General features: G+C 48.6%; 4 protein-coding genes and 1 long non-coding RNA gene across 6 annotated transcripts; 2 read left to right on the top strand and 3 right to left on the bottom strand.

The window, feature by feature from the left end:
- Nucleotides 1-36,663: 36,663 nt before the first annotated feature.
- cacna2d4b (calcium channel, voltage-dependent, alpha 2/delta subunit 4b) lies at nucleotides 36,664-81,487 on the top strand. Of its 2 annotated transcripts, XM_062460959.1 has the most exons (38): nucleotides 36,664-37,150; nucleotides 40,353-40,434; nucleotides 44,274-44,390; nucleotides 44,659-44,718; nucleotides 44,895-45,057; nucleotides 46,000-46,131; nucleotides 46,276-46,336; nucleotides 46,963-47,113; nucleotides 47,264-47,338; nucleotides 48,011-48,100; nucleotides 48,351-48,464; nucleotides 51,146-51,224; nucleotides 51,405-51,538; nucleotides 52,111-52,188; nucleotides 53,421-53,501; nucleotides 53,590-53,664; nucleotides 54,106-54,192; nucleotides 54,275-54,408; nucleotides 54,851-54,918; nucleotides 55,563-55,608; nucleotides 57,478-57,575; nucleotides 58,273-58,366; nucleotides 58,600-58,692; nucleotides 59,741-59,871; nucleotides 61,769-61,840; nucleotides 72,877-72,938; nucleotides 73,555-73,569; nucleotides 73,875-73,919; nucleotides 74,284-74,346; nucleotides 77,719-77,789; nucleotides 77,903-77,978; nucleotides 78,398-78,450; nucleotides 78,572-78,627; nucleotides 79,034-79,054; nucleotides 79,394-79,511; nucleotides 80,138-80,253; nucleotides 80,529-80,611; nucleotides 80,728-81,487. In XM_062460959.1, the coding sequence occupies exons 1-38, from the start codon at nucleotides 37,002-37,004 to the stop codon at nucleotides 80,827-80,829; spliced, it is 3,345 nt and encodes a 1,114-aa protein (XP_062316943.1). In that variant the 5' UTR covers nucleotides 36,664-37,001; the 3' UTR covers nucleotides 80,830-81,487. The 2 variants fall into 2 exon arrangements, with proteins under 2 accessions (XP_062316943.1, XP_062316944.1); XM_062460960.1 differs by lacking the exon at nucleotides 79,034-79,054.
- LOC134020748 (leucine-rich repeat and transmembrane domain-containing protein 2-like) lies at nucleotides 65,115-66,974 on the bottom strand. Its single transcript, XM_062460961.1, has 3 exons — nucleotides 66,887-66,974; nucleotides 66,043-66,714; nucleotides 65,115-65,670 (listed from the first exon to the last, which is right to left on the bottom strand). Exons 1-3 carry the CDS (start codon nucleotides 66,930-66,932, stop codon nucleotides 65,156-65,158), a joined length of 1,233 nt encoding a protein of 410 aa, XP_062316945.1. The 5' UTR covers nucleotides 66,933-66,974; the 3' UTR covers nucleotides 65,115-65,155.
- A 1,868-nt stretch (nucleotides 81,488-83,355) lies between the features above and the next one.
- LOC134020539 (uncharacterized) lies at nucleotides 83,356-84,857 on the top strand. Its single transcript, XR_009930417.1, has 3 exons — nucleotides 83,356-83,459; nucleotides 84,377-84,475; nucleotides 84,752-84,857. It is a non-coding gene; the product is annotated as an uncharacterized LOC134020539 (long non-coding RNA).
- A 3,330-nt stretch (nucleotides 84,858-88,187) lies between these two features.
- LOC134020749 (AFG3-like protein 1) lies at nucleotides 88,188-96,795 on the bottom strand. The gene is made up of 16 exons (XM_062460962.1): nucleotides 96,548-96,795; nucleotides 96,098-96,182; nucleotides 95,779-95,885; nucleotides 95,420-95,569; nucleotides 95,251-95,325; nucleotides 94,797-94,921; nucleotides 94,313-94,583; nucleotides 92,813-92,950; nucleotides 91,770-91,923; nucleotides 91,557-91,664; nucleotides 91,334-91,459; nucleotides 91,128-91,238; nucleotides 90,750-90,865; nucleotides 89,885-90,085; nucleotides 89,466-89,660; nucleotides 88,188-89,253 (listed from the first exon to the last, which is right to left on the bottom strand). Exons 1-16 carry the CDS (start codon nucleotides 96,677-96,679, stop codon nucleotides 89,029-89,031), a joined length of 2,319 nt encoding a protein of 772 aa, XP_062316946.1. The 5' UTR covers nucleotides 96,680-96,795; the 3' UTR covers nucleotides 88,188-89,028.
- A 187-nt stretch (nucleotides 96,796-96,982) lies between these two features.
- On the bottom strand, nucleotides 96,983-98,502 carry LOC134021744 (5-hydroxyisourate hydrolase-like). Its single transcript, XM_062462848.1, has 4 exons — nucleotides 98,283-98,502; nucleotides 97,838-97,980; nucleotides 97,454-97,589; nucleotides 96,983-97,362 (listed from the first exon to the last, which is right to left on the bottom strand). The coding sequence occupies exons 2-4, from the start codon at nucleotides 97,969-97,971 to the stop codon at nucleotides 97,273-97,275; spliced, it is 360 nt and encodes a 119-aa protein (XP_062318832.1). The 5' UTR covers nucleotides 97,972-97,980; nucleotides 98,283-98,502; the 3' UTR covers nucleotides 96,983-97,272.
- Between the last annotated feature and the right edge of the window lie 7,065 nt (nucleotides 98,503-105,567).

The raw sequence follows: 105,567 nt of genomic DNA on the forward strand, positions 1-105,567 counted from the left end.
GTGTCATGAAAGAAGCACTTACTGATATAAACAGTATGTTTTAGTCAAGCGTAGAGAATGAGTCAAAATGAGATATTTTATCCTCTTTCTTAGATTGTATCTGTGTGTGTATGTGTGTGTATCTCTGTGTCTATGTGTGTGTATCTGTGTGTATCTGTGTGTGTATCTGTGTGTGTATCTGTGTGTGTATGTTTGTGCATATGTGTGTGTATCTCTGTGTCTATGTGTGTGTATCTGTGTGTATGTGTGTGTATCTCTGTGTCTATGTGTGTGTATCTGTGTGTATCTGTGTGTGTATCTGTGTGTGTATGTTTGTGCATATGTGTGTGTATCTCTGTGTCTATGTGTGTGTATCTGTGTGTCTATATGTGTGTATCTGTGTGTCTATGTGTGTGTATCTGTGTGTGTATGTGTGTGTATCTCTGTGTCTATGTGTGTGTATCTGTGTGTCTATGTGTGTGTATCTGTGTGTGTATGTATCTGTGTGTCTATGTGTGTGTATCTGTGTGTCTATGTGTGTGTATCTGTGTGTGTATGTGTGTGTATCTGTGTGTGTATGTTTGTGCATATGTGTGTGTATCTCTGTGTCTATGTGTGTGTATCTGTGTGTGTATGTGTGTGTATCTCTGTGTCTATGTGTGTGTATCTGTGTGTGTATCTGTGTGTATCTGTGTGTGTATCTGTGTGTGTATGTTTGTGCATATGTGTGTGTATCTCTGTGTCTATGTGTGTGTATCTGTGTGTCTATATGTGTGTATCTGTGTGTCTATGTGTGTGTATCTGTGTGTCTGTGTGTGTGTATCTGTGTGTCTATGTGTGTGTATCTGTGTGTGTATCTGTGTGTATCTGTGTGTGTATCTGTGTGTGTATGTTTGTGCATATGTGTGTGTATCTCTGTGTCTATGTGTGTGTATCTGTGTGTCTATATGTGTGTATCTGTGTGTCTATGTGTGTGTATCTGTGTGTGTCTCTGTGTGTGTATGTGTGTGTATCTCTGTGTCTATGTGTGTGTATCTGTGTGTCTATGTGTGTGTATCTGTGTGTCTATGTGTGTGTATCTGTGTGTGTATGTGTGTGTATCTGTGTGTATGTGTGTGTATCTGTGTGTGTATCTGTGTGTGTATGTGTGTGTATGTGTGTGTATCTGTGTGTGTATGTGTGTGTATGTGTGTATCTGTGTGTGTATGTGTGTGTGTATGTGTGTGTATGTGTGTGTATCTGTGTGTCTATGTGTGTGTATCTGTGTGTGTATGTGTGTGTGTATGTGTGTGTATGTGTGTGTATGTGTGTGTGTATCTGTGTGTATCTGTGTGTCTATGTGTGTGTATCTGTGTGTGTGTGTATGTGTGTGTGTGTATGTGTGTGTATGTGTGTGTATGTGTGTGTATGTGTGTGGTGCAGGTTAGGAATGACAGCACCCTAACCCTAACCCTAATGACAGCAGCCTAACCCTAATGACAGCAGCCTAACCCTAATGACAGCAGCCTAACCCTTCACCACTCCAGAAGTCTCTCTGATCTCAAGTGCATGTTTTGGTCTACGTTCCAAACACCAATGAACCCTGTTACCTACGGCGACCCGCCTGCCCGCGACACCCCCGTCCTGAGTGGTCTGACATTCGCCAGCCTTTCCTCTAATTAACCTGAAAACTTTCCCCCCGAACATTAATCTGAGTCAACTCAGCCCACAACAAAACAGTCCCAGAGATACAAACCTGTCAACAAGCGAGCCAGCTTCAGTCCTCAGGGCCGGGATGGAAGAGGAGAAAATGCTCCTGATGAAAACCCTGTTTAAAAACGCCAGCCCCTCACACACACGCAGACGACTTTTTTTTAAGACGCACTCTTTTAACACTTGGCCGGATGGTGGCAAAGACAAGTTCTGCCTTCTGATGTCGTGGACATGTTATGGATAAGGCCCGAGGGACGCACTCTAGAGGGATGAAGCCCCCCAGCCAGCCAGACAGGGAGTTAAGACCCCCACACCCAGGGAGCTGGGGGGTACAAGTGTGAGGCACAGGATACAGGCGTTGTCGTAACGGAGAGGCAACCTGAAACCCGATCATCATCCAATATTTCGTCAACCGGTATAGCGAGTCTCAACTGTTTGGGAAATGGAATCAGTAAGTGTCCAACTGGTAACTAGCTACGCTACAAGGTCAGGTTTTTTGGAAAGAGAAACGAAGGTTCTGAAGAGGCTGTGAGGAGGGGGGGCTGTGAGGAGGGGGGCTGTGAGGATGGGGGCTGTGAGGAGGGGGGGCTGTGAGGAGGAGGGCTGTGAGGAGAGAGGCTGTGAGGAGGGGGGGCTGTGAGGAGGGGGGGCTGTGAGGAGGGGGGCTGTGAGGAGAGAGGCTGTGAGGAGAGAGGCTGTGAGAAGGGGGGCTGTGAGGAGGGGGGCTGTGAGGAGGGGGGCTGTGAGGAGAGAGGCTGTGAGGAGGGAGGCTGTGAGGAGGGAGGCTGTGAGGAGGGGGGGCTGTGAGGAGGGGGGCTGTGAGGAGAGAGGCTGTGAGGAGGGAGGCTGTGAGGAGAGAGGCTGTGAGAAGGGGGGCTGTGAGGAGGGGGGCTGTGAGGAGGGGGGCTGTGAGGAGAGAGGCTGTGAGGAGGGGGGCTGTGAGTTAACCTGGCTTCAGCTTACCCTGAGTGTCTGGTCCAGGTCAAGTCTCACGTCTACAGGCGTGATTGATAGCGATGCGCTAAAATAACAATGGTAGAGGCCATCCGCACATAACACAGATATTAGTATGTAGTTGTGTGTGAGGGAGAGAGAGAGAGAGAGGGGGAGTGAGATGGAGAGAGGTGGGGTGAGAGAAAAGGGAAGAGAGAGAGGGGTAGAGGGAGAGGGGGGGAGAGGGAGAGAGAGAGGATCATGGACGTTTTAAGGATTCTTCATAGTCCACGGGACTGCAGTTTCATAATCCCGTGGTAAATATCTCTGCATCTAGAGCGTCTGTGTCCAAGGTCAGCCAGGGTTCCTCAACAGAGAGAAGAGACAGCTCTGCATTAAAACACTGCTGTACAGAAGACACCCCAACTCTCATAGACACTATAAACATCAAAATCACCTAAACGCAGGAGGATTTATGCCCTGCTCCGTGACCGCTCTAATGTCACATGTTCTCAAAAAAGAACCTTTCAGAAATAAGAGAGGGTTTGTTTGAAGGAGGGGGGAGTTTGATACCTGAGTGGCTCTGGACACTCAATGTTTACCTTGAGGTAAGGCTAGTAGCTGGAGACTTAGGCATGACAGAGATACCCCATGAGGACAACATCCTCTGTTGACTCAACTGCTAGATCCTAACCTTGCTGCCTGCTGGGGCTCACTTCGAGATCCCAGTTAATACTGACAAATGACTTTCTGACCAGGAAGTAGAACATGGGGAGGGGGGCAGGGGGATGTGTGTAATTGTACCGTAAAGGAGGGAAAAAATGAAGAGATGGGGGAAGCTGTTGTTCTTGTCAATGTCAGTGGACTTGCACTTGAACAGCGAGTGTTTCCAGCGGGGAACGTTTTTCCTAACATTCTCCGTATTTAAAAAATGTTTGGGTTATGTTATAAGACATTTCTGCAATCGACCGTATGGCTAACTCTACACTTGTTAACATGCCCCAGCTATGGAAGGTCTGGATGGTAGTAAGAGCTGTTTTGACAAGCAAAGTCTAAACATTTTATTCACATGTGAGCCTTAAGCTCTTGTGACATTCTCCCGTTTTTTCACAAATTCTAGGCTAAAAGGTTTTGTTTCATTATTATGATGTATATCCCAATATCTCCCCCTCTGAGGGCATCAGTCAGTGACATCACTTTGGTTGAAAGGAGAAGGTCAGTGCCAGAGATGCTTGGACTTTAGTCTCACTGATGTGAGGGTCTAACCAGTCATCCAAGTAGGAAAAAGCATGAATCGAATACAACAATGGCACTTATTAATTAGGATTAATCAAGTCCACGGACTGGAAGTGCGATTTCTCCTTGTCATTCTAGCTTGTGTCCTTACACATGCACCTATCTGCTGAAAACCAGACAGTTACTGCCATCACATGAAAGCTACTGGACATTGTTCATATTTCTGACTGCGACACAATGGAAGCTGCGTTGTAATCCTATCCCTGAGAGGGTTAGAAACGCGCTGGTGAGAAGTCATTGGCCTGCCTTGGTGAAAGGCCAGGTGGACTTGTGAATTTATGGGAGACCAGTTGAAGGTGACTAGTGAAGAGAAACATTCTGTGTAGGAGGCCCTTGGTTGTTCAGCTGCTACAGTAAAATACCTCCAACTTGATTTTACGGTCTTGTCAAACACAGGGAAATATCTCTCAGTGTAGCCCAATGCTACTGTTTGAGCAAAGCACAGTTAACTTAAGAGTTTTTTTTTTTTTGGGGGGGCGGGGGGGGGATTGAAAATGATGGTCTTTGTCTTTCAACTGTGTCAACTGCCCTGATTTTTCATCTTTCAGAAGGATACTTTTCACAGAGGTTTCGTGTCTGTTCAGAGTTGTCTCTACGGCCTCTAAATCCACCCCCCCCAGGGACAGACGTGCTCCCATACATCCTCACACAGCCTCATCTTGACACCCCCGGCCTCTGCTCCCCCCGAGCCTCTCTCTCTGCCCTCCTGCCCTCCTCTCCCCTCACCACCTCCTTATCCTCCAGCCTCGTCTGTTTGGACTGTGGCCTTGACCTTGTCCTGCTCCTCTTCCGGGGCCGGTGGGGTGGGGTTGGGTTTCTGTGTTTGGCTCCCATAATGGAGGCTGAGGAGGCAGGGACGGTGGAGGGGAACCAGATGGAGGCGAGCGCTGGTGGAGAGCGCAGGTCCCAGCAGCCATGCTGGGTTTCAGGCCCCTCACCTCCCCACATCCCTCCACACTGACAGCCTCTTTCACAGGCCTGCCAGACCAGGGTTCAGGCGGAGGCCTGGCTGTGCTGACAGGAACCTAATTGCACTTATCATCAAACGGCCCACAGCAGCAGGAGAGGGAAACAGAAAGATGGAGGAAGAGAGAGGGGGGGAGGGTAGAGTGGGGGGGAGAAAGAAATATGGAGAGAGACTTGGGGGGAAAGAGAGAGGGAGATTGAGATTGGGGGGTCGAGAAAGAGGGAAGGAGAGAAGATTAAGATGATTAAAATCTCGAGATGTGAGGATCTTGAAAACAGATCAGTTGTCCTTCCCACACTACAGCCCGGACCAGCGTTTTATCATCCAGGGTCACAGGGGTTAAGTCCGGAAGAACTGTCCTAACAAAGAGGCTCCTGTCCATCTGCATGGAAGAAGGTGTCGGGTCACTTCCTGACAAGGTGACAGGGGGACAGAAGTCACGCTCTCTCTCACTGATGTCACATGGTCAGTCACTGATGTCACATGGTCAGTCACTTTGCCACCCTGCATGGATGACCTGTCAGTGCCACCCCTGGAAGCAGTTAGGGCAGGCTTCACAGCCACAGCTCCTCCCGAGAGTCCTTCACCAGGAAGGGTTCCCACACCGGCCCGGCCACCAGATGGAGAGACGCAAGTCACCCAGAGAAGGTTACTGTTGATGTGGCTCTTCCCTGAATGTGTGATTGTAGCAGACAGCCAAACACGTCTGTCTGAGAACCTAAACCCAAAACGTTCTAACACAGCTAGTTGAGGCTCCGAAACTGGATTATTTCAAAGTTACAACATCCCATCAGTAGAGGTTTATTAAATCTATGTTCTTGTTCTGAAAGCAGGGGGTTTCATGACACGGTCTCCTGAGGTAGCGTGTAGTAAACAGTCCAGCATTGTTGTGTTAAGTACAACAGTGCAGCTCCTGCAGCCGAGCCTGCTGGTGAAGAGATTTATGAGGTTTTTAGTGGCAGCAGGCCTGCTCCAGCTGCCCTAGGAGTCACGGGAATCAGGCCCAGGAGAGAGTGCTCCTCCACCCTCCACCCTGCTCCTCCACCCTCCACCCTGCTCCTCAACCCTCCACCCTGCTCCACCCTCAACTATGCAGCAGGGAGGTGGTGGGGGGGGGGCAGGGAGGTGGGGGAGCAGGGAGGTGGGGGGGGCAGGGAGGTGGGGGGGGCAGGGAGGTGGGAGAGCAGGGAGGTGGGGGAGCAGGGAGGTGGGGGGGGCAGGGAGGTGGGGGGGGCAGGGAGGTGGGGGAGCAGGGAGGTGGGGGGGGCAGGGAGGTGGGGGAGCAGGGAGGTGGGGGGGGCAGGGAGGTGGGGGAGCAGGGAGGTGGGGGAGCAGGGAGGTGGGGGAGCAGGGAGGTGGGGGGGAGCAGGGAGGTGGGGGGGGCAGGGAGGTGGGGGAGCAGGGAGGTGGGGGGGGCAGGGAGGTGGGGGAGCAGGGAGGTGGGGGGGGCAGGGAGGTGGGGGGGAGCAGGGAGGTGGGGGGGCAGGGAGGTGGGGGAGCAGGGAGGTGGGGGAGCAGGGAGGTCGGGGGGAGCAGGGAGGTGGGGGAGCAGGGAGGTCGGGGAGCAGGGATGTGGGGGAGCAGGGAGGTCGGGGGGAGCAGGGAGGTGGGGGAGCAGGGAGGTGGGGGGGGCAGGGAGGTGGGGGAGCAGGGAGGTGGGGGAGCAGGGAGGTGGGGGAGCAGGGAGGTCGGGGAGCAGGGATGTGGGGGAGCAGGGAGGTGGGGGGGGCAGGGAGGTGGGGGGGGCAGGGAGGTGGGGGAGCAGGGAGGTGGGGGAGCAGGGAGGTGGGGGGGGCAGGGAGGTGGGGGGGGCAGGGATGTGGGGGAGCAGGGAGGTGGGGGGGAGGAGAGGGGAGGGGCGAGAGAGGAGGGGGAGAGGAGCAGGGAGGGGGAGAGGAGCAGAGGGGTTAGGGTTTTGGTTATTGGGGTTTGGGGCGGTCTGAAGTTCATCTACAGGACTGAAGTCGACCTCAAGCTGCCATGAATCCACCTCGCTTCACGTTCCTCCATAGGCGTAGGTGCAGGCCTGGAAACGGACTGGATGGTTTCCTGTTGCTTGTTTCTAGAAGTTCCATCTCATTAGTGGAGACAAACTGAACCCTGCTTGTAGTGAATACTAAAGACATCATTTCATTCACTTTTGTTTAGTTTTTTACGTGAAAATGTGTCTGAAGTTTAGCCGTTGCGCTACACTGGTCGAATGGACATAAAAATGATATAGAGGTTGTTGTTATTTACACTATATGATTGAAATAGTTGAAGTCTGGCAGTGAACAGTAGTAGATGGTGGAGACAGAGCTGTTTGGTGTTTGGTGGTGGAAGTGTTAGAATGGTATCAGAGCTGGCTGCCTTCAGGACTGCAGGATGGTGTTTACTGTCAGAAGCCAACTGCTCTCCTAGTTACACAGCGCCTCTCAATCATAGAGAACACACACACAAACACACACCCGCACACATATATAGAAACACACACACACCCGCCCACACACTCTCACACACACACAACCCCCCCCCACACCCACACACACAACACAACCCCCATCCCTATCTCCGCCCGTTTCTCATTGGCCGCTCGTGTCGTCACGGAGACAACAGCTGTGGTCAGGATGAAGAAGCTACTTTTGGGGTGCCAGCCAGTCTGTCGGCCTGCAACCAGAGAATCCCAGAGCCCCTCATGGCCTTCACAACACACACAGAGACAGAAGCCACTGTTACACAGCACAGACAGCGCCCTCTAGAGGCAGCTGTCGGCGAAGCAGTCGCCCCAGCAATGCTGGACCACAGGAACACTGCAGCAGGAAGCCTCCCGAGCTGGATTTCTGCCCCTGGTTTGAACAATGTCCTGTGATCTGCTGTGGTGAATTTTCTAACAGTCTGGGTGCTCAACGTTTGTTTGGTGGGCGGGTGTTGGTGAGTGTCTCAGGAAGACCTTGTCAGGTGGCTCCAGTGGGAGCTGAGCTGGAGCCAGACCCTGAGGCCCCCAGGCTGCAGGAAGGGCTGACTCACCCAGGCCACAGTGTCTGCGTGTCCAGAGAGGGATCGTGGAAGCCTCGGACGTGTCAGAATGTCCTGTCAGGACAGGACTTGTCTAATCAACACCTGCTGTGCACACACACACTGTCACACACACACACACACACTGTCACGCACACACACTGTCACACACACAGTGTCACACACACACTGTCATACACACACACACACACACACACATACACTGTCACGCACACACACTGTCACACACACAGTTTCACACACACACTGTCATACACACACACACACACACTGTCACATGCACACACACACTGTCACATGCACACACAGTCCCACACAGCTGACCCATGAGAAAGGCTACATAAGTGGCCCTGCTCCCGCCACACAGACCACACCTCTCCCTGTGAGCACCACCACATCACTCTCACGACCGGATGGGTTTCTGGGGGTTTTCTAAAGGTAAGTTTGGAAGTGGCTTGTTTCAGCAGGAGAGTCAGCGCCCGGTCCACTGGACATGTTGAAGGACCAGGCCAGGCTGTTTGTTGTGTCTCTCAGAAGTGGTTCAAGTCTGTAGTGACTTGGGAATCTGCCTTGGACAATGTTGATTGCATTTTATGTTTGAGTGAGTTGTTTTGTATGAAATATTACTTTGTCTTTCTTTAAATAATATTTCCTTAGATTTCCAAGAGAGTTTGAAGAGTTATTCGTAACTAGCATGAACCCCATATAGAATAGATTAGAACTACGTGCTGTAAGTCATAACTACGTAGCCCCCTAAAAAACACACACAAACACACACAGACACCAACCGACAGTCACACACTGACATACTGACACACAGACACACACACACTGACACACTGACAAACACACACACACATATACAAATGAGAACCCACTGTAGTTGTGCCAGGCCTGGTGATTGACAGGCGGGGCAGGTGTGACCAGTGTGAGGCTCTCGCCCCACCTGTTAGCCCCGAGTCCCCCTCCACCTTTGACCCCACGACTAACTTCCTATCCCCCTGGGCGCGCCTAACACCCCTGTGTCCCCCTCGACAGAGACCCAGGCAGCGGCTGACATTCGTAAATAACCTCTCGTCCAAATCCAGTATCTACCTGACCGGGGTCCCTCTCTCTCTCTACTCATCTCTCTCTTTCTCTCTCTACTCATCTCTCTCTCTCTCTCTCTCTACTCATCTCTCTCTCTCTCTACTCATCTCTCTCTCTACTCATCTCTCTCTCTTTCTCTCTCTCTCTCTCTGTCTCTCTCTCTCTACTCATCTCTCTCTCCCCCTCTCCCCCTCTCCCCTCTCCCCCTCTCTCTCCCCCTCTCTGTCGGCCCACCACTGGTGTTTACAACCTGCCAGTCCCCCGTGACCCCTGACCTCCAGAGCTCGCTCCTGACCAGACATCCAGGGCATGGTGAGTCAGACCCTGCTGCCAGCTCATGCAGGGGGTGACTGGGTCTGGGCTTACATCATGAGCTCACCGTCTCAGAGACATGCTGCTGGTACAGTGAGTCACAACCTCTTCTAACATGTGAGGAGGGGGATTCTACACACTGCACCAGGAAAAGGGATTAATGCTGTGTGGGACTGTCTAGTCTCAAGACACTTTTCACTTGACAACTGTTTTGGTTTAATGTAACTGTGACACATACGGGAATATATCTTCTGGTTTTTGGGTTCTTTCCTTTTGGTCAATGATGATCCATCTCTCATAGTAGAAGGTAACCAAAAATATACATGAATATAGCACAGTCCAGAGTTTAACCATGTCAATGGTTTCATTACTGTAAGAGGCAATGGAAACGCTAGTAATCTATTAGTTGGACTTTAGTTACAGAGTCGGGTGATGTGTGGGTGGTGTTTAACCTGAGCACCAAGAAGAGAGAGAGAGATGGGGGGGAGAGCGAAGAAGAAGGGAGAGAGAGAGAGAGAGAGAGAGAGAGAGAGAGAGAGAGAGAGAGAGAGAGAGAGAGAGAGAGAGAGAGAGAGAGAGAGAGAGAGAGAGAGAGATAGAGAGAGAGAGAGAGAGAGAGAGAGAGAGAGAGAGAGAGAGAGGGGGAGATAGAGGGAAGGGGGGAGAGAGAGTGAAAGCCAGAAATGTGAAGAACAAGGTCTCATTTAGAGTATGACCGATTGGTTCAAAAGAAATCCAACTTTGCTTCGGCTGGACTAATTATCACATCACGACTAAACTGGAAAGAATGTCCCTGTTGGAAGGTCCGGCCTATCCTCAGCGTGAAAATGGGGTGAGGTCATCCGTGCTTCACCATGCTATGACTCCACCAGCAAAGCATGTCTCAGTGTGAGTACAGGAGATGAAAGGTCACAGTAGGACTTCAGCCCTGGTCTGACAAGTCCTATAACAGAGGTCAAATTAGAATTAATAGTAAAAACACTATAATATTAGATAGTATAAGCTAGATCGGTAACACTTTATAATAAGTCAACGCTTTTTGGCATTTACAAAGTGTTAACTAATAGGTAGTTAACCCTTTAGAAAACATTTTGAAACATTAACAATACATTATTAAATAGTTAATAAGCTTATTTATAAATGCTATGTTAATCATTAATAAACACTGTTAAACATTATGGATTTTATTCATAATACAATTCATAAGGTGTTTGATAACTGTATTATCATACTTTATACACAGCTTGTTAATATAGTTGCAAACCAGTAGTTTAAAAGGTGTTAATGGTACATGAGCTGGTATAGAAAGCATTAGCAAATGGTGAACAAACCATTTACATTACCTTTATAAAGCATGAGTAAATAACTAACAACATATTTACTTATGTCTTTAATTAATGTATGCCAAGTCGAATACAGGATGTACACTATGCTTTGCAGATATCTTAACAACTATTTTATAAAGACGTACTAATGATGCAACTTCAGATTAGTAATGCAAGTTATAAAGCATTTACTAACTGTTAGTTAAGGCTTTTGCGTGACCTAATCTAAAGTGTGAACTATTTATGCCTTATTAAGCATTTATAGAAAGACTATAGGCCTATAGATGTTGTGTTTTTGTTTTTTAGAAGAAATAGCTGTTAATTTATTTACCTGGGTAATAAAATAGTATTTTATTTCCATTAAGAAGCAATACAGTAGAATTGGTATAAAAGTTGGTTACCCGAAGCTGTATTTTATTTTCCAAAAATGGCTGTAATAAACTGCAAATGTTTAGCTACTCCTCAACAGGTCTGCAAACGCCTTTGAAAGCAGAGATTTGTTAAAACGTTTGTTAACCGAGATCGTAGGTCGAGGTTTACAAACAAATCGTTTTAACAAATTGAGGCGACAAAGCGTTTGCTGACCTGTCGAAGAGTAAACATTTGGTTTCTTATATACTACAACAATACGTGGGAAGATCCCAAATCAAACACGGCGAATCTGGAGCAGACGCCATCTTGTCAGAGCAATCAGCTGCACTTGTACTGGTGACGTCACTACATCTCCAAGGCAACATATCAACAACTCTTTTGAGAACGTCTTCTGAACCAATAAGAACAGCATATTGGTTCAATTGCAACAACAGTACGAGCGTTCTGATTGGCTAATGGGTAGTCATGCCAGCCGCGTATTAAGTCTTTATATATATCTATGCGCGTATTGACCTCATCTGCGGTCTGATACGTATTCTTATTGCCCTCCGCTGATGTCATCTTCAAAATGAGCGAGATTGAGGAGCTTTACTATCCAGATGACAATGAAGACATCAACAGCGACGAGGAAATTCTTAACTTTCTAAAAGAGCAGAAAAGTGTGAACACAGAGAGATAAACGACAAGCGCTAGGCAGATTGCTAGGTTTGGTTGCTCAGATTTCAGATTGGTTGCTAGGTGCTAACACCTGAAACACACCGTGAGAAGACTTGAGCAGAGCTGAACAAAACGACATGTTTTAAATGAAAAGAGCTAAAAATGCCATATAATAAACAACTTACTAACCTCGACCGTTCAGTCATGCCGGGAAATATCAAACTGAGGTTTTAACATATCGACCGCTGTCACTCTCGGCTAGTAGAGCTAAGTAGTTAGTAAGACACATGTCTGTCATTACTTCAATAAAATAGTAATTTTGTGTATCACATTGTGTTGTGTCTGTTTCCTTTTGAGAAACGTATGTTCAGCCTTTGTGAATGTGAGGTTCGAGAATGGACAAGAATACCTTAATAAATAACTTATAAATGTTTAAAAAGGCAGAGATAGTTCACACTTTAGATTAGGTCACGCAAAAGCCTTAACTAACAGTTAGTAAATGCTTTATAACTTGCATTACTAATCACAAGTTGCATCATTAGTAAGTGTTTATAAAATAGTTGTTAGGATACCTTTGTGAATGTGAGGTTTGAGAATGGACAAGAATACCTTAATAAATAACACAAAAGCCTTAACTAACAGTTAGTAAATGCTTTATAACTTGCATTACTAATCACAAGTTGCATCATTAGTAAGTGTTTATAAAATAGTTGTTAAGACATCTGCTAAGTATTAGTGTACATCATGTATTCGACTTGGCGTACATTAATTAAAGACATAAGTTAATATGTTGTTAGGTATTTACTCATGCTTTGTAAAGGTAATGTAAATGGTTTGTTCACCATTTGCTAATGCTTTCTATGCCAGCTCATGTACCATTAACAGATTATAAACTACTGGTTTGCAACTATATTAACAAGCTGTCTATAAAGTATGGTAATGCAGTTATCAAACACCTTATGAATTGTATTATGAATCAAATCCATAATGTTTAACAGTGTTTATTAATGATTAACATAGCATTTAATAATAAGCTTATTAACTATTTAATAATGTATTGTTAATGTTTCAAAATGTTTTATAAAGGGTTAACTACCTATTAGTTAACACTTTGTAAATGCCAAAAAGCGTTGATTTATTATAAAGTGTTACCGCAAAAAGTTGTTTTCAGATTTGTAAAACCACCACCTGTTCCCGAGCCTTTCCTGTTAATACTAAACTAACCCTTCACAAGGACCATGAGCCAACATTTGAGAACAACTGAAAGGTCACGACCAGAGTATCTACACCATCACACCGGTCATGTACACCACAGCCCACTAGTACATCTTTTCTACTTGGCAACGACGGTCGCCATCACATCACCTTCCCACCTTCCTGGATGTATCATCTAAACCCCAGATGAAGTCAAGGGCCGGATCTGAGCCGCGCTGCAGCGCCTGCTCATCACCTCTCCACCCAGGCTGGGGTGGTGACTCCCCGGGCATGTGTCCACCAGGCTCCCCCTTCACCCCCGAACACTCACCAGCCCGGGATTAGCCCGCCACGCAGGGAAACATGTGTGAAATTGTGACGGGCACGAAAATAAAATGCTAAAGTTTGCGAGGGTGTGCGTGGAGGAGCGTGTTAGCTGTTGGCACACACGCCGGTGTGTAAGACGATCCACATGCGTGTGTGTGTGTTAAGAGGTAGTGTAGCCGATCCGCGTGTGTGTGTGCGTGTTAAGGGCTGGATAAGAGAAGCCAGTCATAGTCCAGAGAGCCAACTGTGGACCGTTGTGAGTCAGGCGTCAGCAGCACAATGCTGTGATCTTCCTGAAGGCAGGTGCGCCGAACGGGAAATGCGATCACTCATGCAGACCAAGTGTATGCTTTAATTGATTCGAATATGTTTGATTTCAGTGAGGGTTCAGCCCTGCGGTTCACGGTGATGGATCAGAGAAGGAGCGTGTGCTCTCTGAACACATCATCCCCCGTGCCTCTGTAAATCCTGCTCTCCTTCTTTATTGCTTTCACTTTAACGCTTCTCCGCTTTGAGGATCTGTTCGAATCTGCCTATCGTCTTTAGACAGCCGGACAGTCCCTGTTCACATTTGGTCTTTTTTTTTCTTTCGAGACTTAACTCTTTCGATGATCTAACTCTTAATCGCAAGAGATCAACATTTTTGCTAAACGTCTTGTTTTATTTCCAAAACTCCTCCTAAAATCTAGTAGTGGCTGTTGTGCAGAAAGCACAGAGTGTGCCAGGGATCACTCTTGGTGTCAGACAAGATGGCTGTGAACGTGTCTGATCTTACACAACATCCTGAGAAGTTGTCCAAAGACCCAACTGTAGCCTCTACCTGTTTCTCTGTTAAGATATTGTTGTTCACTGTGCCTGGTTGATGAAGTTACTCTGCATTGTGCCTGGTAAATACAGACCGTTCCTTGACTCGAACCACAGAAGAAGTGTTAGACCTCTGTTCTCTGAGCCTTGATTTTCTGCTCTACTTTCTACATGCCCTTTTCGTATGTCTCTTGACTAAAAGGTCAAATGTCATGTATACAATAATCTCTTTCAGCTTTGGGCTTCCATAAAACTTTCATTTTAGGGATGACAGTTATTGTATATGAGGATCATTAAATCTTACTTTTCATATGATCAAAATAGTACATCAAGCTGGAATCGATTTATAAATATTGGAGCTGGAATCATCAAAATGCAGGTGGAATCCAGCGATGAGTGAGGGAAGGGTTTAGGTGAACTCCAGCCTCTGGGAGCTTCCTTTTTATAAAAACATTTATTGTTTTCTAATTTGCTATTTTAATTATTACTTTTATCACTTGTATTATCGTTTTTATTGATTTTATGTAAAGCACCTTGAGCTACAATGCTTGTATGAAATGTGCTATATAAATAAAGTCTTACTTACTTACTTACTTACTTCCTTCATCACCTCCTCATCACCTCCTCATCACCTCCTCATTTCTGTCTGATCACAGTGTACTAAAGAGGGGTGAGGGGTGATCACAGATTCTCTGTGGCTCACCTCTCGAAAGCTTCTGAACACTTATAACGTGTCTTCATTGACACCACAGCCTTCTTTGAAGTGACAGTCAGTCACTTAACGGGTGTAAAAGAAAGCGGTCTCAGCCAGTCATGAAGCTGGAGATAGTTATTGAGCTAAGTTGTTTCTGTCTGGTGTCAAGGTGTTTTGCTAGTATTCAGATGCTAATTACAGAATAAGAGAGGCTTTCACAGTTAATTGCTGACAGAAATGTACTTTATTGAAACATTTAGTTTTCGTTTCATCTTTCATCACAGAAGATTGTGGTTCATTTTTGTAGATCTTGTCTCTGGTGTTCACAGTTGACCATGAGTTCTGCTTCAGGAAACGTCCCAGAATCTTTAGGTCAGCCATTTTGGATGTCTGTCTCCTACTAATGAAGCCGTACTTGTCAAGGTCAGCAAAAGTAACAAAAAGAGAGAAATACCCACAGCCCAGAGCTAGGCTAGTTTGTTTCGATTCCCTTTCAACATCCCCTCGTCATTCGGAGCAACCATACAATTATCAACCACGTTTTCGGTAAACATTGGAATACTTGAACATGTATGTGGATTTGCGTCAACAGGGCTGTTTTGATCTGAGGATGAGAAAGTTTTGGCTGCTGAGATTAAAGGATTGGTCAAGAATGTAAAGTCTGAACTGTTCTGGGTTGTGTTCACCAGGGATGAATGGGGGAGGGTGGGGCGTGGGGGGCGGGGGGGCGGGAGAGGAAGGGATCTTAGGTTACCAAGGAAGAACACCATAAAACAGAGTCACAACACCATGGTGAAACTGTTCAAGAATGCCCAGCACAGTTCATGTGTAAAGTTCTTGTTTACAGTCCTTTGATTGGCATAATGGAAAACTGAAGTTAATTTGGAGATAAGGTGAACCTGAGATATTTGGAGATAAGTGACATCAGTGGCACTTCACAAGCGATCTGTCTCTGTCAACAGCAGGGCTGTGTCCAGTACGACATCTGGTGCTTATCAAACATGGTGGTTACTCTGGGTTTGTCTTTCTTCTCTTCTCCTCCCTCTCTTTCTCTCTCTCTCTTTATCCCTCTCTCCCTCTCTCTCTCTCTCTCTCTCTCTCTCTCTCTCTCTCTCTCTCTCTCTCTCTCTCTCTCTCTCTCTCTCTCTCTCTCTCTCTCTCTCTCTCTCTCTCTCTCTCTCTCTCTCTCTCTCTCTCTCTCTCTCTCTCTCTCTCTCTCTCTCTCTCTCTCTCTCTGTGTCTCTCTCTTTATCTCTCTCTCTCTGTCTCGGTTTGTCTCTCTCTCTCTCTCTTGTCCTCACCGCTGTGCACTGTGCTGGTGCTGTGGCAGCTTACTGTCAAAAGCCCTCAGTTTTAGATTGTGTAAAATGTGCCATGGTCTACAGCTGGTGTGGAGGACTTGACTTTGAAATGTGAGCCGGCTCTGGAGCTGTTTGCATACCGCCTGCAAGTGGCGAGTGGGACCAAGGGACAGCCTTAATGAAGGAACAGGATCCCAGACTGACAGGAGGTCCCAGCTCATCCTGAGTCAGCCCTCATCCCAGCAACAAACAACAGTTTGAAGTTTGAAAACTTCAACATTATGAATAATTGGAAAGTTACAGTGCTTGGTTAGAAAGTGCATGTGTGGTACGGTACACATCCTGTACGCTAAACGTTGTTCGTGAGTGTGTCATGGACAATGTTTCACATGTTTAACCTTTGTATTTTCCTTTCTCCTCGCTGAACAACGTCTGTTTAATTCAATGTTTCCTTGTATCACTGTTTTTTTGGGCACCATTTCCTTTTCCAAACGGCAGCAGCCATCATTACGTGTGTGTGGGTTTGCGTAGCTGTGGCCGGTGTTGATGTTTCGACCTCTCACGCGGAGCAGTTGCTGCTCTATCTTGACAGAGTGAATGTTAACGACTCACAGCAGAGCCAGCTGCTGTGGTCAGGGTCGAGAGGGCTCACCTTACCGCCCCACAGAGAGGACCCTCGCCCTGCCTGGCAGGCCAGGAGACACCCCTGCAGCCTGGCCCCACAGAGAGGACCCTCGCCCTGCCTGGCAGGCCAGGAGACACCCCTGCAGCCTGGCCCCACAGAGAGGACCCTCGCCCTGCCTGGCAGGCCAGGAGACACCCCTGCAGCCTGGCCCCACAGAGAGGACCCTCGCCCTGCCTGGCAGGCCAGGAGACACCCCTGCAGCCTGGCCCCACAGAGAGGACCCTCGCCCTGCCTGGCAGGCCAGGAGACACCCCTGCAGCCTGGCCCCACAGAGAGGACCCTCGCCCTGCCTGGCAGGCCAGGAGACACCCCTGCAGCCTGGCCTCCACTCTCACAGGGACCTCAGAGAACACAGCATCTATTCCAGTGCCCTGGGTTGCAGATATAGGTGCTGTGTTTTGAAGGATGCATCTACCTGGAAGCAAGCTTCAACTGAGCCTTTAGAATCAGAATCAGAATCTGGTTTATTGCAAAGTAAGTTTACACGTACAAGGAATGTGCTTTGGTAAGTTGGTGCATAACAATGAACATAGTCAGTAGAAATATTGAAAAAGATAAAACAAGTCCTGGAATTATAAAAGTAGGGTAAGTAACAGGTATATTATATAATCGAAAAATCGCTAAATGGACAATACATCTTTTTGAATAATGAATACTTTCTACCTGCTCCTCGACACCATCATCCACCTCTCAAGGTGACGTGGTTTGAAGTCCCCTTCTGAAGACGGGGTTGTGTTTGGGTTCGCTCCTGGAGAAGGTCTTGATGACCTGTGTTCTCATTCACCCTCTGGTGATGACAGTTCCTCTCTTGCTGACTGGGGAGCCTGGCTGTGTGAGGGCTCTCTGACTGGGCAGCCTGGCTGTGTGAGGGCTCTCTGACTGGGCAGCCTGGCTGTGTGAGGGCTCTCTGACTGGGCAGCCTGGCTGTGTGAGGGCTCTCTGACTGGGCAGCCTGGCTGTGTGAGGGCTCTCTGACTGGGCAGCCTGGCTGTGTGAGGGCTCTCTGACTGGGCAGCCTGGCTGTGTGAGGGCTCTCTGACTGGGCAGCCTGGCTGTGTGAGGGCTCTCTGACTGGGCAGCCTGGCTGTGTGAGGGCTCTCTGACTGGGCAGCCTGGCTGTGTGAGGGCTCTCTGACTGGGCAGCCTGGCTGTGTGAGGGCTCTCTGACTGGGCAGCCTGGCTGTGTGAGGGCTCTCTGACTGGGCAGCCTGGCTGTGTGAGGGCTCTCTGACTGGGCAGCCTGGCTGTGTGAGGGCTCTCTGACTGGGCAGCCTGGCTGTGTGAGGGCTCTCTGACTGGGCAGCCTGGCTGTGTGAGGGCTCTCTGACTGGGCAGCCTGGCTGTGTGAGGGCTCTCTGACTGGGCAGCCTGGCTGTGTGAGGGCTCTCTGACTGGGCAGCCTGGCTGTGTGAGGGCTCTCTGACTGGGCAGCCTGGCTGTGTGAGGGCTCTCTGACTGGGCAGCCTGGCTGTGTGAGGGCTCTCTGACTGGAAGCATGCTGGCCTCTCAGCATCTCATTAGTCTCCAGCTGGGGGACATTTACCACGTCAGCGTCAACGAGTGGCACATGGACACAGTCCCTCCCTCTCTGTCCCCCTCCCTCAGATTAACACACTGAGGGGATTTTCTTGGTATATACTGTAGGTATATAAATAATATTGATCATCTGAATCACTTTTGTTGAAACAAAAGTGCCTTGTCGATTGGAAGAATGGAAGAATCAGCTAACTTACATTTAGTCTTCTCACTAGGGTGGTGTGTGGAGGGGGTCGTCTGTGGGAGGGGGTGTGTGTGTGGGTGGGTGGGTGGGTGGGTGGGTGGGTGGAGGGGGGTGGGGGTATTGGCAGGGTGTGTGTGGGGGTAGAAGGGGTGTGGGGGTGGAGGTTGTGTGGGTGTGGGGGTACTGGCTCGGTGTCTGAAGAGTGTGAGTTCCTCTCATTACTCTGTGCAGATGTTCACAGCAGCCCCCTCCCAGCACGGATCATATTACCTCAAATCTAATCGATATCAAAACTGCAGCGAGGGGACCCTAATCCAGCCAGAGGCTCAGGTTGCGGCCTGTTATGAGACCAGCTGAGTTCTGACAGGCATCGCGGTGGGTGAAACACACACTGTCTCCCGGATCAAAGGCAGTGGGCATCAGAGAGACCCTTCGCACCACCTAGGAAGATCCTGGTTCCGCCTGTTCTCAAGAAATCAGGCCCTCTAGTTACCACTGATTTGTGACTTAACCAGAGGAATCAGATTAATCATGCTCAGGCTTTTACCTCCTCACAGGCAGGGCATTCGGTTTTGCAGCTCGCTGAAGCAAATAGTACTAATAACACCAGCGACAAAACTGTGAGTTTAATGTGGGAAAGTGATCCCTGGATCCAGGGATCCCTGGATCCCTGGATCCCTGGATCCAGGGATCCATGGGCTGGTATTACAATAAAGCAGGGGAGGCTAATTGAAAAGCTTAAGGAGAGGATGTGATGGTAATGACTTTAAGTCCGATAATCCTCCCCATCTGGGGCCAGCAATTGTTTGATATTTATGCTTGATCATCAGCACTAATTGGTTTGTTATTCCTTATGAAGGAAGTACGACTGGGAGAACAGGGAGATTTGTTTTGTTTTCATTTGTCCGAGGCCCTGAGATCAGTGTCTGAGCGAGGCCTGGTTGTTCTTTGTGTGGGCTTTTGAGGGAAGTGTCGAGGTGTTACGCAGAAACCTGGGAAAGGAGGCTTTTAAGCTCTAAGAAAAGCACAGGTCCCGTTCTCCATGTCTGAGACTAAAACCAGATTAAAGTACTTGAGGACTTGAGATTCTCCCAGCGGTGCTGAGCAGAAGCAGCTGGAGAGTGGAGGAGGGGGTTTCAACAGGCCATATCTCTGCAGGCTCACAAGGGGTTAACATGACACGGACATTGATACGGCTACTGGTGTCAGAAGACGTCTTCTACGATTAATATTAAACATCCTTCTTATTTCAGATGAGCCTGTACATTCCAACAACGTCAGAATGCTTGTATGATCTGGCAGGTTTTCCACCCCCCACCCACCCACACACTTTTTATTAAGAAAAGTCTGCATCCTCAGCCCACCTACATTTGAAAGCAAACTGCCCCTGGCCAGAGCCTGAAGTGCCACGTCTGACTGTGGATGCCGGCGCTCTCTCGTGTCCCACCCCTGACCTATTTGTTTGATGGATGACTTTATGACACTATTTTGGTCGTGAGCGTCACAGAGGGCCAAGCCAGCGAGCAAAGCGGGGTGACCTTTCTCTGGTCAGGTCAGGCTGGGATAAGATGGCCTAGGGTGAGGGACACTCCCCAGATCATGTCGAGCACAACACTGAAGGGGCCTCCGGAAATTTCCTCTCAACCGCTGGTCTCTAGACTGCAGCAGGAGGACGACATGTTAAGGAGCCGCCAACTCAAGATTTCTAGTGAAACACTCAACTGATGGCTAAACACAAATGGACTAGAACTCCACAAAACTAAACTAGAAACAGTTATATTAAGGCAAATAAAAAGCAGACTTGACTTTGTGTGTAGGGAGCCTGTATCTCTGCCTAGCAACCAGCCAGACCAGACAAGATCTTGGATTAGCTACCACAACAGAGTGGTATCCAGGCGACTTTCACCTCTCCCTCAAGAGCAACCATGCAGCCACTAGAGGGAGCACATTGACATTCACCACAGCACCATCCAGCTCTCTAGAGGTTTTGCTCAACCTTTCCCTTCTCAAAAGTTGAATACCTCTATCCAATGGGTGTTGAAATAAAGCTTCAAGCGTGTCAGAAGTGTCCTGTAGCGGAGCGACACATCTTACAGACTGTGGTGTCCCTCCTGAGGATGGTGACGACCACTGGATGCAGGCCTATGGCATGCCTGTAAATGTGCCCACTAATGCCCTTTGAGACAACGGTCATGCCAAGAATGCCCGGCGTTACGCAGCTCGCCCATGGCACCTCCCTCCCCTCGCCCATGGCACCTCCCTCCCCTCGCCCATGGCACCTCCCTCCCCTCGCCCATGGCACCTCCCTCCCCTCGCCCATGGCACCTCCCTCCCCTCGCCCATGGCACCTCCCTCCCCTCGCCCATGGCACCTCCCTCCCCTCGCCCATGGCACCTCCCTCCCCTCGCCCATGGCACCTCCCTCCCCTCGTTCTGCAACATTATCACCTTCTGACAACAAAGAGGTCGTAGACATCAACAAGGGCTGCAGACTTTGTCTGGTATTTGAAACAGTCAGACAGAGCAGACAGGCTCTGTGTTTGGTCTGGAGAATTCAAAATATCTCTGCGGGAGAAAGATGGAAAAAAAAAATGGGTTTGACTCTCCTGTAATGACCACAAGTTTCACAAAAGGAGAGTGTGGATCAACTGCACTGGAGCTATTTACTTTGTGATCAGTGTCTGGGTGCATAGGGCAGTGTGGCTGGAGAGTGTGGATCAACTGCACTGGAGCTATTTACTTTGTGATCAGTGTCTGGGTGCATAGGGCAGTGTGGCTGTGGGTGTTCCCCCATGTCTCTCCAGGGTTGGGGCAGACTGCTCACAGGGGTCTGCTGGAGGACGACCCTGTCACATGGAGGCCCTGACACATGTCTCTGTAAGCTCTCAGACTAATACATTTGGCATGACAGCGTTCAGTTTTGCTGAAACTCCTCTCCCTCTGAGCTCCAACCATGCGCACTCCTGACTTCACGTTCCAGCAAACGGATCTTTGTGGCGAGGAATCCTGTATCTTCCCTTCGCTTCTCGTGCCAAGCGGATGAATGCAGCGATTAGTTTTGCACTCGGTGGAGAGAATCACTGTAGCCTTCAGATGGAGAGCATGTTGGACACGGCTGGTGCCTGTCAGGTCTTGGAGAGAGTTAGGGAGCTCCAAAGGTATTTGAAGGTTAAGAGAATGGAGTTTGATGGCCCATAACCTTATCATGACCTTTGTCAGTGAATTGAAATGCTGCTGATTCAGAACGAACAACAACATATTCATTTCACAGACACTTTTATCCAAAGCGGCATAGCCTATTGTACAGGGGGATTTGAACCTGCAACCTCTTAATCTGTAGTCAAGTTTTCTGACCACTGACTAAAACCCTTCCCTATCATTAATAAGGCTGATCAACCTTACTAAACATGCCCGTCACTTTCACCAGGTTTATCCATGTATCCATAAACTCTTCATAATCGAATAACCTAAATAGAAATTAAGGGACATCCGCATTGCTTTTGAACGTGTTACATTTCTCCAACAGAAATACATCAGCTCTTAAGTAAACCTAAACTTACTTCTATTTAAGTTGGGATGTAAATTTAGCTGCATTTTTGACCTTGTGCAAGATGCCATCGCTGGTAAAGCCAGCAGACCTTGTACCTCTATTAACACATCTTCAGGATGAACTAGTGCCCCTTCCTAAAATATACAGCCATATCAAATGTTTCATTTAAAACCCTTCTTTTCTCTTCGGTATGTGGACTATTTTTTATGTGTATTAGATTTCAACCATGAGATATTTCTGTAGTTCTCTAAACAGCATGAGGGTGTTCTCTGGGTACCGGTTATTACATGGGTACTCGTATGTGTCACAGACACAATAACATATCCAAGGATCAAAACATTTTCTGAAATAGATTTTGTGATAATTGGTTGTCCTCATTGAATTAATGATCCCGACATAGAGTATGCAACATGTCTTCAGTCACTTCTAATTTGGTGTTAACATGTGGGAATTATCTCTGGACTGTGGACATGACGGTGTTTAAGCCTTTAGTTTCCGTGGCAAAGTGACGGCTCATGTTGGTTCTGCTGCTTTCAACACCGGAGCAGCTCCCATCAGACGAGCCGGAGGGGAACCAGCCGGAGGGGAACCAGCCGGAGGGGAACCAGCCGGAGGGGAACCAGGGTTCAATCTCCAGGAAAAGTTTCCTCTTCTTATTTTGATCCCTTTGCTTTTTGAGCGATGTGCTGTTGACTCAACGTTTATCTGTGTTTGAATATTATAGAAGTACATTTATGTACCTGTTTTGTCATTCTGCTGCCATGATGATTTAATTTCCCCCTGGGGATTATCAAAGTCACCTAACCATAAAACTACCTAACCAGCTAACTACCTAAACAGCTCACTACCTAAACAGCTCATTACATAACCAGCTCACTACTGTTGTGGGCAGTTTCAGCAAGGTTGCTTTCAAGGAGGGACAACAGTCAGGTTTGTTTCTTTAAGTTCAAATGCAAGTTCTTTATTTGATCTGATCACAGAGACAGAGAGTGGGCTCTCCACGGTGAACACCTGGCCTAGCTGAAGCATCATTTTATACTCTTTAAACAAGGCCCTCCCTTTAGCTAAACATTGACATGCAGAACAACATCCTCTCTTCCTTTTGCTAATGTTAGAACTTCTATTCAAAGTGCATCTCTCAGTCTAAAGGTCCTACATTAAACTGTGTCTTGTTCTTTTCCATCTTCATACTGGGTCTGTCTTAGGTCAGTTCTTTCCTATCTTTATGTCTCCTGATTAACCTTTGGTAAGTGACAGTTCGTCTAGGTAACCTATTCAGTCCTTAGTCAGTGATGGTTCATCTAAAGTCAGTCATCAGTTCAGCTAATGGTTTCATACAGTTTTTGGCCACAACACTACCTAACCAGCTCACTACCTAACCAGCTCACTACCTAACCAGCTAACTACCTAACCAGCTCACTACCTAACCAGCTCACTACCTAACCAGCTCACTACCTAACCAGCTAACTACCTAACCAGCTCACTACCTAACCAGCTCACTACCTAAACAACGAACATCTATCAGAACATCTGTCAGCAGGTGGCACTCTCCTCACCCCTCCAGCCCCCTCCTCACCCCTCCAGCCCTCCTCACCCCTCCAGCCCTCCTCACCCCTCCAGCCCCCTCCTCACCCCTCCAGCCTACTCCTGCTGGTAATCAATGTTGAGTCACTCGACTTAGAAAACGCACGCAACCCTTTTGCCATGCTCCCTCACCCCCTCCCTCAAACCTCTGGCATCAGAATAGAGTGTTGTGTGAGGTTTTTCGGGGCGCAGGGGGGTCATCTTGCATCCAGTGTTTTGAGAGATTTTTGGGGGTGAGGGGGGGCCATCTTGTTTTTTCATTTGCCTCCCTCCGTAACATTTGTTCTTGCAGCTGAACATGTGCAGGACAGTTTCCCAATTCTTCCAGGGGAAGACAGCTGCGGTGCAAATGACACTAAAGCTGTTGCTGTGGGGGATTATGTCGGTGCAGTGTGTGTGTGTGTGTAAAAGGGGGTTCAGGCATCCCCAGGGACCGCATTAACCCTGTGCAGCCTTCAAGGTCTCTTGATACTGTACGGCTCACCTCACAGCGCTTCTGAGGCAGGGAGGCACTGCAGGGTGGCAGGGAGGCACTGCAGGGTGGCAGGGAGGCAGGGAGGCACTGCAGGGTGGCAGGGAGGCACTGCAGGGTGGCAGGGAGGCAGGGAGGCACTGCAGGGTGGCAGGGAGGCAGGGAGGCACTGCAGGGTGGCAGGGAGGCAGGGAGGCACTGCAGGGTGGCAGGGAGGCAGGGAGGCACTGCAGGGTGGCAGGGAGGCACTGCAGGGAGGCAGGGAGGCACTGCAGGGAGGCAGGGTGGCACTGCAGGGTGGCAGGGAGGCACTGCAGGGAGGCAGGGTGGCACTGCAGGGTGGCACTGCAGGGTGGCACTGCAGGGTGGCAGGGAGGCACTGCAGGGTGGCAGGGAGGCACTGCAGGGTGGCAGGGAGGCACTGTAGGGTGGCACTGCAGTGAGGCAGGGAGGCACTGCAGGGAGGCAGGGAGGCAGGGAGGCACTGCAGGGAGGCAGGGTGGCACTGCAGGGTGGCACTGCAGGGTGGCAGGGAGGCACTGCAGGGAGGCAGGGAGGCACTGCAGGGAGGCACTGCAGGGTGGCAGGGAGGCACTGCAGGGTGGCAGGGAGGCACTGCAGGGTGGCAGGGAGGCAGGGAGGCACTGCAGGGTGGCAGGGAGGCACTGCAGGGAGGTAGGGAGGCACTGCAGGGAGGCAGGGTGGCACTGCAGGGTGGCAGGGAGGCACTGCAGGGAGGCAGGGTGGCACTGCAGGGTGGCACTGCAGGGTGGCACTGCAGGGTGGCAGGGAGGCACTGCAGGGTGGCAGGGAGGCACTGCAGGGTGGCAGGGAGGCACTGTAGGGTGGCACTGCAGGGAGGCAGGGAGGCACTGCGGGGAGGCAGGGTGGCACTGCAGGGTGGCACTGCAGGGTGGCAGGGAGGCACTGCAGGGTGGCAGGGAGGCACTGTAGGGTGGCACTGCAGGGAGGCAGGGAGGCACTGCAGGGAGGCAGGGAGGCAGGGAGGCACTGCAGGGAGGCACTGCAGGGTGGCACTGCAGGGTGGCACTGCAGGGTGGCAGGGAGGCACTGCAGGGAGGCAGGGAGGCACTGCAGGGTGGCAGGGAGGCACTGCAGGGTGGCAGGGAGGCACTGCAGGGTGGCAGGGAGGCAGGGAGGCACTGCAGGGAGGCACTGCAGGGTGGCAGGGAGGCACTGCAGGGTGGCAGGGAGGCAGGGAGGCACTGCAGGGAGGCAGGGAGGCACTGCAGGGTGGCAGGGAGGCAGGGAGGCACTGCAGGGTGGCAGGGAGGCAGGGAGGCACTGCAGGGAGGCAGGGAGGCACTGCAGGGTGGCAGGGAGGCACTGCAGGGAGGCAGGGAGGCACTGCAGGGAGGCAGGGAGGCACTGCAGGGTGGCAGGGAGGCAGGGAGGCACTGCAGGGAGGCACTGCAGGGTGGCAGGGAGGCACTGCAGGGTGGCACTGCAGGGAGGCAGGGAGGCACTGCAGGGAGGCAGGGAGGCACTGCAGGGTGGCAGGGGTGCACTGCAGGGAGGCACTGCAGGGTGGCAGGGTGGCACTGCAGGGTGGCACTGCAGGGAGGCAGGGTGGCACTGCAGGGTGGCACTGCAGGGAGGCACTGCAGGGTGGCACTGCAGGGAGGCACTGCAGGGTGGCACTGCAGGGTGGCACTGCAGGGAGGCACTGCAGGGTGGCAGGGAGGCACTGCAGGGTGGCACTGCAGGGAGGCACTGCAGGGTGGCACTGCAGGGAGGCACTGCAGGGTGGCACTGCAGGGAGGCACTGCAGGGAGGCAGGGAGGCACTGCAGGGTGGCACTGCAGGGAGGCACTGCAGGGAGGCACTGCAGGGTGGCACTGCAGGGTGGCACTGCAGGGTGGCCTGCTGCTAAAGCTAGGGCAGATGGGATACAACATTGTGTTAATATTTAATTAAATTCAAAACTTTATTGCAGACTCACAAGAGGATCCACAGCAAGACAAAGAGAAACAAGACGTACAAGTCAAAACCACAACAACTGAAATCCAAACCTGTTCAGGGTTGGATTCATTTACCAGATGCTTTTAGCCAAAGCGAATAAGTAGACAAGTGCAGTAGAAGATTAAGGATCAGAAGTGCTTCTTGATCTGCAGTCGAATGCTCTAACCACCAAGCTGCACCCATCCCTAGATGAGTTCATCCAAAGGTTGTAGATACGATGAAGCAAAGTGCTGTATAATGATGATGTAGTGAAGGATGTAAGAAAATCATTCAAGGATTAAATCCAGTTAAATTCGTAAACTGAAAACGATGTTCTCGAAATTTTAAATCACCTTAAACTGGTTTCTGACCTTATTTAGAACTAACTGTCTCCCTCTCTTTAAAAGAGTAAGCTCCCATATTCAATGAGCAGCTACAAAATCTAAAAATGGCAGTCAAACCTAGGTGGGATACCAGCAGCTGTACTGCCTGATGGATCTCCTGGTGGCATGTTGCCTGTGCTGTTGCATGCGATTCGCGAGCGCAGGGGTTAAGCAGAGTTGCCTGATGAGCACTTTGAAGTATGTCCTTTTCAGCAGTTGCAGACAGCGGGCCACAGAGATCAGGATTTGCTTTGGTCAGACCTTCAACGTGAATCATTTTACCACAGAGAATATCTTGATTTCCACAGGAAGACTCTAAAACCCCTGAAAATGGTCTTAGTAACTGAACACCAGGCAGCAGGGAGGGCTCTGGTGCACTGAGGCACTCTTGTGTGTTAATAGCCCCCTCTATCTGTAGAATCTCTCAAGCTTGCCAAGTTGGAATCTTTTATTGACAGCGTTCAGAGAGGGAGAGAGAGAGTGTAGGAGAAAGGGACAGAGAAGGAGAGAGACAGACAGAAAGAAAGAGAGACTGAGAGAGATGGGGAAAGAAAGAGAGAGAGGGAGAGAGAGAGGTTGATGTTGTGCCAGTGGCTCTGAGTGTGAGTTTGTGTGATGCTGAGTTCAGCATGCTCCTACTGACCCCTGCAGGGGGGAGAGGGGGGAGAGGGGGGAGAGGGGGGAGAGGGGGGAGAGGGGGGAGGTGTGAGTGTGGGGGGGGGGGGCACATGTAACTCCTCAACTTTAGTTTCTTACTCCCGATCAAGTATTTCCCTTCAGAGTGATTCAGTAGCTTCAGAGTGATTCAGTAGCTTTTGTATTAGTCTGTGTACATTACAGTTCCCTGTGATAAATGTCTACATACTATATGTCTTTTAGCCTGGCAAATGCTTGCGTCTCTTTCGTGTACAATAGATTTGAGTTGCTTAAACCTTTAATGTTGTGTTTTCAAACAGTAAACAGTGATAATTGGTTGTGTAGAAAATAATATTGTACCTATACTCAAGCCTCAATATTAATCTAGGTGTCAAATATTTTGTATTGAACTGATTCACCACTGGTATGGATAAACATTCTTCTCATCTAGTTAACACCACTCACCAAATCTGCTTTCAAGATATAGCCTGTTTAAGGAATTAAAGAGGTATTTTAACAGTGAGACCATATCATTGCTTGTTTATGGTCAGCTGGGTAATGTTTCTTTCTCTGAGTAGGCAAGAAGGAATTTGTTTCTCACTTATTGTGAAAACCTCAGAGGTCACTGTGGTTTGTGGTTGCTGGTGAACTGATGGAGACCATGTGCTCTGTACAGTGCCCTCCTACACACAGTGTATGTCAGCCCTCCAGGAGAGGATGAAGAGGAAACAGCCTGTTTGGAGGTGTTGGATCCTCCTCTGGTCCTCCTAAACTGGAGCACTTCTGTTTATCTCTATTCTACTGATAGTGATCGCCGCTTGTTGTTTGTTTGTGGTTGTAAGGTACATCCCCTGAATGTCTCATCCAGTCCGTCCTTGGAAATTATTGCCACTGGTCTAATCTGTCAGCAATAACTGAACCTTTATCAAATTAGTTTTCAAGTAAAGCCAAATCTTCTTGTTCTATGGCTACAACAAGAAAAGACTCAAGTTGAAATGTCAAGGTGGATGCTGTGGTCATGCAGGCGTGTCAAGGTGGATGCTGTGGTCATGCAGGCATCTTGCATGTGTTCTGGATGGCGACTCAGGTCTCTCGTTTCCCTCCTCTTAAAACCCGGTGCGCGGTCGGCTTCCATGAAACACAAGACAACACCACGTTTCTACAAGCGTCACTGAAGATCCATGTAAAGACAGTACTTGACCTTAGCCCCCGCAGCTAGCAACCCTACACCCCAGCCCGTTCACTTAAAGATGAAGTGGAAACCTGTTAAGACCACCACAATCGGGGGTTCAACAAACGTGAAGGCCTTTTAGCAGGGAAGATGGGGACATTCTGTTTTTGTCAAGCCGCTCACCTCACGAGTGAAAAACCATCTGTGGTTACGGAGTTATTGTCTCCATGGTGAAGATAAAGGGCTGGTTTACTGGTTGGTTTACTGGCTGGTTTACGTGCGAGGCAAGTGGCAGCGCCCCGTCTGACACGCGGACAGGTTTATGAGGGGCCACACAGGCAGCCTGCTGTTTACCTTCCCATCAGGGCCCTGGTTTGGAGAAGAGGCTCCTCTTTATTGTGTCAGCTTGGGGCCTTTATGGCCCAGGATCAGGGCCTGCATGGGGAGGAGAGGGAGGGGATCAAGGAGACAACCAGGAGAATCGAGTATGAAGGATGTTTGGCGCCACAACTATGACAACGTTAGCAACTGCTCAGCTTGCGATGATGTACTGTGTTACAATGTGCTGTTCACTGCTTGTAAACAGAATGGAATTAGGGCCCTCTCTTGTGCACTAAAAAGTTGGCTACAGTCGTTGTGATTTTTGTCTCAACTAGAGTACAGAAGTCCCATGTTCAGAAAATTGTCTTTACAGACTTTGAGTTTAAGTCTTAACTGGAGGTAAAAACCTCTTACACTTGAAGTCCTTGTACCGTCCCTCTGCTCTCCAGCGAACCTCTCCACAGAGGAAGGCCATACGGAGGAAGGCCATACGGGGGGTTGGGGGGGGGGGGAGCAGTAGTCGTAGCGACTGCAGAAATGACAGCTGCAGGTGCCGACACAGAGCTGGGGAGAGGGGGGCAGAACAGCAACTGTTGGACTAATGCCGATGGATAAATAATAAACCAACTGTGAGATAAGCGCAGTTCATCTGGAAGAGAAAAGAGAAAAGTCTGGACCGAGGGGGGGGGAAACGCATGACTTGTGGCAGAATCTTAAACCCCCTGGCACTCGTGGTTTGGCACAGAACGTTTAGACACTGCAGTTTAATTAAACAGATGTCGCCATGAATATTTCAACTTCTGAGCAACTTGATATTTGACTGTGGTGATGTAATATGCACAGGGATCAGTATGTAAGCCAGCAAGCACGTGCAAACGAGGCTCTGGCCAGATCAATGTCACGCTGTGTGCGTGTGTGTGTGTGTGTTTGGTGTGTGTGTGTTTTTTTGATGTGTGTGTTTGGTGTGTGTGGAGAGGAATCCGTTAACGTTAACGCAAATTTTCTCAATAAGATCATTTATTGTGGATTATTGTGTGGAGACATGTTATAAATGTGACTGGGTGCCACTTTGTGTATGTTTCCTTTAACATAGGCTACTATATTTAATATGATATTAACAAGGCACACTATTGTTGTGTCACATGGGCTATGTTTATTATTTTACCCACCCTAACTTGTCCCACCGTTTTTGTCCTACCTAGACAATCATGTAAAAACATGCGTTGTTATTACTTTGTCAAAGGTTCTGTTGCACGGGTTAGGAAATTGATTTATTTATTTGGCGAAAAGTACAACTGGAGCTAGCTAGCTACTGCTGGCATATGACGTCACAAACCGGTGTACATTAGCAACAATGGCCGACTGGAGTGGTTTACTGTCTTTCTGGTGGAGCTTCATGTATTTGCAGTGACTGGTGAAACATAATCAAGCCTACATAGCTAAATACAACTGACAAACAGTACAGACCAGGGTGGTGATTAGGGCTGGGTGATAAATTAAAAAAATTGATATCCTATTTATTGTCAAAATCTTTACGATATTCGACATATATCTCGATATGTTTGCATTTGCATTTAAATAATAAAAAACATGATTTTCTCCCCCCATTAGAAAACAACAAATACAATTTCAATAGAACAGCTATTGTTACAAAGTACAAAATGTGTAGTGCAAATTTAAGCAGTTGCCATAACATGGTACTTGTAACTTGACAACATGGACCTCACAATTCATGCAGAGGTCCTTATGTGACAGGACAAAAAAAGAGCAAAAGAGAGTGCCTGTGCGAGTGCAATTTTCAGTTTGTGCACATGCTCTTTGTGAGCATGTGCACACACGGTGTCTGTGTGTATCTGTGTGTGTGAACACACACAAACACAGTTAGCTTAGTTAGCTTAGCTGGTTAGTAGATTTCTAAACTGCAAATGGCTAGCCTAGCTGCTGTCAGAACAAACACCACAGGTACAGGTTGATAATATTGCATATAGCTATGTTTCCTGTACCATCAACACTGTGTATTTTAGTTTTATCAAGCTATGTAAGTAGCAATATAACTAGTCTTTTCTTTAAACAAGAAGCCACAAAAGCAGACTGTGTTGTATACTTTTTAATCTGTGCAATCTTCATCAATAATAAACACACTTTTTCAAAAACACACTAATGTCAGTTGTGTTTGTCTTTATTAACATGCAAAAGTAACTACACCCCATGAAAACTCTTTCTCCAAGTATTTAAACATTATGGACAATTGATATTAATTTAGTTTAAACAATAGGTTTGAGGTTAAATAAACTGCCCCCGCTGTGGCAGACGCAAGCACGATATGTCCAGAAATCGTATCCTCTCTAGTTGTCATATACAGTCACATTGGTCAAATGTTTGCTACTTCAACATATCTCTAACTTTTGTGAAATATTGGTTCCTACAGTAAACATCCATTTGTTGTATCTGAATGTTGCTTGAGACTACATGCTTGTGTAGTTAAGTATTAGAGGTAAACAATTTACATATTTATATATAAGTAAGGACATCGATAAGATTAGTGAATCAGAGTAATTTGTAAACATTATCCCTACTGTGCTTTGATAGGAAAACTGTATGAAACTATTATACAGTCTAACCTAGTGCATTGAATGTTAACTGCAACAAAAATCTATAATAAAATGTACTATTATAATTTCAGTTAATCTAAGTATATATTAAAAATAGTTTTCCCGACACACATGAAAGGCCTACTGAGATCACTGCAGCATCCTGACACCTTCATGCAGTGTCATCGGAATATTCCAGAGTATGTCTTCCTCTCTCTTTTGCTAGGGCAGGGGCTAGAGGCCTGTCACCCTAGCCCGTTGTGCCCTCCCCCCTGGCCCCCCTCCCATGGGCACCCCTCCCCTGGCACCCCCTGGCCCCCCTCCCCTCCCCTGGGCCCCCCTCCCCTGGCCCCCCTCCCCTGGCCCCCCTCCCCTGGGCCCCCCTCCCCTGGCCCCCCTCCCCTGGGCCCCACTCCCCTGGCACCCCTCCCCTGGCACCCCTCCCCTGGCCCCCCTCCCCTGGGCCCCCTCCCCAGGCCCCCCTCCCCTGGGCCCCCCTCCCCTGGGCCCCACTCCCCTGGGCCCCCTCCCCAGGCCCCCCTCCCCTGGGCCCCCTCCCCAGGCCCCCCTCCCCCAGGCCCCCCTCCCCTGAGCCCCCTCCCCCAGGCCCCCCTCCCCCAGGCCCCCCTCCCCCAGGCCCCCCTCCCCCAGGCCCTTTCCTGACCTGTCATGCCCGGCATCCTGCCCTCTCAGCAGAGAAACCCTACACGTCTCCTGCCTGGTAGCACTGTGGTGGGTATACTGTAGCACATAGCCCATTAACTTAAACAAATGCTGGCATATTTTTAGTGTCTTTAATTACCGTGACTCAGCTCCAGGGTCTCCGCCTTCACCCGCACCTCTCCCTCGCAGGAACCTGACTGGCTGAACACGGGGCTGAACCCCCCCCCCGGACCACACCGCTAAACTGATCCCCTGGTGAACTGTGTCTGGCTGCACATCCAAGTCCTTCATGCCCAGGTTATCAGTAACAGCCTTGAGATCTCCTCTTTAGCTAGTCATTGCTGATGGCATCATCCCTGAACCACCTTCATTTCAGACAGCGTGGGTCTTCCTGCCTCAGCAGAGCCTTCGGGGGGCCTGGCTCTCAGGGGCACCAGAGGTGGGACTGTCTGCAGGACTGCAGGGTGGGGACTCAACAGCTGGGGCAACTCGATGGCCAGGGCTGGCAGGGTAGATGGAGGGCAGATTTGGATCAAGAGAGGCCTGGGATACCGGTAGCACCATAGGGGTCACTACTACCAGCAGCATTCTCCCTCCCTCCCTCCCTGCCTGCCTCTCTCTCCCTCTCTATGCACACCACCAGCATCAATCTCCCTCCCTGCCTCCCTGCCTCTCTCTCTCTGCCTCTCTACGTACACCACCAGCATCAACCTCCCTCCCTCTGTTAACTCCCCTTTCCACCTCCACCCTGTCTCGCCGCCCCCCACTTACCCCCCTCCCCACCAGCCTCCCTTCCTCTGCTAACCCCCCTCCCCACCAGCCTCCCTTCCTCTGCTAACCCCCCTCCCCACCAGCCTCCCTTCCTCTGCTAACCCCCCTCCCCACCAGCCTCCCTTCCTCTGCTAACCCCCCTCCCCACCATCATCTCCACATGCACTGAAAGAACTCCACCAGCGCCCACAGCAGGGCTTGGCTCTGACATGTTCTGTCGTTCCTCCCCGAGGCTGAAGTGTGCCAGGCAACAGCTGCAGGGTTCAGCCTCTGTACCGAAGCCCTGCCGCCCCCCTATTAGCCCCTAAACCCCATCAACCCCGACTGTTTGGCCACCGCTAGTCTCTGAGGGGTAGGGACCGCGAGGGGGCCAGATCGCATCAATGCGGCTATTGTTCTACAGGAGGCTGACTAAGTCCCCCATATCAGAGGGCTTGAGGACTTTGCTAGCCAGACATGATGGTACGTGATGGGTTACACCAGCAGTTGGAGGAGAGAGGGTAGTCCATTTGATGTTCTGGATAAAGCAGGCTGCCCAGGCAAGGATCAGCAGGCGTTCCAGAGATCTCTTCAGTCTTGTCGGCTGTATTCTGTTGAGACAAAGTTGATTTAGCAGTTTCTGAATAATAAGCACATCTCTTGGGCAACCCTAACCCTAAGTCTTCAGGCAATAAAATATGTTCCCGGCAAGTATAGCTTGATGAAATGAAGATGTTCTTACATAAGTTCGGCACCTCTGAAAGTGATAGTATTTACTGAAAGTAGAGGTCTTACATATATGTGAGTGGGATGTTATGCTGGTGTCCCCTGATCAATTGACCTTGGTTCATATTCTGCATAGTGCATTGGCAGGCATGTCAGTGTAAGAGGGGAACACAAGCTGTACTGTTTACAGAATGAACATGTGCAATAAAGTTGCAATAAATAAGATTTAAATTCTAAGACATCTGTCCCTGTGTCCAGTGTGAGGTTGGAACAGAGATGATTCCTCATCATGTTCCCTGGTCAGGATCAGTGTGAGGTTGGAACAGAGATGATTCCTCATTGTGTTCCCTGGTCAGGATCAGCCTGCATGTACAAACAGGGACTAAACTTATTTTCATAAATTCGTTTTTAAAGACAGAATTATGTATTTCATTATATTATAGTTTAATTTCTGGGGATAGTTAGTTATCCAGGGCCAGGTTGTATTCTTGCTGGTGAACACTGGTGTGTACAGTATAGGTATTTCCCCGCATGCCACATGAATCACAACATTAATGACAGTTCTAGGTAAGACTTTTCATTTGGTAATTTAGCTGCTGTGTTGGGGTGACTGTGGTGCATCCCAGTGTGGGTGATATCTGCGGGTGATTTACTCAGCCACGCTGTGCGTCGGTCAAAGAGCACGGCTCTGGTTGCTGAGAAGAGGAACATAACACCGGGTTTACAGTGAATTACTACAGCCCTGTCAGGAAATCTGAGGTCCCCACTGCAGCAACAGAAGGCTGTCCACCAAGAACCAATTTAACAGAAAAGATATTCTGAGAATACAGGATTATTATCATAATGCTGAGAATTCTCTTTTAGGGTGTTTGGGTTAACACCTTGAAACAAAACCGATCATGATGTTATTTTTTATTCCAGTAATTAACTACAATCACTTCCTAAAGCAACTGTTAATGTAAAATGATTACATTCCAGTCTATATATTTGTTTATCCAATGAATATCCTAAATATCTCTGTAGATGTATGCAGAGTAGAACCTAGCATTGGACCCTTCTAATCTACAGTACAGGCCATGTGCTTAGCGCTGTGATGAATCTGCAGGGGGAGCTGTTGGTGCACGTGCACTCTCCTGTCTGCAGGGGGAGCTGTTGGTGCACGTGCACTCTCCTGTCTGCAGGGGGAGCTGTTGGTGCACGTGCACTCTCCTGTCTGCAGGGGGAGCTGTTGGTGCACGTGCACTCTCCTGTCTGCAGGGGGAGCTGTTGGTGCACGTGCACTCTCCTGTCTGCAGGGGGAGCTGTTGGTGCACGTGCACTCTCCTGTCTGCAGGGGGAGCTGTTGGTGCACGTGCACTCTCCTGTCTGCAGGGGGAGCTGTTGGTGCACGTGCACTCTCCTGTCTGCAGGGGGAGCTGTTGGTGCACGTGCACTCTCCTGTCTGCAGGGGGAGCTGTTGGTGCACGTGCACTCTCCTGTCTGCAGGGGGAGCTGTTGGTGCACGTGCACTCTCCTGTCTGCAGGGGGAGCTGTTGGTGCACGTGCACTCTCCTGTCTGCAGGGGGAGCTGTTGGTGCACGTGCACTCTCCTGTCTGCAGGGGGAGCTGTTGGTGCACGTGCACTCTCCTGTCTGCAGGGGGAGCTGTTGGTGCACGTGCACTCTCCTGTCTGCAGGGGGAGCTGTTGGTGCACGTGCACTCTCCTGTCTGCAGGGGGAGCTGTTGGTGCACGTGCACTCTCCTGTCTGCAGGGGGAGCTGTTGGTGCACGTGCACTCTCCTGTCTGCAGGGGGAGCTGTTGGTGCACGTGCACTCTCCTGTCTGCAGGGGGAGCTGTTGGTGCACGTGCACTCTCCTGTCTGCAGGGGGAGCTGTTGGTGCACGTGCACTCTCCTGTCTGCAGGGGGAGCTGTTGGTGCACGTGCACTCTCCTGTCTGCAGGGGGAGCTGTTGGTGCACGTGCACTCTCCTGTCTGCAGGGGGAGCTGTTGGTGCACGTGCACTCTCCTGTCTGCAGGGGGAGCTGTTGGTGCACGTGCACTCTCCTGTCTGCAGGGGGAGCTGTTGGTGCACGTGCACTCTCCTGTCTGCAGGGGGAGCTGTTGGCTAACTCATTTCCGTGCAGTGAGGCATGAGCATGGAACTCCAGTCGAAGATCTACAGTCCATTACGCTTTAAGATAATTACAGAAGAAGAAAAAGTGAAAACTACTACATTTATTGCATAATTGTAATGCCTTCATGATCAGGCACATGGGAAGAATTATGACATTGTGTAACTTTTCACTTTCAACTTGTAAACCATAGAATGGCTGCATAACTGTGTTGCTCTAGAACAAAGCAGATAAGAAACTATGCTCTATTTGGGACAAATACTCACTTGTGGACATTACCAAAATAGAATGGGAATCAAAATCCTTTTCTATGATGAATGTCATGGGTAAGAAATGCTCTTAATGAGATAGAATAGGTCACTGTAGAACCGGCTTAGTCCCCTAATAGGGTTTTTAAAAGATTAAATTTAGCATCTCCCTATTGGAGTTCCACTAATATACCGTATCTCTCAACATCCAAATGTAGGGTTCAAAGCAGTGAGCAGAACTGCATAATATACCAGTGGATACAAATCATCATATACAATCTTCAAATGAAAAAAAATATTGTAGACAATCAAAAAATAAAGTTTGAAAGGAAAATCACATGTAGAGAGGTCTTATGACACAAGTGTTTGTTGTGTGTGTCTAGCCAAAAAAGCTCTTCTCCACGCTGATCTGATTCCTCGCTCAGTGCCAGAGAGTTGAGCGTGAGGTTGTTTGTGTTGGGAGGGCAGTATTTGGCTCTATGTTCCGCTCTCCCAGTAAATGGGTAACCCTAACCCTTTCAGGCTTTTATTTCATTACCAATAATTGGATGGACAAGTCCTGTCTCCAGAAATCACAATAATCCTCTCAGATATAACAAACCCCCCTCTTCCAACCCTCCCCTCGTGTCCTCCCGTTCCTTGTCTGTATTCCCCCCCTCTGTCTCTCCATCCCTCCTCTCACTCCCCTCCTCTCACTCCCCTCTGTCTCCCCATCCCTCCCCTCACTCCCCTCCCCTCACTCCCCTCCCCTCACTCCCCTCCCCTCACTCCCCTCACTCCCCTCCCCTCACTCCCCTCCCCTCACTCCCCTCCCCTCACTCCCCTCCCCTCACTCCCCTCACTCCCCTCCCCTCACTCCCCTCCCCTCACTCCCCTCCCCTCACTCCCCTCTGCTCCCCATCTCGGTGGTAAGGGAGTTTAATCCCAGTAGATTACGCTCTGAACTGAGCGACAGAGGAGACAGCGCATCAACTCAGAATATCGATGGCTGTTAAATCCCGCCTCCCCCCCTAGCTGTGACAGTGTTTCTGTCTGGACAGTGACCTGCTCTGAGCTCGCAGCGACCGACAGGGATTCTCACAGGCAGGAAGCTAGAAGAGCTGGGACATCACAACTTCTTGTTTTCTTTTGGTTTTTGGTTCCTGTTCTTCCTGTTTTGAGAGTTCGCGGCTGGGTTCGTTTTCACCTGGGCTCCATTCAGGGTTACTCCAACAGGTTGTGGGACTGAGGATTGAGCGACGGTGGTGGAGTCTTCAGAGGATGAGTGGATCATGGACAGGAGGATGAAGGTGACTGGAAGAGCGGAGGAGCAGGAGGACACACTGGCTCTTTCCTTTAACGTCATCAACCGGGAAGATATCCTGTGCTTGCTTTAGCCAACATGAGAAAACCTTTTTTGGAATATCTCTCATCACTTTCCTAAGGCGTATGGATATGGAAGTGGACCTGATTGGGTGTTAAGACATTACTATGGACTTTTCGGTACGGATGATGCCTTCGGTCGGCGAAGTCAGGGTGGAACCCAGGACTGGAGGAGGGCTGAGACTGGGACTGTGGGTCCTGTGTCTTCACTGGCTCTGTCTCACCACACACGCTCAGATGAAGATACCTCCAGAGACGTAAGTGTTGTGGAAGTGGCCTCCTGCTGCCCCTCACACCCAGACCCAGACTGCTAGAGTGGTTGTAACTGAAACATACCTGACTGGCACATGTGTAAATGTGTCCTGTATCTGGTGGTCTGCTTTATCCCTATTTAGGATTCACAACGTGATTGACAATCTCAAGGTGGTAGATGTCTTCAGATGTTCAACATCAGGGTTCAGTCAGTTGATCAGAACTTTGTCATGGTCATCACAGGCGTTGGAGAAAGGCCCATTAGCAGGGTCTGAGTTTCAGTCAGGTCCAGTCAGGTCCAGTCAGGTCCAGTCAGGTCCAGTCAGGTCCAACTACACAAGCAAATCATAACCCTGCGACATTTAAAACATTTAGGGAAAATATATTTTCCAGAGGATCAAACCTCAGGTTGCGAGAGACAGGGGGGGACAGCGGCCTTATAGACGATCCCATCAACAGTTTTTTGCTTAAAAGTAAGCTGATTACTTTCAACCCTTCGCAAGGAAAAGTACAATATGCTTGGATCTGAGAGAGTTCTAAAAAGCCCACAGTTTACCATCAGATCCCAGCTCGTCGCACCACAGGGTTTGATTCCTTTCAGCCGGCCTCCCTGACCGTGTCAGAGAGACTGGAGCTTGTTGTCAGTCTGCAGCTGCTGCCTGAGGGACTGATTGCACAGTGACCCTGATACGCCTCTCCTCCCCTGCTATAATTGAACTGCATCCAACTGTCACCCAAATCACAGCGCCCAAAAACTCCCATGTGCTTAAGGAGATTAATTGTGCCTGAGTCCTCTCTCTGCCCGCCGAATGTCCGCACACTCACCCCTCTGCACAAGAGGACGCGCAAGGCAACGCCGGATAACATGATTTGATGTGATTTGTTATTGACAGGGCTTGGATTTTCCATCGTCGAAATCCTTCCAAGCCTATGTGGAATTCAGCCCCGCTTTTACTCAGCTGAAAGATATCAAGCGTTGTTAGACCACTCGGTCTGCTCAGCGTTAGTCACATTTCAATACATTTTCCTGCATCCCTTGGGGCGATTCATCTCTTCCTTGGGGCCTTAATGATGAGCAGTGGTATTCTCTAAGGTACTAGGGGGGAAGCTGCTTGTTCTGTGTCCTCTTATGTTACGCAGATTACATCTCCCAAACCACTGCAGTACCACAGCACAAACTGGATATTCACATGAGCTTAGATGTAAAGCCCTGATCCAGGTTAGCTATCACACTGACCCAAAGCTATCTCTCGTCAGAGTGGCCAAAAGCTTACAGAGCTGACCAGGCCATCGGTTTTTAAGCCAGTCTATCAGACGCAACCGCATGACCCCATTGCTTTTTCAAAAATTCTTGTCTCACAATTTCTGGCTCACACAGCAAGCTTGTACCGCTTGAATACACTATTACGGCATCAGCTATTAGGTTTTTTTTATTCACAGGCTAGTAAAACAAATGTTTTTGGGCAGTATGTAGTTGAAAGGGGACTGGGCAGTCATGAGACCTGAGTGTCAGCACTACTGGGTCCCCCCCAGGGTCGCCGGGGTAGGAACCGTTGCCAGGGAACCAGACTGGCCCACAGATGGCTGTGGAGGTTGGATGCCGTGTTCTAACAGGAAGCACATGTGATGAATAGAGCCCCACCTGACGTGTCTCCGTGGCCCGCTGGCTGGTGCTGCGGGATGATGTCACAGCAATGCTGCCATCACAACCAGGATTTGTGGATAGTCTTAACTTGTACCCGGGGCGTAGGTTTGTTTTCTGATGTGGGTGGGACAGCTTTGTTTCATAACTATTGCAATAACAATTTTCTTTATGAAAAATGGGAAGGTGCAGATTTGCCATTTTCAAAAAGTTAATAATGAAACATATCTATAACTGTGCCCCGGACTTGTACAGAATTGAGAAAGACTCGTAGGAACCGATTCATCAGAAAAAGAAAGGGTTTTAATCGCCATGAAAGTTTGCCCATTCAGGGCTGTCAGAGCTTTATTGAGTAGGTTTCATATGATGGGCTGCATGACCCAGTGTGAACGCAGCAGGTCAGTGAAGGGAAGCGTGCCCTCGTGTGTGCTCGTGAGCAAGGCACTTCTGCCCTTGAGCAAGGCACTTCTGCCCTTGAACTGACACAAATCTGCTCCATTGATGAGCAGTACCCTGGCTGACCCTGTAATCTTTGAAAATGATGTGTTGTCTGGGGATTGACCGACAGTTGAAGTTCCACAGTGCCATATGGACTGACAGAGCTGTAATATTTTAAGGCCAATGACAAACACACTGCTTGAACCCTGTCGCATCAAAACCGAACCGTGTGGATGTGTGTAATGTTGGTATTCTTCATCTGATCCTGAGATGGGCGACTGTCGTAATCCTGTGAGTGCTCTGGACTTCAGCACCTGTGACCTTCTCTGCTCTTCTCTCTGCCAGGCTCCCGCAAGCTACACTGGGATGGGCTTGATATTTGCTAGGCTAGGCTAGGGCTAGAGTAAGCTAGGCTAGGCTAGGGCTAGAGTAGGCTAGGCTAGGGCTAGAGTAGGCTAGGCTAGGGCTAGAGTAGGCTAGGCTAGGGCTAGAGTAGGCTAGGGCTAGAGTAGGCTAGGCTAGGCTAGGGCTAGAGTAGGCTAGGCTAGGGCTAGAGTAGGCTAGGGCTAGAGTAGGCTAGGCTAGGCTAGGGCTAGAGTAGGCTAGGCTAGGCTAGGGCTAGAGTAGGCTAGGCTAGGGCTAGAGTAGCTACCTCATCCACCTCCACCTGGCCTCTGTTTATTGGGGTTAAGCCTCTTTAAACGAATTGTTTGTGGTATCATAATTTCACATTTATTATATGAAATGTTGTGCACGTATTCCTGGAAAAAAATCTTGATAAAATCCCATATCTGAGTGTGCAATAGGAATTGCACACAAGAAACACAATCCCAACATGATTGGGGTTAGGTCTATCTGTATATTATTTGTGTTCAATAGTTTCTGCAGAATCCCTTCATTTGCTTGAGGACACACCTGGAACACTACAGACCCACATCTGCAGTGAACAGATTATCCTCTCCGTTTTACTCTTGTGATTTTACTGGCCTTTTTTTAAACTCTGAACAGTCTGGATTTAGACACAGAAAGCGCAAAATTAAGTGATGATTGTGTATGTCCTGTGTCATCTGGAAAATGACACTGCAGTAGATTATCATTTTTTTCTAAAATATCTGTCTTTGTTTCAGGGTCCAGAAATGGGCCAGTACACTGTCTGTGCAACTGCGTGAGGTTTCTACAAAATTCTCTGGATCTCTCCTTCTACAAAAGGTAAGTGTTTGAGTTGACACACTGCTGTGTATGTATGTTTTGTCTTGCCTTTGTACCACATTTGTATGTTTTGTTCAACTGGGACAAACCATGTACTATTTTTATAGGGGGAGGAATATGGGCAATAACATTCTTTCAAAACAGAATTAGGTTTAACCTAGATCTACTATCTACCCTTCACCTGCTAACATACAGCACTGGCAGGTTGTTGTGCTAACATATAGCTACAGCACTGGCAGGTTGTTGTGGTAACATATACAGCACTGGCCGCTCTTTGGGCTAACATATACAGCACTGGCAGCTTGTTGGGCTAACATTGACAGCACTGGCAGCTTGTTGGGCTAACATATACAGCACTGGCAGCTTGTTGGGCTAACATATACAGCACTGGCAGCTTGTTGGGCTAACATTTACAGCACTGGCAGATTGTTGGGCTAACATTGACAGCACTGGCAGCTTGTTGGGCTAACATATACAGCACTGGCAGCTTGTTGGGCTAACATATACAGCACTGGCAGCTTGTTGGGCTAACATTTACAGCACTGGCAGGTTGTTGTGGTAACATATACAGCACTGGCAGCTTGTTGGGCTAACATTTACAGCACTGGCAGCTTGTTGGGCTAACATATACAGCACTGGCAGCTTGTTTGGCTAACATTTACAGCACTGGCAGCTTGTTGGGCTAACATATACAGCACTGGCAGCTTGTTGGGCTAACATTTACAGCACTGGCAGCTTGTTGGGCTAACATATACAGCACTGGCAGCTTGTTGGGCTAACATATACAGCACTGGCAGCTTGTTGGGCTAACATATACAGCACTGTCAGCTTGTTGGGCTAACATATACAGCACTGGCAGCTTGTTGGGCTAACATATACAGCACTGGCAGCTTGTTGGGCTAACATATACAGCACTGGCAGCTTGTTGGGCTAACCTATACAGCACTGGCAGCTTGTTGGGCTAACATTTACAGCACTGGCAGCTTGTTGGGCTAACATATACAGCACTGGCAGCTTGTTGGGCTAACATTTACAGCACTGGCAGCTTGTTGGGCTAACATATACAGCACTGGCAGCTTGTTGGGCTAACCTATACAGCACTGGCAGCTTGTTGGGCTAACATTTACAGCACTGGCAGCTTGTTGGGCTAACATATACAGCACTGGCAGCTTGTTGGGCTAACATTTACAGCACTGGCAGCTTGTTGGGCTAACATATACAGCACTGGCAGCTTGTTGGGCTAACATTTACAGCACTGGCAGATTGTTGGGCTAACATTGACAGCACTGGCAGCTTGTTGGGCTAACATATACAGCACTGGCAGCTTGTTGGGCTAACATATACAGCACTGGCAGCTTGTTGGGCTAACATTTACAGCACTGGCAGGTTGTTGTGGTAACATATACAGCACTGGCAGCTTGTTGGGCTAACATTTACAGCACTGGCAGCTTGTTGGGCTAACATATACAGCACTGGCAGCTTGTTGGGCTAACATTTACAGCACTGGCAGCTTGTTGGGTTAACATATACAGCACTGGCAGCTTGTTGGGCTAACATATACAGCACTGGCAGCTTGTTGGGCTAACATATACAGCACTGGCAGCTTGTTGGGCTAACATATACAGCACTGGCAGCTTGTTGGGCTAACATATACAGCACTGGCAGCTTGTTGGGCTAACATTTACAGCACTGGCAGCTTGTTGGGCTAACATATACAGCACTGGCAGCTTGTTGGGCTAACATATACAGCACTGGCAGCTTGTTGGGCTAACATTTACAGCACTGGCAGCTTGTTGGGCTAACATATACAGCACTGGCAGATTGTTGGGCTAACCTATACAGCACTGGCAGCTTTTTGGGCTAACATTTACAGCACTGGCAGCTTGTTGGGCTAACATATACAGCACTGGCAGCTTGTTGGGCTAACCTATACAGCACTGGCAGCTTGTTGGGCTAACATTTACAGCACTGGCAGCTTGTTGGGCTAACATATACAGCACTGGCAGCTTGTTGGGCTAACATTTACAGCACTGGCAGATTGTTGGGCTAACATTGACAGCACTGGCAGCTTGTTGGGCTAACATATACAGCACTGGCAGCTTGTTGGGCTAACATATACAGCACTGGCAGCTTGTTGGGCTAACATTTACAGCACTGGCAGGTTGTTGTGGTAACATATACAGCACTGGCAGCTTGTTGGGCTAACATATACAGCACTGGCAGCTTGTTGGGCTAACCTATACAGCACTGGCAGCTTGTTGGGCTAACATTTACAGCACTGGCAGCTTGTTGGGATAACATATACAGCACTGGCAGCTTGTTGGGCTAACATATACAGCACTGGCAGCTTGTTGGGCTAACATATACAGCACTGGCAGCTTGTTGGGCTAACATATACAGCACTGGCAGCTCTTAGAAGGAACTCAATGAAAGACATGACAGTGGGATGTTACCCCTCTCCTGGTTTCCCGAAAACTCTCTCAAATGTTCACGGTTCCTCAGTAGGCCCCTGGTGATACCCTACACTCTGCCCGACACTCTGCCCTACACTCTGCCCTACACTCTGCCCGACACTCTGCCCTCCACTCTGCCCGACACTCTGCCCTACACTGCCCTACACTCTGCCCGACACTCTGCCCTACACTCTGCCCGACACTCTGCCCTACACTGCCCTACACTCTGCCCGACACTCTGCCCTACACTCTGCCCGACACTCTGCCCTACACTCTGCCCGACACTCTGCCCGACACTCTGCCCGACACTGCCCTACACTCTGCCCGACACTCTGCCCTACACTCTGCCCGACACTCTGCCCGACACTCTGCCCGACACTCTGCCCGACACTCTGCCCTCCACTCTGCCCTACACTGCCCTACACTCTGCCCGACACTCTGCCCTACACTCTGCCCGACACTCTGCCCGACACTCTGCCCTACACTCTGCCCGACACTCTGCCCTACACTCTGCCCTACACTCTGCCCGACACTCTGCCCTACACTCTGCCCTACACTCTATTCCTACCTCCACCTGGGTGATTTACAATCATCCAGTTGTGAGAACAGTGCCAGGTGATTGTGCAAGTTGTAGAGTATCCCTGTGTTTGTGTGTGGGTGTGAATGCTGATCAGGATTGTCTTTGGCACAGTGGCCCTGAGCGACAGACACGCCCTAACAAGATCACATTAATGCCCAGATTTAGGAGCAAGCTCTCTTCCCCATCATGCTCATCAGGATTTGGTGGACAGCCTAGTTCTTATTTTAGACGACCACGTCCATGTTCGACTTCTGTTTATAAGTCTTAGCTCCCAGTAAATTATTTCAGGTTGAAGAGTAAAACAGTTCAGTCAAAGAATCGTTGCATTCTAATATTTGTCTTATTTTATAGTTCAGTGCTCAATATCATACTGAGAGACCTGCGCTGATTAGAGCATATCATTAAAAAAAGGTTACCTCCACTTTAAATCCCCAGAATGTGGGTTGCTTAGATTAATTGGGATTTGTGACTGCTTTAATTAACAACTAAAATAAGAGGAAAGCTAGAAGCCTTCTCGTCCCACACCCATTTCCTGAATTTCCTTTCGATGTACTTCACTCCTCAAGTATTAGGTCCATCACATCAAACTGTGGAGTGAAAACATTGGTTTTATACACCCAAACCTAGTGAGATGGGCATAACAAGTTAGCCTATATGAAGACACAAGTGAAACAGTGGAAACTGTATCAAATTTACCTAACGCAACCTAAACCAACCTAACTAATTTAACCTAACCCAAAACAAAAGTTTTTATTGATGATGTAATACAATTTTTGATTTTTACAAATTGTATTATCTTCCCCCAGAAACTCAAAGATGTGGAGCCCATCGTTAAGATCGTGGAGTTGGACGGCAGGGAACTGGTGAAGGATATATCAGATGAGATCGAGGCCATGCTGGGACGCAAGATGAAGTCAGTCAAGGTGACTGAGGAAACACTTATTTTTTAGCAGTACAGTGCTGTGAAGATTTTTTACATGGCTAAAATTGGTGCAGCAGTATACAAGTACAATGTTGAGAGAACAATATTGTTTGGCCATTTCATTTAATTATTTCTTAAAGCAATTTTGCTTTACTAGTACTTTTTTTTATTTCTGCCAAATACTTTTTGCACAATACTGTACATATTTCAGTTTGATATTTAACGTTTCCTTATAAATGTAAATCTTCCATGTGTGTTTGTTTCCTCAGAGGTTGGCAGAGTCGGCTGAAGACGCAGATTTGTACCACGAATTCAACGCAACATTACAGGTTTGTCGCCACAGGAACCTGTATACATACTCTGTACACGTTTTTTGTGGAGACAAAAACATTAGGAGCGGTAAAGAAACCATGTAAAGAAGCCCTTTTAACATTTGAATATTAACTAGGCCTGTTTCTCAAATGCAGCCTTGTGACATACTGTGCGTTTTCTATATCTCCTGCAGTTTGACTACTATAACTCCATGATGATTAACACGATGGACGATGAGGGAAACTTTATACCGCTGGGAGGGGAGTTTCCTCTGGAGGAAAACAAGCATTTCAATAAACTGCCTGTCAACACGCTGCAGAGCGACGTGCAGGTGCCCACCAATGTCTACAACAAAGGTGGGTCGAACTAACAGTCAAACTCCAACATGTGACATCCCTTATGTTTATACATTTCACGGTAACACTTTAGAATAATGGTCCGTTGTTAACGAGTAGCTATGCAGGAAATAATAGGTCGTATTACATTAACACCGAACTTAATACTATTAAGTAATATGGAACCAAGATTAACTAAGCAGTAAGTAATAGTAAATTTAGTACAAAGGCACAAGCTTCTGAAATGTTATGACCATGTTAAGAGTAAAAAACCCACAATTGTTCACTTTTTTTTACATGTTACTTTTGTGATTAGTAATTAATTGGTTATTCTTTTTTAATTGGTCATAGTTGACAAGTTCTCAATGAGGATATATTTATTTAGTAATAATCAAATACCTACCAAGGAACTACCTTTGTACTAAATTTGCTATTACTTACTGCTTAGTTAATCTTGGTTCCATATTAGTTAATAGTATTAAGTTTGGTGTAATGTAATACTATTACTTCCTGCATAGCTACTACTCGTTAACAACGAACCATTATTCTAAAGTGTTACCCATTTCACTAGTCTTACTAGGCCTTCTAGCGCTTGTTCAGATGTTGCCACAAAATAAATACATAATCTAAACATTTAGCTGAATAGCACTAGACAACAAGAAGGACTAGTTGCTCTAATTTGTGACAACATTAATCTAGTTTGCCAAGGACTGTTTCAATCTCAGATTTTTCAGAAGTGCACAACTTCCAACTTTAGTAGAGGTGTGAAAAAAACTCACTAGTGACAAACTTGCACAGACTCCAGTCTGTTTAATCAAGGGCTGACATTTTAGGGGACATAAATATAAGAAAAAACATTCGACTTTTGTTTTCACTTTAGGGGGATAACTATACAGAATTCTCTTAAGTTATACAATTTCAACAACAAAACAACAAAGTGTCTCATATTTCTCTTGTTTGAAGATCCCAACATTCTCAATGGAATCTACATGTCAGAAGCTCTAAACGACATCTTCATTAGCAACTTCCAGAAGGATCCGACACTCACCTGGCAGTACTTTGGCAGCTCTTCAGGATTTTTCAGAATTTACCCTGGTAAAGGATTATATTTCAGATGATTAATTTAGCAAAATACTAGTGAAAGCCTGAATTTCAATGCTAATGAAACAAATAGTGCTTGACATCCTTAAAACGATACAGAAATGACTAAACGTAATATGTTAAACATTATTCTTTCAGGTATCAAGTGGACACCAGATGCCAATGGTGTAGCAGCCTTTGATTGCAGGAACCGTAACTGGTAAGATAAAGATAAAACCGCTAGTAAAGAGAGTAGACTAACACGAGGTCAAAGTGTTCATTCCAAGAGTTGTTTGGTGGTAGAGGATACCTTGTGGATGGGAGTTCGATAGTTGCAGCATCTTTTTTGGGGGGTAATTTTTTTCCACATTCATTGAATACAGTGATAGCAACGACACTGTTTGCGAGGCGAGGCCCAGGGCTTTCCCATTGTCGAAACCCACGTCACACTAAAGCTAGCAACTCCCTACAGGTCTGACCTCAGCTACCTGCCGCCTGTCCTCTCAGTATTCAGGTCGTTAGCACGGCCTCAGCTGGCCCTGGCTGCACACACAGATTAGGTACATGGATAGCACCCAATACCGGGCAGACCGCAGCAACAGACAGCCAACGCAGAGACAGTGAGACCCTGATCCGCATGGAAGTCTTTAAGCTGCTGCTTAAGTGACTAATAGCTCAATAGCCAGGTCGGTGTGGGCCTCTTGGGCACCATATGGGAGAGTTTATGCTTTTAAAAATAATACGTACAGTATGGTGAGGCCATTTGTGTGCTAATACAGATCACTGTTGTGAGATGTTGTCACAACACGGTGCATTACATGTCCTGTGTCTCTTTCGATCTCTAAGGTACATTCAAGCTGCAACTTCACCAAAAGACATCATAATCCTGGTTGACATCAGTGGAAGTATGAAAGGGTTGAAGATGACAATCGCCAAACACACGATCAACACCATCCTGGACACGCTGGGAGAGAACGACTTTGTCAACGTCATAGCCGTGAGATCATCTAGTCCCATTTCACGTCACTTTTTATTTTCACCCCTGCCATGCACGTTTCTAATAATCCTTACAGTGAACATTCATAAGCGGTAATTTTTACAGTAATAAAAAATGTATACAACAAGGTGTTTCCTGTGTCTCCCACAGTACACAGACTACGTCCGTTATGTGGAGCCTTGTTTCAGAGGCACTCTGGTTCAGGCTGACTTGGACAACCGCGAGGTAAGTCCATTATCTGCTTCAGTTAAGCTAAGTCTAGCTGATCCACAAGCGGGCTAACTTCCCAATAAGACCGAGGCATCTTCTGCTTGCTTTGGAGTCACTCTGTCGACTGTCCATCCACACCCGGCTAGGAGAGGGAGGGGCAGATGCTTCTGCTGAGGGTAGCAAAGTCGGCTCAACGTGGTTCTGACCTAGTTCCTTAAACAGTCCATCCTGGAGACCAGGCCAGGTCACTCTGGGATTTTCCTCTGAACCTTTGACCCTGCTCTCAGACTACTGTTTCCATTTCTGCGTTACGGCTAAGAGAAATTATGTCTGTGCAGGTTACGTGAGGCGAGTTTCCTCTGTGTCTGTCTGAGAGGTTAACCTGCCTATCGGCTTCCCTGGTCTCAGTTAGGAGGTCAGTTAGGAGCCCAAAAGCCGTTATCTGCTCAGCTTAGGTTAACTAACCACAAACACCAAGACGCTTCTAGAAGTGTTCTGTGGGAATCAACAAAGTGTCAGGGGAGCGTGACCTGTTTGGGTCTGTCCTGTGGGGTCTAGGTTGGTGTGGATGCCCTGTTCATCTCCTGTCCATGGTCCTTCATATTTGCTGTTCTACTGTATGTCCATGTGAAGTGCGTACGAATCGTGTTCCCTCTCCAAGTGTCCTTTTCTTTCTCCTGTGTGAAGCACTTCAAGGTTCTTGTGGATGAGCTGCATGTGAAAGGAGAGGCCAAGATCAAGGTGGCCATGAAGGAAGCCTTCAAAATCCTCAACGAGGTTTGTGTCTACGCCCCCTCCTTTTCCACCACACACACCAATACACACACACTCACACATCAACCCCCCATTACCCCCTGCTGACAGCAAGAGAATTTAAATGATGATGACTTGAAAATCCACCAACAAGGCAACGCCCCGCAACATTAAGCCTCACACACACAGCATCACACACACAGCATCACACACTCTCCCACATGGGCAGCACCATGTTGAGTGGGTATCACACCCTGCGTGTCGCTTCCTCCAGGCCTCCACCAAAGGCCAGGGCAGCCTGTGTAACCAGGCCATCATGCTGATCACAGACGGAGCCATGGAGGACTTCCAGTCCGTGTTCGAGGAGTTCAACTGGCCAGATCGCAGGGTAGGCTAAAGCTGCCTGCTCTCTCCACCCTGCTCTCTCCACCCTGCTTCCATCCTGCTCTCTCCACCCTGCTCTCTCCACCCTGCTCTCTCCATCCTGCTCTCTCCATCCTGCTCTCTCCACCCTGCTCTCTCCATCCTGCTCTCTCCACCCTGCTCTCTCCACCCTGCTCTCTCCATCCTGCTCTCTCCATCCTGCTCTCTCCACCCTGCTCTCTCCACCCTGCTCTCTCCATCCTGCTCTCTCCACCCTGCTCTCTCCATCCTGCTCTCTACACCCTGCTCTCTCCATCCTGCTCTCTCCACCCTGCTCTCTCCACCCTGCTCTCTCCACCCTGCTCTCTCCATCCTGCTCTCTACACCCTGCTCTCTCCATCCTGCTCTCTCCATCCTGCTCTCTCCATCCTGCTCTCTCCACCCTGCTCTCTCCACCCTGCTCTCTCCACCCTGCTCTCTCCATCCTGCTCTCTACACCCTGCTCTCTCCATCCTGCTCTCTCCATCCTGCTCTCTCCATCCTGCTCTCTCCACCCTGCTCTCTCCACCCTGCTCTCTCCATCCTGCTCTCTCCATCCTGCTCTCTCCATCCTGCTCTCTCCACCCTGCTCTCTCCACCCTGCTCTCTCCATCCTGCTCTCTCCATCCTGCTCTCTCCATCCTGCACTCTCCACCCTGCTCTCTCCACCCTGCTCTCTCCACCCTGCTCTCTCCACCCTGCTCTCTACACCCTGCTCTCTCCATCCTGCTCTCTCCATCCTGCTCTCTCCACCCTGCTCTCTCCACCCTGCTCTCTCCATCCTGCTCTCTCCATCCTGCTCTCTCCACCCTGCTCTCTCCACCCTGCTCCCTCCATCCTGCTCTCTCCACCCTGCTCTCTCCACCCTGCTCTCTCCATCCTGCTCTCTCCACCCTGCTCTCTCCACCCTGCTCTCTCCATCCTGCTCTCTCCACCCTGCTCTCTCCATCCTGCTCTCTCCACCCTGCTCTCTCCATCCTGCTCTCTACACCCTGCTCTCTCCATCCTGCTCTCTCCATCCTGCTCTCTCCACCCTGCTCTCTCCATCCTGCTCTCTCCATCCTGCTCTCTCCACCCTGCTCTCTCCACCCTGCTCTCTCCATCCTGCTCTCTCCATCCTGCTCTCTCCACCCTGCTCTCTCCACCCTGCTCTCTCCATCCTGCTCTCTCCATCCTGCTCTCTACACCCTGCTCTCTCCATCCTGCTCTCTCCATCCTGCTCTCTCCATCCTGCTCTCTCCACCCTGCTCTCTCCATCCTGCTCTCTCCACCCTGCTCTCTCCATCCTGCTCTCTCTACCCTGCTCTCTCCATCCTGCTCTCTCCACCCTGCTCTCTCCATCCTGCTCTCTCCACCCTGCTCTCTCCATCCTGCTCTCTCCATCCTGCTCTCTCCACCCTGCTCTCTCCATCCTGCTCTCTCCATCCTGCTCTCTCCATCCTGCTCTCTCCACCCTGCTCTCTCCATCCTGCTCTCTCCATCCTGCTCTCTCCACCCTGCTCTCTCCACCCTGCTCTCTCAACCCTGCTCTCTCCATCCTGCTCTCTCCATCCTGCTCTCTCCATCCTGCTCTCTCCATCCTGCTCTCTCCACCCTGCTCTCTCCATCCTGCTCTCTCCATCCTGCTCTCTCCATCCTGCTCTCTACACCCTGCTCTCTCCATCCTGCTCTCTCCATCCTGCTCTCTCCACCCTGCTCTCTCCATCCTGCTCTCTCCACCCTGCTCTCTCCATCCTGCTCTCTCCATCCTGCTCTCTCCACCCTGCTCTCTCCACCCTGCTCTCTCCACCCTGCCCTCTACATCCTGCTCTCTCCACCCTGCTCTCTCCACCCTGCTCTCTCCACCCTGCTCTCTCCACCCTGCTCTCTCCATCCTGCTCTCTCCATCCTGCTCTCTCCATCCTGCTCTCTCCACCCTGCTCTCTCCACCCTGCTCTCTCCATCCTGCTCTCTCCATCCTGCTCTCTCCACCCTGCTCTCTCCATCCTGCTCTCTCCATCCTGCTCTCTCCATCCTGCTCTCTCCATCCTGCTCTCTACACCCTGCTCTCTCCATCCTGCTCTCTCCATCCTGCTCTCTCCATCCTGCTCTCTCCATCCTGCTCTCTCCACCCTGCTCTCTCCACCCTGCTCTCTCCATCCTGCTCTCTCCATCCTGCTCTCTCCATCCTTCTCTCTCCATCCTGCTCTCTCCACCCTGCTCTCTCCACCCTGCTCTCTCCACCCTGCTCTCTCCATCCTGCTCTCTCCACCCTGCTCTCTCCATCCTGCTCTCTCCATCCTGCTCTCTCCATCCTGCTCTCTCCATCCTGCTCTCTCCACCCTGCTCTCTCCACCCTGCTCTCTCCATCCTGCTCTCTCCACCCTGCTCTCTCCATCCTGCTCTCTCCATCCTGCTCTCTCCACCCTGCTCTCTCCACCCTGCTCTCTCCATCCTGCTCTCTACACCCTGCTCTCTCCACCCTGCTCTCTCCACCCTGCTCTCTCCATCCTGCTCTCTCCACCCTGCTCTCTCCACTCTCTCCTCTTGGTGTGTTGTGACAGCATCTCTGTCAGAACACAACAGTTCAGTGTTACCGTGATTAAGTTTGCCTTCTGTGGCTTGTTGTGGGCCCAATGTCTGGGGCCGTACGTGTCGTCATGAGAGCTCACCTGTGTCTGTGTTCAGGTGAGGGTCTTCACCTACCTCATCGGCAGAGAGATGACATTTGCTGACAACACCAAGTGGATAGCCTGTAACAACAAAGGTGTGTGGGTTCAAAAACTCCCAGATAAGAAGTGTTGATGTGGGAGTTATAGTTCACTGATAATAGTGGAGAGCTTGTAACAATCAAGGAGAGTATATTGTGTGGCCTCAGATGTCTAAGAATACTGTGTGTGTGTGTACCTGCATGTGTGTGCGTGTGTGTGTGTGTGTGTGTGTGCAGGTTACTACACACATGTCTCCACGCTGGCGGACGTCCAGGAGAACGTCATGGAGTACCTGCATGTTCTGAGCCGGCCCATGGTCATCAACCACGACCATGACATCATCTGGACTGAGGCCTACATGGACACGGTGGTGAGATGACCAGCTGTGGCCCTCACAGCTCATCACCTTCCACTAGGGTCACTTCATCAGCAACACGCCAGCTCATACCTCACTCTACATTCCACATGACCCACCTTGTCTGGTACTTTGTGTTTTTTGTGAGTGTGTGTCATGTCATCCCTGTCACTCATTGGTCTGTTGCGACTGCTTCTTGTTGTCTCATGGCTCCACGGACCTGACAGCTTCCCAATACCAAGGAGGTAAAACCTAGACTAGTCTGGTCAATAAATCCGCAATAGATCAGCTGTAAACACTGGTAACACCCCACGCTATGAACAGCGTATACAACAGTTACTGCATACCCCCTGTGTTGTGAAGAACAAAAACAGATTTCTCTCCTCTCCTAGTAGCTGAAGCTTAAGTCTCCCCTCAGAACATTCATAGACGTCCCTACTGCTCCAGCCCCCTCTCCTGGAGGGAGTCCGAACTGCAGGAACCCGTAGTGGGCTGATCATGCTGTCTTACATGCTGATGTTGGAGCTTAATGCAGCAGGGAGGATGTTGGAGGGGCTGTGATGGTAACGACCCTCTCTCGCCCTCAGCTCTTCAACACCAAGGCTCAGAGTCTGTTGCTCATGACCTCGGTGGCCATGCCCGTCTTCAGCAAGAAGAAGGAGACTGTGAGTAGATCCTCACAGACGAGGAGTACATTTACATTTAGTCATTTAGCAGACGCTCTTATCCAGAGCAACTTACAATAAGTACAGGGACATTCCCCCGAGGCAAGTAGGGTGAAATGCCTTGCCCAAGGACACAACGTCATTTGGGCACGGCCGGGAATCGGACTCGCAACCTTCAGATTACTAGCCCGATTCCCTAAACAGCCACCTGACTCCCTTAAGTAAAGTAGAGGCACTTCCAAGCATCACTGTAAAAGAGGTCATTGATCCTGTTTTTGAGGTAACAGACGCTCGGTGTTATGGTGCTGCTGCAGTGGTGGTTTGGTCATCACTCCTGAACGAGGTTTACTCAAGTACACCTTCTACAGCTCTGTAGCTGTGTGGGTCTACTGTAACTTTAACAGAATAACACCACCCAACACCTTGTTGGTGCATCAGTAAAGTCAGGGTGATGGTTAATCAGTTGAATTTCCTTTTATTTTGTTCACCATAAAAAGCGTGTTGTCTTGTTGACCTGGTGTTGTGTGACGTGTCGTCTTGGTGACCTGGTTTTGTGTGACGTGTCGTCTTGGTGACCTGGTGTTGTGTGATGTCGTTTTGGTGACCTGGTGTTGTGTGATGTCGTCTTGGTGACCTGGTGTTGTGTAATGTCGTCTTGGTGACCTGGTGTTGTGTGACGTGTTGTCTTGGTGATCTGGTGTTGTGTGATGTCGTCTTGGTGACCTGGTGTTGTGTGACGTGTTGTCTTGGTGATCTGGTGTTGTGTGCTGTCGTCTTGGTGACCTGGTGTTGTGTGACGTGTCTTCTTGGTGATCTGGTGTTGTGTGATGTCGTCTTGGTGACCTGGTGTTGTGTGACGTGTCTTCTTGGTGACCTGGTGTTGTGTGATGTCGTCTTGGTGACCTGGTGTGGTGTGACGTGTTGTCTTGGTGACCTGGTGTTGTGTGACGTGTTGTCTTGGTGACCTGGTGTTGTGTGACGTGTTGTCTTGGTGACCTGATGTTGTGTGATGTCGTCTTGGTAACCTGGTGTTGTGTGATGTCGTCTTGGTGACCTGGTGTTGTGTGACGTGTTGTCTTTGTGACCTGGTGTTGTGTGATGTTGTCTTGGTGACCTGGTGTTGTGTGACGTGTTGTCTTGGTGACCTGGTGTTGTGTGACGTGTTGTCTTGGTGACCTGGTGTTGTGTGACATGTTGTCTTGGTGACCTGATGTTGTGTGATGTGTCCCCAGCTGTCCCACGGGATCCTGCTGGGGGTGGTGGGGTCGGACATCCCCCTGCTGGAGGTGATGAAGCTGGCGCCCAGATACATGGTCAGTCTGCCGGTGGCTTCATGAAGAAAATAGCTTTTTTCATATTTAATCCTTTAATCCTGGATGATTCTGTGTTTCTGCCTATCAGCTGGGTCCCCATGGTTACGCCTTCCTGGTCACCAACAACGGCTACATCCTGTCCCACCCTGACCTTCGACCTCTGGTGATTCAAGTTTCTTTCTCTGCTTAGGGATGGGTAGAGCATTTGACTGCAGATCAAGAGGTTGCAAGTTCAAATCCCCCCTCCTACCTTTCATGTTGCTTTAGATACAGTGTCTGCCAAATGAACACATTATTATGATATTATTATAATAAAGTTGCAGTCTCTTTGACTTCTGTCTCTGTGAGTTCCTCTGGAAGCAGACAGATGATCGTTTCTTGTTTTTATTCTTTAGTGTCTATGTGTTACGTATCTCATGTAGCTTGTCCTTCTATCCTCCATTCTCTCGTCTCCTCCCTGCTCCTCCCTCCTCCCTGCTCCACCCTGCTCCTTGTCTCCTTGTCTCCTCCCTGCTCCTTGTCTCCTTGTCTCCTCCCTGTTCCTTGTCTCCTTGTCTCCTCCCTGCTCCTTGTCTCCTCCCTGCTCCTTGTCTCTGTCCTCCAGTATAAAGATGGGAAGAAGCTGAAGCCCAAACCTAACTACAACAGTGTGGACCTGGCGGAGGTGGAGTGGGAGGACACGCAGGAGACCGTGAGTCAACACACACACACACAGCACAGCACAGACACGTCTGGGCCCAGACATAACACGTGTGTGTGTGTGTTATCTCCAGTTGAGAACAGCCATGGTGAAGGGGGAGATGGGAAGCCTCACTTTAAACATCAGGGCGTCGGTAGATAAAGAGAAAAGACCCTTGTTCTTAATCAACAATTATTTCTACACCAACATCGATGAGACTCCTTTCAGGTAACAGTCAAAACTCACAATACCTTATATCTCCTTGTTCATGGACTGTATGTGAACTATAGGAAGCATGTTGTAGCTGGGTTAAATGTAATGTCTCGTTTACTGGCGTGTGTGTCCATGTAAGTAAAGTTTATTTGTATAGCACCTCTCACAGATAAAAGTCACAAAGTGCTTCACAACAAAATTCAATACAACACCACAAATTAAGATACAAGAACATTTTAAATAGAAAACATGACAAACAACCATAAAAACCCCTCGACTAACTAAAAGCCTGCTTGAATAGCAGAGTCTTCAATTGCTTTTTAAAAGCTTCGACAGAAGTCGCACAATGTGCGTACATGTCTCCACTCTGAGTCTCTGACATCCTGTTCTGGAATGAATACAGCACCTGGGATCTTTTCATCTTTGAATATCTGTATCCCTCCTCTCTGTCTCCCAGCTTCGGTATGGTGTTGACCCAAGGGCACGGTCAGCTGATGGTCCTGGGGAATGTGTCCGTAGAGGAGGGTAAGTGTGTGTGTGTGTGTGTGTGGAGTGCGTGTGCATGGTAGTCTTGTTCAACACACCAAACGTCCTCAGTCTAGTGAAACATGAAAAACGTGACCTTGTGGGGCTCTTCTGCAGGTCCTCAGAACTTCAAACGCTTTTTTCAGCGGATTTAGAGTTATGGTTAGAATTGCATTAAGGCTTAAGGTTAGAGTTCACATAAGTTTGAATGGGAGTCATTGGTCGGGCCCCACCAGGACAGTCATTGGTCGGGCCCCACCAGGACAGTCATTGGTCGGGCCCCACCAGGACAGTCATTGGTCGGGCCCCACCAGGACAGTCATTGGTCGGGTCCCACCAGGACAGTCATTGGTCAGGCCCCACCAGGACAGTCATTGGTCGGGCCCCACCAGGACAGTCATTGGTCGGGCCCCACCAGGACAGAAAATCCAGTTTGTTTGTGTGTCTCCTCTCCTTCACTCACCGCCCAGCCTGGCTCAGACCTGGGAACCTTGTCTCGTTTAGTCAGACCTGAAACACAGACCGCTCCTCAACTCTGAGCACCGACACAGTTAGAACTCAGTTTATCAGGATGGATAAATGTCTGCTATGTGAATAAAACATCAAACGCTGGGGATCTCACAGAGGCCATCCTCTCCCCTCAGGACTGCATGACCTCACTTCCCCTGACCTGAGCATCGCTGCAGAGTGGTGAGTCCAGAACGCATCAGGCCCCCACAGCCCCCTTCCTCCCAGCCCCCTTCCTCCCAGCCCCCTTTCTCCCCCCCAGCCCCCTTCCTCCCAGCCCCCTTTCTCCCCCCCCAGCCCCCTTCCTCTCAGCCCCCTTCCTCCCCCCCAGCCCCCTTCCTCTCAGCCCCCTTCCTCCCCCCCAGCCCCCTTCCTCCCAGCCCCCTTTCTCCCCCCCCAGCCCCCTTCCTCTCAGCCCCCTTCCTCCCCCCCAGCCCCCTTCCTCTCAGCCCCCTTCCTCCCCCCCAGCCCCCTTCCTCTCAGCCCCCTTCCTCCCCCCCCAGCCCCCTTCCTCTCAGCCCCCTTCCTCCCCCCCAGCCCCCTTCCTCCCCCCCCCAGCCCCTTCCTCTCAGCCCCCTTCCTCCCCCCCCAGCCCCCTTCCTCTCAGCCCCCTTCCTCCCCCCCCAGCCCCCTTCCTCCCAGCCCCCTTCCTCCCCCCCCAGCCCCCTTCCTCTCAGCCCCCTTCCTCCCCCCCCAGCCCCCTTCCTCTCAGCCCCCTTCCTCCCCCCCCAGCCCCCTTCCTCTCAGCCCCCTTTCTCCCCCCCCAGCCCCCTTCCTCTCAGCCCCCTTCCTCCCCCCCCAGCCCCCTTCCTCCCAGCCCCCTTCCTCCCCCCCAGCCCCCTTCCTCTCAGCCCCCTTCCTCCCCCCCAGCCCCCTTCCTCTCAGCCCCCTTCCTCCCCCCCAGCCCCCTTCCTCTCAGCCCCCTTCCTCCCCCCCAGCCCCCTTCCTCTCAGCCCCCTTCCTCCCCCCCCAGCCCCCTTCCTCTCAGCCCCCTTCCTCCCCCCCAGCCCCCTTCCTCCCCCCCCCCAGCCCCTTCCTCTCAGCCCCCTTCCTCCCCCCCCAGCCCCCTTCCTCTCAGCCCCCTTCCTCCCCCCCAGCCCCCTTCCTCCCAGCCCCCTTCCTCCCCCCCCAGCCCCCTTCCTCTCAGCCCCCTTCCTCCCCCCCCAGCCCCCTTCCTCTCAGCCCCCTTCCTCCCCCCCCAGCCCCCTTCCTCTCAGCCCCCTTTCTCCCCCCCCAGCCCCCTTCCTCTCAGCCCCCTTCCTCCCCCCCCAGCCCCCTTCCTCCCAGCCCCCTTCCTCCCCCCCAGCCCCCTTCCTCTCAGCCCCCTTCCTCCCCCCCAGCCCCCTTCCTCTCAGCCCCCTTCCTCCCCCCCAGCCCCCTTCCTCTCAGCCCCCTTCCTCCCCCCCAGCCCCCTTCCTCTCAGCCCCCTTCCTCCCCCCCCAGCCCCCTTCCTCTCAGCCCCCTTCCTCCCCCCCAGCCCCCTTCCTCCCAGCCCCCTTTCTCCCCCCCCAGCCCCCTTCCTCTCAGCCCCCTTCCTCCCCCCCAGCCCCCTTCCTCTCAGCCCCCTTCCTCCCCCCCAGCCCCCTTCCTCTCAGCCCCCTTCCTCCCCCCCCAGCCCCCTTCCTCTCAGCCCCCTTCCTCCCCCCCAGCCCCCTTCCTCCCCCCCCAGCCCCCTTCCTCTCAGCCCCCTTCCTCCCCCCCCAGCCCCCTTCCTCTCAGCCCCCTTCCTCCCCCCCCAGCCCCCTTCCTCTCAGCCCCCTTCCTCCCCCCCAGCCCCCTTCCTCTCAGCCCCCTTCCTCCCCCCCCAGCCCCCTTCCTCTCAGCCCCCTTCCTCCCCCCCAGCCCCCTTTCTCCCCCCCCCAGCCCCCTTCCTCCCAGCCCCCTTCCTCTCAGCCCCCTTCCTCCCCCCCAGCCCCCTTCCTCCCCCCCAGCCCCCTTCCTCCCCCCCAGCCCCCTTCCTCCCCAAGTCCTCCCGTGAGCAGGCCTGCTGGCCTGCAGAGTAACACAGAGAGCAGAGGTACAGCATGTTCCTGTAACTCTGCTCCTCCACAGGACGTACTGTGAGACAGACATCGACCCTCATCACCGCAAATACACCCAGCTGCAGGCCGCCATTCGCTACCTGCAGGGCAAGGAGCCTGACCTGGAGTGTGAGTGGCATCCTCACATACACATACACAGATATTCACATACACATACACAGCTATTCACATACACATACACAGCTATTCACATACACATACACAGCTATTCATATACACATACACAGCTATTCACATACACATACACAGATATTCACATACACATACACAGCTATTCACATACACATACACAGCTATTCACATACACATACACAGCTATTCACATACACATACACAGCTATTCATATACACATACACAGCTATTAATATACACATACACAGCTATTCATATACACATACACAGCTATTCATATACACATACACAGCTATTCACATACACATACACAGCTATTCATATACACATACACAGCTATTAATATACACATACACAGCTATTAATATACACATACACAGCTATTCATATACACATACAGTACACAGCTATTCATATACACATACACAGCTATTAATATACACACATACTCATTAATATACACATTAATATACACATATTTCATATAAACATGAATATACACACATAGACACATAAATATACAAATGAATACACATTATTATACACATTAATATACATGAATATACTTGTCAATGTACAAGTTAATACACACACAGCATACACATTAAGACACGTGAATATGTTGCATTCACTTCCTGATTGGACGACCTCTTCTGACTTCCTGTCTCCTAGGTGATGAGTTGCTTCTGCAGCAGACTCTCTTTGACGCTGTGGTAACGGCGCCCATGGAAGCTTATTGGACAGCACTGCTGCTTGATCCTAACGGGTAACCAATCACCTTTGAGTGGGTCGTATGGGTCAGCCTGGAGGATGAACTGTAGATAGAGACAAGTTTTCATGACTGATGCAGTCAAAATATCATTTAATAATGATTTTCGTGTTTTTTAATGCACTGCTTTGGTTGAAAATATCTCTGTTGATGAAGAGATTTCTCTCAGTAAAAAGCAGCTGTATGTATGAAGGTGCGGTTAGTAAGGTGTTCTCTCCGTGTGTGTGCAGGCTGGAGCCAGGGGTGGAGGCAGCCTTCCTGGGGACACGCTCTGGTCTTCTCAGGGTCCTCAGATACGCCGGGGTGGAGACCAGGGTGGCCAAGTGAGTCACACAAGCGCTGACCTACTCATCTCCTCTTCTCTCTCCTCACATCTCTCTTCATCTCTCCTCACATCTCTCTTCATCTCTCCTCACATCTCTCTTCTCTCTCCTCACATCTCTCTTCATCTATCCTCACATCTCTCTTCTCTCTCCTCACATCTCTCTTCATCTCTCCTCTCATCTATCTTCATCTGTCCTCACATCTTTCTTCATCTCTTCTCACATCTCTCTTCATCTCTCCTCTCATCTCTCTTCATCTGTCCTCACATCTCTCTTTATCTCTCCTCACATCTCTCTTCATCTCTCCTCTCATCTGTCTTCTTCTCTCCTCACATCTCTCTTCATCTCTCCTCTCATCTCTCTTCATCTATCCTCACATCTCTCTTCATCTTTCCTCACATCTCTCTCCCCACATCTCTCTTCATCTCTCCTCACATCTCTCTTCATCTCTCCTCACATCTCTCTTCTCTCTCCTCACATCTCTCTTCATCTCTCCTCTCATCTATCTTCATCTGTCCTCACATCTCTCTTCATCTCTCCTCACATCTCTCTTCATCTCTCCTCAAATCTATCTTCATCTGTCCTCACATCTTTCTTCACCTCTTCTCACATCTCTCTTCATCTCTCCTCTCACCTCTCTTCATCTGTCCTCACATCTCTCTTTATCTCTCCTCACATCTCTCTTCATCTCTCCTCTCATCTCTCTTCATCTATCCTCACATCTCTCTTCATCTCTCCTCTCATCTCTCTTCATCTCTCCTCTCATCTCTCTTCATCTCTCCTCACATCTCTCTCCCGACATCTCTCTTCATCTCTCCTCTCATCTCTCTTCATCTCTCCTCACATCTCTCTCCTCACATCTCTCTTCATCTCTCCTCACATCTCTCTTCATCTCTCCTCACATCTCTCTTCTCTCTCCTCACATCTCTCTTCATCTCCTCACATCTCTCTTCATCTCCTCACATCTCTCTTCATCTCCTCACATCTCTCTTCATCTCCCCTCAGCTTCTTCTAGCCTCCAGTTTCTCATGTTTTCCTCTTCCAACAGGAAGTTCCTGACTCCGGTTGACAAGGCCAACCTGTTCACTCTGGACCACTTCCCCCTCTGGTACCGGCTGGCTGTGGAGAACCGGCCAGGCCAGTTCTACTACTACGTCCCCATGGAGGAGAACAACAAAGGTTCCTCACACTGCCTCCCTCACACTGCCTCCCTCACACTGCCTCCCTCACACTGCCTCCCTCACACTGCCTCCCTCACACTGTCTCCCTCACACTCTCTCCCTCACACTGCCTCCCTCACACTCTCTCCCTCACACTGCCTCCCTCACACTGCCTCCCTCACACTCTCTCCCTCACACTGCCTCCCTCACACTGCCTCCCTCACACTCTCTCCCTCACACTGCCTCCCTCACACTGCCTCCCTCACACTCTCTCCCTCACACTGCCTCCCTCACACTGCCTCCCTCACACTCTCTCCCTCACACTCTCTCCCTCACACTGTCTCCCTCACACTCTCTCCCTCACACTGCCTCCCTCACACTCTCTCCCTCACACTGCCTCCCTCACACTGCCTCCCTCACACTGCCTCCCTCACACTGTCTCCCTCACACTGCCTCCCTCACACTCTCTCCCTCACACTGCCTCCCTCACACTCTCTCCCTCACACTGCCTCCCTCACACTCTCTCCCTCACACTCTCTCCCTCACACTGCCTCCCTCACACTCTCTCCCTCACACTGCCTCCCTCACACTGTCTCCCTCACACTGCCTCCCTCACACTGCCTCCCTCACACTGCCTCCCTCACACTCTCTCCCTCACACTGCCTCCCTCACACTCTCTCCCTCACACTGCCTCCCTCACACTGCCTCCCTCACACTCTCTCCCTCACACTCTCTCCCTCACACTGCCTCCCTCACACTCTCTCCCTCACACTGTCTCCCTCACACTCTCTCCCTCACACTACCTCCCTCACACTCTGTCCCTCACACCGCCTCCCTCACACTGCCTCCCTCACACTGCCTCCCTCACACTCTCTCCCTCACACTGCCTCCCTCACACTGCCTCCCTCACACTCTCTCCCTCACACTGCCTCCCTCACACTCTCTCCCTCACACTGCCTCCCTCACACTGCCTCCCTCACACTGCCTCCCTCACACTCTCTCCCTCACACTGCCTCCCTTACACTGCCTCCCTCACACTCTCTCCCTCACACTGCCTCCCTCACACTCTCTCCCTCACACTGCCTCCCTCACACTGCCTCCCTCACACTCTCTCCCTCACACTCTCTCCCTCACACCGCCTCCCTCACACTGCCTCCCTCACACTGTCTCCCTCACACTGCCTCCCTCACACTCTCTCCCTCACACTGTCTCCCTCACACCGCCTCCCTCACACTGCCTCCCTCACACTGCCTCCCTCACACTCTCTCCCTCACACTGCCTCCCTCACACTCTCTCCCTCACACTGCCTCCCTCACACTCTCTCCCTCACACTGTCTCCCTCACACTGCCTCCCTCACACTCTCTCCCTCACACTGTCTCCCTCACACTGCCTCCCTCACACTGTCTCCCTCACACTGCCTCCCTCACACTCTCTCCCTCACACTGTCTCCCTCACACTGCCTCCCTCACACTCTCTCCCTCACACTGTCTCCCTCACACCGCCTCCCTCACACCGCCTCCCTCACACTGCCTCCCTCACACTGCCTCCCTCACACTCTCTCCCTCACACTGCCTCCCTCACACTGCCTCCCTCACACTCTCTCCCTCACACTGCCTCCCTCACACTCTCTCCCTCACACTGCCTCCCTCACACTGCCTCCCTCACACTCTCTCCCTCACACTGCCTCCCTCACACTGCCTCCCTCACACTCTCTCCCTCACATTGCCTCCCTCACACTGCCTCCCTCACACTCTCTCCCTCACACTCTCTCCCTCACACTGCCTCCCTCACACTGCCTCCCTCACATTGTCTCCCTCTAACTGTCCACTGACGAAGGACATCATGTGTTTGGGTGAAATTCAGCATGAGCGATGATGATTTATTTAGTAAGTGGTGTTTTGTTTTGTTCATACAGGGGGCGGGAAGTTTGTTGTTGCTGTTACCGCAGTAACTGTGACTTCTAAAGGCAAGACCGCCATTGCTGGAGGTGAGATGTCTGTAGCTGGTTTAACGTAGGAAACATTTATATGTCCACCTTCCTCAGCCCTGGTCCTCAGGACCCACTGCCCTGCATGTTCGAGGTGTTTCCCTGCTCCAGCAGAAGTTTGATAACGACCCCTTCATCAGGTGAGTTGGAGCAGGGAAACATGAGGAACAGGGCTAAGACAGGCTGGTTTATCATATTAACGTAGCAGCGTCATTTGTTGGGTGTTTTGAAATGTGTTAGAGCTTGACTTGGCTGCGCTGAGGCTCTGGTGGAATTCTCATCTGAAGGTTTTTTTACCTGATGTTGTGAGCTGTTGTGATATTTGCGTGACTAAAGGAGTTGAGTTGTGTGCTGAACCATGAAGCGTGTGTCTGACGATGTCAGGTCTGGACTGCAACAGGCTGGACTACATCTGATCAAGCTGGATGGAAGCTCTTATGACAGGACACAGTCTAGATAAATAAATAGTTTATTGTTTTCTGCACAGTTAACAGCACTCCAATGACAGTTCCAAACCTTTATTGATGCAGCGGCAAAAACAAAGTGCTTGTATTGCATGTGCATTGAGAAACACAAAGAACTAGAGAGGGTACAATTTCTGGGGAAATTGTAGGGTGTGCTTGCTTGCGTCGGTTGCACAGGGGTCCGTTTTTGAATGACATTTTTACAACTGATATTTCTGTATATTTTATATAAAAATGCATACTTATTATTTATAAAGATTACATAGATTTAAAAGCATTTTTTTTTTGCTGCTCATTTACAACTGAAAATACGAGTGAAGTGTAGAATGAAATAGATGTCTTCTCATTTCCCCTGCAAGAGGCTGCCTCATCGTTGAATCAAAACGAATAAATTTGGCAGACCGGTGTAAAAATTGACCTAATCTCTATGACTTAAACGTCATTTTAAGTTTTTCCCTTCTCATGATATTTTCAGGCATTTAGCCTACTCATTGCATTCATTCATTAATAAAGAACCCCCTTTGAAGATTATTCTACGACGTTACCCGGCAGTAGAAGATGGAATCGCGATTCAAACAGTACCATCTGCTAACTGAAAATATGCCCCCCAAAACGTAAATAAGCTTGACAGTTATTTAGTGGAAAATCTCTCATTCATAAAAAGCTCACTGGTAGCGATCATTGTCAGTAACAACGCAAAATGCGATATAGCCCTGTGTGGAGAAGCTGCCCCGGTAAATTGTACTACTACGGTACAGTACTAGACTACTGCTGTGTTCGTCTTGGTAGCGATTGCGTTGGTTGAATTGGATTTAACGTTCCGTTGTACGGTTTAGGCTGAAATTAATTATTTTCATGAACAGATTGACAACGTTTAGGCTGTGGCAATGAAGTTCAGGTTAGTAGTTAGATAGACTTTTGATTTAAGTAAGGGGAGTGCCGAACATGTTCTGTCGCCGTTTGACTTCCTAAACAGTTGTGTAGATGTTTGTGTAGTGTCTCGCGTAGGCTACAGCGTTGCAGTGAGCTACAGTACACTGGTTTGAAACCACAGGTAATGGTAATTTCACCAACAAATCGTTTACTAATGTCAGAATAAATCCTACAACGAAAATGTATATGTGAGGAATGTTTATTTTAACGATTGAAAACAGATAACGCTACATCATAGACCACTGTAGTATGTGTTGCCCGGGCAACACAGGCTAATGTCATGATGCTAATACTTCAGTGAAATAGTAGACTACTGTTTCCGAAAGTAGATGTACTTCCTTAATAATATCAGCTTATATTGTACATTACACATCACAATTGTGTGTCATATCACAAAGTAAAATTAGTAAATAGTTATCACCCTGGCCTCTTTGCTTGTGGCGTTTTTGCAGCTGCCTTGCAGTAAAGCTATAGTTAGCCTAGCTATCCCCCAAGTTAACAGATGCGAAACGAATGTTCTGCCAAAGGTAGTCACGCGTGTTTTCGTGACGTTAGTGACGTAGTGACGTTAGTAACGTCAGTGACTGTGGCTAGCAAATTAGCCACCGTTAGCTTCACTTTTCGCCACAAAAACGTAACTTGAGCCTAAACCATGCAACGGAACGTAAATCCCAATAGAAGCAACTCAATCGCTACCAAGACGAAACTTTTGACACCTAGGTTGTCTATGTAGGCCAAATATTGACTGAGTTTTAGGGGGGCAAAAAGAATAATAATAATATATATGTGAGAGAACAAAGGTTGTGCTCTCGCCGAAGGCTTGAGCACACCCAATTAACAAACTTGCACACCGTTCAGAAAAGAGAAATGAGTTCTTATAAGAATATAATTTTTGGAGAATCTGTTTTGTTGATGCTTTGCTGCTATACTGCAGGGGAGGAGGTTTCATTACTTCCAGACACTTTTTGAAGACGGCAAATCTGTCCCCCTCCACGTTTTTATTAAGAAAATAACATAATCAATGGCTGTATCCAAAAAGCTATCCCATCTACATTTGAAAACAAACCTTCTCCCCTGCTGCACTTTATAGTATTATACAGATTTGGGCAGAATATTATCTCATACACACATTCACATATGGAGTATGCTGTTTTGGTGTGACTAGGCCTCGTCCAGGCGTTACTTGACTGCATATCAGCTGCTGCTGTACTGCTGTTGTCCTCTAGAGGGCAGTATCATTCTAAAGTCTGCTTTAAGAGTTGTGAGTGTGGTATACTGTTATATACCACACCTACTACAGGCTATTACAGTATATGTCTATGTGAATGTGTCTGCAGGTTTGAACATTTTTCGACTTTTAGGGATTGAACCAACAACACAATACTAAACTGTTTAATTTCTTAGGACGTTTATGATTGACTGTTGGTTTATTTTGATTTGACTCTAACTCAGTCAGAGGAACAGCAGTTGGTTCAGTATTTTAAATAACACATGACATGAAAATGCAGATAGTTTAGGCAAAAATAGGAGAGAAACACAGCACAGTCAGGTGTGATTCTCGGTCAAATGACTTGGGCTTGTTAAGGTTAAGATTTAGCCTCAAACACAAAGTTGGCCAGATCACAAACAAACACAAACGATAAAAGTAAGATGTATAAAGGAAGGTGTCTTAGTCTCAGCTCTGGAGCTGACCGAGGCCCACAGGGAACACATAGACACGGTCGGAAGAGCTGCAGGGTTCCTGTTGCAGCAAGAGATGACTTCCTGTCTTCCCCCTCCCCCCTGCTGCTGGGCGCTCGGGCACAGCAGGAAACCTCTCTCACTCCCTCCCCTAGAACCACCCTGAAGAGAGAGGCAGCAAACTCAATCACCCAGAATTCTCAGCGTGGGGAATTGTAGTCTTACAAGCAGGCTTGGGTTAAAAGCTGCTGATTCGGTATCCGTGGACGATCCCGCTGGCCTCTTTGGGCCCCGGCTCCTCCAGGGAGTCCGGGGAGGAGGCCGTGGCGTCCTCAGGGTCGTTGTCGGCCACGGCCTCCGCCATCAGAGGCTGCCCGCGGTTCTTCAGCTCTCGTTGGTACTTGGCCATGAGCAAGGCGTAGATACAGCCGTAGGTGGCTGCTACCACCATCATCACACACACCACCCCACACACCACCCCCGCCACGATCTGCGTGCTCGCCGCCCGCCGCACGCTGGCCGTCCGGTGACGCTGGCGGGCGCAGTCCTCTCCGCCTCCCGCTTGGTTGGCGACGTTGGCCCGGCCGATGCAGGGGGGCCGGCTGCCCCGGGGGTCCAGGGGCCGGTAGACGGGGCCCTTGGCCGGGGGCTCCTGCTGGAGGCAGTAGTTGAACATCTCCACGGGAACGCTGCGAATGTCCCGGCCCTTCAGCTCTCTGGGGAGGCTGCACCGGACCTCGTCCACCTGGCCGTCTGGAACACAGAGACAAGGACCCACTCAAAACCATCAGAATCAATGTCATTCCTGGTGTGTTTACTAAGTACCTCACAGCCCCCAAAATACCTCATAACTCGATAGAGAATGTGACCACATACAGCAATGTGTGCTGTAGTTGCCCCCCCAGCGCCCCCCTGTGTGCTGTAGTTGCCCCCCCAGCGCCCCCCTGTGTGCTGTAGTTGCCCCCCCAGCGCCCCCCTGTGTGCTGTAGTTGCCCCCCCAGCGCCCCCCTGTGTGCTGTAGTTGCCCCCCCAGCGCCCCCCTGTGTGCTGTAGTTGCCCCCCCAGCGCCCCCCTGTGTGCTGTAGTTGCCCCCCCAGCGCCCCCCTGTGTGCTGTAGTTGCTAACCCCTGTACAGCATCCACTCCATCCAGTGCTTGAAGTCCCTCAGCTTGCAGTCACAGTCCCAGGGGTTCCCCTCCAGCTGGAGCTGCTGCAGGCTCTCCAGGGGCTCGAAGGAGGCCCTATCCAGGGCCCGCAGCCTGTTCCTGGCCAGAGACAGCCAGACCAGGCCCTGGAGCCCCTCCAGCAGGCTCCCAGGCAGGGCCACCAGGCCGTTGTAGGACAGGTCCAGGCCTTTCAGCTGCAGCAGGCCCTGGAACAGCTCCGCGCTCAGCCCCCGCGGGGCCCCGCCCTCCTGGGGCTCCGTGAGGTTCCTGCGCTCCACCGGCAGACGGAGCGGACCCAGGAAGTTCCCCGACAGGTTGAGCCACTGCAGGGAGCCCAGCCCTGAGAAGGCTCTGGGCTGGAGGCTGCTGAGCTGGTTGTTGGACAGATCCAGGGCCTCCAGGAGGGGGAGGTCTCCCAGGTCCCGAGCGCCCAGGGAGGAGAGGTTGTTGTGAGGTAGTCGGAGGACGAGGGTGTCGGAGGGGAGGAGAGGCTGAAGGGCGGTGAGGTAGAGCAGGCCCAGCCCAGAGCAGTCGGTGATGTTTCCGGAGCAGGTGCAGAGGGAGGGGCAGCTTCTTGCTGCGCCTGCTACCCCCAGCAAGACGAGCAATATGCTGGGCAGGGCCGCACAGCCTGGGGGGGGAGGAGAGACTCATCAATTCAATATCGATAGTTTCTCAACTGTAAACCATTCACAAAATCCTCCTTGAGTGCCAGATATATGAGTTGGAGAGCAAACAGCAGCTTGGAAAAGTTCTGCTGTGTCATTCTCTGGATTCTGTGTTTATCATTTCCGCCCACTTACCCACTCTGCCCAGGTGGGCGTTCCGAGGACAGGCAGGAGGCCACATGCCTGTGATGCCCTCCCTGGTGCCCCCTAGACCGGCCCTAGCACCCACTGCCTCAGTGCTTCTGGCCCTCCTTATGACGGGAGGGAGAGGGAGGGAGAGAAATACAGAGAGAGGTTGAGATTGTCATCAATGAGACATCAAACGAGGTGTTGATTGGGGTATGTGTGATGAAGATGTTTGGCAGAAGTAATGATCCAGCTGAATCCTCTGCACCATACACGTGGTGTTTTTCTAGAATGCCCATTTGGAAAACCTTGAATCGTTTTTTATCCGACTTTTCAATTTGCATTCGAGATACAGTAGACAAGCTTACAGTAAATGCATCTCTGAACTGTATGTAAGCCAGGCAGGGCCCTCACGGCTCCTTCTGTTCTCAGGCGCTTTGAGGCGGAGAGAAAGCAGCTCCATCCGGCTTGCGTCGGTGACTGCTTTAGAGAGCTGCTTTAGAGCGCTGCTTTAGAGAGCTGCTTCAAGGTCCTCCCTTTATCATCTCTCCACAAAGAGCGGCACTCAGCCTCTCTCGTGCGCCTCTTTTCAGACGCTGCTCTTACACACACGCACATAGTCCTTCCGCATGAGCTGGAAAGTGGCGCCCAAGCCTCCGGTGTGGAGGAACCCTCATTAACACGGTGTGTGTGAGGAACCCTCATTAACACGGTGTGTGTGAGGAACCCTCATTAACACGGTGTGTGTGAGGAACCCTCATTAACACGGTGTGTGTGAGGAACCCTCATTAACACGGTGTGTGTGAGGAACCCTCGTTAACACAGGTGTGTGTGAGGAACCCTCGTTAACACGGGTGTGTGTGCGTGGCCAAGGTGTGGTCAGGTGGAACTGAGGATGACGGATGTTGTGTGGTGTCTACTGTACGGGGAGAGGCCCTAACGCAGCGACCCGGGTGCGAATCTCGCCCAGGCCATTTCTGCATGTCTTTCTCTCTCTCTCTCCCCCTCTGTCTCTTTCTCTCTCTCTCCTCTACATCTCTTGTCAGTCTCAACAGTCTCACACAGCTAAGGAAAGGCCCAAAAATATATCTTTAAAAAAGGGTGGGATCAGGGGATAAGTCAGTGACACGGTGATCTAATGGTTCGTCATCAATAACTCACTGGTGTCAGCTGCCCCTGGTCCTGATCAGGACACGTGAGACCTGAGTGTGTGGTCGGGTGTCTCTGCGGTTAGGATGACTCCTCTCAGATGGCCTCTTCTATTTCCAGGTGTGTTTACACCTGATCGGAGTCAAACCTCTTGACCCACATCTCTCGCTGCTCCCCTGGGGCAGTGAGACCTCCCAGCCCACAGTCTGGACAGCCTTTACATAAAGGGACGTCCACCTTTAAAGGTGAAAATCTCTGATCCAAACGTTACTAAGCTAAAGGAAGACATGAGTCCATCCCACCTTGTGGTGTGATGAGAGACTGCGCTCCCCTGCGGAGCAGTTTAACCATCCTGGAGGAGGACCAGTCAGGGCAGCTTAACCAGCGCCATGGGAACCAGTCAGGGCAGTATGGAGATGATTGTATCTGTAAACGGAAGCTATGGGCTCTCTGTCTGTTTTCTGGTCAGTCTGTTTGCTGGTGTGTTGGTCTGTTTGCTGGTGTGTCGGTCTGTTTTCTGGTCAGTCTGTTTGCTGGTCTGTCCGGTACTAAACTACTTCACCAGTGGCAAAAACCTTCTCTACCCGTGCTGCACTTTTATCGATATCCTAAATTCCATCATGTGTGCAGTAGTGTGACATTGCTTTGTGTCCAGGTAGACAGCATCAGACGTGGTCTCTGTGTCCTGGACCATGTAGGAGCCACCAGGACACACAGTGTGTGTGTGACAGCACACAGTCCACCAGGACACACACACTAACAGCACACAGTCCACCAGGACACACACAGTGTGTGTGTGACAGCACACAGTCCACCAGGACACAAACACTAACAGCACACAGTCCTCAGACACTGGTTTTTCATCTCTTTTAGACTTATGTTTGGAGCACAAATAATCACACTGAAAATGACATAAACGCATACTTACGCACAGTCTCACACACACTGTACACAAACACACAAAGGTACTGTACACACACTGTACACAAACACACAAAGGTACTGTACACACACACACTGCCCTAAGATGAGGACTATAAAATAGGTTAGATTTAGAGTGAGGCTGTTGTATGTCATTTTCTCTTTATACAGCTTTTAACAGACGAGGCTTCTGGCCATTCTCTTTCCATTTATTCATCCACACACTAACGCTCTCTCTCCTCTCTTATCTCTCTCTCTCTCTCTTAACTCTCTCCTAGTTCTCTCCAGACTCCCTCTCTCTCTCCTTCACTCTCTTTCTCTCTCGTTTACTCTCACTTCATCTCTCTTCTATCACTCAGCCTTTCATCTGGCTCTTCCTGTGTTCTCTGGCCTCCTGGCCCTCTCGGCGGACGAGCCGAGCATCCTGGCTCGTCCACGTAGTCATCTGTCACAGAGGCAACACGAGACTGATGGATTTCAACAGATTCTCAGGAGCCACCAATCTCTGACTCAATCCCGAGAATCTAAGTAAAGCTTGAACAGGAAGACACTACAACAACAAGATCTGGCATCAATAATTAAGTGTCCTCTCACTCAGAGCAGGGCAGGGCTGGCACCTGAAGTGTCCTTTCACTCAGAGCAGGGCAGGGCTGGCACCTGAAGTGTCCTTTCATTCAGAGCAGGGCAGGGCTGGCACCTGAAGTGTCCTTTCACTCAGAGCAGGGCAGGGCTGGCTCGACCAGCACCTGTGTGGACACAAACTGGTCGTCACAGATTCCCCTTCAGTGCAGTCCTGGGCTCCCCCGTGTGATCTCACCAGGGGGTCTGTTAGAGAGGATCACCTGCAAGTGCCCCCTCAGTCCACCACACACACACACACACACAGACTGGCAGGTCAGGAATGTGCAGCAACATATTCTGTCTGAGATTAGAACCAGTAGCTCAATCCTCAGTGAGTTGGACGATAGGTGTGATATAGATATTGTGATATTGTGGCTGTAGATATTGTGGTACAGATGGAGGCTGAACACACATGAGTCCCACCACACATGAACAAAACCCCGATTATATGTTACTGTATCTGGATCCCAAATATTTTAATAATTTTTCTCACATGGATACTTTCTATCTGCAGTCTTTTTACCATGCACAGCCTACAAGCTACTGCCACTGTACCTCAGTGTCCCAAAGCATATGGATTAACTCTGTCTGTACCCTGAGGGAGACAGTAACGGTCAATAGTTGCTCTCCCTGATTATAGTGGAGCGACAACAAGGATCTTGCCTGTGAAATTCACAATCCCAAAGAGCACGCAAACATTTACATTACATTTACATTTAGTCATTTAGCAGACGCTCTTATCCAGAGCGACTTACAGTAAGTACAGGGACATTCCCCCGAGGCAAGTAGGGTGAAGTGCCTTGCCCAAGGACACAGTGTGATTTTGCACAGCCGGGATTTGAACCGGCAACCTTCTGATTACTAGCCCGATTCCCTAACCGCTCAGCCACCTGACTCCCCAAACAGGAAGCAAACAGGAATATTGATTATACATGTGTATGTACACAGGAGGGAACAACGTTCTTTACACAGATACTTCCACATCAGCTGCAGGAGTGTGTAAACATTGCACACACACACACCTAAACACCTTCACACACATCTGCACGTACCAAGTCCAGCACTCACCATCTGCTTTCAGAAGTGTGGAGGGAGTTGTGATCGCGGCGCCTGTAGTGTTTGTGCGGGAGGAAGGTTTCTCTGCTCTCGTCCTTCCTCAGAAGATGACAGAAGATCCTCCTGCTTCCTCCTGTTCAGTGCTGTGTCCTGTCTGCAGACCTCAGTGTGCAGGGGCTTTGAAGGGCAGCGTTCCTGCTGAAGTAACACATTCTCTGGCTCCTGCTCTGTCCGTAGCTGACCTGTCTCTGAGCACAGCTCCTCACTTCAGTCCTCTTTCCTCGGGGTCGTCCAGGCGGTCAGACTGCTCCTCTGTGCAGGAGCTCTGTCGTTCTGAGGGGGAGGCTGTGTGTGTGTGTGTGTGAGAGAGAGAGAGAGAGAGAGAGAGAGAGAGAGAGAGAGAGAGAGAGAGTGTGTTTGCAGGAGATAGTTAACACTCTGTAGTTTCAGCAGGACGGCACTTGTCTTCTGAGATCCTGGGTGAGCACCGTACGGTACCGTAAATGTGAGTGCTCTGTTTGTGTGTGTGTGTGTCTGAGTGCACTAAGCTGAGGTTGATAAAAATAGCAACATTGGAGTATGTTCCAGCTGTGCGAGCTCTCACTGAATGAGAGGTTGTGAGTGTGTGTGAGTAAGAGGGAAAATGAGGGAGGGAGGGAGGGAGGGAGGGAGGGAGGGGGGGAGGGAGGGAGGGAGGGAGGGAGGGGGGGAGGGAGGGAGGGGGCATCAGCTGATATAGCCCAGTGCTTCATAGAGGAGGCTGATCCAAAGCTTGAACACTAGGCTGAGAATCATTCTGCCCCAAAAGAATAGAGTGAAGGTCATTTGTGTGTGTGTTTGTTGTTGTGTGTGTGCATGGTTGAGTCTCGTCATTACTGTGAACAGTTAGTGTGTGTATGTGTGTGTGTGTGTGTGGAGGACCCACTGCAGCTGAAACAGTCAAATCACCTGCAGACTGGCTGCAGAGACCCTGTGACATCACCACATAATTACGGGGCTCACACGCTGCCCTTGACTCATGCTGCTGTGTCATTGGTCGCTCTGTCATGCTGGGCGGGGTCTGTGTGGGGTGGATGAGCCTGCCGGTTGGCTCTCGTCCAAATCCGAACCAATCAGAAGTCATCAGAAAAGTAATTTGAAGGTGTCATCGTGTTGCTGTAACCCTGTTGAACTGGTTAAACATCCTCAGCGTAAACACCGTCCACCCGCGCCATCGGAGAGCTAGCTTTAGGTGATGTAGCAGGTGGTGTAGCAGGTTGAAGCGGTGTTTGTGAAGGTGGTGGTCGCATTGTCAGTCAGAGGACACAAGTTCGAAACCCAGTACATGAAGATCGGGAGGAAGTCACACTGACGAGCGACGCATGCTGCGGTGCTGCACGGTCCTGTCAGGGCACGAGAGCTGTAGTGGTGTCTGGGTGGAGGAGTGCACAGTCTGGGTGGAGGAGTGCACAGTCTGGGTGGAGGAGTGCACAGTCTGGGTGGAAGGGGACACAGTCTGGGTGGAAGGGGACACAGTCTGGGTGGAGGAGTGCACAGTCTGGGTGGAGGAGCACACAGTCTGGGTGGAGGAGCACACAGTAGAGGATGTGCCTAACTAGACGCACTGTGGATGATGGTGATGATGTGTGGGTGTTTAGGTGTGGGTGTGGATGTTTGTGTGTATCTGTGGGTGTGTGGTTGTGTAGGTGTGCGTTTGAATGTTTGAATGAGAATATTTGCTTTCTTTTTGTCACGGCTGTGCCAGTAGAAGCAAACATACTCCATCACCTCCCTGCAGCCCTGCAGACCCCTCCAACACACTCCATCACCTCCCTGCAGCCCCGCAGACCCCTCCAACACACTCCATCACCTCCCTGCAGCCCTGCAGACCCCTCCAACACACTCCATCACCTCCATGCAGCCCCGCAGACCCCTCCTGGTAGAGACAGCCTTGTTACTGTCCTGCTGTCGCCCACAGCTCCTCTCTGAACGCCAGCGTGTGTTTACAGAAGCCTCCCCCCACCCAGACAAGGCTCACCTGTATCACACGCTCTCTGTGTTTGCTCAGGGGGCATTAGCATGCAGCCAGCAGGAGCCAGAAGGGGCTCGGCACCCAACAGCCCAAAGGTGAACTGAAGGCCTGATCGATTTCCTGTCACGCTGTAGTTTCTTCCCTCTCAGGACTGTAGCAGACACTCACAGACAAGGTCAAGTCAGGAAGTGGTTGTTGCTCGGTGGGTCTCACCTGGGGGCGTTTGTGTTTGTGTTTCTAGCCGTCGGGGTGCAGATGTCCTTGGACATGCTGGAGAGGAGACTCTGGGCCATCGCTAAACAGGTGAGCGATGAATATGAGGGTGTGCTGACACACACACACTCACACACACACACACACACACACACACACACACACACACACACACACTCACAGACACACACAGACATCCAATCACACACACACACACAGACTAGCACACAGACCGGCAGAAACACAAAATGGCTTTTGACATGCTTGGCCAACTTCCACCTACCTCCCTCCACCCTGATGATCGATGACACCATTGTCGCAGAGCTACATTGAAATAAATGGCAGGATATCTGTGTGAATGTACTGTACTGTGCACAAACATTTGAATGATCTGGAATAGCTGTATTTCATATGTATAGGTGGGCAACATTTATAAAGCTGTAAATGCTAAATACTAAAATACATGTCCCATCATTGGCCCCTAGAGGACATTAACTGGTACAGACTTTTTAACTGAAGACATTTTAACTGAAAATAAACTTCAGATATTTCCAGCTGTTGTGTCTGGAGCTATTGTCCATCTTCTTTCAGTCAAACTATGATCCATGTATTTCCCTCATTGTCTCCCTCGTGTTTTACCTCCCTCTCTCCTTCTCTCCCTCTCTCCTTCTCTCCCTCTCTCCTTCTCTCCCTCTCTCACCCACAGCCTGACGGCACTGATGTAAGTAGCCAGCACCATTTGCTTTCCATCCACATGAGTTCTTGTCTGTAGATAATGGAGAGGTGTTGATGTGGAGATTTGTCCTGGTCGTGTGATGGGAGACTGTGTCGATCCTGTAGGACTTCATCCAAAGCCGTCATGATTAATCTGACTGTGGGACACGACATAAAGACGTACCCTGACCCCTCTGACATCCTGCCCAAATCTCTGTCTCTTTCTATCACTCTCATCCATCTCTTTCTGTCTGTCATCCATCTCTTTCTATCTCTCTCTGTCTCGCTCTTTGTCTCTCTCTCTCTTTACAGTGCAGTGATATTGAAGGGGTCTGTCCTCTCAGCTGTGAAAGTATTGTAAGTACTGATCCTAAACATGCATTCACTTAATGAATTATTATATCCTTGTGGTAAATTGTAATTAAACAGACCTATGAATAGCCTGAACCACTGTGTACTTGTACGATTAGAGGGTCAGCCATGGGGAGGGGCTCAAAGCTGCTGTCAGGGTTACACCATGCTGTTTACGTCAGACTCTTTCACTTTTCGCTCTTCAATCAGTAGGAGTCCACAGCTCGACGTTGGTCGTGCTGTCTTAACATACACACTATGTTCTGAAATAGCACATTTACAGTAAATGAATAGTTGTTATGTAATTTTGTAAAAAAAAAAAGAAAGTTTAGTGTTTAATGTACTAATGTTTCCCAATTTGTGCCTGTAGGACCTTAACTGTTACCTGGTCGACAACAATGGCTTCATCATGGTGTCTAAGGAGAGGGCAGAGGTGAGGACATCTCTCTGACCCACACAGGCCACCATACATCCTCACTGCTATCTAAACACCCTTTCAGCAACAACCAGCTAACCATTGCAAACTGTTTTACGTTAATCTAACCACCATGAAAGTGAAATATCTCATTTTATGCGATTGTTTTGCACATCCCCCACAGTAACTCTGATTGTTGTGAGATTTGAACTTGATGTCACGTAAAGATGATCCATTGTTCTGGATGATGAGTAAGCTGGAGATGTACTGTAGTTTCTGTTTAGCCTTTGCACCTCAGCACTGTTTTTGACATGGTACATGTCTGAGCTCCAAAGAGAGAGAGAGACACAGAGAGAGAGAGAGAGAGAGAGAGAGAGAGAGAGAGAGAGAGAGAGAGAGAGAGAGAGAAGACAGACAGACAGACAGACAGAAAAAGAGCATTGTATGACATGGTTGCTGGCATCTCATAAGGTGGTACATAAACAACATCTGGAGCACTCATAGGATTTGAGGACACTTATGTCCTAATCCCTGTCAGGCGCATTAAGGGCTCAGCGCTAACGGCTAATGGCTAACTCCATCGTCCAGCTTCCCATCATGCTCTGTGGTAGGGGGGTGGACAGGCATGACACACTTGGCGGGTGGGGAGTCCATTCATTTGTTTAACGTAAAAAAGGTGGCACTGAAACGGTAAAGAACAAGGATTCCACAGTTAAACAGTCAGGGTGTTTGTACCCCCCAGTACCACAGCATAGCCCTCCACACACCAGATTACCACAGCATAGCCCTCCACACACCAGATTACCACAGCATAGCCCTCCACACACCAGATTAGCGTGGACTACTAACCCCAGAGAGAGATTAGCGCGTTGGCTCATTAACTGCCATACACCAACATCATCTGGAGGGGAGGGAGGGGGGTTGAGCCCATCCCATACTGTCCAGGGTGACCTGCCCTCTGCCCCCCCCCTCCCCCGCTGCCCAGATTGTTGTCCTGCCAGACAGCTGGCCCACCGCTGCCCTGCCAGGATTCGCCTGCATGCTCTGCGCCCCTGACCCGTTTAGCTGGGCGTGGGGCTCCTGGGATTACAATACGGAGCTGTGTTCAGCCCGGCCGGCAGAATGAGTGTTATGTCGATAAAGTGGTTTGAAGAACAGTGGGAACTTGCATGTCGGAAAACACACATGCAAGTGAAACACACACATTGGTTTGTTTTACTATCCTAGTGAGGACAGAGAATTCACTCCCATTCAGTAGCGTGTTATCCACAACCCTTAACCTCCTAATCCCCTCTAGAAACAGCACTTGAAGTTGGGAAGTCAGATGGCTGAGCCGTTAGGGAATTGGGCTAGTAATCTGAAGGTTGCTGGTTCGATTCCGGCTGTGCAAAATGACATTGTGTCCTTGGGCAAGGCACTTCACCCTACTTGCCTCAGGGAGAATGTCCCTGTACTTACTGTACGTCGCTCTGGATAAGAGCATCGGCTAAAAGGCTCAAGACGCACTTGTTCCGGGAGTACAACGGTACTTAGGAATGGTTCGCTTGACCCGATGTTAGCTTCCTCAAGGATCACAATGACTCTTGCTTAGAGACTTGTTGCTCTTGTGGTTAGTGGTAACTGACGTAAATTTTTTGTACTCTCTGTGATATATTGTTTTTTATTATTGTTGCTTGCTTTTTTCCACAGGTACACTTGCACTTATAGCAGTTCATGTTGTTTAATTGTAACCTGTTTAACTGCATGCTCTTATGGTTCTTCCCTTTGGCACTTATTTTGGTTGTTCACAATGTGTGCTTCATGTTTTGGCTACTCGCAATGTTTTGTGGCTATCTCGTTGTTATGATCAGTGACCTATGCACTTTGTAAAGCTCTCTCTTGGAAGTCGTTTTGGATAAAAGCGTCTGCTAAATGAATAAATGTAAATGTAAATGACTAAATGTAAATGTAAGTTGTTGGGCCCAAGAATATGTTCTCACAATGTCATTTTTTTTTAAGTTTACTATCCTGTGGGGAATTCTGGTCGCTCCAAGGGTAGTTAAACGAGAGTGCACACATCTCAACAGTACATACATGACACCATGCAGGTCTTGACAGTACACTTTGCAGGTCTTGTTGATCCTATCAGCTGTAGTTCCCCTGAATGAGCACTGCCATCAGAGCCAGCCTCGCTCACCAACATGAGACAGTACCAGCCCAGGGATGCACACATTTAAACCAGCTCACTTATTCAATATGTTTATGTCTTACTAAGCAGATATTTATGATGAAGTGCTACTGCCAACGTTGTGCTGAGGGTTGGACTAAAGTTGTGTGGGAACAGGGAGAGGATCCCTGTTTCAGGGGAGAGGGGTCGGGCCCAACATTGCAGAGCACGGTAAATATTTAATCACTGGAAAAATAGAGGGAGTGCTGACTTTAAGAAATGGGTCACAGACCCAAGTACTGGAGACCGTAGTGAAGCACAATGAGAGGCTAACGATGGCTTCTAGGCTGCAGGAACGTGACAAGGCTTTTCCGCCGTTCTGCTTGTGCTGCATGACCACGGGTCTTCGTCACCTTCAGTCCAGAACGTAGCAAAGCAGCGTTTTCGCTCTCAGAAATGATGTGTTGTTTCTCTGCCACTGCGTTTTCCTGCCAGGTAAATAGAGCGTCAAGTTCCATTCAGAGCCGAGGCTTCTGGGAGCTGACACTCACCAACACTGCATCTCTTAAAAAGCCACAGGGAAATTCCCTTCCTCTCTGAGATTGAAATAAAGTGTCAGACGCAGTTGCAGAGAACAGGGGAGAGAGGGGAGGGGAACCTGTGAATGCGGACAGTATTGCTGAAATAAAGTAGGCTGAATAATTCACACAGTACAGTGATGTGTTTGCTGCTTAGACGAGACAGGCAGAGGCCGGTATTATGAGTAAATCTGTGGTGTTGAATGCCCTGTAACACAACATCCACTCACGTTCATGTGTTTGAAGAGGCTAGCGTAAACACAGGGCACAGGAGCAGCAACGCGAAACACATTTCAGTTGAAAGAAAAGAGAACTAGTTGAGTCGGTTTGGTTACTTTGGACTCTAAACATTCGTTCTTCATGTTGTTAGTGATGTAAACATGGTTGCTAGCACACATTGTATGCACACACTGAGCTTCCTGTAATGGGTTTCATGTGTATTGTTTAAGTAATGCATACGCCCGGCACCAGGACTCTTTGTTGAGTGGCTATTCAACTCTAGTGGTTGAAATTGGGTTCTCTACAGTGCATGAATTCATATAGGATGTACAATGCATTGGATCATTGTAAAATATGTATTTTTACATGTTCTGTATACTCTCACAGAGTATACAGAACCTGGGAATAAAATATATTTGTTTGTTGTCTGTCGGTCCTCCTTGGCAGGTGGGAAGGTTCTTCGGTGAAGTGGATGGGTCTGTGATGGCTTCTCTGATCAAGTCTGGCATGTACAAGAAGTACGTGAGGCTACATATAGCTGCATGTTCTGAATAAATCATGACGTGATGCTATCAGAGGTTTGGGAAGATGGAGTGGTTCTAAACCTCCGGAGTTTGTGTTTCTCCTACAGAGTGTCGCTGTTTGATTATCAGGGCATGTGCAGAAGCAGTCACCATCATGCCAGCAGCGCCCGCCCACTACTCAGCGTAAGGATCAAACACATGGAGGGAGGGAGGGAGGGAGGGAGGGAGGGAGGGAGGGAGAGAGGGAGGGAGGGAGGGAGGGAGGGAGGGGGTTTGAAACACAGACAGACAGATGGACAGACAGATGGACAGACAGACAGATAAACGAATACACTGATAGATAGATGCAGACACATACAGACACGATGGACGGACAGACAGTCTATCGTGTCTGTTTATTGTGTCTGTCTGTCTTTAGTAGTGTCTGTAGTATCTATAATAGACAGTATCATCTATCTATAATATACACTATCAGAACCGGTGATTTGACACGTATGGTTTTCTGTTGCTAGTTCCTTTTCGTTACACCAGTTCAGTTGGTCGTCCTTGAATCCATTGTTCCTGATCCTCTGCTTGTTATTGTTCCTCCTAATGTTCCACAGCCATTCTACGGCCTTGCAGCGATCCTGAGGTGGCTTTTCTCTAACATGTTGATGTAAGAACCATCTTTTGTCTCGTCTGTCACCTGTACAATACGCCTGGACTTGTTATACAGACCTTATTGTCATCTCGTCACCGTCTTTTGACAGTGTCATTTTCCCATACTCCTCGAACAGGTTTATTCTGGACTTCAACTTTTGTGGGCTGTGGCACTCAGATTACTTTGTCGAAGGTGAGACATTCTGTTGGTGCTTTGAGCAACAAAAGCCTGTGAAAACACCAGGGTTTAGACCAGGCTCAGAGACATGCCTCACCTGGGAAGGTCCACAAACAAGATGGTGTGTGTGTGTGTGTGTGTGTGTGTGTGTGTGTGTGTGTGTGTGTGTGTGTGTGTGTGTGTGTGTGTGTGCAGTGTGAAACATCCTGACCCCACTCTGAACCACCCCATGATGTTCTCTGTGTGGTCGTCTCTGTCATTCACAGTTCACTGTCTCTCATATCAATGGTCATTTCAATCTCACGGTGCTTTGGCTTTGTGCTGATTTCATATGCCATGTTCATCCACTTCTCTGCGCTCCATCATCCATCCTGCCCTGCTCATTCCTCCACCCCTCCTCCGCCGTGGCCCCACCACACAGCCAAGGCTGGCTACCACACAAGTGAGTGACACTGGGGCCTCCTCAGTAGCCTGTGACGTAGACACAGTGAGTGTTAGGGGGTACTTCTGTGGTTGGAATGACGTTTAAAAAACATTCATCATCGTTTGTTGAGTGTGTGTGTGTGTGTGTGTGTGTGTGTGTGGTGTGTGGTGTGTGGTGTGTGGTGTGTGTGTGTGTGTGTGTGTGTGTGTGTGTGTGTGTGTGTGTGGGTGTGTGTGTGTGTGTGTGTGTGTGTGTGGGTGTGGGTGTGTGTGTGTGTGTGTGTGTGTGTGTGTGAGTTAGTGAAACGCAGGTTTTTGAGCTTGCGCTGAGATGTATTGTGTGTGGTTTGTTTCTCAGGCCACAAGCAGAAGAAGGTGGATGCCTTGCAGCCCTGTGACACAGCATACCCTGGCTTTATGTACGACTACTCCATCCGAGAGACCAACAGCCTCATTAAATGTGGACGCTGTCAGAAGTAAGAACCCTAATACAGACACACACATACAAACACATACACACACACACACACCACGCACACACCACACACACACACAGTACTTACATAATCGTGGCCGTGTGGATACCTCTTTGTAAGTAAAGTCAATGTTCCTGGATGGTCCTGAGTGTGTTGTGTTGCAGGATGTGTGTGGTCCTGAGTGTGTTGTGTTGCAGGATGTGTGTGGTCCTGAGTGTGTTGTGTTGCAGGATGTGTGTGGTCCTGAGTGTGTTGTGTTGCAGGATGTGTGTGGTCCTGAGTGTGTTGTGTTGCAGGATGTGTGTGGTCCTGAGTGTGTTGTGTTGCAGGATGTGTGTGGTCCTGAGTGTGTTGTGTTGCAGGATGTGTGTGGTCCTGAGTGTGTTGTGTTGCAGGATGTGTGTGGTCCTGAGTGTGTTGTGTTGCAGGATGTGTGTGGTCCTGAGTGTGTTGTGTTGCAGGATGTGTGTGGTCCTGAGTGTGTTGTGTTGCAGGATGTGTGTGGTCCTGAGTGTGTTGTGTTGCAGGATGTGTGTGGTCCTGAGTGTGTTGTGTTGCAGGATGTGTGTGGTCCTGAGTGTGTTGTGTTGCAGGATGTGTCTGGTCCTGAGTGTGTTGTGTTGCAGGATGTTCGTGGTGCAGAAGGTACCTGACAGTAACCTGCTGCTGATGGTGGTCCAGGCGGACTGTGACTGCTCACGCCAGTACTCAGCCATCCTCCTGGAGCCCAAAGAGATCAAATATATCCTTCCTTTGTGTGACGGTCAGGATGACGCTCATGGTGATGAGGATGATGATGGATGTATTGAGCAGATGCAAGGCTACCTGTGGGGGGTTCAACCTGGTGGTCTCTTGATGTCAAGTTGATGACCCTATCACTGAGCTTTACCTATCGAACCGCGTATATAATATTTTTTATATAGAATAAATATCTTAAAAGTAGGCCTACTAATATGTACTATAAGTATTGTTTGTTAATGATTTTGTGCGCCCGGTGTTTACTTAACTCCAGTGTACATAATGCTTCAGTCAAGTGTAACAGGATGAAGTCTCAAAAGGTTCGACGCCGCCCCGAATCCTGCCACTCCTACCATCCCAAGGTCTTTCAGCATACTAAAATTCACATTTTAGTATTGATTCACTGTTCTTTTGTCAGTAACTCAGTATTGGGCTGAATTCATACTGATGCCTGTTTGTCTTTTCTGTCCTGTTGCAGGAAAATGCCAAAGACTGTGGCGGGGCCTGTGAGATTACCCTATCAGCCACCCTGTTCCTGGTCTCCCTGGCTTGCTCATTGGTTCTCCACAGGTGGACGTGACCAATCACAGCCTCTCCTTGTTGTCATGGATCAGCGGGAGAACGCAGGCTAAACAGTTTCTACTTTGTTTTTTGTATTTTTGTACGTTCTTTACCTGTGTAGAGGATCTACCACAGCGGACAGAGGAGTCTCTAGAACAACAAAACAACAAGGGCTTTTTTATAGAAGGGATTATTTTCCCCACAGTGAGGTGAAAGAGGCTCAGTAGTCAACAAAAGACAGAAAGATATTTCTTCTCCTTCATATGAGTGCTCTGGAGTGACATCCTGGAGGTTATCATGCAAGCTTTCTTTCAGAGGAAGCACTAGGACAATGTTATGCGGCTGATGAACAGCGCCCTCTGCTGGCAAGCTTGTTGCTGTACAGCCTGGTGGAAGGACACTTGGAACATTGAACTCAGCTAGAGAATTGTTGCCATAAATTACAGTATGAACATTCATAGCAACATGGAATGTAACCACTTTATAATTTTGATACCATAACTTGTAGATGCATTTATTAATTGATACTGATTTGTGTCAAAAGTACTCTCATGTATGGAAGCAAATCAGTGACATGTTTTGAATTTTAAAAGGCATAGTTAATATTGAAATTTAAACACCACCGTTGGTTATGAATTCACCTCTTTAAAATTGAAATGTGAATTTATTTAAATGTAAAAAAATTAAATCCGATTCAAGGTTCAGAAATTCAGGTTGCTCAAATTCGAACAGTAAAATTCAGATCCAAAAATTCAATAAAAAAAATTCAAGCTTCTGAAATTCAAATTCTTCTCATTTTTTTGGTTCTTATTTTAGGGATCTGAATTTGACCATTCAAATTTGACTAGCCTGAATTTTGTTCTATTTGAATTTCTGAAGCTTAAATATTTTTAATTGAATTTCTTTGGATCTGAATTTTACTGTTTGATAGGAGCAACGTGAATTTCCGAACCTTGACTTTTTGGATCAGATTATTTTTTTTACATTGAAATAAATTCATATTTCAAGATAATTGCTTTCATACCCACAGCTTTCAATCCCATTTCTATGTGATTTTCCTTTATGAAATATTGAATGAGGTTTGGTTTGATATTGTTGTTTAACTACGTGTTATTTTCTCTGGAACTTCCTGTTACTTTCTGAGCAACAGTTTGATTGTCCGGAAGATGTCACAAGACAGTTTTAGTGTCACCAGTTGAACTTAGTTGACTACTCAAAAGCAGAGATCTGCAAGTACCTTATCAGATTGTTGCTGTCTAATGCTGAATTCATATTAATTAATGTTACCCATGAATATTAATATTCACTGTTATGAAATAGCTTTGCAGAGGATTACAGTACTGACTGCATCATTGAAAACTATAAAGGTTTCAATGTTTTCACTTTAATTGCAAAGATGATTGTGGCAAATCTTAAATGTATGTTACTATTTAACGCAGTTTTGAAACACTTGATATGGGATCAAACTGTAGAAACAGCATGAATTGTGTCTACCTGACACTGAAGTCAGTCTTTTTAAGGCTGCACATATCATAGGGTTATGCCATAGTGCTTTAAGAATTAATCCAGATCATTGAATTGATAAAGAAGCTGTCTGTTTCATTCTCCCTCCGATCTTTCTGAGAATTTGGGATATTGATGTCATGTTGATTGAGCTCTATGGGTGATTTAAGATAAGAGATAAGATAAGATAATCAGGTGATTTTAGTGATGCAACAGTGTGAATGACAAGCTTGTTTTGCGACTGTTGCCAAGAAATTGCATAGCCTGGGGATAACAGGCTTTAGGATGTTTTGAGAATTAATCGACAATTTATCTTAAATCATTGTTGAACCTATAAGCCAATCGCGTTAATAACAATGTCAGGTTATCTTGGTGTCAGGTGAAATTAGAGTTTTCGTAAAAAAGAAAATACATTAAAAAAAAGAAAGCAAAAATAAACAATGTTAATAGATCAAAATGTAATAACATAACTGGTGGGATGCTCAGCTAGATTCAACCCAGTAAAACACAAGTGATTAAAGGATATCCTGAATAAAAATGTATTGCTGGAATCCTGTCTCTTTGCATTATTTTGTAAATAGACTGTTGTTACTTTCCTAGTCAGAGTTAGCAGGGGGTGCATTTCTTGCAAGTACTAAAACCTCTAGTATCAACATCAAAGCAAATGTTCTCACAGGTTAGCAGGGGGTGCATTTCAGGGCAGGGCTGTATTGTGTCTTTCCAAGAAATGCACCCCCTGCTAACTCTGATTAGGAAAGTGTCACATGCATGAAACTTACTCTGGTTACTCATACTAGTCCCCTCAATGTATAGTAAGAATCATTTGATGCTGGGATATACAGAACAGAAATGACATTGGGGGTGCATTTCAGGGCAGGGCTGTAGGCTATTGTGTCTTGCCATGAAAGGAAGCGACAGCAAAAAATATTCGCCCTCGACCATTGTATAAAACCAATAAACCATTTGTGACGTAACACAGCCATGAGTACTACAATATGTGACGTCACAATGTAGCCGAGCATATAAATGCATGTGCAAATCATTTAGGTCATACGTTTGAGCATCGTTCCTGTGTGATACACGTGGAGACGCCACGCCGTATAAAGCGGAGACACTTCACAGCACAAGTAACAGAAGATACCGTGGGTAAGTAACAAATATTGAGAGGTCGTGATGAATCTGCCAAAAAGTTATAGAAAAAAATGTTCGCACTCGATCAATTTCCAGAACCCTGCTTTATTGACTTTTTCTAGATCTATCAAAAGCTTTTTACTCACCCTTAAAAGACTTGAGCGTTTCATATATGAGTGTAAATGTGTTTCACATGCGTCTGTGCCAGCATTTAATATGTAGGCTTGTGTAGCTATGTAAGTTTGCAGTAGTATGAATGCGTGTGAACATTTCACATGTGAATGCGTTTCATATGTCTATGCGAGCATTTCACATGTTGGATGTGAGTTTTCGTAGTATGGATGTGTGTGAACGTTTTATATGTGTATGTGTTTAATATGTGTTTGTATAAGGGACAGTCTGAATTTCCTAAATGGCCCCTCAAACCGCGACAGTTGCGATTTCATAACCAGAAAGGTCTCAATCCATAGGCCTACTTAGATTCGGAGGCACTCACTATTATTATTAAGCTACTGCATAACGTACTGCATAACCTCAAATTCGTCTTTGTAAATATGGCAAATGTCAGTTCAATATGTTAGCCTGTTGTCGTGTATTTTTTTGGTAAACTAGATCTAGTTATCTGCTTGGAAGTGTCACCCAGCTATTGTAGCTGTGATTGTGAACACCGGCACAGATAACTGGACTCGAGGTTATACAGAAGTTGCATAGCAATGGACATAGTTTTGGAGCTTTTTCTTCTTGGTAGCAGGAGATGGAACACAAATCGATCTAACCCGGATTGTGACAATTTGTTTCCAGAGTGTAGCATTGATGTGACCATTTTGTATAAAACCAATAACCTATTCGTGACGTAACACAGCCATGAGTAGCCTTCAATACGTGACGTCACAATGTAGCCGAGGATATAAATGCATGTGCAAATCATTTAGGTCATACGTTTGAGCATCGTTCCTGTGTGATACATGTGGAGACGCCACGCCCTGGAAAGCGGAGACACTTCACAGCACAAGTAGCAGAAGATTCCGTGGGTAAGTAACAAATATTGAGGTCTGGGATGAATCTGCCAAGAAAAGTTATAGCCTAAAACTAACTCACAATCTACTTTTGTGTTAAATGGTTTTGTTAAATTTGTTGACGGTACCTGGGAAGTTTGGCGTAGAATGGACTGTGATAACGTTCAAAGTCAAAGTTTTTCATCTTGGTTTTCGATAGTTTAATAGTATTATCTAACGTGATATTTTCTTTAGGAAAATTGCATCTTTCTCAGAGAATAGTTATTAATCAGCCAAATGTTGTGTTTTCAGATACCGGAGAATAAATCAATTATCGTTCACCCATCGTTCAGCGTGTTCGCTTGAAGGGCAGGTGTAAAAGTGTGAGACGTTTGCTGAACTCAGAGGGTGTCATAATCAGGATGTAGTATGACCTAAAAACGACCGAGGTGAGTACTAAATTAGACTTTAAATAGCTAGATTAGTAAACTGATTGGTAAAATCACGTTTTTCTAATCAGTTCTATCAAGTGTCCTGGTGTTTGCAGTATGACATTTGGAGAGAGTCTCCCTTCCCCTTCCTTTGCAGTCATGAATAAAGGAAAGAAAGAAGATGGGGTTTCCCTTCCTGGGGCGCCTCGCTTTCCCTCAATAACCACATCCAGGAAAAGAAAGGAGACTGAGCCAGGGCAACAGTCCAGGGATGTGCTCACCAGGAACCCAAAGTTACCTGGTAAGACCAGCTCTGGTTTGGTGTCTGTACCAGAAGACACCTCGGCCGATGCTCCAGCAGCAAAGACTCGCCTGCCTCCTCTGAGGACACAGGCGGTGGGCGCCTGTGAGAGTCAGCCCGGTAAAAAAGAGGCCAAACTGAAAGGTCCTCGGCCCCCGAGTTGCAGTTCCAAGTCCAGTTCGATGGTTCGTTTGACTTCAAACAAAGCTTCAAACGTCCAGCCCGACTCCAAACTTGAGTTTAGGCCCAAAACTGGACTGAAGCAGGTTCCCACAGAGCAGAGGCAGCCGTTCCCTCAGCTGTGCCCCCCTGCTCGGCCCCCGGGGCAGCCATCCACTCGCAGCAAGCGTCTGTCCAGACGTCTCGTCGCCGCGTCTGACTCTGAGAAGGCGTCCCCGACTCCGGTCCTCCCTCTCATCGAGGCACCGGCCGTCTCACGCACCGCAACGCTGGACTCCCAGATGGAAGTTTCCTGCCCTGTGTCATCTACACGTATCGTCCTACAAAGTAAGTTCTTGAATGCTAACTTTGATACATTCTCTAACCTTCTGGCACCCACTACACCTGCTGGAGCTAGACTAGAAGCTGCCGGCAGGCACGCTAACCAAGGTTTGATTTTGCTACAGATCACAAAAAGGTGGCCCCGGAACCTCTGCCTTCTCTTCCCACTAGTCTGGTGGGCAGACGGCGTGCTAGCCACCTTCTGATTGGTCCACCTACTGACAACGCAGCTTCCGCAGACAGGAGACAGAAGTCAGCTCGCCGGTCCAAACTGTCCAACCCTGCCAGCAACCTGGTTGTGGCTCCACCCACCAGCGCCAAACCACACAAGCGGACCTCCCAAAAGGTCCGGCGTCTGCAAGCGTGTGCTGGACAGGCTTCAGAGGGCTCCCAGGACGTCAGCGGAACAGAGAAATCGTGTCTCTTCCCGCCGATCTTTCGCCACCCGCCTGACGGAGACGGCAAGAGTCCGGCCCCGCTGAGGCCTCAGACCCCGCTGAGGCCTCAGACCCCGCTGAGGCCTCAGACCCCGCTGAGGCCTCAGACCCCGCTGAGGCCTCAGACCCCGCTGAGGCCTCAGACCAGTGAGGAGCAGCTGGCTTTGTTCTTCAAGAGAAGAGCCATGGACACCGAGGAGGGGACCTCCTCTCCTGAGAGGATGTTGGATCCCACGGCCGAGCAGTACTCGTTCAGCCAGTTCCTCATGCCCTGCTCCAGCACCCCACCAGAGCACGTGTGGATGCACAGCCACAACACCCAGGAGGAGAGGGTATTCCTGCCTGACTTCAGGGAGATGTTTGAGGAGGAAGATCTTGAAATTCTGTCTGGAAACAAGAGGAAGATCCTGAGAGGAGATGGGTCCGGATAGTCCATCCAGACATGCAGGATTAGGGTTCTAGGGAAGATGATGTGTCCTCTCTCTCTTTTTAACACCTAAACGAGGAGATCACCCAATACCTACTTACCCCCCCCCATCCACCCTTAACTGTTTCCATCTCTGTCTCTCTCTCTGTATCTCTCTCTCTGTATCTCTATCAATTCATCAATCTTATTTTTCTGTCTGTCTATCCAACCCTACAACCATTATCCTTCAAACATACATTACAACATACATCAATCTCTCTCTCTCTCTCTCTCTCTCTCTCTCTCTCTCTATTGCACTCTCTCTGTATCCCTCTATCTATATCTATCCATCTATCTATTCATCCCTCCAACCATTCATCCTACAAACACGCAAGACCCATCAAACCAATCCCACTCTTCACCCCATAAAAACATTCACATCCATCCCATCCTTCATTCCCAAACATTTTTCCTGACTTTACAACCCTGCCCCCCCCCTCACCTTCCCCTGGGTGTTCTCCAGTAGAGAGTCTCCAGACCATCAGAGATGTTCCATCAAGAACACATCCCTCAACCCTGGAACTTACCTGCAGCATGGTTTCCTACTCCACTACCCCTCCAGACCTCACACACCCCCCTGATTGGCCTCAAGACTACACAGAACCTCCACTCTGATTACCAAAAGGTTGACAGCATATCAACAGGATTTTTTCATTTATTTCCTTTAACATGCTCTGTGTAATAAATTTTGCATTTCAAAAATAACATGTAAGCAATTCATGTGTATGTGCCAGGTTTAGAATCATGAATTCATGAAAACGTTTTGTTGCATTTAATTTCTTGAACAAATACATTTGTGTATAGCCTTAGCTTTTCGAGATAACCTTTCTCTGAAATAGGAAGCACTGTACCTATGACTGAGGAGAGACAGACTTACCTGGCATAACATTTACATTTAAGCAAACACTCTACAAACACATTGTTGTAAATAGTATCTTCAGTGTGAGGGTGTTTGGGGGCAAGACAGACGACCCTGGAAGACGGTTTATCCAAGAAAAAGAGATGTGCCGTGAAACACTGCCTGATACAGGACGCTGTCCGGTGACTTCACTGTAAATCCCTGCCTGGTACAGGACGCTGTCCGGTGACTTCACTGTAAAGCCCTGCCTGATACAGGACGCTGTCCGGTGACTTCACTGTAAAGCCCTGCCTGATACAGGATGCTATCCAGTGACTTCACTGTAAAGCCCTGCCTGATACAGGACGCTGTCCGGTGACTTCACTGTAAAGCCCTGCCTGATACAGGACGCTGTCCGGTGACTTCACTGTAAAGCCCTCAGTCAGCGTTTCAATGTGCCCTCTAAGAGAACAAACCGCTACATTAAGTCCTTCATTTCTTTCGCTGTGAGGCCATTTCACACAGACAGTAGTTATTTTAAATGACTGCTACATTATTTATAAGAACTATGTATATGAATGATAGCACATTTTTTATGCTGTTCTCTTGCCTTGACTAATATTTGTTGGTCTGTGTATGACCGCCAGGACCTGCCGGTGAGTGTGAAGTTGTGTGTATGCTGACAGGTGAGTGAAGTTGTGTGAATGGACTTGACAAGCTGCAAATGAATTGCCCTTCTTGGGATCAAAAAAAAGAAAGTTGTCTGAATCTGAATAGGTAGCAGAAGGTAAATGTATTTGAAAATCAAGGACCAGCAGACTTAATAAACAAATGTAAACGGGGGAGTCAGGTGGCTGAGCAGTTAGAGAATCAGACTAGTAATCAGAAGGTCGCTGGTTCGATTCCTGGCCCTGTCAAATTTAGTTTGACACGGCAGAGCGACACGGCAGTCACTAAGCATTCCCGTTCCACTCCCAGAGAAGAGATGATTCCCTCCATGTAGCCTTGTGAACCGTAACAAATCTATCAAGATGTCGTCATAGCTTTGACCTTCATATGCTTAAGTAACGTCATTTATTTCAGTATTGATACATTTCTAACAGTTACAGTGTATTGTTCCAGCTGTAGAGCAGGACTTCACAATCCTGAAGTGCAGTACCTTGTTCCCTCCTCCAGTTGAACCATCATCTTAAATACCAACACCATCATCTAGTGCTTGAAGTCTTTCTACATGTATGGAGATTCACCGCTGAGCAGAGTTGTGCAGGCAGTAAATTCCTTTCACTGAAATAAATATGTCAATCTATTAAAAAAAACAATGTTTTTTACAGTGCAAATACATTAGATTTACATCGTGTCATACATGTAGGGCAAATCAAAATAAGATAAACTGCTAAAAGAACACATCTCCCAATTACAATGTTTGCACAAATGTGTCCACATTTGCCTTTGATATTCTCCTGACACAGCCCCCCCTCCCCCCCAGGTATGGCGAAATATAAGGCATTGAAAGACGCCCATCGCTTTACAAGTCTGCCATAGTGATAATACTGCCAGAGGCAAGACAATATGCCTTGGCCCTGCGATGCGCTGGGAGACTGTCTCTGTGTCTCTGCTACACCGCCTGCTTCTCCTTCTCTGGGGCCGTGTCCTCAGCGCTGTCCCCTTGCTCCTGGTTCCAGTTCTTCAGGCCCTCTGGCAGACTGGTGTCCTCCTCGAAGCTTCCTGTCCCCTCCACAAAGTCCTCGTAGGTGGACTTCTCCTCGAAGGGGCGTGGCCCCAGCAGCTCCAGCATGTCGGCTTTGTCCAGCACCTCCTTATCGAGCAGACGCTTCCCCACCTGAGGGCGGAGAAGGGGACCGCACACACTTGTATCCTGTGTTCTAGAACACGTTCATTCGGCTTCTATATTCTGTGTTCTAGAATTTTTTTTGAAAGAATATCCATCTATAGAACAGTGAGTTATGAAGATGGGTAACTGAGGAAGCGGGCGTGAAATATAATTGTATTAATAAAAAGTGTGTGTGTGTGTGGGGATATTCCCTGTCTCACCATGTCCACCATGTCCTTCTTGTCCAGGATGAGCTCCAGGGTCCTCTGGTAGGCCCGGTCCACCAGGTCTCTCACCTCCTGGTCGATGAGCTCTGCCGTGGCCTCGCTGTAGGGCTTCTCCATCACCATCTCTCCCTGGCGAGGCAGGTCGAACGACACCTGCCCCACCTTGTCACTCATCCCAAACTGCACTATCTGAGGACATACAACACATTTACAATGTAGAGAATGTATTTACAATATGGAAAGGGGAATTTCAAAGTATATTAGTACAATAATTACATTAAGAACAGACCTAAATTAAAACGGACCTTATTTAAACCTTATTTAAAAACCCTGATTAAAAAAGGCAAGTTTTGAGCAAATACAGTAGAGTGTGCTTCAAGCCCATGTTGAGCTTCAGCGGTGTACAGCGGTACCTGAGCGTATGCAGACTGCGTGACCTTCTTCAGGTCGTCCTGAGCTCCGGTGGTGATCTTCTCGAAGAACACCTGCTCGGCCACTCGGCCCCCCAGCATCATGCACATCCTGTCAAAGAGCTGCTCCTTGGTGTACAGGTACTGCTCCCTGGGCAGGTACTGTGCGTAACCAAGTCCCTTCCCCCTGGGGATGATGGACACCTGGGGGGGAGACACGCGGACGTCAGGGACAGCTCCAAACCTTCACTTCACACGCTCAGTCAACCGTCACAGAGAACAGAAAGGAAGGTAGTTGCGCTGAGTAGTGATTCTGCAGAGCCTCATTTAAAAGGAGTTCCACATATTCCCAACGGTCCTCACAGCGTGAGTTATTTTTACGAAACGGTAGCTAGCTCACCTACTGCATAATAGGTTAACTCATCTGCAGTCAGGTTAGAAGATTCTTTAAAATGTCTTCGGTTCTGCTGCTTTAGGGTCAAGAACAGATTTATCCCAGGCTAAACCCCTCTATTTAATTACGCTCTCAAGAACCCCATGACATAACGGCCACAGTCACAAAGAAAGCCTTGTGTCCTGTGAGAAGACTGCATCACACCATGCTGGCTAACTGCATACACGGGTTATGGGGACTGATGCTACATCTACTGACTCTTACAATCTCAGATCTAACAATAACAGTAACCATAGGATCACTAAAGTGTTGACTTTAACCAACAACCTCAGTTCCTATTACTAGGTGTTGCTGTTTAGTGTACTTTACTGTGGAGCTTTATCTCCGCAGTGAGCACGACCTCAGCTCATCTATAGCTCCAGTGCTGTCTGGACAGCAGTACTCGTTAAGCCAACAATGTTAAGCATGTGTCACCTTCAGGAGGGGGTCAGCGTGCTGCAGGAACCAGCCCACGATGGCATGGCCCGCTTCATGATACGCCACCGTCTTCTTCTCTGTGGGCTGCAACACCTGGGTTTTCTTCTCAAGACCTGGTGAGATGAGAGAGGGAGAGTGTGAGAGAGAGAGTGAGGGGGAGAGAGTGTGTGAGAAAGAGAGAGAGTGAGGGGGAGAGAGAGTGTGAGAGAAAGAGTGAGGGGGAGAGAGTGTGTGAGAAAGAGAGAGAGTGAGGGGGAGAGAGAGTGTGAGAGAGAGAGTGAGTGAGAGGGAGAGTGAGAGGGATGGAGGAAACAGAGGGTTGCACTTTCCTGTATCTGCACAGATACAAAAGGTGTACAGTGACATTGTTCTCACCTCCTATCACTCTGTCAATAGCCTGTTCAAAGTGTTTCCCAGTCACTGAGGGGTTCAGGTACCTGGCAGCGATGAGCGCAGCCTCGTTACACACGTTAGCTATGTCAGCTCCTGAGAGGACAGGGTCACATGAGGAACACCATCGTAAACAGTGAGGGGCGATAACATGGCTGTCATATCTCCAACAAAGAGGAGATGGGTCTTACCTGTGAAGCCTGGTGTGGCAGCAGCCATTTTCCGGGCCAGTCCATCTCTGTCTATACTGAGGTCCAGCTTGATTGGCCGTAAATGTACTTTAAAAATAGACGCCCTGCCCTTGATGTCAGGTGGGCCTGGAGGATGAATTATTAAACGTGGATTACACACACACACTGACTCGCCAGTTAGCCTTCATGCAGAAAGATGGTATGTTTTAGCTCATGGTCCTACCGATGTAAATCTGTCTGTCAAACCTTCCAGGTCTCAGCAGTGCAGGGTCTAAGATGTCTGGTCTGTTGGTACCAGCCAGCACCACCACATTAGTGGCAGTGTTGAACCCTAGAGAACAGCACAGGATTACACTCAGCACTGCCTTTGTGAAGCAGAAAGACTGTCTCCCTAGAAAGCGTTAGGAGCCACGGGTGTGGCTGTGGCTCTGCTCACCATCCATCTCCACCAGCAGCTGGTTCAGGGTGTTCTCCTGCTCGCTCTGCCCTCCGAAGTTCCCGCCGCCCCTCTTACGGCCCACCGCGTCGATCTCATCGATGAACAGGATGCAGGGAGCGTTCTTCCTCGCCATGGCAAACATGTCCCTCACCTGCACCCACACACTGTTATCATCATGTCCCTCACCTGCACCCACACTGTTATCATCATGTCCCTCACCTGCACCCACACTGTTATCATCATGTCCCTCACCTGCACCCACACTTATCATCATGTCCCACACCTGCACCCACACTGTTATCATCATGTCCCTCACCTGCACCCACACTGTTATCATCATGTCCCTCACCTGCACCCACACACTGTTATCATCATGTCCCTCACCTGCACCCACACTGTTATCATCATGTCCCACACCTGCACCCACACTGTTATCATCATGTCCCTCACCTGCACCCACACTGTTATCATCATGTCCCTCACCTGCACCCACACACTGTTATCATCATGTCCCACACCTGCACCCACACACTGTTATCATCATGTCCCTCACCTGCACCCACACTGTTATCATCATGTCCCTCACCTGCACCCACACACTGTTATCATCATGTCCCTCACCTGCACCCACACACTGTTATCATCATGTCCCACACCTGCACCCACACACTGTTATCATCATGTCCCTCACCTGCACCCACACACTGTTATCATCATGTCCCACACCTGCACCCACACTGTTCCTATCTTCACCTACACACTATTCAAACACACACCTCACACAAGCTGAGAGGTAAACTGTGTTTGTGTATGTGGTTCTAGCAGGGGTGGAGGATTCCTCATGCATAGGACATGTCCCACATACTTTTTGAAAATGGTAAATCTGCCCCCCCTCCACTTTTTATTGAGAAAATTATATTTAATGGCCGCATTCCTAAAAAGAAGCTGTCCCACCAACATTCAAAAACCAACCTACGGCCCTGGGTGCTAGGTTAGCTGCTGAGGTGGATGTGTGGTGCTAGCTGTGGTTGTGTACTGACCCTGGCTGGCCCGACTCCCACAAACATCTCCAGGAACTCGGAGCCGTTGACTGTGATGAAGGGCACGTTGGCCTCTCCCGCGGTGGCCTTGGCCAGGAGGGTCTTCCCCGTGCCTGGAGGCCCCGACAGCACAGCACCCTGGGGGGGGGACACGCCCGGGGGGACACGCCCGGGGGGACCAGCGTTACTCCTGCACCATCGACAAGGTAACTACACCAGAGTTAACTAGCAGCTAGTTTACCTCTGTTGACCATGAGGAGGCAGACACAAAACAACCACAGAGAAGGAAACACACTGCAACAGCACAGTGTATGCAAGTGACACACATGAAGAACATGTGAGATATAAACATTTCGTTAATCATTCAATATACATTCAAATATGTTTTGGAGCGAACAAGAAATGTATTTGAAAGTAATATACTCCCCCCCCGCCCCCTCTTGGCTCTCCCAAGGTACCTGGTAGGGCCGGGCGATATGGGTAAAAAATTATCAATATAGATATTTATATTTCCATTCAATAACGATAATTAAGACGATAGACCACAGATCCGTAGTAGTAGCAAAATAAACCTGTTCCTCAACTTTTTCCCTACACTCGGCATAAGGTTTAGGCAGCGCGGTGTGAGAGAAATGTTTGTGGCCAGGGAGCACGTACCTGGGGTCAAGTAACTTAAGCTTTTTAAAACCTTTCTTTTTATCAATACCTTGGCACTAACTCACACTTTCTGCATGTTCCAAAGAGTGATTTTGCTTCAGGTGGTAAAAAAGGTTTGTCGTATTACCAGACTTGGTAGCCACCTGTTTGTTTACTACACAATTTGCAACGAACATTGCTCTGCTCTTTGTCGGATTTCAAAAAGCCAAACCACTTCCAAATAACTGAAGAAGACGGACCCTATTTATCAATGATTTCTTAATTGGAAGTTACTCCCTCGCTATGGCCATCGCTGCCACTGTTTTAAGCAATAAGACAAATTTTCCACGGTTAACATTAGCTACTCCACTTGAGGTGCTCAGTATATTTTAGTGAGCGTAGGATACCACTTCTCCGCAACTTCCTGCTGCATCACAGAAATTAAATGGACTGCTGTTCCTAATTATTCTCTTTTGATATTATCGATGTTATTGAAAATGAATTAATGTTACGATATCTTTATTGACGTAAATCATTACTTCGATATTTTTTTTAATCAATTTATCGCCCAGCCCTAGTACCTGCCCCTCTTGACAGGTACCCACCCCGCTGGGTACCTCTCCCACCCCCTGGGTACCTCTACCACCCCCCTGGGTACCTCTCCCACCCCGCTGGGTACCTCTCCCACCCTCTGGGTACCTCTCCCACCCCCTGGGTACCTCTCCCACCCCCCTGGGTACCTCTACCACCCCCCTGGGTACCTCTCCCACCCCCCTGGGTACCTCTCCCACCCCCCTGGGTACCTCTCCCACCCCCTGGGTACCTCTCCCACCCCCCTGGGTACCTCTCCCACCCCCTGGGTACCTTGGGTATCTTGGCTCCCAGGTCCTGGTACTGCTGAGGGTTCTTCAGGAAGTTGACGAACTCGAGGATCTCCAGCTTGGCCTCCTCACACCCGGCCACGTCCTTGAACTTCACGTCGATGTTGTCCTTCATCATCTTAGCTGTTGATTCGCTCATGCTGAACGGCCCGCCCCTTCCACCCCCACCACCTCCTGCCATTGGTCCGCGGCGCAGGGTGAACAGCAGAAAGCCAATCAGCAACAAGGTCGGGATCATGCTCATCAAAAATGACCTGTTAGAGGGACAGTAGATTACAGTAGTAATTAATTTGTAGTAAATCTACTATATTAAGTAATTTTAGGATTGCCTTTGTGTACATATATCTGTTAATCTAATTTACCCATATTAAAAGTAGTAATGAATTATTGGTAAATGTATAAGATGAAGTGATGTTAGCATTGTGTGCGTGTAGTTATGTGTGTGTAGTTGTGTGTGTGTGACCCACCCGTCGCTCTCAGTGCTGTACACCACCGCTGCCCTGTGTGAGGGTTCCAGGCCCAGCTCCTGGTGAGCTGCCTCCAGGTTCCTCTCCAACGCGTCCACACTGCCGATGTTGAACCACACGTAGCTCTGGGGCATGCGGAGGGGACAACACGTCACTTCAGCTTTCAATACTAAACTGTTTTTTTAAGATATATGTTTGCTTTATTGGACAGTTTTTAAGTGAAGTGTGGGTTCAAAGGTACAAAGACAAAGAGAGAGAGGGAGAGAGAAGGAGGGCGAGAAAGAGACTAAGATATGCATCAAACGGCCATGGTGGGATGAGCACCCAGGCCACTGTGGTAAGTCCTGAGCCCACACTTATCTGGTGAGCTACCGGGGTGGAGCTAGACCCTAAAACAATCTGAATGTCTTCACACATGAACCCCGTCCACTAACAGAAGCTGAGCTTTACTCACCCCATCTGAAGCATCAGCTCCCGGTACCAGAATGACTCGGACGTACTGTTTGTTGACAACCTCCAGGCGGTCAACCTGCACAAAAACAACAACAGCCCAGGAAGTTGTGAGAAAGAAAGAGAGAAACAAAAGTACACAACATTGATGACGTTGAATCCCCTGAACTCACCATGCCTCTACCCAAGTAGTGATGCACAAAGTCCTTCCAGGTGATTTCTTTGCCCTTGTCTCTGAAGTAGTAGTACAGAAGAGTTGAGGACAGGCCAGCCGCTGCCACAGCCAGGTAACGGAAGTCTTTCTCATCCCAGGGGACGTCACCCTACGATGGGGTACAAACAGGTTATGGAAAGCCTTCTACACCATCAGCTCCACAGAAAGGCATAGTTACGTGATAGAGAACACAAGTAATGAGCAGTTACTTACAAGTACTAGGCCTATGTGCTCAATTATTATTTTTTGTACTTTGTTGTTTACATTTTGGATAGGGTGAGGTACACTTCTTACAGAACGATGCTGCTACCCTCCTACCTTCTGCATGCGGCTCCACCAGTCCTTCCCTCCTCTCCTTCCACGACCTCCGCCTCCACCTCCACCTCCACCTCCACCTCCGCTCCCCGATTCCTTCCCCTTGCCTTCTGCAAAGATGAATTACAGGATATGGGTGGGACTGGCCGTATAATGCGGTGCCAAGCACGCATGATTGGCAGAGCTATGTGTCGTAAACTGACCCTCGAAGAATTCGTTTCTAAACATATTTTATCATCAATAAATAATTCTGATACATAAAATATTGTGGATGCTTGACATTGAACAAAAGGCTGTTATTGTTACTCAGCGAGCTTCTTACCTTGTTTTGGTGGCTCGCTGGTATACAGTATGCTCTGGCATGAATATAGATCACGAGATGACTTATTTGGGGTTAGTGTGATATTCTATAAGAAAAGTGGATAGCAAAGTAATACAAAATGAATACATCTGAAAAACGTAGGCGATCATAACATAATAGCAAAGTTTAACTCAGCTTGCTAGCATTCGCCTTCAGACTGCAATAGTAGAATAACGGCTAACGGCGTTATAGCCATACGAAGTTGACCTGCATATGGCAGGTTTTAAAGGACAGGCACGTTTCGCAGTACAGTAGGTTACAACAGCGTTTACAAAACAGATAGGCTAGCTAGTTGGGATCTCCAGCTGTGCGTTAGGTAGAGCTAACGTGTTAGCTTTACTAAAAGTTTACGGCCGGCACGTTGACTAAGTAAACAGAGCTATTTTGCTCTCATAACACAAAACAACTTACCCGGACAGCAGAAACGTATGAACTGGGCACAGACAGATTCCTTGCTGTCACCATTGAATAACGTCCCCAAACTCTCGATGCGATCCGCAGGGGCATAGCAGCTGCCGAGAGAAGCCCCATCATTTGAGCCATTCTCTCGTCGCCACCTGCCTAACTTTATAATAAATACTTTATAATCCAAAAACCCTCCGACTTGCTGATTATCAGTGTTGTAACAGCACCAGTCACAGTAATGTCAATGTATGATGACCAGAGAAGACCCTCATAGCCTCCTAAAGGATTGCCTGGTAGAAAAGGGATTTCCATCAGACCTTTATTCCATGAAATTGTTGGAAACGTATGAGTGTGTTAGTGAATATCGTGTTATATGTAGATTTATTATATTTATTTTAAAATGAGACGTATAAGACATATCAATAGTTTTTTATTATATTCACAATCACAGGCACAATTATGATAACAATAGGGGGCCTTACATCGAAAACACGAGCTTGCCCTGTGATTCGCTAAGAGCAACTACGTAGGCCTACACGTCTTCTGAAAAATGCAACCTCTATGAAACAATGCATTAATGACTGCCCACTATTAATATTAATAATGATAATCCTATATTATAATAGTCATAATAATTTCTCCGACGATATTAACAGTTGTTAGTTGTTGGACCAATATTGTCAATATCGTTGCATAAAACAGTGGTTGAAATGTTGGTTAAGTAGCAGGGTTCAACTACCCATGTAGGTACTGTAGGAGAACCGACTCAGAAGCAGAGGTAGGTGAAATATTTGGTTGGGATTGCTTATGGTGAAAATGATCTATGAGACAAAAACGCACATTCAATATTCAATACTTTCACACCGATACCAAGTATTCCTCAGCCAGTCTTAGTTTCATTTGGTAACTTACCTCAACATAGGGGTAGAAGGAGGTTTGGTCTAGCGCCTGCCAGTACTGGCCGGTCTCAAAGCGCATCTTGTACATGCCAGGAGTGAGAGCATCGCTGGTGATGAGTCCAGGACAGCGACCATCATCATCCGTTGTTCTGCAACGGTTGAACTTGTTACCGTAGGTCCAAATGAGCTGTGAAGACTATGACAGCTATTGGCTCACTAAACAATATGTTCACTGAATGTGGAATAATGTGCTCTGTGCTCCCGTTCCTAACCATAGTCACAGGCATAATCATAATGACATTTAAAAATGAATCGGTCCCAACTCTCAGTACCGTACTAGGCTGTACAACACTACTAGACTATGCACACATTTAAATGTGGAATGAGGCTATTTTACCCTACTGTGATGAGGTTCCAAATGAACAGGTTTGAGTCCAGTCGATGCAGACTGAGGGGCATTCTGACGGCAGGTAAACCGTCCCCTGTGTTCAACACGTGAGTGGTCAGAGGGCTACTGTCCTGTCCAGACATGGCAGTTTACTGTGGAGAAAAAATACCAGGTAGTGTCATCGTTCTCATTTACATAACTATTTAAAAGTAACGTTTCATAACCTTCCACACCACAAAGGTCGGTTGGAGAGGTTGAATTAACTTTTTAAATTCTGTCACCCCAAATTAATGATTGCATACTATACTGACACAAAATCATCTGTAACGAAACTCTAAACCCCCAAAAATCGAAACTCTCTCTTTTTACAACCTACGGCTTAATTTGAAAGCATGATTCAAATGTTTAAAAAAAATATATATATATATCTCTTCTGAAAACTTGGCTTGGTTACCATTCAACTGGTCCGACAGAGAAGGTGAAGTGATGGAGAGGTTCCCAAGTGGAAGCAAGTCACTCAGGGTCCCTTACAGAGGTAAACAAACCATCAGGGTCCAAGGTTGAGCCGTCTCAAAAACAGCTTCCCAGCGGTACACAGTAACACTGGGGTTAATCAAAGTTAGCACTGCTTGCTGCAGTGTTCATCATAGATGACCAACTTTGTCCAGACGCAGATACAGCCAATCCACCGATAAGCCTTCTGAAGATCAGACAGTCGGATTTGGCACAGCTGTCAATAAGGATTCTGTAGTCTAAATAAACAACATTACTCAATTGGGCTTATTGTTAACGATGCTATACACACCCCCGGGTTAAATATTACAGGCAACTGTTATACTGTCAGTCACCATCACCGATTAATCGTTATCGTGACCTATGATTTATAAGAGATGAAAACACTTGTTTGTTTTATGAAAAATACCTTTAATACAGTCACAATGTTATAGATTACATTCAGCATTGAATACAAACACAAAAACACAAAATAACAAGCAGAAAAGGTGTCTGCGAGCAAATTAACATCTTAAAACATGTAGCAATCAGGAAGAGACGGTTTGACTTGAAGAAATGTTACATGTCAATTTAGTTTACTCTTAAGTGAATAACTGATCATATTCTTTTTCATTGAAACTATTATTTTGGGATTTAACTGATTCTCTTGTTGACAGTATAAAGACAGGAAGCATACAATATTTTATTTTTTAACTACCAATTTCAGCTTTGGAATATACCACAGTACGTTTATATCAATTCTATTTACAAAGAATATTCATATTTTTGTGACATGGTGGTGAGGTGACGCCTACAGACTTTAATCAACAGGAATGTTAGTCTCTCTGTCAACGATGGACGAGATATGGTTAGTTGACATGTAAGAATAAACACCTATCTCATACGACATGGAGGTGACTTGGACCAGGAGGGTTGCATTTTACAAAGCCAACTCTCATAATCATAATTAATTTCCCCAGTCAAGTAAACACAATAAATCACCAAAGCCATAAACCCTCACACGGCCCAGGGTAGCTAGCAGGGGCTTGAACTCAACAGCGTCTGATGGTGCCCAAACACAGCTGGCGACACGGCAACCGGCCTGCTGGTGATGGAGTTGGTGATAACACAGTCCCAACAGCTGTTTCACACAGACAGGCCTGATTACTGTGGACTTTACAGGCACAATGCAAGGGTACAATAGAAACTTCCATGTATTTACTGCAAGAGGTCTCTTGAGGATATTATGTGATGAATACGACTCTGTCTAATCAGTCTCTGTGGCAGTGGATGAATCCCTCCTGTTTTATGGTGACTTGGCAAACATTACACAAATGCTTTTTACATTTCGTGCCAAACAACATAATGAGTCTCTACAACTGTTATGATGAAAAAATAAATATTAAAATCATGTACAGAGTGTGTCTGTGTGTGTGAAGTTATAGGATCAGTTTTCCCTTTGTAATGTAAATTGTATTTTAAATTTCCACAGTTACCGAGTCCACGGTAACTGTGGAAATATTTAGCAAAGAAGCTATGTACAATACGCTTCGCAAGAAAGAGACCAGCTGTCTCTCGTTGGTGAAGAACAAAGATGGGTCCTTCAGTACATGTTGTCTACGACCGAGGAATGCCACCTCTCTTTGCTGCTCTCTGTTTTTGGTGAGTCTGGTGAGTCGGTTGGAAATGAATAAATATTAAATGAACAAATTAATATTATTCTTCAGGACTGTTGGCAACCAACACAAACATGAAATCAGATTCACAGCAGGTGTGTGTACAGCTGGGTGTTGACTCATCATGTATAGAATGTGTTTACTGTATAGCGTCTTGTGAACTGTTACTACAGTACTGTGCTGTATCTGATAGTCTTATGAACTGTTACTACAGTACTGTGCTGTACCTGATAGTCTTGTGAACTGTTACTACAGTACTGTGCTGTACCTGATAGTCTTATGAACTGTTACTACAGTACTGTGCTGTACCTGATAGTCTTATGAACTGTTACTGCAGTACTGTGCTGTACCTGATAGTCTTGTGAACTGTTACTACAGTACTGTGCTGTACCTGATAGTCTTGTGAACTGTTACTACAGTACTGTGCTGTACCTGATAGTCTTGTGAACTGTTACTGCAGTACTGTGCTGTACCTGATAGTCTTGTGAACTGTTACTGCAGTACTGTGCTGTACCTGATAGTCTTGTGAACTGTTACTGCAGTACTGTGCTGTACCTGATAGTCTTGTGAACTGTTACTGCAGTACTGTGCTGTACCTGATAGGCGCTCCTCACATATCTCCTTCCAGGTCTGAGTGATGATTACCTATCTGAGAAAACAAATTGAGAAGAAAAATCAAACATGCCCTGATGGGAAATTAAGTCTCCACACAATCAGGAAATTTCCATCAAAAACATAAATGTAATCAAACATCCATCTGTGGCAACTGCAGTGATCATTTACAAAGAGAGTTGACAGTGACACACGTTGGGACTGTTTCTGCAGAACACTAGACTAGGATGTTTAGATGAGAGCCCACAGAAGTTTTTTTGAATCCCTTGAAATCTTCCTTTCTCTCTCTCTAGAAACAGAGAGAGTGAAAGGGAGATAAACAATATTTTGATTATTTACTATGTCTCTCTCTATAAAGACAGAGAGAAAGAGATATGATGAAGACCTTGACATCTCACTTCCTCTCTCCAGAAACACAGAGAGAGGGAGAGACAGATCGAGGTCGGCACCTTGTGTTCTCTGCTAACACTCCTCTTGCATTGTCTCCACCCCCCCTCCTCCTTCCCTCGCTGTTACCAGAGGAACAATAGAACTGCTGGAACAAAGCCACCTCAGCCCACACACCGTGACATCCCATAATGAACAGAGGTTATGCTGGCGGAGGCATTTATGGTGTCAGGCAGGTAGGGGCACCCCGTGGGGTAATTAGAGGTTGTTACGCTCCCTGTGAGCTGAGGATGGCATGGAGTCCAAGCCCTCCAAACCCAGCGAAGGAACAATGCTGGCTAATCAGTTTTTACTCTGTCCCTGTTTGTTCAATTGGAATAATGGACGGGGATTTGCGCGTTAAGTGCGAGTCGATTGCATACATTTTACATTATGTAAGTGCGTTGTTAACCACGGCTGAGGCAGTGAAGGGCTGCAGAGTTGGAGAGTCCAGCAGATGGCAGTAGAGGCACACAGACGCTTACCCTGTGGTGGTGGAGGTGGTCGTCATCACTGGCCTCTCCTGGCTCCGGGCTCTCTCTCTCTCTCTCTCTCTGTCTGTGGAGGCGGAGGGGGAGGGGGAGGGGCAGGGGAGAGTCTTCCAGGCTGCTGACTGAACCACGGTATGGAGAATCTGACACACTGCCCTCCCTGGTCGGAGGGGAGTCTGGAGGACACACACACACAGTACCAGACACACACACATACCCAGACTGTGAACAAGCTTACAATGCAGCAAATCCTCGTCCATGTAGTACTGAATACCCTGTTTTTAACAATGTAAGCAACATTCTCCTTTTGACTGCACTGACTTTGTTAACATCACCCAATAGGCTGCAACTTTTTATCTTATCACTGAGGCAAGATGTCCTACTTGATAGCAGATATAATCATTAACAGGCCTAACATTCTCTGTCAACAATAATTCTCTCCTTGCATCGATGAACAGCAGTATTTGCCATCACATACAGTTGTTATCAGCCAAGAGCCAGTGTGTGTGTGCGTCTGTGTGTGCGTCTGTGTGTGTGTCTGTGTGTGCGGTAGAAACAACAATATCCACAGCTCCAAGGAGACATGGGGAGAATCCTGATAAGCAACCAATGAAGAGCTAGTATCTCAGAGCCAATCACCATCCCTCGCTACCTGAGTGGTCCTTCCTCTGCTTGTCCATCTTGTCCACGCTGTCCAGCAGCCCGTCGATCTGCACCTTGATCTGGGTCAAGTCCCTCTTTATCGCCAGCAGCTCCGCCATCTTCACTGGACCCAGACAGGAAGTCAGACAGGAAACAGGAGGAAATGAGACAGGATATAGGAGGAAATGACAGAAACATGAAGGAAGCACAGGTCAGCAGGACCTTCCTAACCTGCTCAGCCAACAACCTGCTCAGCCAACAACCTGCTCAGCCAACAACCTGCTCAGCCTACAACCTGCTCAGCCAACAACCTGCTCAGCCAACAACCTGCTCAGCCTACAACCTGCTCAGCCAACAACCTGCTCAGCCTACAACCTGCTCAGCCAACAACCTGATCAGCCAACAACCTGCTCAGCCAACAACCTGCTCAGCCTACAACCTGCTCAGCCAACAACCGGCTCAGCCAACAACCTGCTCAGCCTACAACCTGCTCAGCCTACAACCTGCTCAGCCTACAACCTGCTCAGCCAACAACCTGCTCAGCCTACAACCTGCTCAGCCAACAACCTGCTCAGCCTACAACCTGCTCAGCCTACAACCTGCTCAGCCAACAACCTGCTCAGCCTACAACCTGCTCAGCCAACAAACTGCTCAGCCTACAACCTGCTCAGCCTACAACCTTTCAGTTTCAAGTTTCAAGTTTTATTTTCAGGTGCACAGAACAACACAAGGTCAGACTGAGCACTGAAATTCTTGGGACAAGACAACGCAAGCAACCTAGCATAACATAACATATAAGTATTAGGAACATAGATGACATCGATGATAAGCTCAAATAAAATAGAATAAAATAAAAACACAAATAAAGGTGGCCGAGCGGTGAGGGAATCGGGCTAGTAATCCGAAGGTTGCCAGTTTGATTCCCGGTCATGCAAACTGATGTTGTGTCCTTGGGCAAGGCACTTCACCCCACTTGCCTCGGGGGGAATGTCCCTGTACTTACTGTAAGTCGCTCTGGATAAGAGCGTCTGCTAAATGACTAAATGTAAATGTAAAACAAAAAGTATGCAATATACAATGGATGCTCAGTCTACAACCTGCTCAGCCTACAAGGCACACACTTATCTGGTCAGCCACCATGGCACCCCAGATCTTTCCATCTTAAACAGTTAGAGAGAGATGGAGGGATTACAAAGGAAACGAGAGATCAGGAGAAGTCAGGAGGAAGGAGAGATATGGAGGGACAGATTGAGGTGAGAGAGGGATGGAGGGATTACAGAGGAAGAAGGGAGAGAGAGATGAAGGGAGCGATGGGGATGAGAGATGGAGGGAGAGAGGAGAGGAGGCAGGACAACAGAAGCCTCCTGGATTACATTTACCCTAGCACATCTCTTCAGTGAGTCAAGACACGTTTTAGCGCTGCATTCTGTTTAAGCTGCCATGTTAGGATGTTCCTCCTCGAGTAAATGACCATTGTTTCTTTTCTCACTGTTAAGTTAATGGTATACGTTCACATCATCACCAAGCACTGAGAATGACCCTGAAACTCTTTACCGTTAGATGCTTTCCTGATGACCTCTGCAGCTACAAAGGCAATCTAATTTCCCTCTGATGGGCTGGCAGTAAAAGCTATTAAGGCTTGTAATAAACTAGTATAAACAATTCTTATTTGTTATGCACTATTAACTTGGTATAATTGCAGCCCCTGATAGGCTCTACTGAGCTGTAGAGAGACAAAGTCTGAGGTGGAGAGGCTGTTAATGAAAGGCCCATCTGGAGCCTGTCTCTGGAGCCTGTCTCTGGAGCCTGGAGCTGCCCTGCTCCCCATGAACACAAGCCATGACACAGGCTCCAACACTCATGCATACCGTGCGTACACCACACCGTGTGTGAGCTGTGAGGTGTTTGTGAGGTGTGTGTGGTATGTGTGAGGTGTGTGTGAGATGTGTGAGGTGTGTGAGGTGTGAGGTGTGTGAGGCGTGTGGTGTGTGTGAGGTGTGTGTGGTGTGAGGTGTGTGGTGTGTGTGAGGTGTGTGGTGTGTGTGAGGTGTGTGGTGTGAGTGAGGTGTGTGAGGTGTGTGTGGTGTGAGGTGTGTGAGGTGTGTGTGGTGTGAGGTGTGTGTGGTGTGAGGTGTGTGGTGTGTGTGTGAGGTGTGTGGTGTGTGTGAGGTGTGTGATGTGTGTGAGGTGTGTGGTGTGTGTGAGATGTGTGGTGTGTGTGTGGTGTGTGTGAGGTGTGTGTGTGGTGTGTGTGAGGTGTGTGTGGTGTGAGGTGTGTGTGTGGTGTGTGTGAGATGTGTGTGGTGTGAGGTGTGTGGTGTGTGTGAGATGTGTGGTGTGTGTGAGGTGTGTGTGGTGTGAGGTGTGTGGTGTGTGTGTGGTGTGTGTGTGTGTCCTCACACTTAGCCTTGCTGGAGGAGCCCGTCCTGCTGGAGCGGTCTCTGGAGCGATGCAGAGCAGAGGAGGAGGGGGGGGCGCGGGCACGCTTCACCAGGCTGGGCCTCACCGGGACCATCATGGAGGTTGGGACTCTCTGGTACTCAAACACCCTGCAGGGAGACAGGCTGGTAGTCAGACAGGCTGGTAGTCAGACAGGCTGGTAGTCAGACAGGCTGGTAGTCAGACAGGCTGGTAGTCAGACAGGCTGGCACCCTGTGTTTAACTATAACAGACATCAAGCAAACACACCATGACTCAGATACGGTGTCTCTCTTGAAGACAGAGGCCTGGTCTTTAAACTATCAGGAACAAAGGACACTGCCTCTGGCACCATAAGTGTCTGCGGCCCTGAGGGTCACAGCAACCTGAGGGTCACAGCAACCTGAGGATCACAGCAACTTGAGGGTCACAACAACCTGAGGGTCACAGCAACCTGAGGATCACAGCAACCTGAGGGTCATAGCAACCTAAGGGTCATAGCAACCTGAGGGTCACAGCAACCTGAGGGTCATAGCAACCTGAGGGTCACAGCATCATCCATATAATGATGACTCAACAGCCTCAAATGACTCTTCTGTTGGAACTCAGCGCCTCAAACCAAGTTTCTCATAAAAGGTTAATTATGCCAATCAACTCTGATTTCATTGGTTTTAATGTAAATCTTTCCGTTACTTTAGCCAATTTGAGAACAAGTAATCTCATACAGTGAGGACTGTATTGCTTGTGTTGTATATACTATGTGGTTACCCTTTCTCTCTCTTTCTCACTCTCTCTCCCCCCCTTTCTCTCTCTCCCTCTCCCTCCCTCTCCCGCTCTCTCTACTGAGTGGAGGAGAGGGCAGGGGATCAGTCGTACTGCAGTCCAAAAGCCATTCATCTTTCTAAGTGCAGGCTTCCCTTCTGACACAGTGCTGCCTCTGTGTGTGTGTGTGTGTTTGAGTGTGTGTGTGTGCATGTGTGCA

Source organism: Osmerus eperlanus, chromosome 5 (genome assembly GCF_963692335.1).
Source record: "Osmerus eperlanus chromosome 5, fOsmEpe2.1, whole genome shotgun sequence".
Classification (NCBI taxonomy): Eukaryota; Metazoa; Chordata; class Actinopteri; order Osmeriformes; family Osmeridae; genus Osmerus; species Osmerus eperlanus.

Coding starts and splice junctions, on each gene's coding strand:
- cacna2d4b (XM_062460959.1), top strand. CDS start 37,002: ATGGACTTTTCGGTACGGATGATGCCTTCGGTCGGCGAAGTCAGGGTG. Junction 47,339..48,010: donor CTGACTTGGACAACCGCGAG/GTAAGTCCATTA, acceptor TCCTGTGTGAAG/CACTTCAAGGTTCTTGTGGA. Junction 77,790..77,902: donor AAGTCTGGCATGTACAAGAA/GTACGTGAGGCT, acceptor TTTCTCCTACAG/AGTGTCGCTGTTTGATTATC.
- LOC134020748 (XM_062460961.1), bottom strand. CDS start 66,932: ATGTGGCCTCCTGCCTGTCCTCGGAACGCCCACCTGGGCAGAGTGG. Junction 66,715..66,886: donor CGCCCACCTGGGCAGAGTGG/GTAAGTGGGCGG, acceptor CTCCCCCCCCAG/GCTGTGCGGCCCTGCCCAGC. Junction 65,671..66,042: donor GGAGTGGATGCTGTACAGGG/GTTAGCAACTAC, acceptor TCTGTGTTCCAG/ACGGCCAGGTGGACGAGGTC.
- LOC134020749 (XM_062460962.1), bottom strand. CDS start 96,679: ATGGCTCAAATGATGGGGCTTCTCTCGGCAGCTGCTATGCCCCTGCGG. Junction 91,665..91,769: donor GCTGCTGGTGGAGATGGATG/GTGAGCAGAGCC, acceptor GCTGTTCTCTAG/GGTTCAACACTGCCACTAAT. Junction 90,086..90,749: donor ACGCTGACCCCCTCCTGAAG/GTGACACATGCT, acceptor TCTCCCCCCCAG/GTGTCCATCATCCCCAGGGG.
- LOC134021744 (XM_062462848.1), bottom strand. CDS start 97,971: ATGTCTGGACAGGACAGTAGCCCTCTGACCACTCACGTGTTGAACACA. Junction 97,590..97,837: donor TGGAACCTCATCACAGTAGG/GTAAAATAGCCT, acceptor CAACCGTTGCAG/AACAACGGATGATGATGGTC. Junction 97,363..97,453: donor CCTTCTACCCCTATGTTGAG/GTAAGTTACCAA, acceptor TTTGTCTCATAG/ATCATTTTCACCATAAGCAA.